The sequence below is a fragment of the Ambystoma mexicanum genome, chromosome 1p (assembly GCF_040938575.1).
Source record: "Ambystoma mexicanum isolate Mex_15411 chromosome 1p, UKY_AmexF1_1, whole genome shotgun sequence".
Taxonomy (NCBI): domain Eukaryota; kingdom Metazoa; phylum Chordata; class Amphibia; order Caudata; family Ambystomatidae; genus Ambystoma; species Ambystoma mexicanum.
The window spans coordinates 96,624,043-96,768,221 of NC_090921.1; the positions used below are offsets into that span (position 1 = coordinate 96,624,043).

The window sequence follows — 144,179 nt, forward strand, 5'->3', positions numbered from 1 at the left end:
TTTGGAAGCTGCTCCTCCTGAGCCCCCCGAGCCCCCCAGGGCCCCACCCCTTCAATACATCCCGTATACTTGCTGTTCGTCGGGGCGTAGGAATTGGTACATCCACATGCACCTGACTGAGCTGTCCCAACCTGTGTGCAGCGATCCCTTTCCTAGTCATCCGGGTCTCTCCTCTCCCCGTCTTTAGCCGGTGAAGGCGTATTCATTTTTCTGAACTTTCGTGCGCCGGTCCGCCTCCTCCTTTCCCCCGACGGGCCGGGTCCACTAGGTCCTGCCCTCTCTGGCCCCGACGGGCCCCTCCGGTCATTCGTGTCCGTCGCATACTCCAGCAGGGCTCCCCGGATGTCCTCTTCAGTAACCAGGGTAGTTCTTTGGCCCATGTATTCGAAAGTCAGGGAGAAGGGGTAGCCCCATCTGTATCGTACTCCCCTCTCCTTGAGTAACTGCGTGAGCGGGCGACACATTCTCCGCTTGGCTAGCGTGTAGGCGGAAAGGTCTTGGAATATTGAGACCTGAGCATTGTTGTAGGTGATATTTCTGGCCTTCCTGGCTTCCTCCAGCACCTTCGTTTTCTCCGAGTAGTAGTGGAACCTGACCAGTATCGACCGGGGGCCCCCCGGTCTGCCCCCCGCCCTATGCACCCTGTCGAACGTAGGTTCTGTGGTCATCTCTTCGGCGAATAGGAGCGTGATGATGTCCCGCACTGCTCTGATGACGTCCCTCTCTGTCTCTCCTTCCAACTCCGGCACCCCGAAGATTCTGAGGTTATTCCTTCTCTCCCTATTCTCAAAATCGTCCATCTGTCGGGCTCTCTCCTCTTCTCTCTTTTCCAGGGCCTCCAGCCTCACCTTAAATTGTATGTCTTGGGTCACTGATGAGGATTGATTGGTCTCAACCTGGAGTAATCTGTCTTCGACCTTTTCCACCCGCTGGTCCATTTTCTCGAGTTTTTGGGCTATGTCAGAGCGCATGTCCCTGATTTCTTGTAGGATCGAGGCGAAGCCCCTCTCCATAGCTGACGGGGGGGGGGAGCCGCATCCCCCGACTGGGCCATGGTTCTTTTGAGGCCCAAACCGTTGTTGCCCCTCTTGGCTTCTTGAAAGCGGTACCCCTGCAAAGTCTCTCTCCAGCTCATCCGGTGTATGACCCGAGGGCAGGGGGTCCGCCTTTTGCGCCCCCCTCGGGGGGGGGAGGGGGGGCCCCCCCGGCACGGGCCGCAGGCGCTTCCGTGAGATGGGCCCCGTGCCTCGGGGAGCAGGCTTCACCTCACTGAGGGCGGGCACACGCCCCACCGTCGCCCGGCGGGGGCCTCACACCCTATATCGCGGTCACTGTGGCCAGCCGGGGCCCGTCCTTTCTTCTTCTTTTATTTTATTATTTATTTTTTTTTTTTCTTTTTCCCCCGCGGACCCGAGCCCTGGGACCCTCGACGGGGGGGTTGCAGCTCCTGTCCCCCTGTCCCCCTTACACTTAGAATTGATCCCCACAGTGGGGGGGGATCCTTCCGGGCGGGCACTCGCCCCACCGTCCCTCGGCGGCGGGGGCCACTCACCCGGGTAGCAGCTAGAGGCAGGGGGGGGGGGCCGGTGCTCGAGCGCACCCCCTCACCTCCGATCCCCGGCACGAATCCACAGCCTCCCCATGGGGGCCCGCTCCCGCCGCCCGCGGATCTTCAGCTTCGGCGGGGGAGGGGGGGGCCCGTCCTCCGCAGTGGCCGGGCCCGGAGGCGCGAGAGGGGCTCCGGCGCACCCCGACGGGGGTTTGCTCTGGGACCGCGTCGTCCCGTCTCCGCTCCCCGCTCCCAGCACTGGTCTCCGGCTCCAGTCGGGGGTGGCTTGCACTCCGCCCGCCTCTGCCGCGTGTCGTCCGGAGATACGCCGGAAGGCTGCACTGCCCTGCTGGTTCTGCGGCGGGGCGGGCCGCGTATCTTGCCTTCCCGCGGCTCACGCGGGACTCGATCTCGAGCTTCCCGGGGTCCGCAGACTCCGTTCTTTCGCTGCGGGGGTGCCCGGGGGGTCAATCGACTGGAAAATGCGGGTGGGGCTCCGGGGGGGTCACAGGGGGGGGCTCAATACCCTCTGACAGACCGGATCCGGCGGGAGCGATGCGATCAGGCAGCCATTGCCTGTGCGCCCCCTGGTGGCCTCCGAGTGACTTTTTTTAAGACGAACCGCAGTGTGCGTGGCGCGTCATCCAAGGCATAGAGACAGGGACGCGTACAGACCATTGCAGTGGGAGTAGAAACACCCATAGAGTATTTGCATAAGGCCCTGCCTCTGCATCGTGACAGAATCGGAAAGTACCATAAGCAATGGGTGACAGAAAGAAGAGGAGGGGGGGATGCCCCACTCGTGGCCAGAGCAGGGATCCCATAATAAGGGAATTCTGGAACACATATCTACATTTTTAACAGCCAAATATAAGGAGAAACAGTTACAAAAAAGGAAGGAGATATTAGATCTTTGGAAAATGTTTGAAGACATGGAAGATCTTGAGGGAGGAAGAGCGCAAGGTGGTAGCAAGGGCGACTGTACAGTGAGGGAGGGCGGGGCACCAGCGCCACGTGGTAGGATACACTAACCCAACCTATGTGTCCACCACAGCAACAGCCCCATCACCCCCGCATGCATTCCCCCCCAGATGTCCCAGCACATGCAGAGGTTAAGAAAAGAGACCTAGAAGTGGCACTGGCAGCGGCACAAACCAAATTGAATAGATTGTGATCAGCACAGAATGAAGTGAAGCCCGGCAGACGGGCAGAGCAAGGGCTAGATGGGTGGAAGGCAGGGGATTTCCCATTCAGGATCGATAATACAGCTATAAAGAACGTGCACCTAGAAAAGGAGAGAGAAGAGGATGAACTGAACGGGCAGATAGTTTAGGGTACAAGAACCTAGGATCTCGTTGAGGAGAGGAAGACGGGTGGAGTACATTTGATGAGTATGAGGATGACGAGGTGAAGATTCAGAGCAGGGACCTGAACAAACTCCCTGCGTAACGTTAAGGAACAGATTTGGCCAAATGGCAGTGGCAAGGAAAAAAGTAAGTGGGAAAAGGGGTGACGGGGGTAGAGCAAAGATGCAGATGCCCCTTATACATAAAGGGTCTGGCAGGCCCCACTGTGTGCAATGGGCACAGATGGATCAAAACAATTTGATAAAGGTGCACCCGTCGCTTGTTGTGGGTATGGGTAAATGGATGTATGCATTCGAGAAGCAGACTGCCGAAGTACCCTTGGCCGTTGGTGGCATAAAAAGTTTATTGGTAGCGACAATTGGAGAGCAAGCTGGAGATGTGTGGGTGAAAGCAGGATACTCTCCGCCCTCTGCAATTTATCCAGACTAGGACTGCGAGACTTGTCCTTGGCCTCAAGCCCAGGGATCGTATCTCTCCAGGAATGATGTTAGGGAGAATTCTCTGTAAAGGCTAATTTCCCAAACCTAGTGAGTTCCCCAGCAGCTTTGCTGGATTTTTGGGGTTTATTTTTTTCTCCAGCTAAGAGTGAGACTCTATTTCTCCCACTCTTAGGCATGATTTGAGAATATCCTTTGACTTTGTAATGTGTTTTATGGGCTATGGGGTCTTTTACTCCATAGGGCTTCATGTGTTTTTGGTATGTGTGTTACACAGCACCCTCAGTGCAGTAACACAGGGGTGTCATAGTGACCCCCAAACATAGACTCCATACCCTGGGACTGACTACTGTCTCCCAGGGCATGTTAAGTCACCATTGACTTTACTAGTCTTAAATTGAGAACAGAACCAGTACAAACCATCATATTGTGAAAGTACTGCTAGGGGTAATTAGATTGCCCATGAGTATGTTTTTCGAGGGGGCACTGTGCAGTCCCCCCTCGTCGAGTTTCTGGCTTGTGGCAGTGGTTACCACGCAAAATATTCTACCAGAATATTTCCTATGGGATTTTCCCATTCATTTTAAACGCACCACTTTTTTGGTGCAATGTTAAAGATACCGCCGGGTTATTTATTTAATATTTATTTCCCGGTTGGGTCTTTTTGCCAGGACTCAGTTTTAAAATGGTGTTTGTGTTCGCCTCTGTAACTCCAACCCAAGTCGAGCCCTTTGTTCCACTTTTTGGCAGACTTCTGCACAGAAGCCTCCAAAAGTGGTGCCACTCTGTCTGGGTCTACAGGATGTGTGGGAGGGGGAATAGGCACCCTGGACTGAGTTGCTTCGGCAAATCAAGTCGCACTCTTGTGTGATTGGCTCAGTGGTGAGCCACCCGGCTCACCACTTTGCATGTTTGAGTGACAGCTGGGCCTGGTGAATGGGTGTTTTCTGCATACAAGCATGGCTTTGGGGACTGGAACTTCAGAAGTCACCACAGGACCTAAAGAATCCGAAGAGGGAGAAGCTGAGCCGACCTGCAATGACGACACCACCAGTGGAGCCCTGCTGAACCGACTCACCACTTCCCAACGACAGAGAAGATCTTCTTCCAGGAGAGTCTTCTTCCTTTGAACTGGTGGGGTTAACCAGTTCGCCCTCTTTTTGCCTTCCTGGATCATCTCGAGGTCGAATCGCCCGTGCCAAGCACCCAGGCGGCCGGATAGCCACGCTTCACCACTACCGCGAATAAAAGGGTAGTACCTTTTCACTGAGAAACTCCACGGCTGGTTTCTTCCCTGGCAGTGCAACGACCTCCAGCTTTCCTCCACGTTGAGATCTTCTCTTCCCCTGGATGAAGCACCAACTTGCACCCGCTGCCATGAACAACTGCCCCCGCTGGAGCTTTCTCACCATTTCAGGTACTGTGTCCCGCCTGGTCTCTCTTGCAACAGACTGTTCAAGGTGTCCCGTAAATCCTTGACTCTCTATCCTGGGGTGACCTGGGACCTGTTAACTAACTTTTCTGAACTGATCCAACTTCTTTTGAACTATCTGCAAAGACTTCTAAAGTGTACTTCAACTGTGTGATCTTGGGCACATTCCGCCTTGCTCTCTCCAAGAGTGGGCCTGGCCTATAAACCTTCTTGCTCTACAGTAGACTCTGCCTTTCTTGACTTGCTGTGGTTCTTTTAAAAAGTGTTGGTATTGTGTGCTTTTCTAATTCTGCCTTTTCCCTCCCTTTTTAAATAATTATTGGAGTGCCACCTTGGTTAAGCGCTCACCTGTGTATTTGATAATAAGTGGTGTTCTTTTCCTAAGACTTGTCGAATAATTAATCAGGGAGGTGTATATATTTCTAATTACTGTGTTTGAACTTGCTTGACATATTAGTGCCAGTTTATTTTTACAAGTGTGTTTTTAAATAAATAATTATATACTTTTATACCAAAGCTCTGGTCAGTGTTTGCTTGTGCTACTGTATTTTTGTACCTAATGTGTATACTGCCTAACTCTTCTTGAGAGAAGTCTGACTGCTTAGCCACAGCTACCAGGTAAATCTGGGTGGTACATACTGCTACCAATTGGGTTTACTGCCAACACCTGTAGTCTTAAACTTTTTGCAGTGGTCCCTAAGGGAACTGCACAGGTTTCTGCCTAACAACTGAAATCTCTGCACTGGCTCCCAGTGGCTGTGAGGATTAAGTTAAAACCCCTCTGTATCGTCCACAAGGCCTTCTGGGGCCTGGGGCCTCAAAAACTTCAACTCTCTCTTCCTAAATATCTTCCTTCTCGAGCTCTTCGCTCATCCGCCTCCAACTCCCTCAAGGTCAGTCGCTTCTCCAAGCAACAAGTTGGTGGTAGATCTTTCTTCGGCTGTTGCCTCCCTCTAGAACAGCCTCCCTGCCTCCCTTAAACTTGAGGAGAACTGCCTGTGGTTCCTGAAGCACCTCAAAACCTTTCTCTTTGCCTCTGCTTTTTCTCCTCCTCTCCTCTGCTGACCTCCAGGCTGTAACCGGAACTGCACTGGCTACCTGGACACCCTCTGATCTCAGGCCCAGTTCACTCCCCCGCCAGCATCACACACCTGCACTGCTCACCTGGCAACCCCCGCTCTTGTGGACTGTTTCTGTATCCTTACAGTCCCCTACCAGCTCTTGACACCTGATGTCTACACTTACCCATGCACTTGCCACATGCTGGCCGTTACTTTCCCATGTACTGCACTGTCCCTGCCCCCTTCCCACGCACTTGCGCAATCTGAATGACTCCTGGCCTAGTAGGATTGTTGTCTGTCCTCCCTTTGGTCCCCTCCCTTGCCTCGTCGCGCCTTGAAACACTTGTGTATAGGTGTGTTATGATATGATAAGATATCATATCATATGATATGGCATTTATATCATACCCGGGAGTGAATTTGGGGAATGATGCACCAGATGGAGCATCATTTGACAACATTCAGGCAGACGTATGGAGCGCGCTGCTGTGCAACTGCATTTATCTATTATGGTTTATCATGAGATTAATGCATTTATTAATCATTCATTCATGTATGCATTCATTTTGAATTCATCTAGAATAGGCTATGTTTGAGCACTATAGTTTTGCTCTAAGCTACATTGGTTCAATATTTGCGGAGGCCATGTAATTATATACCCTTGTCATTTATAGCACAATGTAGAGTGCTTTTAGGCGCTAGAGAATCTGCTTTGTGTCTCTGTCCACATGAATTGGTTTCTTGCTGTGCGCGAAAGAGCAGCCGTACACAGTGTAAAATGTTATCATAACAACTGCCTTTGGCAGACAGTCAGCTACTCCTTGGCACAGAGAAGCGACCTTGTGCTCAGTGCGGAGAATGCTATGTTTTGGGTTTTTGCAATGAACAGCCTCGAGGTGAGAAAGAATGTTAGCGATATGCTTGTTCTGTTCTTAGGATAATGTAGAGACATGTCACCGTGACTAGCCATAATATGCACGCAGTTTGAAATAGAATGTTTTCTACGCATACAATTGCACAATGAATGAGTCATTGCTCTGTATAAACCGTAGGTTGCTGTTAGGTTCAGGAGGTTCAGCTGGGTGAGGGTTGGGTTAGGTTCAGCAAGCTGTCTCACAGTCTTAGTCTTAGAGGCTGGCTGGGTTGGGATTACTGAAGCTCTCATTGCTAGAGAGTGATTGCTTTTGCTTGGCCTGTTAGTGACTAGTGACTGCTTTCATGCACAAATAAAGATGCATATTGCTTTGAAATTACCCGATTTCTGTGTCTCTGATCTCTTGTTATATTTTGTTTCGGTACTATTCACCTCTAGATTCACAACACAGTGGGCATTCTCTGACACATCTGACCTACAGTCAATAATGCAATGTACTATGGGCAATGATGAAGACCCCTCTCAGTTCATTCTTAGAGTTCAGGAGATGTGGAGAGCGGAGACGGGTAGCTCATGGGACCAGTCAATACCCTTTTTCTATTTTATCATTAGAAAGGGCCTACTAAAAGAAGTGCAAAAGGCACTAGACAAAATCGTGGGTATTGAAGCAAAGGGGTGGGCCGTAATACAGAGCATAATAATAAACCATTGCAAGAGGATAAAGGAGCTTGACAAGGAAACAGCACATGGGCGACAAGCACAGGAAGTGAAACTAGTACAAAACAAGTTTGCTAAAATTGCTCTGGAGGCATCAGTATCGACGCCAGCGCAGATAGAGGTTGCATGGAACGGCCAAGAGTTTGTGAGCACTAGAATAGCTGCAGTTTGGTCAGAAGGAGGGCAAGGAAAGTGGGGTGGAGGTCAGCACTGGGGCCTGGGTCCAGAATACCTTCAACTATCCCTCCGTAAATACCCCCCTCAAGCTCTTCGCGCCTCTCCCTCTAACTCCCTCAGGGTCAGTCGTTTTTCAAAGACGCAACCTGGCGGTAGATCTCTGTCTTCGGCTGGGGCCTCCCTTTGGAACTGCCTCCCTGCCCCCTTGAAACTTGAGGAGAACCATCTACGGTTCCATAAACTCCTCAAGACCTTGCTCTTCGCTTCTGCCTTTGCCCCACTTCTCCCCTGATGATCTGCTTTCTCTCTCGGCACCGTGCACCTGACCACCCTCTGTCCTTCGGGCCCAGGTACCTGCTCACCCTGCCACCCTCCTACACTGCCTCCGGGCCACCCCTTGCACTGGGGCCTGTATCTGTACCCATCCAGTCGCCCACTCTTCTTCTGCACTTATCAGAGATACCCTATCTGACTAATCATGCACTTTGCCACTTACAGACTGCGCTACCACTGTGGGTTTTTTTCACCTTATTTATTTACTTATTATTTATTTTCTTCTCTCCTATGTTCTGCACTTTCCAATTTCTTCCCCCTTCTATGCACTTTCCCTCTTTTCCCTCCCCCATGCACTTGCACGTTCTTAATGCCACTCAGCCTAGTAAGATCGTTGTTTTTGTTTCTCCCCTGTTCCCTTCGCCTGGTCGCGCTCTGAAACACCTGTGTACGAGCACGATATAAACAAAATATCATATCATAACAGTACCACAACCCAGAGTGGCAGCAAGGAGGGCAGCAGTGAGGAAGTGGTGGGTTCTGGGGAGCAAGGGGAGGTGAGCTTCGGAGGAATGGACCCAGAGAGGGAGGAATGTGGTTTTCACCATCTTTGAATTGTGGCAAGTGGGGGCACTTTTCAAGGAAGTGTAGGAGCAGACAGGGGATGGGGTATAATTATGGAATTACGGCTCACCACCCCAGGGGCCTGCACCAGTGCCGTTACCCAGAATGACTTCTAGACCCTATGAGGTACACCAGGCCTACACACAGTTGCCCCCGCAGATATCCGTTCCACCTGCGCAGCAGCAGCAGGTGGTACAACAATACACATCCTCGCACACATTTCAACAGGGAGGTGGCGCAAACGCATTCAGTGGTACACCAAATGGTACGGTTGCCCAATTCCGAGGCGCAGCCGTGGTAGGGGAAACCCATTTTCGTTTCCCGGAACAAATACATATCTTGACTAGGACAGCCCATAAAGAACTCTTGCATGTCCGGTCCTGTCAATGACCCTTAACCTTGAAGAGGAACACTTGGTGGGGGCAGAGATAGGAAACAAGCAATTCCTTTTTATGGTTTGTTTCGGGTGCTGAAAAATCATGTATTAGTGTGAGAGACTTCCCATTATCGGGCGAAACTCTTGACATGCAGGGCTTCTCTGGGGCTATCACACTAAGGATTTGGATATAAAGGTGGGGAGAAAGGTGGTGCACTCTCCCTTATTCTGATCTGAGACTTCTCCTGTCAACTTGCTGGTCAGGGGCCTGCTCCGTAAATTGAACATGACAATCTCATTCACTGATCAAGGCATTGTTTGCGGCATGCCCGGAATGTGTGCAATAAGAGCAATGGTGATAATACACGCAATGGCAGGAGAGGTGGTGGTACGAGGGATACCCGTAGACCGAGAGATGTGCATGTATGGAATAACAGTGCTTGTAGAGGCGGTGCCACAAATTGCCAAAAGAGTTTGTTGGAGAGTGCTGACAGATTTGATCTTTTGCCATGTCATGTCACCACAATTGATGGCAGGCACAATCCTGTCCCTAGACTTACAATGGTTGTTGGTATCGGCAAAGAGAGTGATTATACTAGTGTGAGAAACCTGAAGTTGTCTAACCTGCTAGTCCTGAGGGATCGGTCATCCAGGTAGCCAGGACACGGCCATTACTATTGGATCCAGTTCCGGGGGATGGACCAATGCGGAGGATCACCTGGATAAGGGGTCCTCGGGAAGTGGAAATGGGACACAAACAGGTGAGATGCGTTACCCCCTTTCTTATAACACCTTTTCCCCATCCTACCCCACAGGATTTTCAGATGTTCTACCCCCCCTTTTACAATACAAACACTTGTGACAGACAACGGACTAACACCAGAGCCATTTACCTGACATGTCCCAACACAAGGGTCAGGCAGAGGCAGGCAATTGACAATAACTACGCACACCTGACGGCCCTTTCCCTTCCCCACAGGGATAAAAGGTGGAGCACGAAAGCTCACTTGAAGTAAGGCTGAGTGCACGAGGAAGCAGTTACTCCTGACCGGCAGTTCAAGCAGAGGAGAAAGGTGGAGAGACCTGGAGGGAAGACGAGGAGGGAATTGCCCTTTTCAAATCAGACCCGCAAAGGCTCCGAAAGAGAAATCATAAGACTGGGAATTTCAGCTGGCATGTGGTGTGAAAGGTGTCAATGGCACACGGAGCCCTGCCTCTCTGATAGCCAAACCGGGGAGAAGCGCTGTCGAGATGGTGCCGTTGTTAACTCCCGAGACAAGAAACTCCTTCCTCCAGTTCAGCACAGCCGGTGAGTCAAAGAAGACAGATAGCGAAACTGAACTGTGCTGAGTCCCAAGGTTGTAGGTGGATGTGATGCTGGAAATGCATTGGAGGGAGAGGGCCTCCCTGTCCTTGTCCTGTGGTCCTTTTTCATTTGTGTTCTGTATTGTTTTCTGCCCATGAGTCGATGTGGGACTCCTGCCAGTGCAGCTCTTCCTGTTTTTTGGTTTGGTGTATAGACCCATGGGATACCCTTATGACACCGGTGGGTAGGGGTACAACCCTGTGCCCCTAGTGTATGTTTTTGGGCACCTGTGTGTGGCCCACAGAGCAGGGTATGGGCTGGTGGCAGCTCCATGCTGGATTTGACAGGTGCTCTGAGTATCCTCCATTTTGGGATACACAGGCCCTGCCATTGGAATCAGTTGATTCCTGATAGGAAACAAGATGGCCCCTGTGGCCTTGTTTTCCCAAAGTCCTGGGAAGCCCTGACTCTGTCCCTTCCCTCTGATTGGCTGTTGGGTGGAAGTTCCATATATGGTGTTGTTATGAAGTCCAGGCCAGACTGGCTGGAGCCTTCCCAGTGACTGTATGTTGTGGGTACACCCTGTGGGTGTGACCTGGGTGAATGGAGTATGTGACCAATATGCACTTCTTGTTGTGGATATCTGGTTTATGGTGTTTGATACAATGACTGAGACAGCCCAGCCCAGAACTGGTATGAATGCAGTGTGTAGTGTTGAATGTCTGGGTACTTGTCCCAATACACATTCCTTGTTGTGAGTGTCTGAGAGGGAGGAGTATGGCCTGAATGCACTGTATGCCTGATTTGCTCACTGACTGCATGAATGCTCTTCTGTATGATTGTCTGCTGAGTGTGACCCAGCAGTGTGGATGAGAGACAGAATAGTATATCTGGGGACCTCTCACCACTGGAAATTGTTCAGAAGCTGAAGTTAAAACTGATGCTTACTTTCAGAGCCGAGCCTGAAGAAGAAGGTTGACTGCTGTCTCCCTTCACCGAAATCCGAAAACCGTTGAGAATGATCCAAGAGAGGACCTGGTTAGGCGCCCTCTTCCCGTGCTCCGAGGGACCATCAAGCACAGCTAACCTTTGCCGAAGCGCCCTGGAAGTCAGACCCTCGAAAGGCTGCCGACCGGAGACTGGGACCGCAGAGGAGAACGAAGAGCAGCACCGGACATTCCGTCCACCCCCGTTGACCAAGGTTGGCAAGTTTGCTGTAACCGCTGGAGGCCCTTCGAAGCTGTGTTGCCCAGAAGAGGGGACCGCTTGATGCTGTGCCGCCGACGACTGGAGCCGCATGCTCCTTTGCCTAAGACTTTTGATTCACGGACGGGCTCGTCCCACTGCAGAGAAGGCCAGGCCGTTGATGCGCTGAGGAGCATCTGCCGGTGGGTTTCCTGCCACCCAACGACTGTAGAGACGCCGGCCGACTCAACGCCCTTGCTGGGCCACAGTTCTTCACAAACTCTTTGCGGTCCTGAACTATCGTCCCGAGGTGCCCCGCACGCCTCTTCCTTGCAGGATGTCTTCGCTCCGCCATCCACGAACACCGCTGGGACCGAAGCTGCCGCCGCAACGCCAGAGTTCACTTTCTTCATGGGATCTCAACTATCCGTGGCTCCTACTTTAAAGGGAGCAGCTCAAGAAGGATCCTTCGACGACCCGACGTCGAACTCTGCTGTTCCAGCTACATTGGGGTGGTAGAAACATTATAGATGGAAATAAGATTTATCGAACAATATATGGACTGAGCTTGTGATACATCTTCACTTCACAGGTTGCCCAGCTGGGGGGGGTCTCCACACAGAACTGTGTCTAGGTAACGGGGCCAGTATTCTGCCAATTGTTCTAACCAACTGCTTTCGTCCTATGTCTATTGTTGGTTCCCTTTATGAAGTGATTTGTGTGACATTTAACCAGAGTATAGTTGATGCACTTTAATGAGATCTGATAATAATTGTGGTACTACTTTAGACTGTATGTATTTGCCATTGTAGATTTTCTGAGCACAAAGTGAGTTATTGTGATATTGTATATAACCTTGAATATTATATAAAGGCTGTGTTTTAACTAATACAGGGTGCGGACATTCCTTTGTGGGGCTTGGGGACTACACTGTACTTAAGAACCAGCCTGCATCACCTCCTGAGAAGCTAGGCCTTGATTGCTCGTCCATTGCTACCGTAATAGAGAATCTTGGCTGTGGTCCTCTGTGCCTCTCCTCTACCATATAGAGAGCAGAAGTACAGAACCCCCCCCCCCTCCAGTCTTTGCAGCGGAAACCTTGGTGAACAAAGAACTTGTGTAATTGAACTTTAAATAAGCCCTAGTAAAGGGATCAGAAGCAGAGTGGTCCGGTGTAGGGGGGCGCTCATTCTAAGGACTCTGACTGAGGCCTTTTTAGGTTAGGTTGTTTTGTTGAAACTACAAGAGCCAAGAGGCCGTAGGAGAAGCCGGTGTGAAATGTCAAAGTGGCCCTACGAGGGTCAAGCAAAACCCTTCGTACACTCAAATGTCTTTGACAGAGTGGAGAAAACTGATCGAACTGTGAATGTGTGAAGCCTGACTGGGGGCTAAGAGGAAGCCTGACTTGGGCTGGAAAACCAAGGGAAGTGAATCCCACATAGTGTTAAAACACCTATGAACATTGTTTGTTTTATTTGCTTACATAGCATGCTGAACCTTGAGGTAGCTAGGCGCATAATCTTGTGGAAGGTTACATACAGGTATAGTTATAAAAGTACAAGAATTTACAGGCATATTTAGTGGAGTTAGTTACATACACGGAATTAGTACAATTAAAAAAATAATTTACAGGAGTATACAGTAGAGGCAGTAAAAAATACAATACAAAATGTACAGGATTATACAAAGAATTTACAAATTGAAGGACTGAGTTAGGCATTATTGCCGACTATATACAAGGAGCTTGTTGTTACGTAAGTGTTAATTTATTTGGAAGGGATTGTGACGATGAGCCATGTTTTGACTTTGAAACGGAAGGCAAGGAAGGAGTGTTCATCTCTTAGTGCTGGGGGCATAGAGTTCCATGTTTTTGCCGCTAGGACTGGGAAACTGGTACCACCTGATTTTTGGAGTCTGTATTGGGGATGTTGAGGCAGTGAGCGTAGTTGTCTCTGGTGGGTCTAGATGAAGTCTTGGCGCAGAATTTGTCGACAAGGTATTTTGGGGCAGTGTTGTTGTATTTGTGGGTGATCATGAGGGTTCTGAAGGTGATTCTGTCTTTTATGGGGAGCCAATTGGTCATCTGTCTTTCATGGGATATGTGGTCAGTGCATGGGGCGTTATTTTGTACAGTTTGGAGTTTGTGGATGTTCTGCTTACCGGTACCTAAATATAGGGAATTGCAGTGATCAAGTTTGGATAGTACCAATGCTCTTGCTAGTATGATACAGCTTTGTGTAGATAGCAAGGGTTTACAGGCCGTTATTAGTTTGGTGTAGTCCGAGGCGGAGGCAGTGGCATTAACCTGTCTTGAAAGTGTCAGGGTGGAGTCGAGGTAGACACCTAGTGTTTTGGCATTTTTGGAGAACTTGATGAGGTTTCCGTCGATATTGAATGAGTTGTTTTGTGGGTTTGAGTTTGTTGAGGCGTTGTTTGGAGCCAATGAGTAGGAGCTCGATTTTGTCATCGTTTAGACAAAGCCCGTGTTTGACCATCAAGTCTTGAATCTTGCTGTAAATTTCATTAAGGTGAGAGGAATCATTTTCATATGAGCCTGAGAGCCTGATGAGGATCTGCGTATCATCAGCGTAGTTTGTGTATAGGACTTTCATGTCATCCAGGGGGTCAAATAAAATATTAGTAAAGATGTTTTAAAGGGTGGGTTAGACGCAGGAGCCTTGGGGAACTCCACACTTGATAGGTGATGGGTCTGCTGAGGCACTGTCTGAGAAAACCCTCATGGATCTGTCAGAAAGGAAGGGTTGGATCCATTTGACTGTGTTTGGTGAGAAGGAGACTGAGGGGTTTATAGTGACTATTTTGAATTACATGTCCAAAAAAAGTTAAAATGTCGAAAAAAAAATTTCAAATGCCTTTTTTTGTTTGATTTTTGTTAAAAATGGGGGGGGTTCCCCCCAACACCTCTTTTTTAATTTGTTTTCTGTTGTAACCCTTTTTCTTTACTTGCGGAACCCAAAAAAAACAGGTAAATAAAAAAAGAAAGCATTCGGAAAAAAAAATTTGACATTCTTTTTTCGACATTTTTGTCATTCGACCAAATGTTTTCGACATTTTAACTAGATACCAGACTGAGGTGGTTAGGTGTGAGGTTAGGATGTTATGGTCGACTAAGTCGAAGGCTGCAGAGAGTTCAAGGAGTAAGAGGAGGGATGGATGGCCTTTATCTTTGGCCTCATGCATTTGTATCTTCAGATCAAGAAGGTCTGTCTCAGTGCCGTGTCTAGGTCTGAAGCCCGATTGGCGGAGGCCTAGAAGGTTGTGCGTTGTGAGGTGGTTCTAAATTTGAATGTAGCCTGCTTTATCGAGGATTTTTAGCAGGGAAGGGGCAGTCATTAGTGGAAATGCTTGGGTCTAGTGTAGGTTTCTTGATAAGCGGTTTGACCCAGGCGTCTTTGAGATTCTTGGGTACTGAGCAGGAGGCAAAGGAGGTGTTAATGAGAGTAGTGATGAAGGGAGCAAAGTCTTTGGCTCCTTCATTGAGGATGGAGGCAGGACAGATGTCCCCTTGGCATTTTGAAGGTTTGAGGCTGGCAATTATTGATTCAACCTGAGTAATAATGACAGGGGCAAATTCAAAGAGATCTGAATTGTTAGGATGTGGTTGGTGGGATTGGCTAGAGTTATTTGTACCTTTGGGGATTACGGGGGAGTCTTTTGGCTTCTATTTTGGTCTGGAGTAAAGCTATTTTGTCTAATAGTGCCTTTTGGATCTTGGCACACCAGGAGGCATCTTTGTCACAGGTAGATTGGGGAGGTATGGGTGCTTCCAGTTCCCTGAGAATGGTGAAAAGTTCTTTCACATTGGATTTTGTATTTTGTATTCTACTGTTGAATGTGTCACTTTTGGTTTTAATAATAGCTTTTTTGTCAGTGGCGGCAGCTATTTTGAGGTGAGGTTTCTTTTTGCCAGATAGCTTCGGCAGTTCTTTTAGATTTCCTCAAGGCTTTCAGTTCTGGGGTGAACCATTTGTTGAGGTGATTGAAGTTTTTTTTGAACATGTGAACTAGAGCTTTTGGATCTAATTAAGTGGCGTGAGATGGGTTGATGATGGGTTGGATGAGAGGGTTGATGGTCTCCAGGGTGATGGACATGTTATTCCTAGTAGATGCCGGGGAAGCTTGTGCAGTCACAAGGGGTGTGGAGGCGTCTAACTCGAAGTGGATGATGTGGTGGTCGGACCAAGCACCTGGGTTGTTCGAGAGTATGTTCAGATTGCAGTTTAAGTTAGCGACCTAGTCGAGGGTTCTACCTTTGCAATGGGTGGGTCCTGACGTGTGTTGTTTGAAGCCTAGTTCAAGGAGAGATTGTTCAACAGTTGAGGCGTCAGAATCTAGGGGGTCTTTGTTTCCTAAGTTTAGGTCCCCTAGTAGTAGGATTTTAGAAGTTGGTTTGGTGTGATGGGAAAGTAGGTTGGACATATCTTCTTCAAATGTGGAGGTAGGGCCTGGTGGTCCAGAGATCAGGTGAATCAGAAGTGTGCTTTGGGCAGAGAGGGGCAATTTTACAGATATAAGTTCTCCTGATGTAAACGGTAGAGAAGTGAATTCTCTTAGGCATAGATGGGTTTTGGAAATTAAGGCAATTCCTCCCCCTTTACTGGTTGTTCTGTCATCTTTAGTGATGGTGTAGTCGTCTGGAACCGCGAGCATGAAGACAGGGCCTGCTGCTGGATGTAGCCAAGTTTCAGTGACTGCCAGTAAGTCAAGGGTGTGGCGATAAGTGTCAACGTGGCTGAAGGATGTCAACAATGAATAGTTGTTAAATGGCAAATGTGAACACGACAGAGGAAGGCCTGTGAACTGAGTGTAAACAGTGATGTATCCGTGAGCATTGTAACAACAAGTGAGAAACCGGTTGAGGGATGTCAACAATGAATAGTTGTAAAAATAGACTTTGAGACTTTTGAATGATATGATTTTGAGAGGAAGATCGTAGTGAACCCGATTGAGAGAGGCTAGCATTGCAAGAAGGATCAGAGCCCTGCTGAGGGGGATCCAAGGGGTAAGAGCAATCGCCTACTGTGAAAGATTACTAAAGGAACTTTTTGTTTGTTTATGGTTCAGCAGGCCTTCTAAGACAAGAGACTTTACAGGAAAGAGACTTGGCCCCAGAAGGTCCTGGCATTGTTGAAAGGAACTATAAACCTGTGCTGCGAGGCCCAGGAGTGTGCTGTGCTCAAAGATCCTGCATTATCCCATGCTATAAATGTGGGGAAGGGAGACCCCAACCATATCAATCTGAGTTATCATTTGGTGAACACTTCTTTTTTTTCTTGAGAACATTATCCCCCACTATTTTGTAACTTAGTTGTAAGGATTGTCAATTTCTTTTTTAGTATAGGCCTTTTTTATTTGACAAGATGCCACTAGGACTGCCTTATTATTATTTGATTGTTGTAGCTTGCTCCCATCTTAGATTCAGGTTTAGATTATGCATTTTTCTCACCCTTTATACAGCTTAATAAACCACCTTGAGCTGTGATCACTTGTGTCTGTCTTTACTGTTGATCCATGTGGTCCTTACACTAGGGACAGACAAGCATGTGTGTGAGTGGAGTACCTGCATCGACCCCACTGTACCTCTTAGAGGTGACCGATGCAGAATTGTTTGAAAACAATGACGGGGATGGAGAAATCATTTTGGAGATTTGCATCTCCTGTGAGATAATGGTGCAGTGTCGAAGAGTGCAGTGCCCCCTGATGGCTGTTGTGGCATCATGAATGCTCCACATACAAAGTGATGGAACATCCCATCGCGATTGTGGAACTTTTCTTGATCGTGAACCCAGCTGCAGCAAATGCCTGTTTGCACTCGAATTTCTCCTGCATAACTGAGTCAAGCGGACCACTGTAATAGGCCAATGGCTTGTGGCCCATTGTACTCTTCTGGGTCAGTACTGCAGCCATGGGTTTGCTGTTAAAATGCAAGAATATGTAGAGTATAGTCTGGAGTGGCAAACACTGGAGTTGTGCATATGACTTCCTGTAGGTACTTTGTAATCAAAAGGGTATATATTGTCAATGTTGTAAATTGAGTAATTCATTATTCAATGTGTAATTATTTTAGTGAAGAGCATGTATCCACAATATCACGTCTGGTGTCCTTAAGCTCAGAAAATACACATGAGTTTGTGACTGCCTTTTGTGCTTTCTTGAGGGCCTGCAGAAGCGGTCTGGCATATGCTGCATAGTCTAAAATCCATGCTCTGCAATAGTTGCACAGCCCTATGAATTTCTGCATGTCTTTCACTGTTATGGGTCTGGGTGTGGCACACAGAGTCGCCGCTCTGTCTGGTATAATTCTTTTGCCATTTGCTGATATGAGCTGGCCTAGATACAGTACCTCTTGATAGCAGTACTGTAGTTTGGCATTGTCAACCTTATACCCCTTGTGGGTGAGGAGTTGTAAGAGGGTGATGGAGTCTCTTCGGCAGTGCTGTTCACTGTCACTACATACCACCAAGGCGTCCGCATACTGGATGATCGTGCTGTTCACTTAAATGTTTCCTAGGCCAGCATGCAACATTCTGTTGAAGATACTTGGGCTCTCTCAGTACCCCTGAGGCAAACAAATATGTTTGTAGCTCTTTTCACCATGGGTGAAGGCTGTGAGATACTGTGAATCAGGGTAGTTATTGAAAATAAGCCGTTTTTCAAATCTACCACGTCAAATGAGGTCGCGTCTTGGGGATACTGCACAAAATGGTGGCATGGTTCGGGACCAATGGAAATTCTTTCTGTACCACATCATTTAGGGGGCGCACATCCTGGATAATTCTCCATTTGCCCCCATCTGCTTTATGACAGGGTAGATCACAGTGTTGCACAGTGATGTGGATGGCAATATTATCCCTTGACTGAGTAGGGCCTGTATCGTGTCTCTGATTCCCTCCTTTGCTTCTCTTGATAGTGGGTACTGTTTCACCTAGGGTAGTACTGCCCCTGCTTTTAGTGTGATGTGTACTGGTGTTACCTCCTTTAAAAACCCAACATCATGTGAGTTAGTGGTCCACGTCTGCTCGGGTACAAAAACTATGTGGAGCATTCATTATTCACCATTTTTGAGGGATCGATATCTACCCAAACCACACAGAGCCTCAGCGTATGAGATTATCCTCTCAAGCCCAAATATCCATTTTGTGCAATGCAAGAAACTGATCCCTGCCACTTTTTTAACAGAAATGTGTACAAAGACTTAGAAGTCCATTACTGTGCCCCATACAAGGGAGAGGAGCATGACATCTGTTAGGGAGAATTCTCATTCTATTGCTGATTTCCCCTACTTATAGAGTCCCCCGGGAGCATTGCTGGATTTGAAGGGTTTGTTTCTTTTTACCTGCTAAGAGCGACTCTTTTTCCCACTCTTAGGCATTTTTGCTATGTGTGTTCTAGGCTATTTTTGTGTTTAAGGCCTATGGGATTTTCTCACCCCCATAGGAACCATCTTTATTCACATGTGTTACAGAGCACCCTCAGTGCAGTGACACAGGGGTGTCCTAGCGACCCCCAAACATAGACTCCATACCCTGGGACTGACTACTGCCTCAAGGGCATGTAAAGTTCCAATTTACTTTACTCGTCAAATTCTACGAACTTAACCAGTACAACCCATCTTACTATGGAGGTACTGGAAAGGGCAAATAGTTTTTCCCTTAGGTTCATTTTCGAGGAGGTACCATAAAGTTCCTCTCTTTAAGGTTTCTGGCTGGTGGCAGTGGATACTACCGTAAATATTCGACCACAAATATTTCCCTATGGGATTTTTCCATTGTTCGAGGCTTCCACTTTTCCTGACAGCCTCTAACATGCCGCCGGTTTATATTAATATTAACTTTACTCCGGTAGGTTTCATTTGCCAGAACTTCAAAATAACTTCTTTCTCTTGTCTTTCTCTAAACTCCTAACCAAGGTCGGGGATCCTTTGTTCGTCCTTTTGGCGGGCTGCTGCCCAGAAGCCCACCTTTCGGCGCCACTGAGTCTGGGGTGGGTCCATTGTGTGGGAGATGGAGTAGGACCCCTGGACAGGGTTGCCTTCACAACCCATGTCGCACTCTATCCTGATAGGCTGGAAGGTCTCCCGCCAAAGATGACCACTCCACTGTGTGGGTGACAGCTAGGCTGTATGAATGGGGATCTTTTAGCATAAATGCAGGGTTCTGAGGACTGGAAGAGCAAGACGTCGCCACTGGAACTAAGAAACCGAAGAGGATAGAAGCCAAAGACATCTGCAACGACTGAACCACAGGTGAAGCCCTGCTGCAGCGTCTCACCACTTTTCTCCACACGACGAGAGAAGCTCTTCATCTGCAAGAGCCTTCTTTCCTTGAGCTGGTGGGGCCAACCAGTTTGCCAATCGCCTTCCCGGACCTGCCTTGGTGGAATCGCCAGTACCCTGTACTCGGTGGCCGGATAGCCAGGCACCAGTCAACCCGGACCGTGATTTAAAGGAGCGTACCTGTTATTCGTCGGGCAGCACCGCAGCTGGTTCCATCCCTGGGTAGTGCAGTAACTCGAACCTTCCTCCACGACGAGAGCACCTCTTCCTATGCTGGATCATTCGAACTGCAGCAACTACCAGGAACAACCGCCACCGCAGGAGCCACTTCTTCATTTAAAGGTACATTGTTCCGCCAGGCCGCCCTTTCTTCCCGGTAGCACTAAAGGTGTTTTAAATCCTTTACCTACCTGTTGGGTTGGCCGCCCCTCTCTCTTAACATTGTCTTTCCAACGCCTGCATCCACCTTTTTAAATTCGTTAACCAAAGACTTGACTGCAGCTACAAGAACATTTTGCTCCTGGGCCCTTGCCTTGTACCACTAACTCTGGCACAGGCCTACTGACTCTGGTCACATTTGTTAGATCTGCCTTCTTTAGATTGATTCTCATCTAGAACTGTGTTGTGCACCTATTTCTTACAACTGCCCTTTCCTTCCCTTTTCTAAACCTTGTGAAATGCCATTTTGCTCAGTTTTCATTTAAGTATTGCCTATACTGATGCACTGTCTTGCTTAAACTGGTTCACAAACTTATGTGAAGGGTTGCTAGGGTGTGTAAGAAGGGATTTCTGAATAACTTGTGTTTTCGCTCCCTTGTGAGAAATTGCTTGAGTATCCCTTGTGCGTGGTTTTCACTGTGCCGTTTTGCTTCGTTTTCACTCTGGTTCACTTGGTCTACAATTTAACTTGGGAGTGTGTATAATTTTCCTTTGACTTAATTTAACTTGCTTGATGACTGTGATACATGTGTTTTATTAGAAGTGTATAAAAAAAATATATATATATACTTTTGAATACAAAGCTTTGGTTGTTTCCCTGTACCATAGTACAGTAGACCTATTGTGTAAACCCTGAATACTGCTCATCTCCCTCTTGAGATAAGTCTGACTGCTCAGCCACAGCTACCAACAAAATCTTTGACGTACAGACTGATATCAAAGGGGATTTATTGCTCTCACCTGTAGTCTTAATCTTCCTAAGGGAACTGCACAGGATTCTGCATAACAACATCCCAAAGGCAAAGGATAGCCCATTGGAAGAGGGTGAGATTCTCTTAGTTGATGGCCCAGCAACAATTGATCAGGCGATGGGACAGAGACATACGGGCGTCAGTGGTGCTTCCAGAGAGAGGTGAATGTGAGACATTAGTCATGAAAAGAATTCTGATGTATTTTTCAGCACAAGCAGCGGAGCTCATAGCAATCATCGAAGTGCTGCAGGCATCACAAGGGTGTCATGTGACCATCTATTCTGACTCGGCATACGTACTACAACAGTGTATGCTGGTCTGTCGTGGTGGAAGACTAGGGGTTTCCGGAGGGCAAACAGCTCCCCAGTACAACATGCTGCATTGTTAGACATATTGATTGCCACATTGTCCCAACCCTCTGTAGTGGTGTTCGTTAAATGCGCCACCCAAAAAAACAACACAGACAAAATCTCAATGAGGAACGCTGCAGACGCAGCAGCCAAAATGATGGCTTACCTCCCAGTACCTACAATTGTTGAGTACATTGTGACTATCTGCCTCCAACTCCCTCAGGGTCAGTCACTTCTCCAAGAAACGAGTTGTGGTAGATCTCTTTCTTCGGCTGGGGCCTCCCTCTGAAAACAGCCTCCCTGAAACTTGAGGAGAATCATCTCCGTTTCCAGAAGCACCTCAAAACCTTTCTCTTTGATTTTGCTTTTTCTCCTCTTCTTCCCTGCTGACTTCCTGGCTGCTACTGAAACGGCACTGGAACCTGGCCACTCTCTGATCTCGGGCCCTGGTCCCCTACCCCACCAGTCGCACACCTGCACTGCCTTCCTGGCAACCCCTGCATTTGAGGACTGTTTTTCTGTATCCCTACAGTCCCACTACAAGCACTTGACACCTGATGTCTGCACTTACCTTTGCAATCGCCACCTGCTGGCCACACTTTTTACTTACTGTATATTCTATTATCCCATGTACTGCACTGTCTCCTCCCCCTTCCCCCACCGCACTTTCCTCCTTCTCCCTTCCCATGCACTTGCGCGATCTGAATGACACCTGGTCTAGTAGGATCGTTGTCTGTCTTTCCTCCGTTCCCCCTCCCTTGCCCCGTTGTACCTTGAAACACTTATGTATAGGCGTGTTATAACTGCCATATCATATCATATGCCTCCAAATAATCAGCAGAGTACCCATATACAGCTGTGCCTATTGCACAACTTATCGAACTACAAGGCAAAGTGCCAAATGAGAACTGTGGACCAAGAGGGGGTGCAAACAATCCCCAACTGATCTCTTGTGCAGACAGGAGTGAACTGGTAAAGCAGTTATTCCCCAGGAACTGTTAGCATTAGCTTTCGACCAACTTCACCACGCCGCCCACAGCTCAAACTAACACATTGCAGGAGACATACAGAAAGACTGGTTTGTGCCCAAACTTCAGGAGCACCTTACAAACATGATCATACATTGTACCATGTGCCAGAGATTTGCACAGGTGTGACACTCTGGACTTTATGTGGATCCCTGCCCCACCCCATTGGGCCGTTCCGTGAGCTACACATGGACTACGCAGACATGAGAGAAAGATGTAAGGGGCCCTGGTACCTGATTGTCGTTGTTTGCCCCTTTTCACAGTGGGTTGAGGCGGGCCCTTGTGCACCCCCAGATGCCAAATGTGCCACCAAATTCCTTGTCCATGAGGTATTTCCCCAATGGGGTGTGTGTGACGTATTAAGATCCGATAATGGCACACATTTAATGGCATTAAACACTGGATGTTTTCAATTTATCACTCCAAGGTCAACAGCATTGTGAAAAGGATCAACGTGCGTCTCAAAAGCAAGCTATCTAAGCTCTGCACCACTTTAAAGAAGAACTGGGTGCACTCTTACCGTTGGCCCTCTTCAGTTTACACACACAACCCAGCAAGGACTACCATTTATCACCCAATAAGGTGGCCACTGGTCATGGCATAAGTATGCCCATATCCCCTGTTAGGAAGGCATCAGATGCCCATGGGGCAGCAGTGGTTTTAGGTGTCAAATTTAAAGAATACTCAACAATCCTAACATGTGCAATTAAATGTGTCTCCCAACAGATTGCACCGCCCCTACAAGAGGACACAGAAAACACTACAACCACAACAGCCAAAGAATCCCTGCCCGCCCAACCGCTGCCTGCCCGGTGAATTTATATGTACAGAGTTTTGTCAGGGTGGTAAAACAAGCGTATTGAGCTAAAGAAGTCCTCTTTTTTAGGGGGCTGTGTAGCTGAGGACCAAATGTAAGAGTATATAACAGGAATGCCACTGAATACAGCCACCCGCCTCTACACATGCTGGGTGTACCTGGTTGACAGTCATATTGGTCAAAATGATCCAAATAGGACAGAGAAAAAAGTAGAGATCAACATATTTTAATTAATCCGTAGAAAAAACTAACGTGTTAAAAAAACGTAATGCATTCTGTTTACAAAACATAAAAACAATTAGTGAAAAACACCATTTTTCTAGTCGAAAAAAACAACAACAGCTACAACCGTCATCATTTTTTTAAAACAGTTGAGTGAGGTTAGTATAAGTGTAATATTGACATTGCATATATCCTCAGTTTATATTTTATTGGTCCTTGGCTCTGTCGACACAGAGAAATGTGTTTCAGAGTTGTGTCAGGAAATGGAATAATCCCAGGTTCCATGGTTCTTACGAAATTATATTTTCAACTCCCCTCGCTGTGAAAGTAAAGTGCTTTGCTATTGGATCCGTTCATCTGATGTACTCAGGGCACCCCCAAACAGTTCATAGCCACCTTGGAAGCTCTGGTCTCTGTCTACCTACCCAAGTTCTATTCACATAGTTAGCGGTCACAAGGGTTTTTGGTCATTAGTGTATTTAAGTGCACAAAAGTGCAAGATTATTTGCCGTTTTGATGTTTGGACTAGGAATTTATTGGGGAGCTTCTTTTATATGGGGAGCTCATATAAAAGAGGGAGGAGCAGGGCCATATCCACAAACATAACCGATATTACTGTAAATATGCACAATAATAGTGATGAATGGAACAACAATAACAATAGGTCAACAAATACCCCTGTATATATGGGTATGACTGTGAGCACAATATTAGAACATTCCTTCCCATTTGCTTTTAAGAAATGTTTTCATAACACACCTTTCCATGATGATATTAGCAGTAGAAGTGCTGTGAGTAAACCCAATGGCCCACATAAAAGAATAAAATGCCAAGCACGGAGGGACCATGGGCTAGGCCTGGATGCGACTGAAGATGTACGACACTCTGAAATGACTAAAAGCTGGTACATTAGTTTTACCCCCTCCCCCCCGGGTCTGGAGTGCTATATGAATAAATAAAACAAACAATCAAAACGAACAAACATACATGGATATGAGTGCAGTAGTGAGACAAACAGCAAATGGCAGCTGTTATATCTGTTTATTAATCCCACACACATCCAGGACACCCAAGGTAGTGGTACCACAGGAAGTACCAATCATAGAGGCACAGTGACTGGTTCATCTTGACTATGCATGGTTGAAGGCACCTTCCAGGAGGCACAAGTGGGCAACTAGAAATTAATGATCCAGACCCCCTGCAATGTAACGACAATCCGAGAGACATCAAATACAAGCAGGAGCCATATTTAGTTATTCAAGGACTTAAATATATAAAAAGAAAATGGCCGAAGACCACACTCAGTTGTCTGGTGGAAGGGCTCCTAGGATATGAAGAGGGACTCTTGCAAACACATGTGGACAGAGCACATTGCAAAGTTGACATGGATTGCAGCAATGGAAAAGCCAGTGAAAGTGCACTGGGAAGAAATTTATGAACTATGTTTCCACAGCGAAGGAACTATTTTCATCGGCTTCTATGAAAAATGCAACAAAACCCTCCCGATTCCTGACCTGAAAAAGGGCCTACCAGAGGTGATGGATTACTACTGGGTCTGTGGCTAACAAGCATACTTGCACCTCCCACCATCATGGAGGGGCTACTGTTTGCTGGCCACGCTGCAACTCGGTGCTAATAGTAATCCTAGAAGACTACTTGTAATGGGGGCCAATACGCGATAAAACCCCGACTGTTTCTCCCGCATGCAAAGAACAGAATCTGTTGCTGCCAGCAGAGTTTTGCATCCCACCCGAAAAGGGAAGCACAAGAAACTGCAGATGAAGAAGAGATCCAACAACCTAGTCTAGAGACTGCATTGCTCGCTGAAATCCCTGAAGAATATAGACTGTTTAGCTCTGCAGATATCTTCTTTGCCTCCCTACTGTTACCTGACGTGCAAGCAGTGGCCAACGCGAAAAGTCTGCAAATTGTATGCTGGTCCAGTTGGAAAATGGCACTGAGCATGGGTTCAACGTCATAAAGGTTGAGCTGCGTGCGCTAAGGCTGATGAAGATGCAGAATTGCTACTTCCTCAATATGCTGATAGCGATGGAATCACCATTGTATGTTTGTGCCTCCCAAAGATGCAGTTAAAGGGTTGTTGTCGTACATAATTGCAGCTGTACATAGTCTAGGAGTTCATATGAAGAAAGAAGGTGGAATATAAGGAAATGACTTGTTCGATGTCACATTTGATTGGTCCCCACCCTGGTTAGGAGCAATCATAAAGATGCTCGTGCCTGTCATCGTACTCATCTTCTGCACCTGCCAAATGGGAGTACAGTGTTGTGCCAAATCAGTGCCTAGTAGCGCAATTATGATGGTGTAAATTGGGGTTTCAAAGGTACTTCGCAATACAAAAGTTAGTGAGATACAAACTGACAATGCCATCCTTCAAATGATTCCCATCCCTTATGTGGAGGAAGTGGACCGTCTGTATCATATCAATATTGTCCCACCCCCTGAGACTTATGAGGAGGTATGGGTTGATCTGGCAGGTGATGGGGGATGTATTTACATAACATGCATTCCTCAGAAATATGCATGATCAGGGCAAAGCATACGGCCTGTGTGTAGAGCCTGGATACCACACGAGGGGACCCCACCATATGAAGAGGCAGTGAGAAGGGAGAATGAACGCATGTGTGGGGGGGAGTTTGTTACTGTAGAAGCAATAAAAGAGGGGAATGTTGGAAAGGGAGTGAACCCATCCCACCGTAGGGAGGCACTTTAGGGTGAGGCGAATCCTATTGGAGGAACTGCTATACACCAGGGGGATGAAGGGGTGCTCTTAAGGTCCCCACATGATTATAATATCGTATTGGCTTGTATGGCCATGCAGTATTTAGTGTATTAGACACAACCCGCAAGTCAAAGGGGAAACTTGAACAGGCCGAAGCACTGATGAGAGAGGCCCACGCTGCTAACTTCCACAGAAACTCTCCTTTCAAACACATTGTGTATAGGCGCTATATAAATAAACTATTATATATCATATCATAAAGTTGTTGCCAACATGTTTGTTCCAGGAAAGAATGTGCCCTGCAAGGCCACGAGACAGTGCTAGGTGCCTTGGTTCACGTGTTATCGCCAACAGGCCAGAGAATGCCTCAGACCCCCACCCAGCCAACTACGATTTATAGCCCCTACAGCTGTCCGAGTCCCAAGACCCCTGAATACGGAGATACCTGCTGACCCCAGACCACCGATCATAAACCAATCAGCCATAAAAGATTTAAGAGTATTCTCAACTACCCTTTATTCCATAATGGCATGATTTGTAATGCGAGGGACTGTGAAAAGAGCTAAATAATATGAGGCCGGGAAACCCAAAGGAAACACACCAAACACTGGTTACAAAGGAACATACAAAGTACTTTATTTTAAGGTCAAGCAATGACAAAGTCAATGATAGATCGGATAGCTATCGGCCCTCAGTACAACACAACGAACTTCAACGGGGTTCGATGTATTCAGTGAGAGACTGTACATTGGGACATTCAGGCTTTTATACATTTCTCCAGCCTGTTGTCCAACCCCTTCGCGGGTTAACCATTCCATGAATGTATTACTGGTCTAGGGTCTCTGCCAGGTCAATTCTAATTTATTCTTCAGTATGTGCATAGATCAGTTCCGTTGATACAGGTAATCCATTTACATGCAGGTCAACAGAAGGACAAGGTCTCAGTTCACGACCCTAACAAGTGGCCTGTAGGCAAGTTATACATTAGCTGTACGGAGGTCAAGACAACCTAGATTCTATTCAGAATGGCATCGTCCACTATTTTGATGTACAGGGTGACTTTTACACAGCAAGAGAACCTAAAATGGCGGTTTGATTCAAGATGGCGGCTTACATCAATTTCTAAGGTCAAGACCTTGCCGTAGAGAGTTATTCTCTTACTGTTTTAAGCAACTTGGCGTAGGCCAATATACATACAATCGTTTACAATAGGAGGCATAATTTAATATCCAGTTTGGCCTATGCCAAGTGCTAAGACTACTTCTGATCTCCTTGCAAGTAACTCCATACGTCATCGTCCATACACCCTGAATCGCTGTCAGAGATATCTTTGGCCATCAGGTCGTTCACTAAGATCTCTTTTAACACATACTCCTTGGAAGTTTTATCCGGGGCATATACTTTTTGTCCTGTCGTACCTATCGCCTGAGCACAACATCCCCCTAGCATCGAACATGTACTAGGTAGACATTGGATACAACAACAAAGGAATAGCAGAACTCCCAAAATGATCAATAAAACTGAAAGTAACTTCCAACCCCAAGATTGCAAGAAATCCCAAAACCAAACACTAAGATTCCAGTTCCCTTCGGGAACATGCACTTCTGAGCTAAGGACGTGCAGATTCTGAATTGCTTTGAAAATGGTTGGGGAGGAGTCTGGTTCGAAAACACAGCAAGCGGAACCCACTAATTTACATACTCCACCACGTTCAGCCAGAATGACATCTAATGCCATCCGGTTCTGGAGTGCTACTAATCTTATCGCTTTCTGCTCTAATGTCATATTATAGAGTATATCTGTGGTCCAGTTGATGGTTCTCTCCAGTATTCTCGCTAGTCTCCTGATGTCTTCGGAATTTGCTATCTGCCCCCAAAATGGCACAACTGATTTTGCTATATCTCCCATCACTTGTGCGGGGGTATCACCATTCTCGTCCCGCCCTGGACGAGCCTTTGAAACTTCCAAAGTGCTTGCTATGAATACCACGGGTAACAGGATCCCTAAATAACAGGTTCCCTGCCAATCCCTGGGCAACCATGGAAATGCTACATTACCACAAACGAAATAGACAGGTTCGCCCACATACAAAGGTCTGTCTTCCCCAGTCAAATTTGCAACGTTGGCACAGCCTTTAAAATCTCCCATTGACCGGGTACCATTCCTCTGTATGCAGAAAGAAACGGAATCGGGGCTATGGTTAACAGAGTAAGAAGGAGGCATGGCATCCTTATTGCCTATCGGAGCCATTTTAAAGGAAACAAAAGATTGGAAAGGACGAGATAGTCTATCAGAAGGCCTAACTGAAGCAACGTTGAGTTTGCTCCTATTTGCAAAAAGCGAGCATCCCAGGGGAGTCAGAACACGTTTTTCAAAATTGTTCAAATTAGTTCCATCAAAATTCCCCGAGAAGCTATCATTCCATCGGCCAAAGAACAGTGCTCTAAGAGAGGCATAACAAGCAGTCGTCAAAGGTAAGGGATGAATATACGAACCTAGCCCCTTATCCCCATGTTGCGGTAAATGCGAGCAGACCCAGCAATTGGTTTTCTTAAAAATGGCATGTGTCGAATTCATAATCGGCATCTATTTATTATTGTGATACTTCTGTCCATGCTGAGAGTCCCTAGGTGACAGAGTATGCAAATGTACAAAAGGAGTAAAAACAGTAGGTACAATTTCAGTTGGCAAAAGAGGCTCTAGAGCAGGGGTGCACAACTGATTTTGACAGAGGGCCGAAAGTACCTTACATGAGGGCTATAGTGGGCCGAAAAGTAAATGTGGGCGGGGCGGTAGATGGCGCGTGGCAGGAGGCTTTTTAAACCCCCAAGTTGTACTAGACACATGGAAAAAGAATGTTTTTGAGGGGTAACGATTTTTATTTGCATTTCAAACTTACATTTTGTACTACACATTTTCCATTGTTATAATTTATTTCTATTTAGTTATTGTATCTCGCCTGTTTAATTAACTTATATATATTTTATTGACCCTAGATTGGACATGCCGTTATTTTGGACTGCTACAGTTTGCTATTTGGGTTACCCAAGAGGAGTATGGCCTTCGTTGAGTCAGGTTTCCTCAAAAAGCCAAAGATGAACATCTCCTAACTGTGCCTGTTTTAGCTTTATTATTGGGTTCACTCTTGGAGTGCAACACTATGCCCCAGGGCCCCCTTACCCCCAACCAAACACTATGCCCCATGTCCCCCTCACCCCCAACCAAACACTATGCCCCATGTCCCCCTCACCCCCAACCAAACACTATGCCCCATGTCCCCTTTACCCCCAACCAAACACTATGCCCCATGTCACTCACCCCCAACCAAACACTATGCCCCATGTCACTCACCCCCAACCAAACACTATGCCCCATGTCACTCACCCCCAACCAAACACTATGCCCCATGTCCCCATCCCTCCCAACCAAACACTATGCCCCATGTCCCCATCCCTCCCAACCAAACACTATGCCCATGTCCCCCTCCCCCCAACCAAACACTATGCCCCATGTCCCCCTCACCCCCAACCAAACACTATGCCCCATGCCCACTCACCCCCAACCAAACACTATGCCCCATGGCACTCACCCCCAACCAAACATTATACCCCATGTCCCCCTCACCCCCAACCAAACACTATGCCCCATGTCACTCACCCCCAACCAAACACTATGCCCCATGTCACTCACCCCCAACCAAACACTATGCCCCATGTCCCCCTCCCCCCAACCAAACACTATGCCCCATGTCCCCCTCCCCCCCCAACCAAACACTATGCCCCATGACCCCCCCCAACCAAACACTATGCCCCATGTCCCCCTCACCCCCAACCAAACACTATGCCCCATGCCCCCCTCACCCCCAACCAAACACTATGCCCCATGGCACTCACCCCCAACCAAACATTATGCCCCATGTCCCCCTCACCCCCAACCAAACACTATGCCCCATGTGACTCACCCCCAACCAAACACTATGCCCCATGTCACTCACCCCCAACCAAACACTATGCCCCATGTCCCCCTCCCCCAACCAAACACTATGCCCCATGTCCCCCTCCCCCAACCAAACACTATGCCCCATGTCCCCCTCCCCCCAACCAAACACTATGCCCCATGCCCCCCTCACCCCCAACCAAACACTATGCCCCATGGCACTCACCCCCAACCAAACATTATGCCCCATGTCCCCCTCACCCCCAACCAAACACTATGCCCCATGTCACTCACCCCCAACCAAACACTATGCCCCATGTCCCCATCCCCCCCAACCAAACACTATGTCCCATGTCCCCCTCCCCCCCAACCAAACACTATGCCCCATGTCCCCCCCCAACCAAACACTATGCCCCATGATCCCTCCCCCAACCAAACACTATGCCCCATGTCCCCCTCACCCCCAACCAAACACTATGCCCCATGCCCCCCTCACCCCCAACCAAACACTATGCCCCATGGCACTCACCCCCAACCAAACATTATGCCCCATGTCCCCCTCACCCCCAACCAAACACTATGCCCCATGTCACTCACCCCCAACCAAACACTATGCCCCATGTCCCCCTCCCCCCCAACCAAACACTATGCCCCATGTCCCCCTCCCCCCAACCACACTATGCCCCATGTCCCCCTCACCCCCAACCAAACACTATGCCCCATGGCCCCCTCACCCCCAACCAAACACTATGCCCCATGGCCTCCTCACCCCCAACCAAACCCCCCACCCCATGGCCCCCTCACCCCCAACCAAACCCCCACCCCCCAAATCAGCACACACAAACCAGCACCAATACAGACCCGAACCCCCACCCCCCAACTCCAAACCCCCCACCCCCCAACTCAGCACACACACTCTCAAGCATGCACCCATACAGACCCGACCCCCCACCCCCCAACTCAGCACACACACAAACATGCACCCATAAAGACCCGAACCCCCCACCCCCAACTCAGCACACACACACAAACATGCACCCATACAGACCCGAACCCCCCACCCCCCAACTCAGCACACACACAAACATGGACCCATACACACCCGAACCCCCACCCCCCCAAATCAGCACACACACAAACATGGACCCATACACACCCGAACCCCCACCCCCCCCAAATCAGCACACAAAATACATTCAAATACAAACATTCATACACATCCGACACGCCCCCCCACCCCCGCATCTCAACATACACTCAAAATACATTCAAACACAAACATTCATACACATCCGACACACACCCCCACCCCTGCATCTCAACATACACACAAAATACATTCAAACACAAACATTCATACACATCCGACACCCCCCCACCCCCGCATCTCAACATACACTCAAAATACATTCAAACACAAACATTCATACACATCCGACACCCCCCCACCCCCGCATCTCAACATACACACAAAATACATTCAAACACAAACATTCATACACATCCGACACACCCCCTCACCCCCGCATCTCAACATACACACAAAATACATTCAAATCAAAACATTCATACACATCCGACACACCCCCCCACCCCCGCATCTCAACATACACTCAAAATACATTCAAACACAAACATTCATACACATCCGACACACCCCCTCACCCCCGCATCTCAACATACACACAAAATACATTCAAATACAAACATTCATACACATCCGACACACCCCCCACCCCCGCATCTCAACATACACACAAAATACATTCAAACACAAACATTCATACACATCCGACACACCCCCCCACCCCCGCATCTCAACATACACACAAAATACATTCAAACACAAACATTCATACACATCCGACACACCCCCCCACCCCCGCATCTCAACATACACACAAAATACATTCAAACACAAACATTCATACACATCCGACACACCCCCCCACCCCCGCATCTCAACATACACTCAAAATACATTCAAATCCAAACATTCATACACATCCGACACACCCCCCCACCCCCGCATCTCAACATACACACAAAATACATTCAAACACAAACATTCATACACATCCGACACACCCCCCCACCCCCGCATCTCAACATACACTCAAAATACATTCAAACACAAACATTCATACACATCCGACACACCCCCCCACCCCCGCATCTCAACATACACTCAAAATACATTCAAATACAAACATTCATACACATCCGACACACCCCCCACCCCCGCATCTCAACATACACTCAAAATACATTCAAACACAAACATTCATACACATCCGACACACCCCCCACCCCCGCATCTCAACATACACTCAAAATACATTCAAACACAAACATTCATACACATCCGACACACCCCCCCACCCCCGCATCTCAACATACACTCAAAATACATTCAAACACAAACATTCATACACATCCGACACACCCCCCCACCCCCGCATCTCAACATACACTCAAAATACATTCAAATACAAACATTCATACACATCCGACACACCCCCCCACCCCCGCATCTCAACATACACTCAAAATACATTCAAACACAAACATTCATACACATCCGACACCCCCCCACCCCCGCATCTCCACATACACTCAAAATACATTGAAACACAAACATTCATACACATCCGACACACCCCCCCACCCCCGCATCTCAACATACACACAAAATACATTCAAATGCAAACATTCATACACATCCGACACGCCCCCACCCCCGCATCTCAACATACACACAAAATACATTCAAATACAAACATCCATACACATCCGACACACCCCCCACCCCCGCATCTCAACATACACTCAAAATACATTCAAATACAAACATCCATACACATCCGACACACTCCCCCACCCCCGCATCTCAACATACACACACAAACATAAAGCAAAACAAACACGACACACAAACAGAGCACTTACCGGAGACGTGCTGGAAGGCAGGTAAGCGGCAGGTAAGCTGGAACGCTGGATTCGTACTACGGCTGGCGTGCCCAGCAAGGCTGAAATGCCTTCCGGCATCAAGCCTTACTGGCCACGCCAGCCGTAGTGCTGGCCCTCCATTGGTGCAGCACACACGCATTACGTGGCTCGTAGGAGCGACGTGGTGCGTGTGTGCTCAGCCAATGAGGGCCAGTGTTTTGTCCGGCCCGGAAGACAACAAAGACTTTCCTAATGGAGGGCGGCCGCGGGCCGCCCTCCATTAGGAAAGTCTTTGTGCCTCGCGGGCCGGACAAAAGAGCATGGCGGGCCGCAACTGGCCCGCGGGCCGTATGTTGTGCACCCATGCTCTAGAGGATAAATCTCCTCGACGTACCAGAATCCTAAAGCAGTTACTATAAAAACACCAATTATTATCATCAAAACACAGCAATACGTTTTCGGGGCCCAGGCACATTGTTCATTGTTCAAGTTGGTCACCCCCTTATTTACAAGTCCAATACGGGCAGTAACGGTGGCAGGCATCGTAGTCTTCGGATGGAAACCCCAATGTTCGTTGCTGGCGACCCCCCTGTCGCGCGGCTTCTTAGTCCTTCCCCAACCCTAGCCGACAGAACCCCCTTTCTCAAATTTGGGCAAAAGCACGCCCTTGATGATCCTTTCCTTTTTTGTTTGAATGCACACTCGAACCGTGCCGTAGGTCTATTTTCTGCACCGAAGATTATATCTGGTGGTTCCCAGTACTGTTTGATCTGGAAATAAGGTAACGTCACTTTCTGAGGGACGCAACGTATCAGAGGCAATGGAAGTTGCAGAATTCGGAGCAATGGTTTCAGGAAATGACTTTTCCAAAGAGTGTGGAGACAAAATGGACAGTTCCCCAAGCCCCACGGGCTCAGAGAGATTCTCCGAGTCACTCACAATGCTATTTGCTGCTTCAGGATCATCGATTGCAGCGTTAGTGAGGGGTTCTGTTTCTTCTGTAACGTGCAGCGTTGGGTGAGGAAGTTTCTTGACATGCGTCGCATGTATCCAGTTCTTCTTTCCAGCCACACGCACTGCCGTTTGGGTGACCAACAATACCTGGAATGGTCCCCGCCAGCAAGGCGCGAGGCAAGAGGACCACTCGTATGCTCTCACCAGGACCCAGCTTCCAGGCCGGATGTGTCCTGGGCCCTCGTAACGTACAGGTAAAGCTGATCGTACCTGATGATAAATGAAATACAGATTTTTAGTCAACTGGTTACAGTAGTCTGAAAGCAATACATTCTCAAGATTTCTCAGTGCTTTAGGTTTCAGAAGACGCCAAATATTGGCAGGCCTCCCCATCACCACCTCAAATGGAGAGAGCCCAGTCTTAGTTTGAGGGGTAGTGCGCATGGCTAGTAACACGATCAGTAAGGCGTCCGGCCATTTTAGTTTGGTACCGGCACACGTCTTAGTGAGTTTGTTCTTTAGGATACCGTTATGTCTCTCTACCAACCCGGCACTTTGAGGATGTCTAGCCGAATGAAATCGCTTATCAATATGTAGTGCCGTAGATATCTGTAAAACTGCAGCAGCAACAGAATGTGGACCGTTGTCCGACCAAATGACTCTTGGCAACCCAAACCGCGGGAAGTACTCCTTAATCATAATTTTCGCAGTGGTCATGGCTGTAGCATCTTTGACACGGAAAGCCTCAACCCATTTACTAAAGGCACGAATGACCACAAGGACATATTTTAAACTATTGCACCGCTCCATCTCAATAAAATCAAAATGAATCACTTCAAACGGGACAGAAGGAGGCCCAAGGCTACCCCTTGGAGTTAACGTCCCCTTCCCCACATTGTGCTGCAGGCAAAACATGCAATTTTGGACATAATGCTGAACAATTTTCAAAATCTTATAATTTACCCAGACTTTCTCTAACATTTTCGTAATCTGTTGAGCACACACATGTGTGGGACCATGTGCCATAAAAACCATCTTGACTATGTAGGCATTAGGAAGTAACCATTTCCCTTCAACTGTGTCCACCCAACACCCATCACCATCTAATTTCCCCAAGCCTTCAGCCCATTTCTTAGATTCTTCCATTGTGGCATCAGCTTGGATATCCCGCACAGACGCAATATCCTCGTCCATTACATAGACATCCCTAGTTTCTCTTAGAGCATACATTTCTGTGCGAGGATCTGTGGCAGTTTGTCTAACTATCTGATAAGCGAAAGAATTCCCTTTTCCTACATCGTCTGTGATCTTGCGATGCGCTGCACATTTCATGATCGCTGACTGACTAGGGAGCGCGAGCGCCGAGAGCGATTGTACTATCAGGGGGCCATGCTGAATCTTGGTCCCATGTGAAGTTAGAAACCCTCTGCCTGACCAAAGTCTCCCAAAGTTGTGAGCCACCCCAAAAGCATACTGACTATCAGTATATATATTCACTGTTAGCCCTTCGGAAAGCTCACAAGCTCGGGTTAATGCTATAATCTCTGCGGCCTGCGCGGAGTTATGTGTTATTCGCTTGGTCTCTACAACCGTACTTAATGTAGTGACTGCATAAACAGCTGTGGATGTACCATCCGGAAGTTTGAAACAGGAGCCAACACAAAATATCTCCCCTTACGTATTATCCAAAGGAGTGTCCTTAAGATCAATTCTGCCCTTTGTTTCTTGTTCAGTAGTATACAGGCAGTCATGTGACTCATCGTCACAGCAGACAGTATTTTGCGGGAAAGGTAGGAGTTCAGCCGGATTAAGAACACAACACCTCCTAATTTGTATGTGGGGAGCAAAAAAAATCAATTCATATCTCGTCAATCGTGCGGAAGTGAGGTGTTGCGTTTGAGTTTTGTTCAATAGAACATCTACAGAGTGAGGCACCATCAGGGTTAAATCATGGCCTAGGACCATTCCCTCACTCTGTTTTACAGACGCGGAAGCAGCAGCGACAGTGCGCAAACATCTTGGCAAAGCGCATGCGACAGGATCAAGGGCGGAAGAGTAGTAACCGCATGGCCTATTCTTCCCTCCATGTTCCTGCGTTAATACAGCCAAAGCACATCCATCACATTCATGCACAAACAACACAAAGGCCTTGTTGTAATTTGGTGTACCCAAAACCGGTGCAGAGCATAATGCAGTCTTGAGAAGCTCAAATGATTGTTGATGTTCCGATTTCCATGGCAATGGCGAAGAAATGCCCTTCTTTGTCAAAGCCAACATCGGTTTTATCACTAGTGAAAAGTTTGGGATCCATAACCTACAGTAAGAGGCCATACCTATTAAGGCTCTGACTTCCTTCTGTGTACTTGGGACAGACATGCCAGAAATGTGTTTTATTCTTTCAGGTGTCAATCTTCTATCCTCCTTTGACAGGAGGTAGCCTAAATAGGCAACCTGCTGGCAACAATATTGAAACTTTTTAAGTGAAGCTTTGTGACCATGCTTAGCTAGATGGATGAGCAACAAAACAGTGCCCTCTTTACAAGAGCTCTCAGAATCTGCTGCTAAAAGCAAATCGTCAACGTACTGAAGCAGCATACAAGTAGGGGGTAATTCAAGAGTATCAAGCTGTTCTTTCAAGGCCCTACTATAAATGCTAGGACTCTCGGTGTAACCTTGAGGTGCGCGAGTAAATGTGAATGAGCGTCCCCCTAAGGTGAACGCGAACAAATATCTACTGTTCTTGTGTATAGGAATACTGGAGAAAGCATTCTTCAGGTCCACAACACGGAAGTAAGTAGCCGTAGCTGGAATCATAGTTAATATCGTCGTCACATCAGGCACAATTGGAAATTGTGGAGCGACAACTCTATTGATGGCACGCAAATCAATTATAAAACAAACGGAATAGCATTATCGCCTTTTTTGTACACGGGTAGGATCGGACTATTGCTCAAACTTCCTGTAATCTCCTCAATCACTCCACAATGCACAAAATCGGAAACAATGCTCTTCAAAGCGCGCTCACCATCAACCGAGAACTTATACTGCAGGATACGTGGCAGCTTAATACCATGTTTCAAGACTATTATAACAGGCTCAATCTGTAGAACACCAACATCATTGTCGTCAGCCGCCCACAAACATTGCGGGACATTACTGAATTATGGTGGCAAAGGTCTAGTCAAAAATTGTGAAACAGAAAACTGCTGTGAGGAAATCGTCAAACGCACTCCATCAGATGAACAATGAATTACCGCATTTAATTCCTTCAACAGATTCAACCCCAAAAAATTCTCTCCACAATTCGAAGTGAAAGGAAATGGACAGTGGTCCGTAAAGGGACCCAAAAAAAATAGGTACCGGTGAAGAAACCGGACAAATGACTGGTGTGCCAGAAAACCCTACGGAGATATTGGTTTGCCCTGACAGTGGAATGTTTGGAACCCGTGAATGATCAATGGAGCACTTCTGTGCTCCAGTGTCTATCAAGAACTGATGTACCCTATTTCCCACTACAATTTCAACATAGGGACCTTTCTGACTAACGGGAATAGGTGTAGGTTCCAAACCCTGCTTCGGGCAATCCTAACGAAACAGAATATCATCAGAAGGAAGCTCCTCAGAAAGGTAAGCAGCAGAAGGGTGATCGAATATGTTTCTAGTATCCACACTCGAAGTCTGTTTGTCCTGTGAAAAAGGTTGCTGAGGATCCTGTGAAAACTGACCTCTACCAGGGCCCCCCACCACGGGGCGACCTCTAGGTCGCCTACCCATACTCCCAAATGTGTTATTCGACCTCTGTCCAAGGACGGAGCATTGTACATGCCAATGACCCTCCTGGCGAAAATAGGCACACTGGTTAATGTTCACAGGACCTAAGGGCACGTTCCCTTGTGGAACATACTGACCTCTAATCTGCGAACTACCTGGGGCCTCTAACAATTTGTTGTAACAATACTTTAGTCTTTAAGTCTCCTTTTCTCTTTTCTACTCTATCTTTTTTATTATTGACACGGTTCTCGTAGTACTGAGCCATGTGCAGTACTTCTGATTGGGATTTCGCCTGCCAAGCGCTCTCGGAAGACATAATCTGTGACTGGATGTCAGGCAGCAATCCACGCACGAATTTGTCTACAAATAACCTTTTCCCAGATTCTGTGCCTAAATCCTGTCCACTAAAGTCCGAGAATACTTGTTCGAACCGATTAAAGAACTCGGTGGCACCCTCAGATTTTCCTTGGACACAGGCGGTAAGCTTGTCCCAAATGATTCTTTTTTCGGAATTATAGTTTTTAAATTCGCAATGATTCTGTCAGGCAAAGTGAGTATCACCTGAGGCGGTCTCTCACCAGCTGGCCTTTCCCCTTCAAGACTAATTATATTAGCTCACGTATCTCCCAACCCAGGTGCATCATCTATTGTTCTATCCTGCTTCCACAAATCTACGGGCAGGAGTACAGGGAATAACAAGTCAATATCGCCTAGGGTGAACACTGAGGACTGCAAGACGGACTCTATCTCTTTATAGAATCCTGTCGGATTTTTCCTACTGTCGGGAATAGATTGCCTAATAGTGTTCACTTCCTGTCGTGAAAACGGGACGTGAACAAACTGTGATACATAATGTGCAGGAATGTCCACAGCAGCTATACCTGCTGCAGCATTAGCGGCAATCTCAACTTTTGGGACAAATGTCGGAGGTACCTCTCTCATAGGCAACTGAGATATAGGCAACTCTGAACGCTTACTAAGCAACAGAGCTAAGTCGAGCACTAAAGCGGTCGAAGAAGTGTCAAGTGAAAAAGCTCTCTTATAAATACTCAGTAACTCTGTGGGACAACTAACCTTCTTCCTCACACATTCATCCTGCAGGTATCTACCATTACCTGAATCACCTTCCTCTGCATTTCTAGCGTATATTGACTGTATGTGTCATATACCTCTATAGTGATACACAAAATTGCAAATTTGCCAATCAGGACTTTAGATGACAGCATTAGCCGATGAAAGCCAATAGTTTATTCAAAGTATGTGCCAAAAATGCTGACAGTAGTCTGTAGCACTTCCATTACGCAGTAGTGAGCTACAAGGAATATGCAGGCCTAGTAGAAGTGGTAGGTCACATTATGCATTGTAGATAGACAGGCAGGGCGAAGGCCCCAGTTCTGTAGCTAATAGACATTATTGGAGTGTTTGGAACATTATGGCACCTATATAGCGCTTAGATAGCCAATCTTAAGCGCTATGAACACTAAGCTATGAGTGCATGCCTTTTAGAGCTTGCTCACATAGGCTTAATTCATCTCGACTTTCTAACTGTAGCCCTGCATGGTTTCGTAAACAAATCCTCTTTCTCTGGGAAGGCACTGATAAGACATTCCTGAGCTTTCGCGCAGATGGACTCCAAGCAGGGAGGGGCACAGAAAGGAGCACGGTGGAAATTCACAGAGTTGGGTTTTTCCATGAGCAAGCCCATATTTTGCACAGGGAAGGTTCTAGAACTGTGCGTCATGGACTGACAGCACGAGATTATAAAAATGCATGCCCACATGACTCAGGTGGGAGATCGATCTGTGGACTTGGTTCGAGCAAAATCGAGTGTCCGGAACCTGCTGCTCTGTCGGCACCCTGCAGCGCTGTCCTCTGAGCGGGGCTTGCAACAGCTAACTTATGAGGGCCAAGGTCTCCCAGTGCTGATTGAAGGGGCGTAAAACTGTGTTTCTCTGTTTCTATAAGTTCTATGTTTCTCTATATTTTGTATTTCTCTAAGTTTGTGTTTTGTAATCTTCTCTAACTTGAATCCCAAAATGTTGCTGAAATTCACTGTTTAGAATAAATGCTAAAACTTTTTGAAGGTGTCATTTGTCAATAGCATGAGTTCACTGCTCGGCACAATAGAACCTGTATTTTGGGCTGAATTGGGTAATTTTTGCTCTCAAGGGCTGGTCCCGAGGAAGATTTTCCCCATTTCAAGACATTTGGTGGCAGCGGTGGGATTTGTGCAGAGCAGTGCCTTGCTGTGAAATGACAAATTGTGTGAGAGAACACAGTGCAGAGTGAGGAGCAGGCTGTTGCATTTCCTTGGTGGTCTCACTGCAGCTCTGAGACACAAAAGACAGCAACGTTGTGTCGACTTGCCGTGGCCGATAGCTTGTGTGGTTAAGACTTTCCCCTTCAGTAAATCAGTCGTGGCTGACTTATTGCTTGGGAACGAAGCCAGGGAGCACAAGGCGATAAACAAGCGGGAAATGGCTTTGTTTAAAGCGCTCCGATGAATGATCAAGAAAGATTTATGTTCAATTAGGAAAGAATTCTATCATGCGGTTTCCCCAAGTTAAAGTTGCAATTTGAAATGCAAAGTGAGACGAAGTTCTCAACTGTATTCTGTCATGAGGGCAGGAAAATAGTTGCGAGGATTTGACATGTAAATTGTGAATAGATCTAACCATTGTGATTCAGCCCCAGTGTGCTAGCGAGTGGGGGGCTGTAATGTAAGGAGGCGAAGGTTCGCTTTTTAATGTATGCTTTTGAAGTGTTGACATTCCTGAAGATAACGTGGGGAATGAGCAGAGTTTAGGAGAAAGAGTAGCATCTGTGTTGAGAGCCTAAAGGGTTTTTTTTTTGGCAACTGTAAATTCCATGTGCTGGTGGTGCATTCTGTTTAAGGAAACACACTAAAATGGCTACATTGCATTTTAGCTGTGCCATGCTTACAATGGGTGAGAGACTCACTTAAAAGAGAAAGTGAGTGAATGGCATTTGGATTTTCGATTTTTGTGTATTGATTTGGAATTGCAGAATCAGTTTGCAATGGGTTGGGGAAAAAGACAATTTATATTTTTCTAAATTGCCTCTAAATTGCCCCTAGAGTATGTAACTGTTCCCACGCTATGCCATGGATCAAAGTACTGTTGCGTTATAAGTGATGTATGTTTTGGAAATAGTAACCTGTTGACTGTGATACATGGTGAAAAAAGATGTTGACACATTAACAGCCCACAAGCCATATAGAGTGGGGGTTGCACTTGCAGGAAAAACGTGCAGGGAGCTGCACTACACATGACATGTTTTAAATGCACTGAAATAATTGGTTTTAATTTGGCAATGGTACAACAGAATGAAAAATTTGTGTGTGATAAGACAGCACAAAGATTTAGTGGGTTGCGGGTTCTTTTTAAAGATCGCACATTGCATTGGAGTGAGTTTGTGAAGCCAAACTACAAGGATACGAGGAAAAAGAAAAATGTATGCCTTTACATGGAACATTGATCAGTTCAAAACAGGCTAAAAGACGCTAAAAGACATTTTGCAAAAATTACATGGAGTAGAATCTGATGACAAGAAAAGTGCCTCTTTTGAAAATAAGAGTCTTGCTGTGCAGAGCTTGCGCAAAAGAAAAAAAAAACTGTTGGAGGCAGGCAGGAAAGCAGAATGCCGTGCTCCTGTTCAGTAAAATGGTGTTTATAGAAGCTGGCAGATATGGGAGCTTTTCTGAGTTGCTGAAGCAGTGCAGGAAACAGTTAATCTGGATGAACTGTCTGAAATGAGTGCCTTCCATTGAAGCCACCACAGTTTATGAGTTATAGGCAAAGAGATAAGCTTGCTGGGTGGTATGGCGCTGCCATGTGCACAGGAAAGATAAACAATGACGTTCCTGCATTCCATCCCCTGTGAAAGACACCGTCAGTGTGAGCAAAGACTGAGGAGGGCGGTGCAAGGACAGAATGCTGAAACAGAACTGAAGGCAATATTCGGGCGCCAACTGTGAAAAGAGAAAAATAATATGAGGCCGGGAAACCCAAAGGAAACACATCAAACACCAGTTACAAAGGAACATACAAAGTACTTTATTTTAAGGTCAAGCAATGACAAAGTCAATAATAGATCGGATAGCTATCGGCCCTCAGTAAAACACAACGAACTTCAACGGTGTTCGATGTATTCAGTGAGAGACTGTACATTGGGACATTCAGGCTTTTATACATTTCTCCAGCCTGTTGTCCAACCCCTTTGCGGGTTAACCATTCCATGAATGTATTACTGGTCTAGGGTCTCTGCCAGGTCAATTCTAATTTATTCATCAGTATGTGCATAGATCAGTTCCGTTGATACAGGTAATCCATTTACAACAGAAGGACAAGGTCTCAGTTCACGACCCTAACAAGTGGCCTGTAGGCAAGTTATACATTAGCTGTACGGAGGTCAAGACGACCTAGATTAAATTCAGAATGGCATCGTCCACCATTTTGATGTACAGGGTGACTTTTACACAGCAAGAGAACCTAAAATGGCGGTTTGATTCAAGATGGCGGCTTACATCAATTTCTAAGGTCAAGACCTTGCCGTAGAGAGTTATTCGCGTACAGTTTTAAGCAACTTGGCGTAGGCCAATATACATACAATCGTTTACAATAGGAGGCATAATTTAATATCCGGTTTGACAGGACAGGGATGGATAAGTTGTAGCTCAAAAGTGAGGGTATATACGGTCATACCAACCAGCCACACATGCTTCCACTGTATGCAAATGATGCTGTGTCCCTTTTTAAGCTTTTGCTTGCACCGTTTTTGCTCAGAACATTCCATGACAGCAGAATTCTTTGCTGGCAAGCCTATTTTTGTAGAAATAGAACTTGTTATCGGCCTTTTCCCTAGCGGGTTCTATTTTTTCTGGTGTGAGCATTTAGGGGCATACCTTCACCTAATATGTCCTGCCTCTTTTTAAGCTTTGCACCTTTATATGTGGCTAACATATATGAATACGTACAATCAATTATTTCCTTTTGAAAATTTCCCTCTCTGGGCAGTTCCTGACAGCATTTTCCCACTGTGTTATTCATCCACTTAAAGTGATATTTTACCGCAATATTGGGGCAATTCTTTACGTATATGATCATGGGGTGAGTCCATATAATAGGATGACGTTATTGCGCACTTATCCCAATTTTCTAGCTTACACTTTCTCCCCTTTCTATTCTTGACCCCACTCACTTATATCTCAAATCAATTTTACCCCTTCCTCACTCGCTCTTATACCTAACGTCTTACTCATTCACCATATTTTTTTAAATGTATTAAATTTATTTTCATAAATTTTGTACAAACTTTGCAAATAAAAAAATATCCTAATTATCATATCCCCCAAAAAAGGTTTCCTTACTTAAAACCACAACTAAAGAAGGAGAAACCAACAGATGATCACATGGTTTCCCCTTGGATTCTCTCTATGTTAAAATCGCATTCATAAATACCACTGCTGCCAGTACCATTTGCACTTTTTCCCCACTTAGAAGAAGTGCCAATGATGTTACATCTTCTAGCAACTGTCCAAAATGTTTTGTTCTTTCATTAGTCAGCTCTGTACAAAATAGCAGCAGATTTTTTAAAGTTTCAGCTACGCCCTCCTCCCAACAGAATCGACATTGATTGTCTTTCGGGGTGGTTATTGGCAACCTTGATGCAATTATCTCTTTCATCAATAACAAGTTCAACCTGATCCTGAAAAATTGATATTTGATATATTGATATGTGAAATTTACTCAGGATTTAGCCAGGTACCATGGTAAATCGCCCAATGCCCTAACCCCCAGGTCCAGATGATGATACAGTTTTAGCTGCTTGCATCGTTCAAGGTGGAAATCCAGTCGTACTCCCCAACTTGGTTTTCATCCTTGTGTATGATCTCCATAGTTGTTATTGTCACGTCTCCCGTTGCTCGCCCTATTAGGAATCACAAGATCACACGCCCCACACCACACCTACCCACAAGAGCAGTCCCTGCACACAGAAAGAACCAGCAGTTCGCCTGGCGTAGGAGGACACCAGCCTGTAGCCCCGGCGTCTACCGTCCTTCATTTCGCTGGCAGTTGCCATGGAAGCGCACTCACGGCTGGCCACGGCCACGAAGACTCCCACAGCAACCCCGAACATCCGGCGTCTCGTGACCACGTGATCACGTCACGTCTCGCATGTCCGTGGGACAACATCACGGGACACATCACGTGACTGCTTAATCAGTTTAAAAGCATCTCGACAACGCGGGTACAGCGCTTCACAGCTGATCTCTTGAGGTTCGTTTAGCGCTCTGGTTTACCTGCTTTTGATCACGGACTTTGCGACCTCGGACTGTTCTACGGACTTGTCTTGCCTGCTCCTCGGATTTCTGCCTTTTGGATCCCGCCTTGTTTCCCCGGCTCCTCGACCTTGGAACTCTCTCCTGGACTGCCTTTGGATTATCCCCTCTGAACCTTGAATCTTGGAACTTGGTTTTGACCTTCTTGCCTTACTGGTTCATCCACATCAGACCCAGGTGTGACTCACCCACGAGCCGTGTAGAACGCCTCTTTCACCACCATCAGCAGTCTGTGGCTCTCGCCACGCTTAGGACCCCACCTACAGCACTCCTGGGTAAGCCTTGTTACTACTAATTGTTACCTGTACCAATTGCATTGCTCCTGTTTAACCATCACCCATTGCCTTACAGTGGTCAGCGGGTCCTTCCGGCGTTCCTGCTACCTGATTGACGGCTCAACACACCTGTGGCCTCAAAGATTGCACAGGCAGTGTATCATTTCTGTCTGTGTGGTACTTGGGGACGGAGGTACAATAATCTGCACGACCATCAAGATCAGAACAGACTGTGAAGCCTTCCTGGTCGTCCAGATTATGGATACCTCCTCCGTGGACCCTGTGGCCGCTCTAATGCAAGCGGTTGCGGCCCTTAGGACCGACATGGCGGCAGCCACAATGGCAATCCACCATAGACTCGACGCCCTACAAAGCACACGTTCCCCTTTACCTGCAGATGCTGAGTTCGGCGACCCCAACCCCCCAGCTCCGCCTCCACCTCTCCACAGCACCCACAGTCCCCACTCCGGTGGTCCTTCCAACCTCCTTTCCTCTTGCTGCCCCCGAGCGCTATAAGGGGGATCCCAGGAAATATCGCACCTTCCTCAACCAGTGCAAACTTCATTTCTTGTGTAGACCCCAGCTCTTTCCTGACTCCGTTACCAAGGCAGCTTTCCTTCTTTCTCACCTGTCAGGGGTAGCGGCCATTTGGGTGAACCCATTACTAGAGAGCGATCACCCTGCCCTATACAATTTCGACCTACTAGTGACAGAGATGGCAAAGGTTTTTGACACCAGGTATAAGGCGCAATCCCGAGACCTGGAATTGCTTGATCTTACACAGGGAAAACAAACGCTGATTGATTACATCACCTGTTTCAATCAACTGGCTGCAGAGACCCCGTGGCCTGAAGAAAAGAAAGCCATAGTGTTCTACCGCGGTCTCTGTAGCCACATGAAAGACGCTCTTTCTCTGAGTTAGTGGACCTGGCTCTACAGGTGGACGCTCGCAGGTCCGAGCGGAGAGCAGAGATGGCTTTTTCCAACCAGACACTCCCAGCCCCGCCCGTCTCTGCTCCGGAACCCATGCAAATCGGTGGGATCCGGAGTCCCATCACCCAGGCCGAGCGGGAGCGTAGGAGAACCGATAACGCCTGTTTCTATTGTGGTACACTAGGGCACTACGTTAAAGAATGTCCCCGCCGCCCTAAAAATAAAGCATCAGGTTTTCAGAAGGCTCGCCCCTAAGAATGGGGGTACGGGCGAGTCCTTCTCTGACCCCCACTGAACCTGTATTTGGTCCCATCAGACCGATTACAGTTCAGGCCCAGTTGAAACCAGCCGGAGATCTGGCACACTCAGTACAGATCGTGATCGACTCCGGGGCCACTGGCTGTTTTATTGATATCTCACTGGCTCACAACCTCAATCTACCCTTGATCAAGAAGAAGTACCCAGAGCTGGTACAAGCAGTCGATGGTACCTCACTTGTCTCTGGTCCCATTGAGTACCAAACCGCTCCCATGTTAGTGGTGATTCAGGGCACGCACCAAGAGACGCTGGCGTTCGATCTCATTTCCACTCAGCAGTTCGGTATCATTTTAGGCATTCCGTGGCTCAAACAGCACAATCCCTTGATTAACTGGGGCACTGGGCAGGTCACATTTGAATCTGAAGTCTGCCAGCACTTCTGTTTGATTGAGTCCACTACGATTTCATCCCCGGCCACCATCCTTGGGGCCATGGCCTCCGCCAGCTTGAGGAGATGGACCCATCTGCGAACATCCCACACACTGTGGGGGCCATTACAGCGGGGATCCCCGCTGTCTATCATGGATTCCGAGAGGTGTTTGACAAAGTCACGGCAGAGGGGCTACCACCACATCGACCCTATGATTGCCCCATTGATTTGGTTCCTGAGGCAACTATATCAAAGGGCAGGATTTACTCCTTATCTCCATCGGAGGAGTTGGTACTCAAGGAATACATCCAACAGGCCCTGCGCTTAGGTCACATACGACCCTCTTGCTCTCCGGCTGCCAGTCCGATCTTCTTCGTGCCCAAGAAGGAGGGTGACTTACGTCCCTGTGTTGATTACAGACGGTTGAACGCCGTTACCATCAAGAATCGGTATCCCTTACCCCTCATCTCCACGCTTCTAGACCGATTAACCAAGGCATCCATCTTCACTAAATTGGACCTTCGGGGGGTGTACAACCTGATTCGTATGCGTAGCGGAGACGAGTGGAAGACGGCATTTTGTACTCGACAAGGGCTGTTCGAGTATACTGTAATGCCTTTCGGTCTCTGCAATGCCCCTGCTACGTTTCAACGCTTTGTCAACGAAGTGTTCTGCGACGTCTTGGACGTTTTCGTCGTGGCCTACCTAGACGATATATTGATATTTTCGTCCTCACTGGAGGAACACATAGGCCATGTCACAGAAGTACTAACTCGGCTAAAAAAACATTCCTTGTACGCCAAACCCTAGAAATGTGTGTTTCATACTAGGGAAGTAGAGTTCCTAGGCTTTCTTATTACACCCGAGGCCTATCCATGAACATGTCCAAAGTCCGTGCCATCATCGACTGGCCCTCCCCAACCAGTCTCAAACAGCTCCAGTCGTTTCTGGGTTTTGCCAACTTTTATTGGCGATTTATTTCCGGTTTTACGTCCATTGTCTCACCACTGACTGCCCTGACCAGTCCTCGGGTCCAATTTTGTTGGACTTCAGAACCCCAGCGTTCTTTTGAGACACTCAAAGCCAGATTCACCACAGCTCCTGTAGTACAGCATCCCGACCCCGAACTCCCGTTTGTTGTGGAGGCCGATGCCTCTTCCTTTGCATTAGGTGCAGTGCTCTCCCAACCTTGTCCCTCCACGGGTCAGCTGCACACCGTAGCATTCCACTGAAGAAAATTCACACCTCCCGAGTCCCACTACACAGTCACCGAGAAGGAGTTACTGGCCATTAAGGATGCACTTCTGACCTGGCGACACCATCTCATTGGGGCCAAACACCAAACCGTGATTTACACAGATCACAAAAACCTGCAGGACCTGGCCTCCCTTAAGTGCTTGAACAGCAGACAAGTGCACTGGCACCTGTTTTTTGCCACCTATGACTTTGTGGTAAAACACAGACCAGGGCTTTCACATGTAAGGCCGATGCTCTATCCCGCTCGCCCGGGGTGGATTCTTTGCCCCTATACCCAGATACTCTTCTAAACGAAGGTCATGTCATATGCATGTGTACTCCTTCTCCCTCCATGCTAACTCTCATCCGACAGTGGGTTTCACACCATCCACAAGCACTAACGGAATGGGATTTGGTACTCCAGGAAGGGTTGCCGTTCATACAAGATAGGCTATTCCTCCCCACTAGCGACGTACGTAACCAGGCACTTGCTTGGTCCCACGACGCGGCCATCAATGGGCACCCCGGACAGCACCGCACCTTGGAGTTACTAAAGCGATGGTGTTGGTGGCCATCTATGGGGCGCGACGTTCAACATTATGTAAACACTTGCTCCCTTTGTGCACAGTGCAAGACACGCAGGGGTCGTCCCGTGGGTCTCCTTCAGCCCCTACCTATCCCTCCCAGACCATGGCATACGGTCTCTATGGACCTCATTACAGACTTGCCTTGCAGACAAGATTACGACTCCATCTGGGGGGTTGTCGATTCCTACACAAAGATGGCCGTTTCGTTCCCTGTCACGGGATTCCCTCAGCCCCTGCTCTGGCCCAACTATTCTTCAAGTCGATCTTCTGTCTCTTTGGTCTTCCACAAGTCATTGTATCGGACCGCGGTTCGCAGTTCACATTCCATTTTTGGCAGGCCCTTACCAAAATCCTTGGCATGGATGCCTGCTTCTCCTCAGCCTACCATCCGGAGAGTGATGGCCAAACCGCGAGGGTGAACCAGGCCCTCGAACAGTACCTGCGCTGCCTGACGCTTCAGTATCAGGATACATGGTTGAACCTGCTCCATTTGGCCGAATTCGCATACAACAATGCCTGGCATTCCTCCACTGGGTTCTCCCCCTTCTATTCACTCTATGGGCAGCACCCTCGTTCTCTCCCTCTCCCCGATTTTTCTTCCTCCTCCACTCCCGCCGCCAATTTCTGTGCTCGTGATCTGCACTCTATCCATGCCCAGACACTGGTCCATTTGCGGGAAGCCCAGGCCTCTATGAAAACCAAGGCCGACAGGAAACGGGTAGCGACTCCTGTTTATCGGGTTGGGGACCGTGTTTGGTTGTCGACTCGCCATTTGCGGATCCCTGGTTGCCGGAAACTGTTGCCCCGATTTGTCGGTCCCTACAAGATTTCACATGTTCTGAACCCGGTGGCCCTACGGCTCTCTATTCCCTCTACCTGGCATATCCACCCGGTGTTCCACACCTCCCTACTCAAGCCTTATCTTGCTACCACCCGGATGGTCCAGTCTCCTGCCCCTGTTTCTGTGTCCTCCCCGGATACGTATGAGGTCAGTGCTATTCTGGGTTCTCGTCTCTGCAGGGGTCGCCTCCAGTATCTGGTTGACTGGTTGGGGTATGGCCCTGAGGAACGCTCTTGGGTTCCCTCCCGGGACGTCCATGCCCCGCGTCTGGTTGCTCGCTTTCATCCGGATAATCCGTCCAGCCCACGGGGTCGTGGGCCTTTGAGGGGGGGTTCTGTCATGTCTCCCATTGCTCGCCCTATCAGGAATCACACGATCACACGCCCTACACCACACCTACCCACAAGAGCAGTCCCTGCACACAGAAAGAACCAGCAGTTCGCCTGGCGTAGGAGGACACCAGCCTGTAGCCCCGGCGTCTACCGTCCTTCGTTTCGCTGGCAGTTGCCATGGAAGCGCACTCATGGCTGGCCACACCCACGTAGACTCCCACAGCAACCCCGAACATCTGGCGTCTCGTGACCATGTGATCACGTCACGTCTCGCACGTCCGTGGGACAACATCACGGGACACATCACGTGACTGCTTAATCAGTTTAAAAGCATCTTGACAACGCGGGTACAGCGCTTCACAGCTGATCTCTTGAGGTTTGTTTAGCGCTCTGGTTTACCTGCTTTTGATCACAGACTTTGTGACCTCGGACTGTTCTACGGACTTGTCTTGCCTGCTCCTCGGATTTCTGCCTTTTGGATCCCGCCTTGTTTCCCCGGCTCCTCGACCTTGGAACTCTCTCTTGGACTGCCTTTGGATTATCCCCTCTGAACCTTGAATCTTGGAACTTGGTTTTGACCTTCTTGCCTTACTTATCCATCCACATCAGACCCAGGTGTGACTCACCCATGAGCCGTGTAGAATGCCTCTTTCACCACCATCAGCAGTCTGTGGCTCTCGCCACGCTTAGGACCCCACCTACAGCACTCCTGGGTAAGCCTTGTTACTACTGATTGTTACATGTACCAATTGCATTGCTCCTGTTTAACCATCACCCATGGCCTTACAGTGGTCAGCGGGTCCTTCCGGCGTTCCTGCTACCTGATTGATGGCTCAACACACCTGTGGCCTCAAAGATTGCACAGGCAGTGTATCATTTCTGTCTGTGCGGTACTTGGGGACGGAGGTACAATAATCTGCACGACCATCAAGATCAGAACAGTTATGCTTGAGCCCAGAAGGCCTTTCCTGAATAGGGCCAAATCTTTTCCTTTCCACTCCAGCCCTTAATGATAAAAGACCCATTTCTCGATATAGAATCTGGATAGGGACGGACATCGGGACTCTCAGAACTCTCTTCCAAAGGATACCCTCCAACATTCTCCATGCTTTGCTGGATAACCTCAAAATTGCTTCTGAGCGGTAAGTCAGAATTGGAACAGCTTTCATTTTATAAAAGTCCCCAAGCGGAACCAATGAAAATCAAACATATTTCCTATTTAAGTGATTAGCACGATACGCCAGTGTTTTTGCTTTTTGGCACAATGAATCCAATGTTGGGATTTCGGTTCTGCTGTTATTAATCAGTACTCCGAGGTATTTGAATGAGACAACATGTTCAATTCTTTTTTCTCCTAGGTGCCACACAGGTTTAAATTTCCCAACATTAGGATCTTGGTCTTTCCTATGTTTATCTGGAGATTGTTTTCCTCCGCGTATCTAACTGATGTTGCAAACCGAGAGGCGTTTGGTCTATTAGTACCAGGTTGTCTGTGTAGAGGAGACAGCTTAGATGGACCCCACCTAATCATAGAGGAAAATGACTTGCTGTACCCAGTGTCCTGATGAGTCCATCAAAAAAAAGATTGAAGAGGGCCGGGGCCAATGGGCATCCTTGTTTAAGGCCTCTACGTGATTTTATCTCCTGCAACAAAAGGCCGGTCTTCTTCAGTCTTATCCTCATACTGGTGTTAGAATGCAGCAAGACCAAAGATTCTAGAATAGACCTCAGACAGTTTCAGTTCAATAGCTTGTTCCACAATCTTGAGTGGCCCACCTGATTGAAGGCCTGAACTAGGTTGACAAAAGCCAGGTAGATCCTTGGTTTGTCATCCCATACTGTCCCCTTCAAAATATTTAGAATCAGCATGTTCACCCGCGTTCCAATCCCACGATCAAATTCGCTTTGGAAATGGTCATTACATCTTTTCATGGGCCGGACCATTCACTTAGTCTCGTCAGAAGCATTGAGTCAAAGATCTTACCGATCATATCAAGAATGGCAATAGGGTGTTAGTTCTTAGGGTCCTCCCTTTCACCCTTCTTCAATCTCTGGACCACAATGACTCTCCTCCAAGATGCAGGAAGATGATGATTCTGAACGATTCGCTTGAACAAGAGATGGATAAAAAACGGCCCAATGCTATGGGTGTTTTAGCATGGCCGGGCCGTCAGGGCCGGGAGCATGAGAGCCATTCAGCTTCATCAACTTTCCCATTATGTCTTCAATGCCGTAAGGAACGTCCGATAGCATTTTCTCCTCACTAATTTTGAAAGAACAGAGGTCCCTCTTCTCTTCGTCAAGGTCTCTGGAATGAGCTACCCAGACTTCCTTGGAGACACTGTTTATCTGTGCTAGGGTTGCGTTTCCTGAACAGCTTTTCACCAGAGAGCAGAATTCACAGGTTCTCCTCCCACCGATTATTTTCAGCATGGTGTCTGAGTCGTGCTGATAAATGTTTAACCTGTGGGCCCACACCCAGTTCTTAAAAAGCTTGAATGCAATTTTTGGCTCAGAGGCGAGCATCGGGTTGGTTTGAGTTCTTAGCTCTTAGTCTTTTCTTCCTCATTTCTTTCCTCTGTGTGTCCAAGACTCCATCATAGGAGTGCAACACAGTTCCATCTTCCCAGGCCTTGCCCTAGATTTCTGAGTAGAAGCATTTAAGCCGAGGTGTATAATCTACACGATCGCCTTCTTCCGTCATCCCTTCTGGAGGTGGGCCATGCAAGAAATGAGCAGACAAGAGTTCGATCAAATATTTTGACATTCGCATGTTGGTGTTTTTCAATGGATCAATGCCTTTTTTCATCCAATGTTAAGAATTTGGGGGAGCGTTCATCCCCCACTGTGTTTGGTCACACCTTGGTAGGCAAACCTTGGGTCCAGCTTACTCTAATCGCTGGCACATTCTGGCAGGGCTCCAGCTGTGACTCAGACTCTTCAATTGAATACACTGAAAGTCCTCTGAGTTGATGGTTTCATCCTCCACTCTTTCCAGACCCATGCAATCATCTGGATCACCTACAATCAAGAGGGGGTGAATAGATTTTGCTACTTCTGTTATAGTTTCCACACCATTGTGTTCCTCTGAGACCATAGAAGGAATTGGAACGTCTCTGTTATATACCAGAGTCCCTGGATTTGGTGCAGCAATAGAATGTCCGTAATGGTTGACTTATCAGAAGTTGATCTTTACTTATTCCTTATTCCTGTTACTAGATCTTGTTTTTACTGGTATTTCGATATGTAGGTCGAGATACTCAATAATGGAGCTGTCATCAAATGATGTGACTATCTCCAAGACCTCTCTAACAGCGTAATCATCTAATTCAGTGTTATTGTTCATCAGTGATACACTTTCTTGGGGTTCGGACTCATGAGATGAGTTACTGGCCAGGGATGTCTGAACTTGCTGGTCCCGAGTATCCACCGCCACCTTCCCTCCTGTAGTTGATGATGCAGCAGGTAAATCCTGAGCTATTGGTGACTTAGGTTTCCATGATTCGGAGGCTGTCATAAGCCCTACAGAAACAGTAGTTTGGAGTGAACCATAACCATCCGTGCGGTTTGGTCCTTAATAATGTCGTTTCATGCCTCATATAATTTAGTAAATGGTGCCAAGGCGATAGTTATTGAGGACATAAGTCTGGCTTCACTGCTGTTCTAAAAGCTGAGTCAAAAAGGTTCTATCTCTTTCAGTGGTTCCGCCACATATAGAAAGCTCTGTGGAGGATTCTGAACTAGATGAGAAGTTCAAAGTGTCTTGGGGTAATTGGGGCAATATGTTTTTCCCAAGGTTTACATGCTTAACCCCAAAGAGTCATTCGTCCTCTGTGAGGCAGGTTTGTTTCTTTTTTCTGAGGGTCAGCCTTTCCCCGCCCCTCCTAATCCCAGCCTCTTGGAATCGGGCCTTGATAATCTCTATAAACCACACCTGTTACTTTTCCATAGAACTGCGTGGCTATCAGCGAAGCCCCCCTGCCCTTTCAGTAGGCTAATCCCGCAGCTGCTAAGTTGCACCTTTTTACTGTGATGAACTTGCATTTTTACAACAGAATAACTCAAAAATGAGTTAAAAACCCAGCAGAAAGAGAGTGCAGAGTGTGAAGCACAGTTTTATGCACTTCAAAATTCACATAAAGAGTGTGTGGAATATTTGAGCATACTGCAGTGGTAGGGAAAATTCTCAGAAATGTCAATTCCCTCTACCTTAGTTGGTTTGCCCGGTTAAGCCCTGCTGCTGTGCTGAAACTCCAAATTTGCATCGACAGAGAAGCTCCTGCAAGGACGACTTCTCCCCTTGAGTTGGTGGGACCAATCAACTCCAAAGTAAGCCACCTGGACATCCTCTCAATGCTGGTCGAGTCACCAATGCAGTTGCTGCAGAAATCAGATAGCCAGGGAGAGGAACACAAGTTTGTGTGCTGTGCTTTTAAGTTGGCCAAGAGCTCCAGGGAGATCCTCCGGACTCTCAGGAAGCAGGATTGACCGAGCCTGAGCCCCCTCAACAGAGTGCAGGACCCCAGAAGCAAGGAAAGTTCATCTCGACAACCAGGAACCACAGTGGTGCTATTTGAGGTAGACGCGAGGAGCTGAAACACTGAACAGCCACTTGTTTGAAGATTGCTGGTTGCGAGCAGCGACCGTCCCATTGCAGTGCAGGAGTCCCCCGACATCCTCCCTCTTGTTCCCACGACTGAGGCCCAGGAACAGCGAGATCTGCAGAGCTGCACAGGAACAGAAGTCATCTGCTGCAATTTTTCTTCAATCTAAAGGTACTGTACAGTCTAAAAGAACTTACCTCTTGTTGTGTAATCACTTGTCCTTGTTGGAGACTTGCTTGTTTACAATTGTAGAGTTGCTGCCAGCTTCTTTACCTCACTAGCCTAATCAGCTTATGGCCCTACTTTGATTTTCTTCCAACAAGACTTTAAAAACATTGTGAAAGACTTTCTATTTACCTGCAAGAAGTGCTTCAGTTCACCTGACTTTTGATAATTTAACATTGGCTGGCCTGGCTGCCTGAAAGACTCTTCTTTTCTGCCTTCCTTCCAGGAAAGGGTTAACTAACTTTACATAAGGGCGTTATTGAAAGAACTTAACTGATTGAGAATAACAGTGTGGATATTAGCTTTATTCTAAATCCCTCTTTTCCTTTGACACGTCTCCTAAGACTATTCTAAATGCAAACAGTGATATATTCATGTCAACCACACCCTAGCTATTGAAGTCACCTGTGGGTGTAGGCCCTGCTATATGCCATCCCAAATGGGTACTTACTGATTTAAAATCTAAGAGTGTTTTTGAAGTATATTTGTGTGGTGTTTTACAGTGCTCCCTTCTGGAGAAGGCTTAAGTTAACTGACTGGTTAATAAATTCATAATTGTTTTATCAAGAAACCCCGTTTCTAAGTGTTTCCTTGAATACTTGTCACTGTGAATCTCTGTGTCACTCGCCTACAGCTCACATTGACCCCTCTTGAGATAAGCCTGGCTACTCGTCCACACTACCAACCTGTGTAGTACAGACTTATACCAAAAGTTGGGTTGCTATTGCCAGGAGGTCAGGGTTGTTGTAGTGCACCCAAGGGGTACTGCATACAATCTTGCCTAACATGCAACATAAGGTTAATGATTCAGACTATTTATAATAGAGGGCTGTTATATGACCTTATGACCTTTCAATTACTAATAAAGGAGTTGAACAATGAAAACAGTCTGTTAATTATAAAAGGGGTTGATTCACAAAATGACTATAATCAGATATATCAGCAGGAACATACTTTAAAACAACAGAAAATTCAACTGGTGAAGGAAAAAGACCTCTTGAACCAGGGGAATAGTGTCCGTGCACAGGAGGTGCATCCGTTCAAAATAGATGTAGAAAAGGGACAGTCAGGTTCTCAGGAACTGAGCAGATTTAGAGAAGAAAGGAATGATCTGGAAGAGCTAGTGGGACAAATAGTGGCTGAACTATTAGAGGCAGCAAATTGTATGGATGAGCGAGAGAAAGAGATTACTCTCCTGAAGGAAAAGCGCCTAGAATATGCAAGCAGCATACAAGGCTCACAGAGGGAAAATGAATCACTCCAGCACCAGGTGCAGCAAACAAAGGATCAGGGCACATGAGACTAATCAGGCCTTAGTGTCAGAATTAAAAAGCCAGCTCTCTGACTAGCAACTGCAAATAAGGAAACAGGGACACGTGGGTAAGAGTCTCACCAAGGAAATTGAAAATGGCACCCGGACCAATCAGGATATGGGACAAGGCCCACTGATCAAGGTGAAGCACCCCTCCCAGCAGGGACCTCGTGCCAGTCATTTATAACCTCTCATGTACAATGGGAACCAACCTCATGCATGCCTCCTATCAAGAACAGGGTGACATGAGGCAGTTAGACTTACCCAGGCCTAGGCCAACTGATCCAGCAGGCCGGTCCCGGTCTATTATTGATGAGTATTCATCTCTACCAGACAGAAGGGAAAGTGGCCGGACCAGTGTGTCCTGGGAAGTAAGGAATAGTACTGTAAGTACTTCTGTCTATGAAAACTCTTATGATGAGAAAGTCATGGAGTTAGATTGACTGAAGATGAGACTACAGAAAGATGCCCCAGCTCGCTTTGCTGTAGAAAAATCATTTAAGTGTCAGCCCAGGAGGGGCATTGTAAAAACCTCTGTACATTCAGGGGAAGGTGGGGAATGCCCCAGACACCCTGGAAGGAGGGATGAGGAAACTGGGTTCTATCCTGGGTCTAAAGTTAACTACAGGGAGAGTGACCCTGAGAGTCCACTTTTGCCGAAGCGAGAGGAGTCCAGACCCTGTGGTTCTGGGAGATATTCCCAGTCTCATAGAGATATGGAGTACCTAGAAGACAGGGAAGGGAGTACCAGTAGCAGTTCTGAGTAAGAAGGTGAATGGACTCCACCGCAGAAGAAGAAAAGGACAGGGAAACAGAGCAAGGATTTTGTGAAAAAGACAATAAGACAAATCAAGGACACTTCCTGACCCCATACCATAACAATGCAAAGTATTCGGTATGGGAGCACCTGGAACTTTATGAGCAGATGATGGCATCATTCCAGATCAGGAATGATGCAAATTATATAGCATTTTCTAAATGGAATTTCTCACAGCCGGAGAGCTGGAGCGGGCAGGAGCCCCTCCCCAGCCTCAACCCTCCAGGAGGTGCATCAACAAATACTGCTCGATCGCCCACATTTGGTCGATTAAGAGGATAGGAGTCCTCTCTACTCAGCACCCAGAAGCTGAGGCCCAACTTGTTGCAGTAGAGTCCGTCTACTACCTACTTTGTATTGAGGTAAATTCCGGTGCAGCTGTGGCCTAGGAGTTGCACACGATCAGCTGGGAAGCCTTTGTTCCCACTGAGTGCCTGATTTTAAAATGGCCGACCTCTTTTGCGGCATGAAAACGAGGTTGTTTGCGAGTTGCCAAGCAACACTACAGCAATAATCCCAGAAGGCCCCGCCGGCAGGCGGAAGCCACGCTCTACGGATAAGGCCCACGAAGGAAAAGGCCTGTTCTGCACCTGTTCACGTATGGGAGCATGGCGTGGCCCACTCACTCTGCCACTGCCAAGCAAATCTACACCCCATTACTTTAATGACACAGCGCTCCGCAGAGTCTGTTCCTCTTCAGCTGGGCATTCCCACGACTCGGCCTCAAACGGCTTAGCATTGAAAATGTATAAATACTGTTTCAGCCCCCTTTAATGTATGGTCCGATCGCAACTACTAACTGTTAACTGTACATGGACAGCCTAACGCATCCCCCGAACATGTTCCTATTGAGCCTAACACCTGTGGCACTGATGAACTGTTCACTTTACAGACGAGCACAGTAACGGTATGAACGTCCTTGTAGTGCCGTATTAGGTCAGATGCCTTGGACCTTCTTTCCGTGACTACACATTTGATCGTCAGCATAGAGGGCACTCACCCACTGTATGTATCACAATGCTTATATCAAAATGTTTGTACACCACCAATTGTCTCAACATGAGCATATGATTACTGATTACCTAATTGCTTGATGATCCTTGACTGCCTCACCTGCTTATGCGTAGTTATGACCTTAATTTTCTCCTCCCGCGTAGCCATTTACGTACAGCTATGTTTTACTCCTAGACTATGGATGCCCCCATTTATACCTAGTTAAGCTAAAATCGTACAAGCCTACCTTGTTATCTTGTTCTAGTCTGCACGATTGAACTAGATTGAAATATTGAGTCCCTAATCTATGCAAACGTAGGACCAGTATACCATAGCACTGCTCCAGCCTTCTTGTTCTAGCCGGTAGCCTGCATGTTAGCCATATCCTGATCGAGCCTGCAGAATCGATTCTCCTCTGTTGATTACGAGGTCTAGACAAGCCAACTGCACCAGCCAGTTCTGACTGGACTAGCCTACCTAGTGTTTTTTTTTTAAATTGTAATACCTGCCTAGTCCCACCTGTCAACCCTATAGCTGTCATGGTCATGAAGTTGTCAGGGGCACAGGCATGCAGGGGTTGCATGCACAGGGGACCTGGGTGGACACTGTCCTGGTGCTCCTGGCGCCTTTAGCGCCAGGCTCTTAAACAAAAGTAAAACAGAACATCCATTTAACACCAAAAAGCTTTTATTATGGACATAGCACTTCAGATGCATTAACCTTGAACATTCCATCCATTAAGCAGGATGCATTAACCTTGAACATTGGATCCATTAAGCAGCCCCAAGTGTATTCTTGGGTGTGGCTGCTAATGGATTGCCTTCGCACGTGCTCACTCTCTAGGAGTGGCAGGGTGTGGCTGGTAAGCAGGTCCCAATGGGCATGCCCACGATCTTAGCTATATAAGCTGCCCCGATCCTGAAGGCAGATGCTTCGCGTTATTCTGCACTTGCAAGCAGCGTAACGCTCACTGTCGCCTGAGGTCAGACTTACCTTTGAAGATCCTGCTTCCTGCCAGCATACTTACCAATTGGGGGAAGCTGTTCTTACCTGTACATCTCTTCGGCAAACTAAGTATTCATCTTTACACTTTCCGGAATGCCGAAATCTTCATCCTGGCACCGCAGCACGACGCGCTCCATCGCCGACAGCAGCGCCTGCAAGGAAAAACAGAAGACAAGGTTAGACATCGAAAAAACAGTCAGTTTAAGGTTGCGCTTCGCCATTCTTCATGCTTTTTCTTAAACCATCACTTCCATCCGGCCGTGTCTCGCGTCTCACAGCTGCATTGAGCCAAATTTCCATCTAAGGGAAGAAAACAGAAGAGAGACCTTATTTTAGGCATAAATAGGAGCAACATATAAAGACATTAAACAGAACGAGCAGCATCACAATCATAAGAGAAGCATAGTCGCAGTTGGACTAATCCTTATCAGGGATCAGTGAAGGAACTAGATCCCATTCGACGCACCCCTGCCAGAAGTAGCAGGACGGAGAGCTTATCTTCCATAATTCACAGGTGAGCTTTTTGGGCCGGCGTATGCTCACAGAAACCGTACTTTGGGGTGAAGGATTCGAGAGGTACAACAATCACAGATTGGCACACTCACACACTCTTATCTACACGCAGGAGCAGTATCACCACGTACCACCGCTCACAGATTTTTGACTGAGGGAGAGGCCTGAAGGGGGTGATTCAAGTTCAGGGAGGGCTGCAACTGTGCCCCAATGCCTCCGCAGAGACCAGGTGAGCGTAACAATACCTAAGTCTATGCTGAACGCTGAATTGCCTATTCCAGTAAATGCTCTCACTCTGGAACCCTCAGCTCAACATGCACATGTTAGCCTACAACCTCTGTTCCACTAGCATCCTATTTTTGCTCAACTTACTAGGGTGCCTCGCTACACCTAACACACAAGCCCCATTTACCCTGTCCAAAATGACACTAAACAGCTCCCACTCCAGTGGACACCCAAGCTATCCCATACCAAGCCTACTCCCAAGTAATCCTTGCACGTTAGGCACCAGAAATTCTAGACTCCGATCTCAACTTAGTAAACTTTTTGCACCACTTGCCAGATCCAGACCTATTTATTTATTTTATTTTATTACATTTGTTATACGCCCAGACCCTGAGGTATCACGGCGTAGTTACAGCCAGAAGCAGTGCAGTATTGGTGATTAGACAACAATAGAGCAAACAATACAAGTTACACAGTACTACATATCTACAAGATATATATGTTTATCTACAGTGTGGGTATGAGATTAAATAGGGAAGTGTGGTGTTTGGGCTCAACTTAAAACTGGTTGAATAACCATGTTTTAAGTACTTTTTGGAATAGTGGGAAGGATTGTTCCCTCTTGGTGTTGATAGGTAAGGTATTCCAGTGCCTCGGAGCGACTACTTTGAAGCTGCTGCCTCCTGCTTTTTCTCTTTTGTAGCATGGGATTTCGAGGTTTTCGCTGTTATTAGATCTGAGCTGTCTGGTATGGTGTTTCTTAGAGACTGTGTTGAGAAGGTATTTGGGAGCTTTGTTGGTGATGCATATATAAGAGATGCTAATGGCTTTGAAGAGAATTCTAGCTTTGATGGGAAGCCAGTGGTTTTGTCTCCCGATATTGGATACATAATCAGATTTTTTTATGCCTAATGCAGCTCGAAGGGCTTTTTTCTGCATGAGTTGGAGTTTGGATAGGTTGGTGTTGGACGTACCTAGGAAGAGGATGTTTCAGTAGCGAAGCTTTGAAAGTATGAGCGCTCTAGCAAGTGTAATGCAATTTTCTGGTGTCAGGAATTTGTGACTGAGAGAGATAAGTTTGGCTGTGTAAGAGGTGGAGGGGGCAAGGGTGTTTACGTGCTTAGTCATAGTGAGAATCGCATCAAGGTAAGCCCCAAGGGTCTTTACTTGTTTAAGAACTGGGATTGTGGTGCCATCAATGGTGAAAGATGAGTATATAGGCTGAAGGGAGGTAAGTTTGGACGATGATCCTAGTATGAGTAACTCTGTTTTGTCATCATTGAGACAGAGGCTGTTGTTGGCCATCCAGTTTTGGATAATTGCATATATTTAATTAATAATCAGGGAGTCTTGCTCATGGTTACCCGTTAGTGGGATAAGGATCTGGGTGTTGTCTGCGAGGTTGGTGTAGATGACACCCATAGCATCCAATGCTGTGAAGAGCAGCTTGGTGTAGGCGTTGTATCAGGTTGGGGAGAGTCAAGAGCCTTGAGGGACTCCTAACGGAACTGGTATGGGATCTGCTGATTCTTTTCCAATAGCAACTCTTGAAGTCCTGTCTGCAAGGAAAGATTAAATCCACTCTGTGGCATTATTGGATAGGTTGAAGTTGTTGTTTAGGGAGGCACAGAGTTTATCATGGTCGACCAGATCAAAAGCTGTAGAAAGGTCAAGGAGCATAAGCAGGCAGAGTTTCCCTGACTCTCTCGAAGCATCCATTTGGATCTTTAAGTCATGTAGGGCTGTTTCTGTACTATGGTTAGGGCGAAACCCAGACTGTCGGTCCCCTAGTAATTGGTGGTGTTCAATCTCCACCACTCACTATCTATCTTCTATCTCCTCGCAACCCTGGACTGACCGCTTCCTCCTGTCCTTTGCACTTTTAACTACTGGACCACTCACCCTAGCTACTCCCATTACCCCACCATGCCCAACAAGGAACAAAAAGAACATGACAGTGGACAAAGTGATCCCTGCCATTTTCCCTACCTTGAGCTCGCTTGCGGACGACCTAGACCCAGGAACGCTTGTTAAGGAGTATAACAAAATTAATGCTAACTTTACCTGACATTGTTGCTACTAACAAACTTAGACCAAGTAAGTCTAAAACTCACCTGAACAAGTGGTTCACCCCACAACTTAAAGACGTAAGACTCCTAAAGAGGAGTTATGAATCTTCCTGGAGATCACTCCCATCAGTATCCAATAGAACCAAACTTACTGACATTTCATCCCAATACAAAAAGGAAATCTACCTGGCCAAACGCAACTCTTACAACAAACGGATCTCTAGCGCGAATTCCAGTGTGAAGGAACTGTTTACCATTCTAAAGGAACTAGAGTCTCCTATACCTACTCATGACATCTGTACCAAGGATAAAACATGGTGTTCAGATGTACAACACGCCCTCTCCAATAAAGTAACCACCCTTCAAGATAAAATAGCCCTAAAAAAGCATCCCTAAACTATCTCCCTCACCCTAACAACACTACTCCTGACCTCCTCTTGAAGGAAACACCATCTAACACTACTGCCCGATTTAACTTAACTAAAATCTCCATCATTGAGGTAAAGAAAGTTATTCTTTCACTCAAGCCTTCCAACTGCCAGGGCGACCTCTGCCTGGTTCCGCTCGTAAAAGATGCTGCAAGAGAACTTGCCCCTTTTATATCTAAACTCATTAATGCCCCATTTGCATCCTGCATTGTCCCATCCAGTCTTAAACAATCGTGGATGTTCACACTACTATAAAAGCAACCCTAGAACCACTCATTCCTACAAACTACCGCCCCATTACGACAGTACCCTTCCTGTTAAAAATACTCGATAAGATTGCTTATCTTCTAATTCAAAAGTATTTGGAACTCCACAAACTCCTAGGAGCGCGTCAATCAGGTTTCCGCCCCCAACACAGAACTGAGACTGCCCTTATCGACTTGAAGACACAAGTCAATGAGTTAAGAGACAAAGGGAAAACAGCCCTCCTCCTACTTCTCGACCTCTCGGCTGCATTCGAACTTGTGGATCATAAGGTTTTATGCAGACACCTTTATTCAGCTGCCCATTTCTCAAAAGAGGCTATAATATGGATTGAGTCCTCCTTAATTGACAGGACCAAGAGGGTTTTCTCCCCCTCAGCAGCAGACCCCATTGCTATCACATGCGGGGTGCCACAGGGCTCTTGAGTCTCTCCTACACTATACAACATATTTACAAAGCCCCTTTTCGACGATCTGGACCATCTTGGTATCACCTACACTAACTATGCAGATGATACACAAATTCTCCTCCCACTTTCCGGGGATTACGTTAAGGATTTGGCCTTGGTGAATAGGGTGTATCTCATCATCCAGACATGGATGTCTTCCCATGGTCTATGTCTGAATGATGACAAAACGGAGCTCATCATCCTGGGCACTCACACCAATCTCAAGAAACTAGGCCAGGATTACTCATCCTTCATAATCGATGGCAACCACTTGGCTTCTACCTCGATTCCACCCTCTCCTTTGCCAAACAAGTAAACGCCATGGCCTCTGCCATGGCCTATACATGTAAACTCATCAGAACTAGCAAACCTTTTCTATCTGACGACAACTGCATTATCCTGGCTAGAGCCCTTATCCTCTCTAGGCTTGACTAGTGTATCGCCTTATACATTGGTGCCAATAAATCAATTAATTAGAAGATACAAATCCTCCAAAATAATGCCCTAAGAGCAGCACTCGGTGTGACCAAAAGATCATGCATACCACGTCAAGACGTCAAAACAACTGGCTTTCAACCCACAACAAAATTCAATTCAAAACTGCATCCCTTACTCATAAAGCACTGAATAATGCTGCCCCCAGCTATCTTATGGACAGATTCTAGAGGAGAACCTCCACCAGACCCATGAGACTAATACCAACGGCCTCACCATCTCCAGATTTAAGCTTTCTAAGATTGGTGGCAGCAGCTTCTCCGTTAGCAGCAGCAGACCCCATTCCCATCACATGTGGTGTGCATCAGGGATCTTGTGTCTCCCCCACATTATACAACATGTTTTCCAAGCCCCTCTTTGATGACTTGGACCTTCTTGATATCACCTACACCAACTATGCAGATGATAACCAGATTCTCCTCCCACTTTCTGGGTCTACAGAGAGGATTTGGCCGTGGTGAACAGGGTATATCTCATCATCCAGGTATGGATGGCCACACACGGTCTATGCCTGAATGATGACAAAACGGAGCTTATCATTCTCGGCACCCAAACTAACCTGAAGAAACTTGGACAGGAGTACTCTGCTTTCATAATAGATGCTAACCTCATTAAGGTTACCAAGGTTACCAAGGAAGTAAAAACGCTTGGCTCTTACCTTGATTCCACCCTCTCATTAGCCAAACAAGTCAGCTCCCTGGCCTCTGCCACAGCCTACACATGTAAGTTGATCAGAACCGGTAAAGCCGTTCTCTCAGAGGACAACTGCATCACCTTAGCAAGAGCCCTGATCTTATCAAGGCTCGACTATTGTAATGCATTATACGTTGGTGCCAACAGATCTATCATCCATAAAATCCAAATCTTGCAAAATAATGCACTAAGAGCTTCCCTTGGAGTGCCCAAAAGATCACACATATCGGCAATAGACGCCAAAACAATTGGCTCTCTACCCTCAACAAAATTCAATTAAAAACGGCCTCCCTAACTCACACGGCAGTGAACAACGCTGCACCCACCTATCTCATGAACAGGCTCCAAAGAAGAACCTCCAACAGACCTACGAGACTTGTTAACTCCAACTGCATCACCATCCCCATATTCAAACTCTCTAAGGTTGGCGGATATAGCTTCCACGTCAAAGCTGCCCCAAAAGTGGAACTCCTTACCACTTCACATTAGAGAAGATCAATCTTGCCCTAAATTCAGACTAAGTTACATCACCTGGCTCAAGTCCAAAGACATCTAATGTCCGCACATACTCTTCCCTTCTGCATACACGCCCATCCACTAGGACTACACCATCGCATCCTAGCACCCTCTCCACTATACTTGCCTCAACCTGGCAACTGTATCACAGCTACCCCTACCCCACATGTTGCCTCCCCTTTATTATCTATTGTTTGCCTGTGTTTACTCCTTTGCATTGCCCTTTCCTCTCTGTGTTCCTCAACTGCACTTTTGTTGCTTATACTTCCATGCCTGTAACCTGTTAACTAAGCTTTGCATTACCTGTAATTGCTGCGCCCTGATACCCTCGGGTCTGGTGCGCATTACACATGAACAATCTAAACTAAACTGAAGCGGCCCAACTCTGGAACTCGCTGCCACATTCGATCAGAGAAGATCAACCCTACCTGCATTTTAGACTCAGTTACACCAATTGGCTCAAGTCTAATGATAATGTCTGTTTATGTGTGACTCATACCTTGTACCTTTATGTATTATTACCTGCATTCTTGTATCATACTTGTATTACCTCGCCTTGACGTTTTTTGTTTCTGTTTATATTCTGTAACTTGTTAAATAAGCCTTGCATATCCTTGTAATTGCTGCGCTCTGATACCCCTGGGTCTGGTGAGCATTATAAATGAATAAACAAAAAAACAAACTTCAATACTCCAGTTTCTTTGCGGGACTGATGGGCACAGGATCATTATAAAGGGTCTGCCTATAGGGCGGCCATTTTAAAACATTTCTCCTCACACAGAAACCCAAAATCTGCTTATAATTTACAATGTCGGGAGGATCAGGTGCCTAGGGAGTTTGTGCAGCTGTTGAAACATGCATTTGCTCAGACTTCCAGGCGGGTGAACACCAATAGTAGGGAGTTCATAACTACATATTACCATGTGCTCCTCAAATGTTACATGACTCGGTCGGTATGTGATTTTCAGTTGGAGCGTGATTTTCACAAGTACAGCACCCTGTATTGGGTGACTGAACAATCCACCAGGTCCAAAATCCTGCTGAGAATAAAAGTTCAGCCAAAAACCCTAAACCATGTAACACTCCTGCTGTTGCAAAGGTGGCAGAGGTAAAAATAACCCTCCATTGGACCTGGAGACAGGGGGGCCTAAATGTATCCCTCCTGCCAACAAGCCTAATGGAAGGCAGAAGGCACCCCACAACCCGGCCCAATCAAATGTAAGTTGGACAGGGGCCCAGAACAATGATACCTCTGACCCTGCCAACCATTTAAGTTAAAAGAACATGCGTACCAAACAAATCAGGGGCATTAAGAACACTCCCCCGGCCCAAGGGGAGAGACCCAACTTGGTAAGTACCACCCGGGGAAACTTCTCTCATGACTCAATTTTCCAATGTGAAATTATCCCTCAGATATCCGCCAAACCAGAACTTCCAAAACAATCCTCTCACCCCAGTTCCAGGACAATAGATCCCTGAACCTGGGAGAAGGGAGATTCAGGGTGGACAAGTATGAGGGAAATTTCCAGTACCCAAACTACTCTGGGAGAAGGGACCGTTACCCTTTCAGGAGCAGCCAAGTATGACTTGAGGCCTTCCTAACTCCCAGAAAAGGGCTCTCAACTGGAGCGACAGGTCCAGCAACTGACTGATGGTCTGGTGCACATGCTGAGGATTCAGTACAACTCTCAACCTAACCCTACTACCCAGAATTCACCAACACCCAGAGCTGATGCTTCGGAGTGGGGGGAATGACGGGAGGAAACATCTGACAAACCACAGGTTCCTGAAGAGGGGGCTTGGGTGGAGGGGAGATGCCAAGCCCTGGAGGAAGCTTCTCTTCTCTCCCAGACAGAACTGCTAAAAACATATCGGCCTGAAAGTGTCTCTTCTAGCACCAAAATGTTAGAGCCTAAAAAGCAAAGGGTAAGTAGGAGAGGCCAAAGAAGAACCCACGTTGTGGAGGAACTCTGGATCATCCCCTTTGAAAGAGAAGAATCCCTGAAGGGTTCAGGTAAGCAGACCTTCCCGTTCAAAAATGGGGGGGATCAAAATATGGTGGGTTACTTCCAAAGAAAAATGGGTCCAAAAAGACCCAGAGTGGAACAGGGTAATTTGAGACCGACCCAGAATAAGAAACACTTCAACCCTGAAAGGGGGAGCCAGATGGAATTTTAACAGATGTGGTGTCCTTTCTCCAAACAGGTTCTGAGAACTGTCACCAAGTAAAGGTGGACAGCCAAGGAGCTGGGGAAAAGGAGGATTCCCCAACCACTCTCATTGTGAGTTGCAAAGATTTCTTTACAGATTCTTGAACTCCGACACAGAAAATTGCCCAGATCACACAGTGTTGAGTCCAATATTGAGAAAATGACCACCGGGAAGTCAAATGTCACTTTCTTTGCACCGTGGAGGAGAAGGAAGGCCAGTTTTATGCACCAGTCAAGGTGCCGGGTCAGTGTGAATTATCAGCTCTGGCGGGAACTGGATCAGAAGCCACCGTCCTGTACAAAAAAGGGCTTTGACCAACTAAATTCAAGACGGGGAGGGGCTCCAAATTCCCTCACACCTTTTCACAGACAACTGCAACATTTCGACATGAAAGCCTATTCCATTGAAGGGATGCAGATCTCAAAATAACAATTGGACGCCATTGGCTGAAACATCCGGTGATAGTTGTGACTCCAGAGGGCACATCTTATTTACTGGTGAATTATCTCCTAAGGAGGTTATCACCTCTGATCGACTGTGTAAACAAGCTCCTCTGGACTCAGACTAACCGCCCTATAAAATTAAAAATGAGTACCAATTATGTAAGCCTGAACGGTAACTCATTTAATTGAGCAATGTTCTGAGAATGTAGAGTTCCATTTCAAGGATAACCAAGTCCCAGACCTCACTGTCATCTCTCTAGGAGAACAAACTGGTGATGGGAACCCTCCGTCATTCTTGAAAATCAACCTTCTGCCCAGTTTTAAGTGGTAATCCACACTGAAAGGGGACATCCTAAAATGTTACACATGTCCAAAATCAGAAGAAACATGAGTCCTGTGAAACCAAAAAAGGAGAACCCACTCAAAGTTTGACAGACATTCAGAAAAAGGTCAAGTAGTTGTTTTTCCACATTCAGTTAAATGAGGGGGAGGAACCGGTGCTCGCCAGAGTGCACCTGAATAATGGAAGGAGCTTCATCAGCGAAGCATTAGTCAGGAAACTCCCAAAAGATCAGACCATTACCACATTACAAATGAGAAGCAAGTCTGGAAACACCAAATTCCAAACAGCTAATAATTTCCATTGGTGACAAAATCATAGAGCATAATTGTTGGGTCAAGAGGGATATCCCTTCCTCCTTTTATCTGGGAAGAGACATTCTCAACCTATTCGGAATCAATTTGGACCTAATTAATAATAAAGTCAGGTCCCGACTGTGGAGTAACCCCATGAACTTTGACAACATTGAAAAAGCGTTCCGGTCAGCTCAATTGCTGCCTTATGCCATTGAAGTTCAAGAAGAGGCTACCATCCCAGGGCAGGTGCGACAATGTACTATTCCCCTCAAAATTAAGTGAGGACAGATCCTCAAAAATCAAGACGCCTATATACATTGAAATTACCATCTCCAACAACAAGGTTTGTATTTAAATCCAACACCTCTAGTAGACCAAGAACACAACACCATTCGAATACTGTGGATAACAGCTACCCTCGAAGTATATTTTTGGGTGGGGACACCTTTATTGGAATGGCGGTTAATGCCCATCATTATTCTATTGATCTGGGCAATGAAATCATTGGACAAATGCCAAATGATTGTTTCGACATTAGAAACGCTATTCCTCCAGAACAGATTTTTATTAGGCATGGGGTAATGTCATGGTGTACTCTTCCAGCCCTTACAGGGTGGAACAGGTAACCTGTACCATTAGGAGGGAGGAATTTGTGTTCAGAGTTAAGGACCGCTACCGCAAATCTTCTGTCCAGTTCAACACAATCAAAAGAGATCTCTCCACCCAACTGGAGGATACCACTTAAATTGACAAGCTCATGGTCTTCCAAGGTTTCAAGTAGATGGTCAGGAAAGGATCAATCTTGCTGATGCCTGTGAGACCGAGGAGCAAAGACAAAAGTTGAAACAAGTCTTCCTGGAATTCCAATATATCTTTTCATTGGACACATACGACTGTAGACGCACATCCGTTCATTCAACCACCATACCTACGGTCCCCGAGATTGCTCCAGTGTTTGTGGAACAATACCGGTTACCTCTCACATCCATCGATTCACTCACAGAGATTAGTAAGAACTTAGAACCCTGTGGGATAATTTGTCTGATCAACAGTACCTTCAACAACCTGGTACTGGGGATACTCAAACCAAATGGCCAATGGAGACTATGTGCGGACCTGAGGGAGTTCAACAAATAGCTCCGCATGTCAAAATGGCCACTTCCCTACATTGATCAATGGATGACATAGATCCAAGGGTCAAAGTAGGGAAGATCAGTACAAGCTTGCATTTACCTTTGGGGGCAGCAGTACACGTGGAACCAAACCCCATTTGGATACAATGAGTTCAACATCTTTTCTACATAAGGCCATGCCCATTTGGGCAAATGTGGAAACCTGGCCTATGTGGATAATGCTTTGATCAAGAGCTCAACTGTGGAGGAACACATAGCAGAACTCTGCTATGTTCTAACACAGTTGCAGAATCAGCAGCAAGACTGTCCTTTCAGAAGGAACAGTGGTGTAAGACCTGAGTGAACTTTTTAGGGTACGAGATCACCAATGAGGGTCTTAAGCCCCGGCCAAAAAAGGAGAAAGCTTTATTGAAATTAAAAGACCCTACTGCTCTGTGAGATTTAAGACGCCTTCTTGCACTCACTAATTATGGTCGGAAGTTCATTAAAGACTGCGCAGAGTTCACTCAACCCGTGGTCAATTTCTTAAAGGCCAGAGTCAAGTGGGAGTGGGGTCTGTAACAAGCTGAGGCAATTAAACAACTGAAAATAAATATTTCCCAGGCTCCTTGTTTGGCTTGCCCCATAAAGAACAAGGAGTTCTTCTTGGAGAATGGGTTCTCAGATATCTTGGCTAACAGTGGTGTTGTATCGAAAGCATGACATTGTATGTGAGCATGACATTGTCCTCTGTGGAGGAAAAATTGAAAGACTGTTTGAAGTCACTCCTGGCAACAGTGTGGCCCTTTGAAAAATTACCAGCCATTCATCCTGGGGGAGCGCATAATTGTCGAGACTCCTCACCAACCCTTGCAATATCTACAAAGTGACAGAATTGGGGCGTGGAAGGTTAGTAATTCTAAAATTACATCCTGGATTCAATCCATGCAAGGCTTTCCTGTGGAGGTCAGATATGACCAAAACAAGAAGAGTTCCCTAGTCCAAGGGTTGGTGTTCTTGCATTATTGTGTTCAAGCAAACTGTCTCAAGGACGAAAGTTTAATGACAATAGCAGCATAGAGGCATACTTAACTTCCCCACACAAGGTCTAGGAAGAAGACACGTGTCAGGGGATACCCACAGTTTATGTTGATGTGTGCTCCTACCATGTTGATGACAGGGGAAAAAACTAGTGGCAGCATTGGGAATGCCTGGGTGAACAGTACCCTCAGAGCCCTCTGCTGGTTACAAAGTAGTGGGGTTGCAGTGGTGATGGCCGTTCATCAAGCCATCCTGACTCCAGTGCACCACCAACACAATGAACTGGTCATAATCATTATGATTATGTCAGTAATGGGTTCATGGAGCATCTGGAAAACTTGAGGAATGCTTTGTGCCAACAATAAACCCTTACAGCATACCAAACTGATCCAGTCAAAGGACGAGCTGGTGACCTCCAATGAGATGACGATCTATTGGAAAAAGAAGAGAGGTCATTCCAAGAAGGAGGGGCCAGATAAGACTGGTAATTACCTGGCTGACCAGCTGGCTAAAAACTGAGTTCTGCAAGGAGATTTCATAGAAACAGAATCCCTGCTGAGTGAAACCCAAGTTACTGCTGTCACCAGGGCACATATTTGTGTGAATAGTGAACTCTTAACTGCCCAGTGGAATAAAGATACCCCAGCTGCAGATCTGATCACTGCACAGAAAGAGGACCTGATCATTGGGAGTTTTTATCAACACTTTGAAGACCCTGTGAGCTTTCCGCTAACAGAGTCAGATTGGACCAGTAAAGAGGATCTCCGGGTGTGGATGAAGTTTTCCAAGATGTTTAAGATACAAGACGGTTTGTTGGTAACGAGAGCCCTATCTGGCTGTGACCAGTGGGTGGTACCTACCACATTCCGAAGCCTGATGTTGAATCAAGCCCATAAAGTGGACTTTGCTGGTCATAGGCGGTTTCACATGTCATTAAAAATCTTGTGCAAGGTTGCCTACTGGCCACACATTGGCCAGGACCTCGACCCTTACCTAAAGGGGTGTCTTGTGTGTGCTCAATTTCGACCCAGTTCACTCAAACACAGAGCTCCCCTACAAAAAAGGAGAATGACAATGCCGTGGTCAGATTTGCAAGTTGATTTAATCGGACCAGTTATTCGCTCCTCTCGAGGAAACAAGTACATGTTGACTGTGACATGCTTGTTCACAAAGTGGGTAGAATGTCTTCCGGCTCTGAGTTGTAAGGCAGAGACAGCTGCAGCACTAATAGGCATCCACATCTTCTCTCGTTTTGTCTCCCGCAAAGGATTGAGTTTGACCAAGGAAGCTATTTTGCCAGTGAGGTGATGGCAAAAATGTGGGAAATTGTAGGGGTAAAAAGAAAACTCCACATTGCCTACCGACAGGCCTCAAGCGAAGGGGGGCGTGGAGGGGGATTGAGAAGCACAACAAAACATTTGTGAGTATCTTAAAGAAGTTTGTGGCAGACTCTGGACCCAGTTGGGACATCTGATCACTGCTTGTCTTGGTGGCTATTAGCTCTACACAATCTTCTGCAATAAAAATGTCTCCATTTGAGCTCATGACCGGACAAAACATGGTTTTGCTGCAGTATCTTCTCTATAGGACTCAGGAGCAGACACTGATAAATAGGTCCACTACTCATGAGAATATTTTAAATTTAAGAAAGCACCGCTATCATGCTTTTGTTTATGCTCAGTGCAATTTAGAAAAGTCGGCTGAAGGAATGAACTATTATGACATAAAGACCACCAAGAAAGAATATGAAGTAGGGGACATGGTTTACCTGTACAATTTTCAAAGGAATCAGGCCAACGGGTGGGCAATTCTCTCATCATGGTCTGGTGTCTTTAAAATTGTAGATAAAATATTCCCTGTTGCCTACAAGATCTGCATCCCAAAAGGAGAAAAGACAGAAGAAAGATGGGTCCACATCAACCAGTTGAAAAGCTGTTATCCCAGACAAGCTTTATGACTGATTGAGGAGCCAAATGAAAGTCGAGTAGAGGAACTATTCAAGGATTGAAAACCCTGGATAAAGAATTATAACAGATGAGTATTTTAATTAATATTCTTTGGGGAAACATGTGCAAAATTGATGTTCTGAAATACTGTGTCTAATTTATGTAATATTTCCCTCTTTCGAATGTTAGTGTTGAAATGTGGTGTTTTTTTCCCAACACAGGGGGGGTCTGAAATCCAAATGTCTACAATCATCTGAATGTTGCTATCCAGCTTGCCCAATACAGGCATTTCAGTAGCGGGGGTCTGAAATCCAAAATTCTTCAATCATCCTAATGTTTCTGTCAGACTTCCCCAACCCCGACCAAAGTAAGGGGGTCTGAAAAACAACCCACTAATCAACCTGTGTTTATTTTAAAGCGAAAGTGTAGGTGAAATACTAAGTGCCATATGCATTTGGCCAAATTTGCAAAGCTAAACTGCTAGCCATTTAAGTGTGTCGGAAAATCGAAATCGCACAGCACTACATTTGGAATGTTTTGTGTTCACTGAGCAGCACTAATTATTTCTTGAATTGAAATTGAAATACAGTACTGTGATTTGTGCATTTCCACAATTAATTTGCGTGATTTTTTTGTAAAGTCAGAAGTTGATTGCGAGCCACAAAGAAGGTAGGGGATGTAGTCTGCGATTTTTCTTAACAACTAATTAAAATAAATATAAACATATTTCCCGTGCAGCAGCCTGGTTCTTGGCTCATTGGTAGCTCAGCGGGATGGATCCAAGGGGTATTAGGTGAATTGGAGACAGGGCTGAATGAAAGAATCCTTTAAACAATTTGTTGCGTGACACCTATACCGGGGATGGAATTGAGGGTGGCCTCTCAATGAACAGTTACAAGTATGTGGGACTAATGGGCATTAATGCACCAGATTTTAAATTGCCCTCCTTCAGGTTAGAACAGGCTATGGCGCTTGAAATCAAATTGCTTTGAGTGTTCTGTTCACCCAGCTTGATTTAAACCTTGCTTGTGCTGCTCTTTGCCAGGCTTGTACAGGCCTAGTCTGAGTGCATCTGCTATGCACCGTGGTTCCTGCAATTGTGAGATCGAGTGGACAGCACCCGAGTGCGAGTTGGGGGCAGGCTTTCGATCAGGAGTAGTGATAGCGGTCTGAAGCACTTTCTGTACCACCCTGATGGTTTTTTCCCCTCCATTGTGACAACTGTCACTGCCCAATTTGGTTATTTTGCGCCAATTATAGTGTGTATCCTACGATAACCTTGGAAGTGGGGCCATTCAGTCAATGTCCACTGGGTTGGTCCGTGTGGCTACTCTTGTCCCTCAGGCAACTGTCATTTGTTCACTAATGAAGGAAAACGAAAACCCATAGTGTATGAGCTACATATATGGACACGAGTAGGGTGACTTAGAGGCAATAAACCGGTAAGGTAGCTCAGCAGGCTGAGCTGTGTGCTCTGCAGATCGCTGGTTGGAATCACAGCAGGAGGGAACTCAGCCTTTCATCCATCCGAGGTCGATAAATGAGTACCAACCTCAGTTGGGATGATGGATGTAAAGTCACTGAGGAGGACCTGAATATTTCTCCTATTTAATAAATCAATTTTCAATTGCAGTAAAAAGATTCCAGAATGCATCAATGAAGAAGACAGAAATACTAATGAAGGTCAGCTTCAATAATGAACCACTTGACAAACCCAACAAACTGAAATGATACCCAGTGGCAATCATAAAGGAGATGAGGGAAGTACACCAATGAATGGATCAGTGAAGATCACGTGACACGCTTGGGTGCTATTGCTCTTTCATGGCACATCAAGGGCGTTTCCCCAACCAAGGGCCTCATTCACAGAGGGGTTTATAATGGCAAAACCTCATTGGAAAACGCTCTGTGAATCAGGGCCACAATGTCTTTCTTCTCCGTGTTTCTCCCTCCCAATGGGAGTGACACGAGTGGGTTGTTCCATTTATACTGCGAGTTGTTTTGATGTTTCCAACATTGTCATAATGGACTTTGTAGTCCAGTGCCTATAATTCGGGTCTAGGGGCTCAGTGAGTCTGTGCCAAGATAGCCTTCCGGGACTCGCCGCCCGTCCCTGGCCGTGACAGTCCACATGCGTTTGGACAGGCCTGACCCCAGGTGGAATGTTTTCTCTGTCACCAAGGAATGCCCCCAAAGTATGTGGCACATTTATTTAATGCATTTGACGAGAGGCCCAAACCCGGGGGTGTCACGGCGTATGTGCACAATGTTCTGGAAAATGGACACTGATCTGCAGGACCCCCCAGAAATGTGATGGGTGGAATAAATAATCGCTCCATGTGCAGTCGTGGGTTTTTGGAAAACGTTTTTTATTAATTATTGTTGTTTTTCTCAATTCAATGCAAATCTATTCAGTCCATGGCTCATTGTTGTATTGCATGTATCCCACAGTGCACTTTTCTGGGTGCCGGGACTGCCTCGCTTATTCTACATCACCGAGCAATGGTCATTAGGACCCTTCTCTACTTCTCAGCAGAAAAGTCCTCCCAAAATAAGCAAGGTACACAAGATCACTTTTGGAAGGAAATAGTCATGTTCCTACACCATACAATCATGGTAATGGCGGCCTACAGGAGCTGGGCTGGTTCCATTGCATTGATATGATATGATATGATAGATTATTTATAATGCGCTTAATACCCAGAGGTTTCTCAGCGTGGACCCTGGGATGGAACCTGTGTTGCTCCCTGTCATCTTGCTTCCAAGGCCAGCATGTTGCTCTGAGCTTTCCTCCCGAGATGATGGGGGTACTTAATGAAATGGACACCTACAGAGAACCGGACAGAACAGAACCATGTATTGGTTCTAAAAAGATTCTACCAGAACCTATGAGGCAGAGGTTTGACAAAAGAAGAGGCAACCACAACAAAATCACTCTTACACTTTGGGTTTATAAAATCAAATTTAATACTTTGCCCAAAAAAGTTTAAAGCAAATTTAGCAGCAAAGCCCTACAGTGATGTAGGGCAAAGGTAAGGCTACCGCCTTCTGTAATTCATCTCATATAGCGCCGGGTGGCGCAACAGTCGGCGGGGCGCAGTGTCCTGTGGATGAATCCTTGAAGTCCTTCTGTGAGGCTTCCTTGCCAGTCTTTGGGCCACGTGGAAACAAAGACTCATGTTCTCGGTCTTAAGGTCTGGAAGGTTTTTCTGAATTCCTTGGCTCCACTCATTTCTCAGGCCTGTATTGAGCCGCAAGGCGTCTGTGCATCTAAATATTGTCTTCAAGTGATTTGGTGATAAATCTCCACATTCTTAAAACCTCTTGGTCATAAAGTGATCTTGTGTTAAAGTCCTTGGTCTTAAAGCGTCATCTCCCCAAAATCCAGCCAGAACCCCATCTAGTAGTTCACCGTCTAAAAGTAATTCAATTACATCTTCTTAAAGTCACTAGGAACTGAAGAAATATGGTCTTTAACATTGTGTGATTAAAAACATATCTTCTTAAAACCACTTCGCTTGAACTTTAGGTTATTGGTAACAACCCCCATTCTTCAAGTCACATCCTCATTGAGTCACTGGCTCCTAAACCCGGCTTCTTAGAGCAGCTTGGTCCCAGACTGGGCAGCTTGTCCTGTGCTCATTGTCACAGCAGTTTCCCCTTCACAGCCCAGCTGTAAGTCCTCGTGGGTTTGTGTTCCCCGAAAACCCATAGACTGGCATCCCGAAGCCAAGACCTCTGTATTACCAACCTGTCAGGAAGAAAGCCAGAGCAGAGATTAATATTGTTTAAAAAGTGCAATCACAATATTAACGATGAAGAAGACTTTGGCATCAATACTTCAGGTTCTGCAGAAGGGCGAGGAAGTAAATGCGTGTATCGATCCATGGGGATGTGGTCGCCACTGCAAAGGGCTTCACCGTCTACAGCTGTAAGAAAGCACTGAGCGCCTTTCCAAGGAGTTTGGCTGTACAGCTAGGTGTGGTGATCAGGAAATACTGCAACCCACTGGCAAGTATTCTTACTGTACAGCTAGGTGTGGTGATCAGGAAATACTGCAACCCACTGGCAAGTATTCTTACTGTACAGCTAGGTGTGGTGTCAGGAAACACTGCAACCCCACTGGCAAGTATTCTAACTGTACAGCTAGGTGTGGTGATCAGGAAACACTGCAACCCACTGGCAAGTATTCTTACTGTACAGCTAGGTGTGGTGATCAGGAAACACTGCAACCCCACTGGCAAGTATTCTAACTGTACAGCTAGGTGTGGTGATCAGGAAACACTGCAACCCCACTGGCAAGTATTCAAACTGTACAGCTAGGTGTGGTGATCAAGAAACACTGCAAACCCATTGCCAAGTATTCTAACTGTACAGGTATGTGTGGTGATCAGGAAACACTGAAAACCCATTGGCAGGTATTCTAAGTGTACAGCTAGGTGTGGAGATCAGGAAACACTACAACCCCACTGGCAAGTATTCTAAGTGTACAGCTAGGTGTGGTGATCAGGAAACGCTGCAACCCCACTGGCAAGTATTCTAACTGTACAGCTAGGTGTGGTGATCGGGAAACACTGCACACCCACTGTCAAGTATTCTAACTGTACAGGGAGGTGTGGTAATCAGGAGACACTGCAAACTCATTGTCAAGTATTCTAACTGAACAAGTAGGTGTGGAGATCCAGAAACACTGCCACCCCATTGCCAAGTATTCTAAATGTACAGGTAGGTGTGGTGATCAGGAGACACTGCAAACCCATTGCCAAGTAGTCTAACTGTACAGCTAGGTGTGGTGATCAGAAAACACTGCAACCCCACTGGCAAGTATTCTAACTGTACAGCTAGGTGTGGTGATCAGGAAACACTGCAACCCCACTGGCAAGTATTCAAACTGTACAGCTAGGTGTGGTGATCAAGAAACACTGCAAACCCATTGCCAAGTATTCTAACTGTACAGGTATGTGTGGTGATCAGGAAACACTGAAAACCCATTGGCAGGTTTTCTAAGTGTACAGCTAGGTGTGGAGATCAGGAAACACTACAACCCCACTGGCAAGTATTCTAAATGTACAGGTAGGTGTGGTGATCAGGAGACACTGCAAACCCATTGCCAAGTAGTCTAACTGTACAGCTAGGTGTGGTGATCAGAAAACACTGCAACCCCACTGGCAAGTATTCTAACTGTACAGCTAGGTGTGGTGATCAGGAAACACTGCAACCCCACTGGCAAGTATTCAAACTGTACAGCTAGGTGTGGTGATCAAGAAACACTGCAAACCCATTGCCAAGTATTCTAACTGTACAGGTATGTGTGGTGATCAGGAAACACTGAAAACCCATTGGCAGGTTTTCTAAGTGTACAGCTAGGTGTGGAGATCAGGAAACACTACAACCCCACTGGCAAGTATTCTAACTGTACAGCTAGGTGTGGTGATCAGGAAACACTGCAAACCCACTGGCAAGTATTCTAACTGTACAGCTAGGTGTGGAGATCAGGAAACACTGCAACCCCACTGGCAAGTATTCTAACTGTACAGCTAGGTGTGGTGATCAAGAAACACTGCAACCCCACTGGCAAGTATTCTAAGTGTACAGCTGGGTGTGGTGATCAGGAAACACTGCAACCCCACTGGCAAGTATTCTAACTGTACAGCTAGGTGTGGTGATCAGCAAACACTGCAGCCCCACTGGCAAGTATTCTAACTGTACAGCTAGGTGTGGTGATCAGGAAACACTGCAAACCCATTGTCAAGTATTCTAACTGTACAGGGAGGTGTGGTGATCAGGAGACACTGCAAACCCATTGTCAAGTATTCTAACTGAACAGGTAGGTGTGGAGATCCAGAAACACTGACACCCCATTGCCAAGTATACTAAATGTACAGGTAGGTGTGGTGATCAGGAGACACTGCAACCCCATTTGCACGTATTCTACCTGTAGATGTAGGTGTGGTGATCAGGAAACACTGCAACCCCATTTGCAAGTATTCTAAGTGTACAGGTAGGTGTGGTGATCAGGAAACACTGCAACCCCACTGGCAAGTATTCTAACTGATCAGATAGGTGTGGTGATCAGGAAACACTGCAACCCCACTGGCAACTATTCTGACTGCACAGCTAGGTGTGGTGATCAGGAAACACTGCAACCCCACTGGCCAGTATTCTAACTGTACAGCTAGGTGTGGAGATCAGGAAACACTGCAACCCCACTGGCAAGTATTCTAACTGTACAGCTAGGTGTGGTGATCAGAAAACACTGCAACCCCACTGGCCAGTATTCTAACTGTACAGCTAGGTGTGGTGATCAGAAAACACTGCAACCCCACTGGCAAGTATTCTAACTGCACAGCTAGGTGTGTTGATCAGGAAACACTGCAACCCCACTGGCAAGTATTCTAACTGCACAGCTAGGTGCGTTGATCAGGAAACACTGCAACCCCACTGGCAAGTATTCTAACTGTACAGCTAGGTGTGGTGATCAGGAAACACTGCAACCCCACTGGCAAGTATACTAACTGTACAGTTAGGTGTGGAGATCAGGAAACACTGCAACCCCACTGGCAAGTATTCTAACTGTACAGCTAGGTGTGGTGATCAGCAAACACTGCAACCCCACTGGCAAGTATTCTAACTGTACAGCTAGGTGTGGTGGTCAGGAAACACTGCAAACCCACTGTCAAGTATTCTAACTGTACAGGGAGGTGTGGGGATCAGGAGACACTGCAAACCCATTGCCAAGTAGTCTAACTGTACAGGTAGGTCTGGTGATCAGGAAACACTGCAACCCCATTTGCACGTATTCTACCTGTACAGGTAGGTGTGGTGATCAGGAAACACTGCAACCCCATTTGCAAGTATTCTAAGTGTACACGTGGGTGTGGTGATCAGGAAACACTGCAACCCCACAGGCAAGTATTCTGACTGTACAGATAGGTGTGGTGATCTGTAAACACTGCAATCCCACTGGCAAGTATTCTGACTGTACAGCTAGGTGTGGTAATCAGGAAACACTGCAACCCCACTGGCAAGTATTCTAACTGTACAGCTAGGTGTGGTGATCAGGAAACACTGCAACCCCACTGGCAAGTATTCTAACTGTACAGCTAGGTCTGGTGATCATGAAACACTGCAAACCCATTGTCAAGGATTCTAACTGAACAGGTAGGTGTGGAGATCCGGAAACACTGCCACCCTATTGCCAAGTATTCTAAATGTACAGGTAGGTGTAGTGATCAGGAGAAACTGCAAACCCATTGGCAAGTATTCTAAGTGTACAGCTAGGTGTGGTGATCAGGAAACACTGCAAACCCATTGGCAAGTATTCTGAGTGTACAGGTAGGTCTGGTGATCAGGAAACACTGCAACCCCATTTGCACGTATTCTACCTGTACAGGTAGGTGTGGTGATCAGAAAACACTGCAACCCCATTTACAAGTATTATAAGTGTACAGGTAGGTGTGGTGATCAGGAAACACTGCAACCCCATTTGCACATATTCTACCTGTACAGCTAGGTGTGGTGATCAGGAAACACTGCAACCCCACTGGCAAGTATTCTAACTGTACAGCTAGTTGTGGTGATCAGGAAACACTGCAACCCCACTGGCAAGTATTCTAACTGTACAGCTAGGTGTGGTGATCAGGAAATACTGCAACCCCACTGGCAAGTATACTAACTGTACAGCTAGGTGTGGAGATCAGGAAACACTGCAACCCCACTGGCAAGTATTCTAAGTGTACAGCTAGGTGTGGTGATCAGGAAACACTGCAACCCCACTGGCAAGTATTCTAACTGTACAGCTAGGTGTGGAGATCAGGAAACACTGCAACCCCACTGGCAAATATTCGAAGTGTACAGCTAGGTGTGGTGATCAGGAAACACTGCAACCCCACTGGCAATTATTCTAAGTGTACAGCTAGGTGTGGATTCTAACTGTACAGCTATGTGTGGTGATCAGGAAACATTGCAACCCCACTGGCAAGTATTCTAACTGTACAGCTAGGTGTGGAGATCAGGAAACACTGCAACCCCACTGGCAAGTATTCTAACTGTACAGCTAGGTGTGGAGATCAGGAAACACTGCAACCCCACTGGCAAGTATTCTAAGTGTACAGCTAGGTGTGGTGATCAGGAAACACTGTAACCCCACTGGTAAGTATTCTAACTGTACAGCTAGGTGTGGTGATCAGGAAACACTGCAACCCCACTGGCAAGTATTCTAACTGTACAGCTAGGTGTGGAGATCAGGAAACACTGAAACCCCACTGGCAAGCATTCTAAGTGTACGGCTAGGTGTGGTGATCAGGAAACACTGCCACCCTATTGCCAAGTATTCTAAATGTACAGGTAGGTGTGGTGATCAGGCAACACTGCAAACCCATTGGCAAGTATTCTAAGTGTACAGGTAGGTGTAGTGATCAGGAGAAACTGCAAACCCATTGGCAAGTATTCTAAGTGTACAGCTAGGTGTGGTGATCAGGAAACACTGCAAACCCATTGGCAAGTATTCTGAGTGTACAGGTAGGTCTGGTGATCAGGAAACACTGCAACCCCATTTGCACGTATTCTACCTGTACAGGTAGGTGTGGTGATCAGGAAACACTGCAACCCCATTTACAAGTATTATAAGTGTACAGGTAGGTGTGGTGATCAGGAAACACTGCAACCCCATTTGCACATATTCTACCTGTACAGCTAGGTGTGGTGATCAGGAAACACTGCAACCCCACTGGCAAGTATTCTAACTGTACAGCTAGGTGTGGTGATCAGGAAACACTGCAACCCCACTGGCAAGTATTCTAACTGTACAGCTAGGTGTGGTGATCAGGAAATACTGCAACCCCACTGGCAAGTATACTAACTGTACAGCTAGGTGTGGAGATCAGGAAACACTGCAACCCCACTGGCAAGTATTCTAAGTGTACAGCTAGGTGTGGTGATCAGGAAACACTGCAACCCCACTGGCAAGTATTCTAACTGTACAGCTAGGTGTGGAGATCAGGAAACACTGCAACCCCACTGGCAAATATTCTAAGTGTACAGCTAGGTGTGGTGATCAGGAAACACTGCAACCCCACTGGCAATTATTCTAAGTGTACAGCTAGGTGTGGATTCTAACTGTACAGCTATGTGTGGTGATCAGGAAACATTGCAACCCCACTGGCAAGTATTCTAACTGTACAGCTAGGTATGGAGATCAGGAAACACTGCAACCCCACTGGCAAATATTCTAACTGTACAGCTAGGTGTGGAGATCAGGAAACACTGCAACCCCACTGGCAAGTATTCTAAGTGTACAGCTAGGTGTGGTGATCAGGAAACACTGCAACCCCACTGGTAAGTATTCTAACTGTACAGCAAGGTGTGGTGATCAGGAAACACTGCAACCCCACTGGCAAGTATTCTAACTGTACGGCTAGGTGTGGAGATCAGGAAACACTGCAACCCCACTGGCAAGCATTCTAAGTGTACGGCTAGGTGTGGTGATCAGGAAACACTGCAACCCCACTGGCAAGCATTCTAACTGTACGGCTAGGTGTGGTGATCAGGAAACACTGCAACCCCACTGGCAACTATTCTAACTGTACAGCTGGTGTGGTGATCAGGAAACACTGCAACCCCACTGGCAAGTATTCTAACTGTACAGCTAGGTGTGGTGATCAGGAAACACTGCAACCCCACTGGCAAGTATTCTAACTGTACAGCTAGGTGTGGTGATCAGCAAACACTGCAACCCCACTGGCAAGTATTCTAACTGTACAGCTAGGTGTGGTGATCAGGAAACAGTGCAAACCCATTGTCAAGTATTCTAACTGTACAGGGAGGTGTGGTGATCAGGAGACACTGCAAACCCATTGCCAAGTAGTCTAACTGTACAGGTAGGTCTGGTGATCAGGAAACACTGCAACCCCATTTGCACGTATTCTACCTGTACAGGTAGGTGTGGTGATCAGGAAACACTGCAACCGCATTTGCAAGTATACTAAGTGTACAGGTAGGTGTGGTGATCAGGAAACACTGCAACCCCACTGGCAAGTATTCTAACTGTACAGCTAGGTGTGGTGATCAGGAAACACTGCAACCCCACTGGCAAGTATTCTAACTGTACAGCTAGGTGTGGAGATCAGGAAACACTGCAACCCCACTGGCAAGTATTCTAAGTGTACAGCTAGGTGTGGTGATCAGGAAATACTGCAACCCCACTGGCAAGTATTCTAACTGTACAGCTAGGTGTGGTGATCAGGAAACACTGCAATCCCACTGCCAAGTATTCTAATTGTACCGCTAGGTGTGGTGATCAGCAAACACTGCAACCCAACTGGCAAGTATTCTAACTGTACAGCTAGGTGTGGTGATCAGGAAACACTGCAAACCCATTGTCAAGGATTCTAACTGAACAGGTAGGTGTGGAGATCTGGAAACACTGCCACCCTATTGCCAAGTATTCTAAATGTACAGGTAGGTGTGGTGATCAGGAGACACTGCAAACCCATTGCCACGTAGTCTGTACAGGTAGGTGTGGTGATCAGGCAACACTGCAAACCCATTGGCAAGTATTCTAAGTGTACAGGTAGGTGTAGTGATCAGGAGAAACTGCAAACCCATTGGCAAGTATTCTAAGTGTACAGCTAGGTGTGGTGATCAGGAAACACTGCAAACCCATTGGCAAGTATTCTACCTGTACACGTAGGTGTGGTGATCAGGAAACACTGCAACCCCATTTACAAGTATTATAAGTGTACAGGTAGGTGTGGTGATCAGGAAACACTGCAACCATTTGCACGTATTCTACCTGTACAGCTAGGTGTGGTGATCAGGAAACACTGCAACCCCATTTGCATGTATTCTACCTGTACAGGTAGGTGTGGTGATCAGGAAACACTGCAACCCCATTTACAAGTATTATAAGTGTACAGGTAGGTGTGGTGATCAGGAAACACTGCAACCCCATTTGCACGTATTCTACCTGTACAGCTAGGTGTGGTGATCAGGAAACACTGCAACCCCACTGGCAAGTATTCTAACTGTACAGCTAGGTGTGGTGATCAGGAAACACTGCAACCCCACTGGCAAGTATTCTAACTGTACAGCTAGGTGTGGTGATCAGGAAACACTGCCACCCCACTGGCAAGTATACTAACTGTACAGCTAGGTGTGGAGATCAGGAAACACTGCAACCCCACTGGCAAGTATTCTAAGTGTACAGCTAGGTGTGGTGATCAGGAAACACTGCAACCCCACTGGCAAGTATTCTAACTGTACAGCTAGGTGTGGAGATCAGGAACCACTGCAACCCCACTGGCAAATATTCTAAATGTACAGCTAGGTGTGGTGATCAGGAAACACTGCAACCCCACTGGCAATTATTCTAAGTGTACAGCTAGGTGTGGATTCTAACTGTACAGCTATGTGTGGTGATCAGGAAACATTGCAACCCCACTGGCAAGTATTCTAACTGTACAGCTAGGTGTGGAGATCAGGAAACACTGCAACCCCACTGGCAAATATTCTAAGTGTGCAGCTAGGTGTGGTGATCAGGAAACACTGCAACCCCACTGGCAAGTATTCTAACTGTACAGCTAGGTGTGGAGATCAGGAAACACTGCAACCCCACTGGCAAGTATTCTAAGTGTACAGCTAGGTGTGGAGATCAGGGAACACTGCAACCCCACTGGCAAGCATTCTAAGTGTACAGCTAGGCGTGGTGATCAGGAAACACTGCAACCCCACTGGCAAGCATTCTAAGTGTACAGCTAGGTGTGGTGATCAGGAAACACTGCAACCCCACTGGCAAGCATTTTAACTGTACAGGTAGGTGTGGTGATCAGGAAACACTGCAACACCATTTGCAAGTATTCTAACCGTACAGGTAGGTGTGGTGATCAGGAGACACTGCAAACACAATGGCAAGTATTTTACCCGTACAGCTATGTGTGGTGATCAGGAAACATTGCAAACCCATTGTCAAGTATTCTAACTGAACAGGTAGGTGTGGTGATCAGGAAATACTGCAACCCCACTGGCAAGTATTCTAACTGTACAGGTAGGTGTGGTGATCAGGAGACACTGCAAACCCATTGCCAAGTATTCTAACTGAACAGGTAGGTGTGGAGATCCGGAAACACTGCCACCCCATTGCCAAGTATTCTAAATGTACAGGTAGGTGTGGTGATCAGGAGACACTGCAAACCCATTGTCAAGTAGTCTAACTGTACAGGTAGGTGTGGTGATCAGGAGACACTGCAAACCCATTGCCAAGTATTCTAACTGTACAGGTAGGTGTGGTGATCAGGCAACACTGCAAACCCATTGGCAAGTATTCTAAGTGTACAGCTAGGGGTGGTGATTAGGAAACACTGCAAACCCATTGCCAAGTATTCTAAGTGTACAGGGAGGTGTGGTGATCAGGAAACAAGTATTCTGAGTGTACAGGTAGGTCTGGTGATCAGAAAACACTGCAACCCCATTTGCACGTATTTGCACGTATTCTAACTGTACAGGTAGGTGTGGTGATCAGGAAACACTGCAACCCCATTTGCAAGTATTCTAAGTGTACAGGTAGGTGTGGTGATCAGGAGACACTGCAAACCCATTGCCAAGTATTCTAACTGTATAGGTAGGTGTGGTGATCAGGAAACACTGCAAACCCATTGACAAGTATTCTAACTGTACAAGTAGGTGTGGTGATTAGGAGACACTGCAAACACATTGGCAAGTATTCTACCTGTACAGCTATGTGTGGTGATCAGGAAACACTGCAACACCATTTGCAAGTATTCTAACCGTACAGGTAGGTGTGGTGGTCAGGAGACACTGCAAACACAATGGCAAGTATTTTACCCGTACAGCTATGTGTCGTGATCAGGAAACACTGCAAACCCATTATCAAGTATTCTAACTGAACAGGTAGGTGTGGTGATCAGGAAACACTGACAACCCATTGACAAGTATACTAAATGTACAGGTAGGTGTGGTTATCCGGAGACACTGCAAACCCATTGCCAAGTATTCTAACTGTACAGGTAGGTGTGGTGATCAGGAGACACTGCAAACCCATTCACACTGTGATACCAGCGACATTATTCTGTCTGTACAGGTAGGTGTGATAAGGAAACACTGTGAGCCCAACGACATTATTCTGTCTGTACAGGAAAGTGTGATAAGGAAACACTGTGAGCCCAGCGACATTATTCTGTCTGTACAGGAAGGTGTGATAAGGAAACACTGTTAGCCAGTGGCATTATTCTGTCTGTACGGGTAGGTGTGATAAGGAAACACTGTGAGCCGAGCGACATTATTTTGTCTGTACAGGTAGGTGTGCTAAGGAAACACTGTGAGCCAGTGACATTATTCTGTCTGTACAGGTAGGTGTGATAAGGAAACACTGTGAGCCAGTGGCATTATTATGTCTGTACAGGTAGGTGTGATAAGGAAACACTGTGAGCCCAGCAACATTATTCTGTCTGTACAGGTAGGTGTGATAAGGAAACACTGAGCCAGTGGCATTATTCTGTCTGTAAAGGTGGGTGTGATAAGGAAACAATGTGAGCCCAGAAACATTATTCTGTCTGTACAGGTAGGTGTGATAAGGAAACACTGTGAGCCAGTGACATTATTCTGTCTCTGCAGGTAGGTGTGATAAGGAAACACTGTGAGCCAGTGACATTATTCTGTCTGTCTGTACAGGTAGGTGTGATAAGGAAACACTGTGAGCCCAGCAACATTATTCTGTCTGTACAGGTAGGTGTGATAAGGAAACACTGTGGGCCAGTGGCATTATTCTGTCTGTACAGTTAGGTGTGATAAGGAAACACTGTGAGCCCAGCGACATTATTCTGTCTGTACAGGTAGGTGTGATAAGGAAACACTGAGCCAGTGGCATTATTCTGTCTGTAAAGGTGGGTGTGATAAGGAAACAATGTGAGCCCAGAAACATTATTCTGTCTGTACAGGTAGGTGTGATAAGGAAACACTGTGAGCCAGTGAGATTATTCTGTCTGTACAGGTAGGTGTGATAAGGAAACACTGTGAGTCGGAGGCATTATTCTGTCTGTACAGGTAGGTGTGATAAGGAAACACTGTGAGCCAGTGACATTATTCTGTCTGTACAGGTAGGTGTGATAAGGAAACACTGTGAGCCAGTGACATTATTCTGTCCGTGCAGGTAGGTGTGATAAGGAAACACAGTGAGCCCAGCGACATTATTCTGCCTGTACAGGTAGGTGTGATCAGGAAACACTGTGAGCCAGTGACATTATTCTGTCTCTGCAGGTAGGTGTGATAAGGAAACACTGTGAGCCAGTGACATTATTCTGTCTCTGCAGGTAGGTGTGATAAGGAAATACAGTGAGCCCAGCGACATTATTCTGCCTGTACAGGTAGGTGTGATAAGGAAACACTGTAAGCTCCGTGACATTATTCTGTCTGCACGGGTGGGCGTGATAAGGGAAGATGGTGAGCCAGTGACATTATTCTGTCTCTGCAGGTAGGTGTGATAAGGAAACACAGTGAGCCCTGCGACATTATTCTGTCTGTACAGGTAGGTGTGATAAGGAAACACTGTGAGCCAGTGACATTATTCCGTCTGTACAGGTAGGTGTGATAAGGAAACACTGTGAGCCAGTGACATTATTCTGTCTCTGCAGGTAGGTGTGATAAGGAAACACAGTGAGCCCAGCGACATTATTCTGCCTGTACAGGTAGGTGTGATAAGGAAACACTGTAAGCCCAGTGACATTATTCTGTCTGCACGGGTGGCCGTGATAAGGGAAGATGGTGAGCCCAGTGGCATTATTCTGTGGGTACAGGTGGGCGTGATAAGGAAAGATGGTGAGCCCAGTGGCATTATTCTGTGGGTACAGGTGGGCGTGATAAGGAAAGACGGTGAGCACATTGACAAGGAGTGTGGCTGCGTGGTGATAAGGAGACACTTTGCACTATACATGTATGTCTGGTGATAAAAAGAAATACTGCATGGTGTGAAGCTATGTGCAGTCATAAGGAAACACTTCACACCCCCCCCCCCTACAGATGGGGCCCAGACGTACCGCTACGTTTGGTGCCAGGGGGTATGGCCGTTTACTCATGTGTGGCGACAAGATACAAATACGCTCTACCCAGGGTCTTTTGGGTGATAAGGCAACCCTGATCCCTGAGTGTAGTAGAGTCACTGTGAGGCGCGTAAGAAGAATTCCGGGGTGGTCAAAAGGAAGCATTCGCCCTACCTTGTAGATCCCACCAGCTTTGTGCGACACAGGGCTAGTCTTGGTGGTAGGCAATGGATACGGCCCCACAGAGTAATTGCTGGGCCTGAGGCTTTGATTGGACCCTGATCCCATAGATAAGCATTAATCTGTTAGAGAGAGGGTCTCGGGAGCACCATTCCTTGCTCCCCTTTTTCATCTGTACAGAGGGGGCTGCTTGTCCGCCTCCTCCACAGCACTGAGAAAGATTAAGTTATAGAATTGTGGAACCCAACTCCTGTGCTTGGCCTGCTCCGGCCCGTCTAAGAAATCAAAAGTCACAGACAAGGAAATGCCAGGAACTGTGTCCTCATCAGGGGGTTGGGGTCTAGTCCGAGGCAAGCGTGTATTATTGTAATCGGTCACAGGTGCTGGCTCTCATTGTGGCGGAAATGCAGTTATGGGAGGGAGTAAACCCGAGCTTGCGGTGACTAGTTTGGAGCAGGGCAGCGGTAACAGCACAGGGCTCCTTCACAACGCAGTGTAACATCCACCGATGCAGACATGACCCTGACGAGTGTGGCATTGGGGTCGCAAAATGTCTGCCCATTAACAAGGGGCTGAGCTGGACAGCTCTGTGTAGAAAACCCAGAGACAGCCATTAACCTGGAAGCAGGCTGCGCACCTGGAAATAAAATGCCTGAACTCATCACGAAGAACTGGGGCTTTAGGGAAGTGCATATGTGCCAGCGACACATGGTGCCTGAGGGAGCCTGTGTCAAAGATACTATGTGGCACTGCCCCCAGAAAACTGCAGGGGGCACCACCTCTACAGGCCACGGAGAAGAACATTTATTTTTATTACGGGTATTTTTAATTCATAAAGCTACCATTAGGTGGCAGGAGAACACTACACATAGAACATGTCAATTTCCAAAGCGACTAGACAGCTTGATATGAGCACCACAGCAGTAGGCAGCGCATTCGAAGGTGCACGTTCTGAACACTCACAAGGCATAGTGGGTTCGTCCTGTTTTCAACTCCCCCCCACCCCCACTGCGCTGATATGTTGTGTATTAAATGTATGACCCACTCCTGCTCCCTACCTTGCCCTGTGCGCGCTTTGAAACAGTATTTTCTTATTGTATAAGCGCCTAACAAGCAACCATTAAAACACACATAAATAAATAAATAAAATCAATGGCAGAGCAAGGACTAAAGGCATCCCTGACCCATTCAGGCAGCAGTCCTATATATAGGGGTTATTGCAGGGCACGAGAATAGCTCAGAAGCCACACTGAGCAGCGTGCCGGTCTGGCGCTTAGAAACTGGACTCGGGCATGAAGCGCTATACAAAAGCCCATTTTAATTCTTTATTTTTTATGTATCCACAACTAAAATTCTCTCAAGCGTAGCGCGCCACATAGTCTTGCAACTCTATGCAAAACAGGGGAAGGAAGTCTTGCTCATTTCTCATTTTAGGGTGAAATCTTTCCAATTGGGGGCCAGCAATGACACCAGTGCCAAGCTGTTGTCCCTTTCTCAGCTGTCTTTATTCTGGCACCATTTTGAACTAATGAATTACCAGCCACGCAGAGCCAGGAAATGACAGAACCATCTACCAATCCAAACGAAGCGTCACTTCTTTTGCACCAGTGAAATGCCCCCCAGCAGCCCTTCTCGTTCCTGGCTCACTATAGAGATGTTGAGGAGTATAGCTTAGCCAGGACAGCCAGTGCACCTGTAGTTAACAATTCCTATCAATGCAAGTTGTGATAAAACAGATTAAGGATGTATGGCAAGTGCTACTTACCCCTCCACCGGGGTCATCGCCGTGTCGTTTCCCCAGGGTCCACACCTCACGTGATTTCAATCTCGGCTCCGACAGCAAGCCACATGTTGGGCCCATCCTCTGTGTACAGGATGCCACCATCGCCGGCCAGCGGGGCAGCTTCCGTGTCCTCCGAGGCAGCCGGGCTGCTGTCCTCCATCCCCTCCGCGCTGCTGACGCTCCCCACGCCGTTCCCTGGAGGACTGGTCACCTTCCACGGAATGTCCAGGTACCTGGTGATGTCCTCCACTGGAATCCTCTGGGCAGGGTCGATGGCCAGCAGCCTGCCGAACATCTGCCGGGCTCCAGGGGTGAGCCTCTTCCAGAAGGCCGGGGTGTAGGCATCATTGGCCAGCAGCTGCCAGTTCACGAAGGCCCTGTATTCCTTGTCCGCAGCCAGCGCCTGCATCCACGGGAAGTGCCCGGTGAGAAGGGCGAACAGCAGGATGCCGAAGGCCCACACGTCCAGGCTGGGGTCCATGACCAGCGTCTCGGTGCGCTTCAGCAGGCAGAACTCGGGCGACATGTACGGGATGATGCGCGAGGCGCTGCCCACAGAGTAGCCTTCCAGCCGGGTGAGTCCGAAGTCGCTCAGCCGCACGTCGTGGCACTCCCTGTCCATCAGCAGGACGTTATCCGGCTTCAGGTCGCGATGCACCAGCGACCGGTCGTGCATGTATTCCAAAGCGGTGGACAGTTGCCTGGCAACGCGCTTCACCTTCTCTTCTGCAATTCCAAGCTGAGGAAGAGAGGAAGGAAAATGCTGAGTTATGAAGTAACGTTTCCTTCTGCTCCCAGGTCATCCTCCCTCGTCTCCTTCTATATACAATATCATAGGTTATTAATAACGTGCTAAATACCTAGAGGTTCCTAAGGGCGACCCAGGATCGAACCTGTGTTACACTGCATCGTCTTGCTTCCAAGGCAAACTGTTGCCCCTGAGCTATCCTCTCGAGACAAATTATTTGGGGAAACATTGTATCTTGCTTCTTTAAAAGGAGCCCTTGGACCAGAATGGCCTGTTGCTTACAAGGAGCCTGCACACTCTCCTCTAATGCCAATGCTTGCAGAATTTGTCTGGACATTCCCAATGAAATGCCAGTCTTCTGCCTGGTCCATGACACTAATGTAATATGTTAAAATATTCTGTACACATACCCGGGGTTGCATGATGGAGTCGAGATCTCCTGCCAGGGCCAGCTCCTGCACTATCACAAAGTGGTACGCCGTGTGGCACGAGAGTCGATAGGTGGTGATGAAGCTGGGGTGAGACGATAGCAGCAGGGATATGCACAGCTCGCGGAGGAAGGCTTTCCGCTTGACCTGGCTCTTCCTCATCATCTTCAGGGCCATTGCTCTGCCTGTGAGAGGAAGGGAAAACACTCAGTCTGCACCCACGATTCATTGCAACACCCTCATGTTTCCTAGGCGCCTGCCAACCTGTATTGACCAACCACACTGTGGGGATGCGGGCAGTGGAGATGTCCACTGCATCATCAGTCTGTTGGCAGCCAATGGGAAGGTGGCTAAATACTATTTTTTTTAATCCCAGACCCCAAAATAAATATATTATTAAAAAAAAGAGTAATTCGACTTTTTTTTTTTTCGAGATTTTTTTTCGACCTTTTTGTTATTCGAGATTTTTGTTGAGATTTTGACCGACCACCGAGCTTAATATCTGGTGGCCTACTGTTTGCCACTGGATAAACAAGCCATCCACGAAGAATAGATACAAATTTAGCTAAGTGTCCTGATGAAGTATACAACACGAAACACACGTGAACTTCAAATCCCAAGACAAATCATCATCAAACCAAACCAGAGTAGATTAAGAGCAAGAACATCCTACCCAGAACATAGTGTAATTGCCTGTGTTTACCTGACTCCCGGTGTCTGGCGCGGAGAACCTTCCCAAACGTGCCCTGGCCCAGCCGCTGCTGGATGTCATAGTGCTCCCGGATCTCCAGCATGGCGGTGGTCCGGGAGATGACGTTCATCAGCTCTCTCAGCAGGGACGCGGTGTCGCGCGCCTGGTCCATGGTGTACCTGGGGAACAGAGGAACTTCAAATCAGCCAACATGGGTTACGCTGCCATTCACCATGCACCCAGCCACACGGGAGAGGACGGGGAAGTGGAGTGCCCTCGGAGCAGGGGACGAAGCCTCAGGAGGACTTGCCCATCTCTACCCATGTCCAGGAGAAAGAGACAGGGCTAGATAAAGGCCTGGCCCCACACTCTCTAACGTCACAGGGTCACGAAATCAATAATGACACAGAAGCCATATTTTAACAATGCCGCTTATTGCCACACATGCAGAGAAGTATGAATGAACGGGTGCCACCCAAGGACACGTTGTTGTAGTGTGTGGGGGGAATGACAATGGATTTTTATTGGGGTTTTCACCACCTTCCAGTGTCTGTCCCAGCCCAAACAACCAAGTGGGATTTTCCAATACTGGCTTTTATAAGATATGGTGTTAGTCTTTCTGGGAGTGCATGAGGGGGACCACACCCCCTCCCCCCACGACCCATGACTGAGATACACAAGCCTGATGTACAGAACCACAATGTTACAATTTTTAAAACCCCATAACACCCAGCTGCTCTCTGCTACTTCCAACAGTGCCTTGAAGACTTCCAGGCGCACGTGCTCGCTCAGCCATGTGGAGGGGGCTCAAATAATAGGCTCCCTGCAAGGGGTGGGGGGACGACAGTGCAGCATGTCCCTTGGGTTGAGTGGCGAGATGCGCGGTCCTACATAAGTGGAGCAATGAGGGGGAACGTGCGGAGTCCCTCGGTGGTCTGTAATGGGGTTTGCTTCTTTTACTATATAATTAAAGGGCCTTGTGTAGAAGCCACGGCATGTGTGGCCAGCAGAAGACAGACCTAAAGGCCTGCAGAGGCCAGACATTCCGAAGGTCACACATTGTATTGCATGAAGCATAGACTGGACTCCTGATGGGGAGATTAAGGTCCCACTGAGACATGGTGCTGTGAGCGTGGACAGCAGAGGAAACGGTAGCAGCCGATGAGAGTGGGCATATGATATAATCAGGGGTCGCTTGGTGCTATACATGCCCACCATGAGTTGGACACACTGCGAACAGGGCCAGGGCTTCCATGCACTAGCAGTGTGATGGTTGCTGGGCCCCACGTGGGTTCCAGGAGTACAGTTAGGGCCGCCCTGCATTCATAGTATGGCAGCGTGTTTGCCAGATGCGGCTAAATTGACTCAGGGTTCCCAGCACGTTAGTAGTGTGATGGTTACGGTGCCATATCTGGGGCCGGGCAGAGTTGTGGGTTGCCAGCACATTAGTAGTGTGATGGTTATGGTGCCATATCTGGGGCCGGGCAGAGTTGTGGGGTCCCAGCACATTAGTAGTGTGATGGTTACGGTGCCATATCTGGGGCCGGGCAGAGTTGGGGGTCCCAGCACATTAGTAGTGTGATGGTTACGGTGCCATATATGAGTCCGGGCAGAGTTGGGGGTCCCAGCACATTAGTAGTGTGATGGTTACGGTGGCATATCTCGGGCCGGGCAGAGTTGGGGGTCCCAGCACATTAGTAGTGTGATGGTTACAGTGCCATATCTGGGGCCTGGCAGAGTTGGGGGTCCCAGCACATTAGTAGTGTGATGGTTACAGTGCAATATCTGGGGCCAGGCAGAGTTGGGTGTCCCAGCACATTAGTATTGTGATGGTTACAGTGCAATATCTGGGGCCGGGCAGAGTTGGGGGTCCCAGCACATTAGTAGTGTGATGGTTACAGTGCCATATCTGGGGTTGGGCAGAGTTGGGGGTCCCAGCACATTAGTAGTGTGATGGTTACAGTGCCATATCTGGGGCCAGGCAGAGTTGGGGGTCCCAGCACATTAGTAGTGTGATGGTTACAGTGGCATATCTGGGGTTGGGCGGAGTTGGGGGTCCCAGCACATTAGTAGTGTGATGGTTACGGTGCCATATCTGGGGCCGGGCAGAGTTGGGGGTCCCAGCACATTAGTAGTGTGATGGTTACGGTGCCATATCTGGGGCCGGGCAGAGTTGTGGGTTCCCAGCACATTAGTAGTGTGATGGTTACGGTGCCATATCTGGGGCCGGGCAGAGTTGTGGGGTCCCAGCACATTAGTAGTGTGATGGTTACGGTGCCATATCTGGGGCCGGGCAGAGTTGGGGGTCCCAGCACATTAGTAGTGTGATGGTTACGGTGCCATATCTGGGGCCGGGCAGAGTTGGGGGTCCCAGCACATTAGTAGTGTGATGGTTACGGTGTCATATATGGGTCCGGGCAGAGTTTGGGGTCCCAGCACATTAGTAGTGTGATGGTTACGGTGGCATATCTCGGGCCGGGCAGAGTTGGGGGTCCCAGCACATTAGTAGTGTGATGGTTACAGTGCCATATCTGGGGCCCGGCAGAGTTGGGGGTCCCAGCACATTAGTAGTGTGATGGTTACAGTGCAATATCTGGGGCCCGGCAAAGTTGGGTGTCCCAGCACATTAGTAGTGTGATGGTTACAGTGCAATATCTGGGGCCGGGCAGAGTTGGGGGTCCCAGCACATTAATAGTGTGATGGTTACAGTGCCATATCTGGGGTTGGGCAGAGTTGGGGGTCCCAGCACATTAGTAGTGTGATTGTTACAGTGCCATATCTGGGGCTGGGCAGAGTTTGGGATCCCAGCACATTAGTAGTGTGATGGTTACAGTGCCAAATCTGAGGTTGAGCGGAGTTGGGGGTCCCAGCACATTAGTAGTGTGATGGTTACAGTGCCATATCTGGGGCACGGCGGAGTTGGGGGTCCCACCACATTAGTATTGTGATGGTTACAGTGCCATACCTGGGGCTGGGCAGAGTTGGGGGTCCCAGCACATTAGTATTGTGATGGTTACAGGGCCATATCTGGGGCTGGGCAGAGTTGGGGGTCCCAGCACATTAGTATTGTGATGGTTACAGTGCCATATCTGGGGCTGGCCAGAGTTGGGGGTCCCAGCACATCAGTAGTGTGATGGTTACAGTGCCATATCTGGGGCTGGCCAGAGTTGGGGGTCCCTGCACATTTGTATTGTGATGGTTACAGTGACATATCTGGGGCTGGGCCGAGTTGGGGGTCCCACCACATTAGTAGTGTGATGGTTTCAGTGCCATATCTGGGGCTGGGCAGAGCTGGGGGTCCCAGCACATTAGTAGTGTGATGGTTACAATGGCATATCTGGGGCTGGGCAGAGTTGGGGGTCCCGGCACATTAGTAGTGTGATGGTTACAGTGGCATATCTGGGGCTGGGCAGAGCTGGGGGTCCCAGCACATTAGTAGTGTGATGGGGACAGTGCCATATCTGGGGCCGGGCAGAGTTGGGGGTCCCAGCAAATCAGTAGTGTGATGGTTACAGTGCCATATCTGGGGCCAGGCAGAGTTGGGGTTCCCAGCACATCAGTAGTGTGATGGTTACAGTGCCATATCTGAAGTTGAGCAGAGTTGGGGATCCCAGCACATCAGTAGTGTGATGGTTACAGTGGCATATCTGGGGTTGGGCGGAGTAGGGGGTCCCAGCACTTTAGTAGTGTGATGCTTACAGTGCCATATCCGAGGTTGAGCAGAGTTGGGGGTCCCAGCACATTAGTAGTGTGATGGTTACAGTGGCATATCTGGGGCTGGGCAGAGTTGGGGATCCCAGCACATTAGTAGTGTGATGGTTACAGTGCCATATCTGAGGTTGAGCGGAGTTGGGGATCCCAGCACATTAGTAGTGTGATGGTTACAGTGGCATATCTGGGGTTGGGCGGAGTTGGGGGTCCCAGCACATTAGTAGTGTGATGGTTACAGTGCCATATCTGGGGCTGGGCAGAGTTGGGGATCCCAGCACATTATTAGTGAGATGGTTACAGTGCCATATCTGGGGCTGGGCAGAGTTGGGGATCCCAGCACATTAGTAGTGAGATGGTTACAGTGCCATATCTGGGGCTGGGCGGAGTTGGGGATCCCAGCACATTAGTAGTGTGATGGTTACAGTGCCATATCTTTGGCTGGGCGGAGTTGGGGGTCCCAGCACATTAGTATTGTGATGGTTACAGTGCTATATCTGGGGATGGGCAGAGTTGGGGGTCCCAGCACATTAGTAGTGTGATGGTTACAGTGCCATATCTGGGGCTGGGCAGAGTTGGGGGTCCCAGCACATTTGTATTGTGATGGTTACAGGGCCATATCTGGGGCTGGGCAGAGTTGGGGGTCCCAGCACATTAGTATTGTGATGGTTACAGTGCCATATCTGGGGCTGGGCAGAGTTGGGGGTCCCAGCACATTAGTATTGTGATGGTTACATGGCCATATCTGGGGCTGTGCAGAGTTGGGGGTCCCAGCACATTAGTAGTGTGATGGTTACGGTGGCATATCTGGGGCTGGGCAGAGTTGGGGGTCCCAGCACATTAGTAGTGTGATGGTTACGGTGGCATATCTGGGGCTGGGCAGAGTTGGGGGTCCCAGCACATTAGTAGTGTGATGGTTACGGTGCCATATCTGGGGACGGGCAGAGTTGGGGGTTCCCAGCACATTAGTAGTGTGATGGTTACGGTGCCATATCTTGGGCCGGGCAGAGTTGGGGGTCCCAGCACATTAGTAGTGTGATGGTTACAGTGCCATATCTGGGGCCGGGCAGAGTTGGGGGTCCAAGCACATCAGTAGTGTGATGGTTACAGTGCAATATCTGGGGCCAGGCAGAGTTGGGTGTCCCAGCACATCAGTATTGTGATGGTTACAGTGCAATATCTGGGGCCGGCAGAGTTGGGGGTCCCAGCACCTTAGTAGTGTGATGGTTACAGTGCCATATCTGGGGCCGGGCAGAGTTGGGGGTCCCAGCACATCAGTAGTGTGATGGTTACAGTGCCAGATCTGGGGCCGGGCAGAGTTGGGGGGTCCCAGCACATCAGTAGTGTGATGGTTACAGTGCCATATCTGGGGCTGGGCAGAGTTGGGGTTCCCAGCACATTAGTAGTGTGATGGTTACAGTGCCATATCTGGGGCTGGGCAGAGTTGGGGTTCCCAGCACATTAGTAGTGTGATGGTTACAGTGCCATATATGGGGCAGGGCAGAATTGGGGGTCCCAGCACATTAGTAGTGTGATGGTTACAATGCCATATCTGGGGCTGGGCAGAGTTGGGGGTCCCAGCACATTAGTAGTGTGATGGTTACAGTGCAATATCTGGGGCCGGGCAGAGTTGGGGGTCCAGCACATTAGTATTGTGATGGTTACAGTGCAATATCTGGGGCCGGGCAGAGTTGGGGGTCGGAGCACATTAGTAGTGTGATGGTTACAGTGCCATATCTGGGGCCGGGCAGAGTTGGTGGTCCCAGCACATTAGTAGTGTGATGGTTACAGTGCCATATCTGGGGCCGGGAAGAGTTGGGGGTCCCAGCACAATAGTAGTGTGATGGTTACAGTGCCATATCTGGGGCTGGGAAGAGTTGGGGGTTCCAGCACATTAGTAGTGTGATGGTTACAGTGCAATATCTGGGGCCGGGCAGAGTTGGGGGTCCCAGCACATTAGTAGTGTGATGGTTACAGTGCCATATCTGGGGTTCAGCAGAGTTTGGGGTCCCAGCACATTAGTATTGTGATGGTTACAGTGCCATATCTGGGATTCAGCAGAGTTGGGGGTCCCAGCACATTAGTAGTGTGATGGTTACGGTGCCATATCTGTGGCTGGGCCGAGTTGGGGGTCCCAGCACATTAGTAGTGTGATGGTTACAGTGCCATATCTGGGGTTCAGCAGAGTTGGGGGTCCCAGCACATTAGTATTGTGATGGTTACAGTGCCATGTCTGGGGTTGGATGGAGTGGGGTCCCAGCACATCAGTATTGTGATGGTTACAGTGTCCTATCTGGGGCTGGGCAGAGCTGGGGGTCCCAGCACATCGGTATTGTGATGGTTGCAGGGCCATATCTGGGGTTGGAGAGAGTTGGGGTTCGAGCACATTAGTATTGTGATGGTTGCAGGGCCATATCTGGGGTTGAGCAGAGTTGGGGGTCCCAGCACACTAGTAGTGTTATGCAGTGCCATATCTGGGACTGGGCAGAATTGGGGGTCCCAGCATATTAGTAGTGTGATTGTTGCAGTGCCATATCTGGGGCTGGGCAGAGTTGGGGGTCCCAGCACATTAGTAGTGTGATGGTTACAGTGCCAAATCTGAGGTTGAGCGGAGTTGGGGGTCCCAGCACATTAGTAGTGTGATGGTTACAGTGCCATATCTGGGGCCCGGCAGAGTTGGGGGTCCCAGCACATTAGTAGTGTGATGGTTACAGTGCAATATCTGGGGCCAGGCAGAGTTGGGGGTCCCAGCACATTAGTATTGTGATGGTTACAGTGCAATATCTGGGGCCGGGCAGAGTTGGGGGTCCCAGCACATTAGTAGTGTGATGGTTAGTGCCATATCTGGGGTTGGGCAGAGTTGGGGGTCCCAGCACATTAGTAGTGTGATGGTTACAGTGCCATATATGGGGCACGGCGGAGTTGGGGGTCCCACCACATTAGTATTGTGATGGTTACAGTGCCATACCTGGGGCTGGGCAGAGTTGGGGGTCCCAGCACATTAGTATTGTGATGGTTACAGGGCCATATCTGGGGCTGGGCAGAGTTGGGGGTCCCAGCACATTAGTATTGTGATGGTTACAGTGCCATATCTGGGGCTGGCCAGAGTTGGGGGTCCCAGCACATCAGTAGTGTGATGGTTACAATGCCATATCTGGGGCTGGCCAGAGTTGGGGGTCCCTGCACATTTGTATTGTGATGGTTATAGTGACATATCTGGGGTTGGGCCGAGTTGGGGGTCCCACCACATTAGTAGTGTGATGGTTACAGTGCCATATCTGGGGCTGGGCAGAGCTGGGGGTCCCAGCACATTAGTAGTGTGATGGTTACAGTGGCATATCTGGGGCTGGGCAGAGTTGGGGGTCCCGGCACATTAGTAGTGTGATGGTTACAGTGGCATATCTGGGGCTGGGCAGAGCTGGGGGTCCCAGCACATTAGTAGTGTGATGGGGACAGTGCCATATCTGGGGCCGGGCAGAGTTGGGGGTCCCAGCAAATCAGTAGTGTGATGGTAACAGTGCCATATCTGGGGCCGGGCAGAGTTGGGGTTCCCAGCACATCAGTAGTGTGATGGTTACAGTGCCATATCTGAAGTTGAGCAGAGTTGGGGATCCCAGCACATCAGTAGTGTGATGGTTACAGTGGCATATCTGGGGTTGGGCGGAGTAGGGGGTCCCAGCACTTTAGTAGTGTGATGCTTACAGTGCCATATCCGAGGTTGAGCAGAGTTGGGGGTCCCAGCACATTAGTAGTGTGATGGTTACAGTGGCATATCTGGGGCTGGGCAGAGTTGGGGATCCCAGCACATTAGTAGTGTGATGGTTACAGTGCCATATCTGAGTTTGAGCGGAGTTGGGGATCCCAGCACATTAGTAGTGTGATGGTTACAGTGGCATATCTGGGGTTGGGCGGAGTTGGGGGTCCCAGCACATTAGTAGTGTGATGGTTACAGTGCCATATCTGGGGCTGGGCAGAGTTGGGGATCCCAGCACATTATTAGTGAGATGGTTACAGTGCCATATCTGGGGCTGGGCAGAGTTGGGGATCCCAGCACATTAGTAGTGAGATGGTTACAGTGCCATATCTGGGGCTGGGCGGAGTTGGGGATCCCAGCACATTAGTAGTGTGATGGTTACAGTGCCATATCTTTGGCTGGGCGGAGTTGGGGGTCCCAGCACATTAGTATTGTGATGGTTACAGTGCTATATCTGGGGATGGGCAGAGTTGGGGGTCCCAGCAGATTAGTAGTGTGATGGTTACAGTGCCATATCTGGGGCTGGGCAGAGTTGGGGGTCCCAGCACATTTGTATTGTGATGGTTACAGGGCCATATCTGGGGCTGGGCAGAGTTGGGGGTCCCAGCACATTAGTATTGTGATGGTTACAGTGCCATATCTGGGGCTGGGCAGAGTTGGGGGTCCCAGCACATTAGTATTGTGATGGTTACATGGCCATATCTGGGGCTGTGCAGAGTTGGGGGTCCCAGCACATTAGTAGTGTGATGGTTACGGTGGCATATCTGGGGCTGGGCAGAGTTGGGGGTCCCAGCACATTAGTAGTGTGATGGTTACAGTGCCATATCTGGGGACGGGCAGAGTTGGGGGTTCCCAGCACATTAGTAGTGTGATGGTTACGGTGCCATATCTCGGGCCGGGCAGAGTTGGGGGTCCCAGCACATTAGTAGTGTGATGGTTACAGTGCCATATCTCAGGCCGGGCAGAGTTGGGGGTCCCAGCACATCAGTAGTGTGATGGTTACAGTGCAATATCTGGGGCCAGGCAGAGTTGGGTGTCCCAGCACATCAGTATTGTGATGGTTACAGTGCAATATCTGGGGCCGGCAGAGTTGGGGGTCCCAGCACATTAGTAGTGTGATGGTTACAGTGCCATATCTGGGGCCGGGCAGAGTTGGGGGTCCCAGCACATCAGTAGTGTGATGGTTACAGTGCCAGATCTGGGGCCGGGCAGAGTTGGGGGGTCCCAGCACATCAGTAGTGTGATGGTTACAGTGCCATATCTGGGGCTGGGCAGAGTTGGGGTTCCCAGCACATTAGTAGTGTGATGGTTACAGTGCCATATCTGGGGCTGGGCAGAGTTGGGGTTCCCAGCACATTAGTAGTGTGATGGTTACAGTGCCATATATGGGGCAGGGCAGAATTGGGGGTCCCAGCACATTAGTAGTGTGATGGTTACAATGCCATATCTGGGGCTGGGCAGAGTTGGGGGTCCCAGCACATTAGTAGTGTGATGGTTACAGTGCAATATCTGGGGCCGGGCAGAGTTGGGGGTCCAGCACATTAGTATTGTGATGGTTACAGTGCAATATCTGGGGCCGGGCAGAGTTGGGGGTCGGAGCACATTAGTAGTGTGTTGGTTACAGTGCCATATCTGGGGCCGGGCAGAGTTGGTGGTCCCAGCACATTAGTGTGATGGTTACAGTGCCATATCTGGGGCCGGGAAGAGTTGGGGGTCCCAGCACAATAGTAGTGTGATGGTTACAGTGCCATATCTGGGGCTGGGAAGAGTTGGGGGTTCCAGCACATTAGTAGTGTGATGGTTACAGTGCAATATCTGGGGCCGGGCAGAGTTGGGGGTCCCAGCACATTAGTAGTGTGATGGTTACAGTGCCATATCTGGGGTTCAGCAGAGTTTGGGGTCCCAGCACATTAGTATTGTGATGGTTACAGTGCCATATCTGGGATTCAGCAGAGTTGGGGGTCCCAGCACATTAGTAGTGTGATGGTTACGGTGCCATATCTGTGGCTGGGCCGAGTTGGGGGTCCCAGCACATTAGTAGTGTGATGGTTACAGTGCCATATCTGGGGTTCAGCAGAGTTGGGGGTCCCAGCACATTAGTATTGTGATGGTTACAGTGCCATGTCTGGGGTTGGATGGAGTGGGGTCCCAGCACATTAGTATTGTGATGGTTACAGTGCTATATCTGGGGATGGGCAGATTTGGGGGTCCCAGCACATTAGTAGTGTGTTGGTTGCAGGGCCATATCTGGGGTTGGAGAGAGTTGGGGTCCGAGCACATTAGTATTGTGATGGTTGCAGGGCCATATCTGGGGTTGAGCAGAGTTGGGGGTCCCAGCACACTAGTAGTGTTATGCAGTGCCATATCTGGGACTCGGCAGAATTGGGGGTCCCAGCACATTAGTAGTGTGATTGTTGCAGTGCCATATCTGGGGCTGGGCAGAGTTGGGGGTCCCAGCACATTAGTAGTGTGATGGTTACAGTGCCAAATCTGAGGTTGAGCGGAGTTGGTGGTCCCAGCACATTAGTAGTGTGATGGTTACAGTGCCATATCTGGGGCACGGCAGAGTTGGGGGTCCCAGCACATTAGTATTGTGATGGTTACAGTGCCATACCTGGGGCTAGGCAGAGTTGGGGGTCCCAGCACATTAGTATTGTGATGGTTACTGTGCCACATCTGGGGCTGGGCAGAGTTGGGGGTCCCAGCACATTAGTATTGTGATGGTTACAGGGCCATATCTGGGGCTGGGCAGAGTTGGGGGTCCCAGCACATTGCATTGTGATGGTTACAGTGCCATATCTGGGGCTGGCCAGAGTTGGGGGTCCCAGCACATCAGTAGTGTGATGGTTACAGTGCCATATCTGGGGCTGGGCAGAGTTGTGGGTCCCTGCACATTTGTATTGTGATGGTTACAGTGCCATATCTGGTGCTGGGCCGAGTTGGGGGTCCCAGCACATTAGTAGTGTGATGGTTACAGTGCCAAATCTGGGGCTGGGCAGAGCTGGGGGTCCCAGCACATTAGTAGTGTGATGGTTACAGTGGCATATCTGGGGCTGGGCAGAGTTGGGGGTCCCGGCACATTAGTAATGTGATGGTTACAGTGGCATATCTGGGGCTGGGCAGAGCTGGGGGTCCCAGCACATTAGTAGTGTGATGGTTACAGTGCCATATCTGGGGCAGAGTTGGGGGTCCCAGCACATCAGTAGTGTGATGGTTACAGTGCCATATCTGGGGCCGGGCAGAGTTGGGGTTCCCAGCACATCAGTAGTGTGATGGTTACAGTGCCATATCTGAGGTTGAGCAGAGTTGGGGATCCCAGCACATCAGTAGTATGATGGTTACAGTGGCATATCTGGGGTTGGGCGGAGTTGGGGGTCCCAGCACTTTAGTAGTGTGATGCTTACAGTGCCATATCCGAGGTTGAGCAGAGTTGGGGGTCCCAGCACATTAGTAGTGTGATGGTTACAGTGGCATATCCGGGGCTGGGCAGAGTTGGGGATCCCAGCACATTAGTAGTGTGATGGTTACAGTGCCATATCTGAGGTTGAGCGGAGTTGGGGATCCCAGCACATTAGTAGTGTGATGGTTACAGTGGCATATCTGGGGTTGGGCGGAGTTGGGGGTCCCAGCACATTAGTAGTGTGATGGTTACAGTGCCATATCTGGGGCTGGGCAGAGTTGGGGATGCCAGCACATTAGTAGTGAGATGGTTAGCACATTAGTAGTGAGATGGTTACAGTGCCATATCTGGGGCTGGGCGGAGTTGGGGATCCCAGCACATTATTAGTGTGATGGTTACAGTGCCATATCTGGGGCTGGGCGGAGTTGGGGATCCCAGCACATTAGTATTGTGATGGTTACAGTGCCATATCTGGGGATGGGTAGAGTTGGGGGTCCCAGCACATTAGTAGTGTGATGGTTACAGTGCCATATCTGGGGCTGGGCAGAGTTGGGGTTCCCAGCACATTAGTAGTGTGATGGTTACAGTGCCATATCTGGGGCTGGGCAGAGTTGGGGGTCTCAGCACATTTGTATTGTGATGGTTACAGGGCCATATCTGGGGCTGGGCAGAGTTGGGGGTCCCAGCACATTAGTATTGTGATGGTTACAGTGCCATATCTGGGGCTGGGCAGAGTTGGGGGTCCCAGCACATTAGTATTGTGATGGTTACATGGCCATATCTGGGGCTGGGTAGAGTTGGGGGTCCCAGCACATTAGTATTGTGATGGTTACGGTGCCATATCTGGGGCTGGGCAGAGTTGGGGGTCCCAGCACATTAGTAGTGTGATGGTTACGGTGGAATATCTGGGGCTGGGCAGAGTTGGGGGTCCCAGCACATTAGTAGTGTGATGGTTACGGTGGAATATCTGGGGCTGGGCAGAGTTGGGGGTCCCAGCACATTAGTAGTGTGATGGTTACAGTGCCATATATGGGGCAGGGCAGAATTGGGGGTCCCAGCACATTAGTAGTGTGATGGTTACAGTGCCATATCTGGGGCCGGGCAGAGTTGGGGGTCGGAGCACATTAGTAGTGTGATGGTTACAGTGCCATATCTGGGGCCGGGCAGAGTTGGTGGTCCCAGCACATTAGCAGTGTGATGGTTACAGTGCCATATCTGGGGCCGGGAAGAGTTGGGGGTCGGAGCACATTAGTAGTGTGATGGTTACAGTGCCATATCTGGGGCCGGGAAGAGTTTGGGGTCCCAGCACAATAGTAGTGTGATGGTTACAGTGCCATATCTGGGGCTGGGAAGAGTTGGGGGTCCCAGCACATTAGTAGTGTGATGGTTACAGTGCAATATCTGGGGCCGGGCAGAGTTTGGGGTCCCAGCACATTAGTAGTGTGATGGTTACAGTGCCATATCTGGTGCAGGGCCGAATTGGGGGCCCCAGCACATTAGTAGTGTGATGGTTGCAGTGCCATATCTCGGACCAGGCAGAGTTGGGGGTCCCAGTACATTAGTAGTGTGATGGTTACAGTGCCATCTGGGGCAGGGCAGAGTTGGGGGTCCCAGCACATTAGTAGTGTGATGGTTACAGTGCCATATCTGGGTTTCAGCAGAGTTTGGGGTCCCAGCACATTAGTATGGTGATGGTTACAGTGCCATATCTGGGATTCAGCAGAGTTGGGGGTCCCAGCACATTAGTAGTGTGATGGTTACGGTGCCATATCTGGGCCTGGGCCGAGTTGGGGGTCCCAGCACATTAGTAGTGTGATGGTTACAGTGCCATATCTGGGATTCAGCAGAGTTGGGGGTCCCAGCACATTAGTAGTGTGATGGTTACGGTGCCATATCTGGGGCTGGGCCGAGTTGGGGGTCCCAGCACATTAGTAGTGTGATGGTTACAGTGCCATATCTGGGGTTCAGCAGAGTTGGGGGTCCCAGCACATCGGTATTGTGATGGTTGCAGGGCCATATCTGGGGTTGGAGAGAGTTGGGGTCCGAGCACATTAGTATTGTGATGGTTGCAGGGCCATATCTGGGGTTGAGCAGAGTTGGGGGTCCCAGCACACTAGTAGTGTTATGCAGTGCCATATCTGGGACTGGGCAGAATTGGGGGTCCCAGCACATTAGTAGTGTGATTGTTGCAGTGCCATATCTGGGGCTGGGCAGAGTTGGGGGTCCCAGCACATTAGTAGTGTGATGGTTACAGTGCCATATCTGGGACTGGGCAGAGTTGGGGGGTTCAGCACATTAGTAGTGTGATGTTTACAGTGCCATATCTGGGACTGGGCAGAGTTGGGGTTCCCAGCACATTAGTAATGTGAAGTGTATGGTTACAGTGCCATTTCTGGGGTTAGGGGTTGTAATACATTAGTGTGTAATGGTTGCTGTGCCATATCTGGGCTAGTGCACGATTATTGTGATGCTTGATGTTCTATACTTGAAGTGGGCAGAGTCTGGGAGTCTTAGAACAAGTGTGGGGGTCTTAGAACATTGATATTCTGATGGTGGTCTTGCCACATCAGGGGTTGGAAACATCGAGTTGGAGTTCTCATTAGAGTGCTCTTGTGATGGTTGATGTGTCTTTGAGGTTGGACCGGGTTGACGGTCCCAATGCATTAGTATTTTGATGGTTGTACTGCTGTGCCTGGGGTTGGATGGAGTGGGGCTCCTTGTACCTTAGACTAGGGACGGTTCGTGCAAAACAGCAGGGGGTTGGACACAAGGGTGCACTAGTGCAGGGACAGTTCCCACACTACAGAAGGATGGTGGCCATCAGGGCTTTAAGTGCACCAGTGCTAGCCAGGGCTCAGTCCTAGCAATCTCCAAATGTGCCCTTGAACCAGGGCTCTCCGAACGGACCTCCATCACCTAATTTCTTTAAAAAAATATGAGTGGCAATACTGCTCTTTGCCAGTAGATGTCAAATTCAGTAATATTTAGAATCACAACGTCAGTTAAACAAATGTGACATTAGGCACTTTTCAAACAGGAAAGGGAAATTATTAGCGAATACATTCTTTATTTTAGCCGCCTTTAATTAGTATGCATGAACAATGGAATCTTTCAAAAGAACTGTGGGATTGCCTGATGTATTGACCCCTTTCGATTTGATGCTATTTCACCTATTTGAATATATGTATTATGGTCAACATCTTTACACCCATTAACCATTTTCATATACTTCTTTCACACCAGGATCTTTGCCTTTTCGTTGCACACGTGTAAACTTGATTACACTGGCCACTCCTTTTTCAAAGCAGTATTAGCTACTTGGGATTTGAGGCTGAGTAAGACCCCTTTAGGCGTTGCCCCCAAATATTGCATCATGACGCATCAGACGACCCCCCCCCCCTATTTCTTATGCCACTTACAGCACTTGTGGACATGACGGTCCATAGGGTCCCTGGTGCATTAGTGCAGGGGTGGTTCCTGCACGACAGCAGGAGGTTGGGCACGTGAAGTCATAGGGTTCATGTTGCATTAGTGCAGGGGTGGTTCCTGCACGACAGCAGGAGGTTGGGCACGTGGAGTCATAGGGTTCCTGTTGCATTAGTGCAGGGGTGGTTCCTGCACGACAGCAGGAGGTGGGGCACGTGGAGTCTTAGGGTTCCTGGTGCATTAGTGTAGGGAGGGCACCTGCACAACAGCAGGATGTTGGGTACGTGGAGTCCAAGGGTTCCTGGTGCATTAGTGTAGGGAAGGTTCCTGCATATCAGCAGGGGGTTGGATGCACGAGGGGGTGCAGTGCATTAGTGCAGGGACAGTTCCTGCACCACCGAAGCTCGGTGGGCATGGCGGTCCATAGGGTTCCTGATTTGTTAGTGCAGGGACGGTTCATGCGCAACATCGGGGGCGTGGACATGACAATCCACTGGGGTCTCAGTACATTAGTGCAGGGGTGATTCCTGCACAACAGCAGCAGGTGGGGCACGTGGAGTCTTAGGGTTCATGGTGTATTAGTGTAGGGAGGGCACCTGCACAAGAGCAGGAGGTTGGGTACGTGGAGTCCTAGGGTTTCCTGGTGCATTAGTGCAGCGAAGGCACCTGCACACAGCAGGGGGTTGGGCACGCTGAGTCCTAGGGTTCCTGTTGCATTAGTGCAGGGGTGGTTCCTGCACAACAGCCGGGGGTTGGACACGAAGATGCACGTGGATGCAGTGCATTAGTGCAGGGACAGGTCCTGGTGGACATGACGGTCCATAGGGTTCCTGGTGCCTTAGTGCAGGCTTGGTTCTTGGTCCCGAACAGAGTGTTGGGCACGTGGAGTCATAGGGTTCCTGGTGCATTAGTGTAGGGATGGTACCTGCACAACAGCAGGAGGTTGGGCACGTGGAGTCATAGGGTTCTCGGTGCATTAGTGTAGGGATGGTACCTGCACAACAGCAGGAGATTGGGCACGTGGAGTCTTGGGGTTCCTGGTGCATTAGTGTAGGGAGGGCACCTGCACAACAGCAGGAGATTGGGCACGTGGAGTCATAGGGTTCCTGGTGCATTAGTGTAGGGAAGGTACATGCACAACAGCAGGAGGTTGGGCAAGCAGAGTCTTTGGGTTCCTGGTGCATTAGTGTAGGGAGGGCACCTGCGCAACAGCAGGGGGGTTGGGCACGTGGAGTCTTGGGGTTCCTGGTGCATTAGTGTAGGGAAGGTACATGCACAACGGCAGGAGGATGGGCAAGCAGAGTCTTGGGGTTACTGGTGCATTAGTGTAGGGAAGGCACCTGCACAACAGCAGGAGGTTGGGCATGAGGAGTTTTGGAGTTCCTGCTGCATTAGTGTAGGGAAGGTACCTGCACAACAGAAGGAGGTTGGGCACGTGGAGTCATAGAGTTCCGGGTGCACTAGTGTAGGGAAGGTACCTGCCCAACAGCAGGAGGTTGGGCACGTGCAGTCTTGGGATTCCTGGCGCATTAGTGTAGGGAAGGAACATGCACAACAGCAGCAGGTTGGGCAAACAGAGTCTTGGGGTTCCTGGTGCATTAGTGTAGGGAGGGCACCTACACAACAGCAGGGGGGTTGGGCACGTGGAGTCTTGGGGTTCCTGGTGCATTAGTGTAGGGAGGGCACCTGCACAACAGCAGGAGGTTGGGCATGTGGAGTCCTAGGGTTCCTGGTGCATTAGTGTAGGGAAGGTACCGGCACAACAGCAGGAGGTAGGGCACGTGGAGTCTCGGGGTTCCTGGTGCATTAGTGTAGGGAGGGCACCTGCGCAACAGCAGGAAGTTGGGCACGTGGAGTTTTGGAGTTCCTGGTGCATTCGTGTAGGGAAGGTACCTGCACAACAGCAGGAGGTTGGGCACGTGGAGTCATAGGGTTCCGGTGCATTAGTGTAGGGAAGGTACCTGCACAACAGCAGGAGGTTGGGCACGTGGAGTCTTGGGGTTCCTGGCGCATTAGTGTAGGGAAGGAACATGCACAACAGCAGCAGGTTGGGCAAGCAGAGTCTTGGGGTTCCTGGTGCATTAGTGTAGGGGGGTGGCAACTGTACAACAGCAGGAGGTTGGGCATGTGGAGTCATAGGGTTCCTGGTGCATTGGTGTAGTGAAGGTACATGCACAACAGCAGGAGGATGGGCAAGCAGAGTATTGGGGTTCCTGGTGCATTAGTGTAGGGAAGGCACCTGCACAACAGCAGGAGGTTGGGCATGAGGAGTCTTGGGGTTCCTGGTGCATTAGTGTAGGGAGGGCAACTGTACAACAGCAGGAGGTTGGGCATGTGGAGTCATAGGGTTCCTGGTGCATTAGTGTAGTGAAGGTACATGCACAACAGCAGGGGGATGGGCAAGCAGAGTCTTGGGGTTCCTGATGCATTAGTGTAGGGAGGGCGCCTGCACAACAGCAGGAGTTTGGGCACGTGGAGTCATAGGGTTCCTGGTGCATTAGTGTAGGGAAGGTACATGCACAACAGCAGGAGGTTGGGCAAGCAGAGTCTTGGGGTTCCTGGTGCATTAGTGTAGGGAGGGCACCTTCACAACAGCAGGGGGTTGGGCACGTGGAGTATTGGGGTTTCTGGTGCATTAGTGTAGGGAGGGCACCTGCACAACAGCAGGAGGTTGGGCATGTAGAGTCCTAGGGTTCCTGGTGCATTAGTGGAGGGAAGGTACCGGCACAACAGCAGGAGGTAGGGCACGTGGAGTCTCGGGGTTCCTGGTGCATTAGTGTAGGGAGGGCACCTGCACAACAGCAGGAGGTTGGGCACGTGGATTCTTGGGGGTCCTGATGCATTAGTGTAGGGAGGGCACCTGCACAACAGCAGGAGGTTGGGCAAGTGGAGTCATAGGGTTCCTGGGTGCATTAGTGTAGGGAAGGTACTTGCACAACAGCAGGAGGTTGGACACGTGGAGTCTTGGGGTTCCTGGTGCATTAGTGTAGGGAGGGCAACTGTACAACAGCAGGAAATTGGGCATGTGGAGTCATAGGGTTCCTGGTGCATTAATGTAGGGAAGGAACATGCACAACAGCAGGAGGTTGGGCAAGTAGAGTCTTGGGGTTCCTGGTGCATTAGTGTAGCGAGGGCACCTGCACAACAGCAGGGGGTTGGGCACGTGGAGTATTGGGGTTCCTGGTGCATTAGTGTAGTGAGGGCACCTGCACAACAGCAGGAGGTTGGGCATGTGGAGTCCTAGGGTTCCTGATGCATTAGTGTAGGGAAGGTACCGGCACAACAGCAGGAGGTAGGGCACGTGGAGTCGCGGGGTTCCTGGTGCATTAGTGTAGGGAGGGCACCTGGGCAACAGCAGGAGGTTGGGCACGTGGAGTATTGGGGTTCCTGGTGCATTAGTGTAGGGAGGGCACCTGCACAACAGCAGGAGGTTGGGCATGTGGAGTCCTAGGGTTCCTGGTGCATTAGTGTAGGGAGGGCACCTGCACAACAGCAGGGGGTTGGGCGCGTGGAGTATTGGGGTTCCTGGTGCATTAGCGTAGGGAGGGCACCTGCACAACAGCAGGAGGTAGGGCACGTGGAGTCTCGGGGTTCCTGGTGCATTAGTGTAGGGAGGGCACCTGCACAACAGCAGGAGGTTGGGCGCGTGGAGTCATAGGGTCATGACATAAGGACGGTTCACTCGCCACGATGGTCCGTGGGGGGTTCTAACGCTTTAGTGTCGGGCTTATTCCTGAAACACCGTAGGGGGCGGGGTGGACTGCAAGCCCAACCCTTTTACTACGAGAACATGTGCTAAATAAAATAGATTATCCCACAAAAGAGTGGCGGGGGTACCAGGAAATCTCCACCAGAGTTCCCTACAGTCCAGTCACCCCTGGCAGGGGGGGGGGGTCGTGTCCCATAAGCAGAAATGAGGCCTGGATCCCCAGAGGAGGGGGCTGCGCGCCATGCACTCTCGGTGTGTGGTGAACCCCCACCCAAGCCCTGCTGGCCTATTGGCAACGGGGCAATGCCTGGTTGGCTCTCCTGGCAGGCCTGCAGGACAATGTGTGCACCTGGTTATTTGTAGTGTTTTGAAGGACCGAACCTGCTTTAAAATGCAACGTTGTACGACAAGAAAATTAACCCACACCCGCGAAAACAACCAACATGTAATTTACGAATGTGGGCCGCGTTTGTTACACGTAGTGCGTGTGTGCTTGGGTAACACGTCACTACATCATCCTGTCACGCGCAGGTGGAACCGTATTGTATAATGCACTTCGCATTCCCAGCGGAATGATTGAGCTGCTAAAGACCCTCCTTGGAGCAATGTCAGACCCGGGGACCTACGCAGCGGGAGCTGAACCCACGGTGCTTTCTAACTGTCATAGGGGCGGTGATGGGCGAGGAAGGCTGGACCCTGGGCTGTGGGTGGAGAATAAAGCCCTGCATTTTAACCTGGGTGTGGCTGTGGCAGCGGAGTTCCCTTTCCATCGACCTCAAAACCCGACCCCCCCCCCCCCCCACACACACACACACAGATCCGGGTAATGCGACAAGTTAATGGAGGCGGGAACTTGCCATGAATAGTGGCATGAAAACTAAACCCCGGGCTTCCCCAGCCTTCCGCGCCCGGGGGCCTCTGCGTATCCCGGCGTGCGTTACTGCTGAAAACCGGAGCGCTTAGAAGTAGGCGCAGCCCAGATTCAGGCGCTGCGGCCAGCAAGCGTACCGCTCTATGGCTTAGCAGGCAGCGTCCCCGGGAAGTCGCATATCTACCGTCCACGGTTGGGGTGTCTTCAAGGCTACCCGAATGCCAACCGGACCCTGCACCCAGAAAGGGCGGGACTTTTTGGATGAGCCTGTGCCAGGAGCCGACCCTACAGTTAATTAACCCATGTGTTGGCTTTGCTTCGGGCAAGCAGGGGAAGGTGGGGTGTGGGGGGATTTGAGTCCTGCTGCAGTGCACCCACCGTGCCCTGCAAGGGGGGGGGGCACTTATGCAGCACCCGTGCACTCTGCGGGTACCACAAGGAGAAGCATAGGCAAGAGACAGGCGAGAAGAGACAGTCAGTAGTCCTTACCGTTGTGCCCCGCGGGTCCTGGGTGCGAGTAGCGTGCGTGGCTTGTAGACCTGGCAGCTCTCCCTCTGGCAGCGCCTCCTCCTGTCCCGCTCACCTGAGCAGCACTGGGGCCCAGAGGCCTGGCTATGTACCTGGGCGCCCATGGCCAGCACAGGTGCCAGCTCTCCTGATTGGGCCCTGATGCGAACCCCCCTGGGGCAGGCCTGAAGGGATTAGTGTGAGGGGGGCGGGGACGCTCCACCTGCGTGAAGACATCACCCCTGGGATGGGCCGGAGATGGGCCCAGGTGACCCAGGCGCGCGGGAAGCCGGCAAGCTCACACTCACTTCACACCCAGGGTGGGGGCCCGAGGCCGTCCTGGGCGGGAGTGGGGGGGGGGGGTGGGCAGCAGATCACGACCCCGAGACAGCGGAGCCGAGGAAGCCTAGAGAGACAAATAAAGGACAGCAACAGTGCAATGCAAATCATCACAGACCGTTTCTGCCCTCAGGGGGTTATGAAAACTCGTCAAGCCTAAACGGCGACCCATCGAATCGTGCCGGGAAACGCGCGCCCTGCGTGTAAAATGGGGGTCAAAATAACAAAGTGCGTTTCAGAACATTTAATATGGAGTCAAGAAGGCCAATATAACGCCCAGCCCAAAAACAAGGAGAGACATGGCTAATGGAAGCTACCACTTTCTCCTGCCCCGCCTCAGCGATGCCACCCATTTCAGCTGCTCGAGAGATGGCATCTCGCAGATGGTGGCTCTTTCACCTGCACCACCTCAGATATGCCCCCCCCACTCTAGCCGACGCCATTACGTGTCACCCCTTTCACCCGCCTCACCGCACTTTCATCCCCCCGCTCTGAAGTGTACATATTACGTGTGCGCAACATTCAGGGGCGAGAATGCGCAAAGCAATAGCACAATATACGGAAATGCGCAGTTATTGGACCTCAGAAGCTGAAGCAAGAGATGCCAGACACGGAGCGAGGCGCATTGGAGGCAGTGCAGGCTTGGGGTCTCCCACCCTGGTGTCATGGCGCCTCGCCTCGGGGAAACGCCGCCAAGTCTCCTGGGTCGCCTTTCATAAGTCGGCGCAGCTCGGGAGACATTCCAGGCCGCCCAGTGACCATCCAGCTGGAAAATACAGAAAGGCCCCTGTCACTAGCATCCGTTCAAGTAATGCTATTCTTATGGGCGGGGGCGACTGGGTGTGGGGCAGCTCGGACGTTTCTATGCAGACTAGAGACCCCCAGAAAGAAAAAGACAAAACCCCAAAGGGCCGGACTCACACAGCGTTTTCCAACGGGCGTGCAGCATTATAAAACGCTTCTGGGAATTAGGCTTGCGAAAAATAAAAAAATCCGGGGTGGTAAAAGTATCTCTTTTTACATACAATAAGAGCAGTAAGCAGTAGAATTAAACACTTTAAAAATACAGACTATAAAAATGAATGAATATTTTTTTTAAAGTTCATTCCGCGGGAACACGTGCGTCATGTGTACCTCTATTCGCCAGATGTTCGCAGGGGCACCCCCTGATTCATGGAATTATTTGCGTGAAAAACACAGATTTGCGCACCTTCCTGCCCGAAAATCCTCATACTTCAAATATGGATTTTCGGGCAGAAAGGCGCGCAAATCTGCGTTTTTCACGCAAATAATTCCATGAATTCGTCTTTCCGGACTTGGGTGTACATTTTGAAAACATGTACACTGACGCTCTTCGAGGGGCTTGATCACTTTAGTTTTGATCCACCATATAATGTTTTTATTTTTTTTATTTACACACTGGTGTCAGGTGACTTTTGCTTTCTTAACTTCCGCCGTGGTTATTTTTTTGTACAATTTCTCGTTCGCTTCGTTATTCGCGGTGTTTCCCGGATGCTCGCAGTCATTTTATCTGCGTATCCTTCACAAATCGGGGGTCCCCTGGCGGGCAGGTCCGCGAACCAACCGTCTACTGTTCCCAAAAAAACGGCTTCAAATAACGTGGCGCAGACATTCCCAGAAAGAGACAATACATTACAATACATTACGAGTTCGTTAATGTGCACGGAAAACGCGCCCGGTAATCCGCGTGCACGGGGCTTTGCGCGGGATTCCGGAACCCGCTGCGCAGGTGGAGGGGTGCTGGGGAACGGGGGGGGGCGCGCTGGGGACATACGGGTGACGCGGAAGGGACGGCCTGGAGCAGGCGAGGGAGAACCAGAGAAAGAGAGAAAAAGAAACAGAAGGCACGAACTAGAAAACGCGAGGGCGAAAAAAAACGCAAAGTTAAAGGAGTGGGAGCACAAGAGAGAACTACAAATGGAAACATTGAGACGAAACCGGAGGCAGGGCAAGGGCACTAGGGCAGACCTAAAACATGTCATGACAAGGGAGAGAGGGACGTTGTCAAGAAATAAAAGAAAAAGGTGAGGGACAACTACAAAGCAACAGAAAAAAATGAAACAAGTGAAAGAGAAGATGAGCGAAAGACAGCAAAATAGTAAAAGGGCTAAACAGTGAAGAGTGGCAAGAATGCGAAGTGGAAAAAAACAGCAAGACATAAAAAAAAAACAATATTAGAAATAAGAAAGCCCGACGGAGAAGTCAAGGAAAGACAAAAAACGTATAGAAGGACGAGCGAGAACATAAAAAGAACAATCGAAAAAGCAAAGAAAACCGTTATTCCTTCCATCATCTCAAATGGTGCGAGGCTCGCGGTAGCCCAGAACATTCCTCACCCAAAGAGACGCTTTCCCCCAGCCGGAAGTGAGTACAGCGCAGAGAAGGAGCGCATGTTGTACAGTTCTGTGTATGATATAATGGGTTAATTATGACGCGCTTAATAGCCAGAGGTTTCTAAGTGCGGACCCGGGGATCGAACCTGTGGTGCTCTGTGTTGCCTTGCTTCCAAGATGCAGACGTTGGCCCTGAGCTATCCTTCCGAGTTTCGGGAATGAGTTCAGCCCACATTGCCATTAAATCTGCAGTCTCCCCCCTCCAGCGTGGTGTCTGAGTACAGACTTCTCTTGGGTGGGCCAGGCCCGTCCCTGCTGTCTGTGCCCCACGGGCCTCAGAGCTGGCGCACACCGGGTCGCACGCCACTTTCAGCAGCTCTTCTGCGCTCCCTCAGGGGTATTTAGAAGACAAACAAGGCGCACCTTCAGGGACTGTTCATTGCAAGCCCCCGACTTCCCCTTCCCTGTTTTCCCAAGGTTTGATTAGGACACCACCTGAATGGAGACATTTTGTCATGTTCAAACTTTCAATTCACTAAATCTGCCTTGGAAACACAACCCAGTTATCGTTAGGGAGAATTCTCAATATGTGCTCATTTCCCTTACCTTTTGAGACCCCCAGCAACTTTGCTGAATTTCCAGGATTTAATTTTTTTACTTGGGAAGAGTGTGAGCCTTTTCTTCCCACTCTTCCATCTATTTTTTGTGTGTTTTACTTTTGTGTCCTTTAGTTATGGAGTTTTAAAACAACTCCATAGGCAGCACCTTCAGTGCAGTGGCACAGGGATGTCTTTCATAGCGGTGTCAGCCCCCATTGGCTCCCCCCCCTTGTCGTGTACAGATGACATCCCTTGGAAACCTACCTGATCAGTCAGTGAATAAAAGTCCAACCACCTTTTACATTTTGGAAACACAGATCACAGTTTATTGGAGCATACAACAAAATTGGGGGGGCCGTCCCAGCCCTAAAGCACCATGGTTCATGACCATCTATACCACAAAAAGTCCTAGCCCGCAAAAAGTGTGGGGCATCTTCTGACTGTTCCGGTGTCCCCTTGCCGCCTCCTTGCATGTCGCAAGGCACTGGACACACGCGCCAGATTGGTGCACAGAGTGCTTCTCCCTCGGGCCACTGCACATGAAGGTGAGGAGTCTCCAGTGTCCATAAGGGATCCATTGCCCGTCGTCTGACTTTGGCTCAGGTACGGCCATCGGGAAAACCGCCCACGGTTCAAGCCGTGGCGAACTCCTCCCCGGCTAGGACTGCCTCTAACTCTGCCACGCTTTGGGGGTGGCCCCCCCGCTACTCCCAATGCCCCCATGCTCCAAAAACTTACCAATTTACCATCACTTTTTTACATCCGACCTTCAAGATGGCCGTAAGGAACACGTTGTATCCCTTCTCTGACAGATGCACGCCGTCAGCCATATAGTGGGAAGGTAGTGAGTTTAGCAATGTGTCTCTCACAAAGCCAAAGCCATTAGCTAGTGTAAACCTTTCGATACCTCTATTGCGCCTGCGCCTAGATTTTTCCATGGCCCTCTGCAAATAAACCCCATGCCATTGCAGCCTGGGCACCGACTCCGACCATATCACCTCTGTACCCGGTAACTCCTGGGCGAGTGCGCTTAAGCCCACTTGGATCTGTGCCCATAATCGTCCCCTTCCCATGGTTGCGAGGTCATTGCCACCTAAGTGGACCACTAGCACCCTAGGAGCAGGCCTCCAATGTAAATGCCTATGGACGGTCCGCAAAAGAGAGTGCCATCGCATCCCTGATGTTCCTAACCACACTATTCTATTGTGGTCCATCCCTAGGTTGGAACCCAAGTGCCATTGCCAGGCTGCAACCTCAGCCCGTGTTACAAAGGAATGTCCCACAATCCATACTGTGTCATCTGTGGGTAAAAAGTTACAAAAGAGTTAAGACAGAGGAATCGGGAAGAAAACAGAAATCAATGATCATGCAGTCCATCAGTTCTCTCCTGGCTGCGGCCACCTACGGCCCCTCTGCTGGGTGCTCTGCAGCCCCCTGAGGTCTTACATAAAGCTGGAACCTGTTAGACTCCCATCTCCCAATCCTCATGATATCGTGTGCTGGAATGCCCTGTAAAAATGCTGCCGTGGCAGCCCCTATGTGAAAGCTGTGGGATGACCACCCCTGCTCCCTTATCCGCAGGGCCCCCAACTTTGTGGACAGGACTTTTCTAAACTGATAGTTAGTCAGTGGGGAACCGCTTTGGTGCACCAGTAGCGTACCCGGCTGTTGGGGCCTCATGGCCAGGTACCTCTTTAACAAATGCACTGGACAGCTGCTGTTGTGGTTGCATTGGTGGAGTACCACCGTCTTCCCTTTCCCTGCCTGGTCCGTCTTACTTTTCCGTATTCCGATCCTTAGCTTGGCCCCCCCTGCCTCTGGACAGATTTGGACATCCCCCACTGCAAATGCCCTGGCCGAAACATCTCCTTCCCCCGCTGCCACTAGTTCGCTGATCCTAAAGGCCCCAAAAAATGCCAGTGAAAATGTGGCAGCGAATAGTGCTGACTCAAATTCATCAAAACATATTCCAGGTAATGCCTCAATTAGTTTATTCAACATATCTGCCCCTCTGCCCGTCCCCATCCTTTTAAAGCCATACGAACCCTATACCCCCCATTGGGTTTCCCAATCCCCTCAGTTTGCTGTGGAATGCTACGGTCACCAGGTGGGCAGCTGCCCAGCTCCTGCTCTTCCCATTACCATGGGCCCATACCACAAATGCCTGTACCTGTTCCTCCAGAGAACCACCCCAAATGACATTGCTCTCAATCATTTGGATGAACTTACCATAGCCCTGCCGGTACCGGGATCTGACGCCTGGCGTGAGCGATCGCTCGCCCATTTCCCAGAGCGCCTGGTCCACATCACCAGCTGCCACCACTCGTCCCTGAAAGCCATCCCCTCTGTATTTGCCTTTGGATGTGCCGCCCGGAACTTGTGCCACTGGAAACGAGAAAGAGAGTCAGCTGCAATATTTACCACACCCTGTACATTTCTGGCCCTGAATTCAATGTTTCTTTTCAAGCACACCTCCACCAGCTTTCTGAGTAAGCTCAAAACCGCTGGGCAAGACGCTGACTGCAAGTTGATGGCCTGAACCACTGCTTTGTTGTCGCACCAGAATCGCACCCTTCTGTTGCCCAATTCCCCAGGCCATAGCATAAGTGTCAGTACAATAGGGAATAGCTCCAAAGCCATGCTGTTCTTAGTCTTCCCCTGCTTATGCCACTGGCCTGGCCATTTCTGGGCAGACCACTCACAGCCCAGTATCACCCCAAAACCTTCGCTACCTGAGGCATCAGAGTAGAACTGCAGTTCCTCACTGGACTGCCACGGGCCCCTCCACAAAGTGACCCCATTGAAATCTTTGAGAAATGCCCGCCACATGTGCAGATCCTCTTTGAGGCCTGCACCTAAGCGGATGTGATGGTGTGCCATTGTCACCCCGCTGTTGCCCTGGCTAACCTGCGTGCGAATACCCTCCCCGCCGGGATGACCTTTGCCGCACAATTCAGCTTCCCCAGTAGTTGCTGGACCCTCTCCAAAGTTGCCCTGTTTTTACTCCATGTAGCCCCAATTTCCTCAACCAATTCTGCCACCTTGTCTCGGGGCAGTCTGCAGGTGCCCTCCATCGTGTCTATCTCAATCCCCAAGAAAGTCAACACCTCGGTGGGCCCCTGTGTCTTTTCCGGCGCCAATGGGACACCCAATCTAGCCATCAATCCCTGAAATGAGGACAAAGCCTGCATACAATCCCCAGGACCCTCTTGCCCAACAAACAGAAAATCGTCCAGATAATGTAGCATGTCCCCGCTCCTCTCCACCTTCCGGGCGACCCATTCGAGAAATGTACTGAATGCCTCGAAATAAGAACAAGCTACTGAGCACCCCATTGGCATGCACTTATCCACATAAAACAGGCCCCCCCCAATGAAAACCCAATAGATGAAAACTCTCTGGGTGTACAGGGAGGAGTCTAAATGCAGATTCAATGTCTACTTTTACTAATAGAGCCCTCCGGCCTGTGGCGGCAACCATCAACATGGCCTGATCAAACGATGCATAGTGCACTGAACATTTGCCCTGGTCCAACCAGTCATTCACCGAATCCCCCTTGGGATAGGACGGGTGGTGTATTGATCTGAACTTGCCCTTCTCCTTCTTAGGTACAATGCCTAGTGGTGAGATAATGCAGTTTGGGAGAGGAGGGATGGAAAAAGGCCCCGCCACCCTGCCTAGTTCAACCTCTTTTGCAATTTTTTGTGTGACCACCAGAGGATGCTGAAGTGCAGAGGGGAGGTTTCTAGCCATCTGTCCAGTCAAGGGGCCTTCATAAGGGATCCTAAATCCTTCCGAGAAACCTTCCCACAGCAAATCCCTTTGCCGGGCCCTCGGGTAGTCCTGTAAAAATTCCAGAAGCACCCCTCTGTCCACCGGGGATGGCCCCATCGCCCAAGCCCCTTCATTGACCCCCTTTTTGTCCTCCCCCCGGTTGGAGCCCACCCTCTGTTCTGAAGCATGAAATGCTTGGGTGCCCGCCCCCGCACTTCGCACATTGATGAGAGAAACAGCACTTGATTCCCCATGTGCACAACCCTTTATTGAATGACCTGCATTCCTTCCCATCCCTGAATCCTCCACTTGCTTGGACCCTCCCCTCCTGTCTCTGTTTTCCTTCCATTGCTCCCTTGTTGGTCTGTCCCCCCCCCCCTCCTTGCTTTGGACGGATGAGAACTGCAACAGAGGCCGCCTTTGCAGTCCTCATCCCTATTTGTAGGCCGTCCCAGGGCCCGGCCGGAAATGCCCGCCCCTGGGACACCCTCCCCTCACCGTGACAAAGCGGAAGGGGTGGGAACCTCCCTGCGGGGATGGAGGGCTGCCAGAGGGGTGCCCACGCTATGTGGGACGTCCCTCGAGCGCCCCCTGCAGGGGCTAGTACGTCCCCTGACTTCCCAAGGTTTAAATACCTTCTCTGGGACTGACTACCGTCTCCCAGAGCATGTAAAGTTAAATTGGCTTTACTAGTCTTTTTAAATTTACTGATCCAGCACACCCTATCTTACTATAGAGTGCTGGAGGGGTTGCCTAGCTTCCCCTGAGTCAAAGCCCTCATGTAACAGTAAAATGTTACCTTTTCCTACTTTAAATGGCTGGTGGCAGTGGTTTAGATCAACCACCCTGATTTTTCCCGACCGCTAACGGTAGCTAAAAATCGGGTCAGCCATGTTTTTCAATATGGCGCCCCAGACCTATCTGTAAAAACAGACTCCAGTCATCTTTTTTTGCCATTTCTTTTAGGAAAAGTCCTTGTGTTTGTCTCTGTGCGCCAAACCTGGTTTGGTCCCTTTGTTCATTGGCCTTTGGCGGGCCTCAGTGCTGCAGCCCTCCTCTGGCGCCTGAGTGTCTGGAATGGACAGGATGTGAGGGAGGTGCCCGAAACTCCCTGTGCTTAGTCTCCTAGGAGACCTGAATGCACTCTGGTGTGATTGGCCAGCTGGCTGTGCTGCAAGGACAGTCATCCCGCTGTGTGAGTGACAGCCACGCTGGAATGAATGGGGGAAAACTGTTTAAAAGCAGGTCTCTGGGACTTGGAACGCAGAGTCGACCACTGGAACGAAAGAACCGAAGACGACCTGAAGGAAGAGGACTGCTGCAACTCCTGGACAACCGGTGAAGCCCTGCTGCAGGTCCGAATTGCCTGAAACTCCAATCAACAGAGAAGCCCTTCAAGGTTAGCTTCTTCCCTTGAGTTTGGTGGGAACAACCAACTCGCAAGCCACCTGGACACCATCCCCATCTGGTCAAATTCTCATCAGAGTACTGTTGAAAACCGGATAGCCAGAGGGAAAGAAACCAGCTGGTGGACTTTAAGGCATTCACACCTTGTTTGTTTATTTGTTTGTTTATTTGTTTGGTAATGCGCACCAAGCCCTTAGGTAGACGGGCGCAACAGAAACAAGGAGTCTTAAAACTTAGTTACAGTGCAAAGGTAGCAATACATAGAGCAGTGATTGCAGTAGGAGTAAGATACAGGTACAGGATACATTAAGTACAAAGCAATGGTCTTGGTAAGTCAGGAGGCATTGTCATGAATATCAGTATATGCACACCTACATTTACAGATATGAATATAAACTTTACATGTCTACATTATAGTATAACCATATTGCATGCAGATATGACAGAGCGGAGCGACCTACTGTTAACCAGATTACAGTGTAGTGGGCGGACGCAAGTTCGTGTAGGGAAAGAGGGGTGCAGTTCGTCAGTTAGGTGTCATTGGTGTGTAGCCAGTTGAGTATCTTATGTCTAAATTTGGGGTAAGGTTGTTCCAGCCTGAGGTCAACTGGTAATTTGTTCCAGCATTGTGCAGCTTTAACAGGGAAACTAGTTCCTCCTGCTGTTGACGTTTGAACCTGGGGATCTCCAATATAAATGAGTTGGCGGATCTCGTAGGGCGGGTGGCTGTTCTCCTAGTAATTTTATCCATTAGGGAGGGAGGTGCTAGGTTGTTCATGCATTTGGAGGTGAGGGAAGCTGTTTTGAGCAGAATTCTGTCCGTTATTTTCAACCAGTTTACCTCTTTCCTGAATTCGGTGATATGCTCTCTGTAGGGGATGTACAATGCTGCCCTCAGATCGTGATTCTGTAGTCTTTGGATTTTGTCTGTAACATATTTATTGGCGTCCTTAAACCGACGTCTAGCTACAGCTTTTGGCCTCATCCCTGGGCAGTGCAGGAACCTCCCTACGTCCTCCTTCTTGTCCCCACGACTGAAGCTCAGGAATACCGAGATCTGCTCGAACTGCCAGGAACAACTGCCTCAGCTACAGCTTTCTTCATTAACAAGGTACTGTGTAAACACGGTTCGGAACTATTTTCGGCCATCGAGAAAGTGTGTGAAACTTTCCTCAACTTCAAAGGCTTGTCCTTCCCTAAATATTCGTCAAACTTTTCACCTAGCCAAACTCTTCTAAACTCTGTGGCAAAGACTTAACCGTTATCTACTACAACTGTGCTATCCTGTACAAAGACTCTGAAGCATTGACTTTGGCCCAGGCCTATTGAGAAGAATTTCTGGTTGTAGCTAACTGAAACCCTTTGCCTGGCCTGTGAATGTATTTGGGCTGTCTATTCTTATAACCTTGTCTTTTTACCCCTTTATTAAGTATCTGAAGTGCCATTTTGCTCCCACTTCATTTACTTACCGGTTGTGTATTTGTGGTTTATTAGTGTGATATTGAGATGCTCTTGCTAGTATAATATTTTCTAACTGACTGAGTAAATAAATGTATATTCTTTTACCAAGAAACCTTGAGTAAGTGTTTGTTTGAATCACTGTATTAGTCAGTACTTTGTGTAACTTGTTCTATTGCTCATTAAACTCTTGAGATAAGTCTGGCTGCTACGCCATCGCTACCACTTTACAGTGTAGTACAGGCTTGTACCAAAGGGGACATTGTGCTTACACTTGTAGTCTTAATTGCCTGTAGTGTTCCCTAAGGGTACTGCAGGTGATTCTGCCTAACAGTTATCACAACACTTAAGGACACACCTGCGTCCTCTCTTGCAGAAGCACTGTCCTAGCAGGTCAGAGGGCCCACCCCCGCCTACCACAAAACATTCTTTCCCACTGCAGCCCTCCCTGCCTGTATTCACATGCACTTAATTCCCACTAATTCCGTCCGGCACAGGAGGCTCTGGATACCCCACTCCACAGCCGAGCCTAGGTGCACTGAGAGTACCGTGGTGGGGAATTGGTGCAGTATAAAAGCCTATTCACATAACATGCAAGCCTCGTTTTACCTCTGGGGCCACATCCGCTGAGCCCATCATCCCTCCTGAGGTCCAGGCTTGTGATCCGCCACCCAAGAAAGACATGCATGGTTTGAGAACTGTTGCAACTTGCCGAGGCTGTGGTATTTCGTGGCTTACTTGAGAAGATCTATGCAGAATGCGGGGGGTGGGAGGAGGCCCTAATAAACCTCTAGTTTCCTGAGGGTTGTTACCACAGAGCAGTGCCAGCAACAGTTCTGCCGGCACCCTCTGTGAGATTTTTGGGTATGCCCAGTCCCCTGTTCTGGTCCATGCTCACATAGTGGGCCTATAATCTAAATGCCATAAAAAGCGACATTGGGTATATTAAAAGTCATGCCACAGTAAGAGAGGGCAAGACAGTTTGCCCCAAAATGCAAGCCTAAACCAGTAATACAATATGCCATGCTTATTTTATCCGTGGATCATGTTCAGCCCAGGAAAATGCACAGAAAGGCCAGGTTAGGCCTCTAATGCAAAATACATTTGTCTGTTGGAAAGGCACACTGGCAGAATGAAAAGCCTGCCTCAAACTTTAACACAACAAGGTGCCTAGCAAATTCAAACACATGTACTCCTGCATTTGAAACAAGGAGCAGCATTTAACTTGCATCTGCCACATTAAAAAACAGAGGGTCGTTTGTAAACAAAAAGAAATACACTTCCTGATGCATGTTATGCAGCTACAATATTAAAGGCAGTGAGAAAAAATGTCCCCTTGCACCTTATGAAAAGGGCCTTGAACAGTGATAGCAAGATGCAAGTTATTGACATAAAAAAGGCTTCACACTAATAATACATGCCACAGATTGAAAGGCTATTTACTTTCAGATGCAACATGTAAATATGGGCACAGGAAATAAAAGACCGTAGGTTTCGATTCTTGAGAAAGAGTCAGTTGCAGAGCAGAACACTCAGGCAGTGAATAAAGAACTTTATGAGGGCTTGGTCTCTGGGAGAAGCAATACAATGACCAGTACCTGTGGAATAAGTAGGGCTAATGAGTTTGCTCCAGGTTAAAAAATGTTAAGCCTAAAAGGTGACTGGGCCCTATGATTAAGGGGAGCCTAATGAGAGATGGATGCTAGTGGGTATCTGACTGAAGTGCCTGACCAGACCCCTTTGCTTCCCCAAAACAGGAGCCCTGCTGACTTTCCTCGGCACCAAAAACAGAGAAATCCAATGTAAATAGATTACTCCAAACAAAACCAAGGGGAAGGGGACCTGCCTGCCTTCATATTTGACCTTATTAGTGGGTGGGGGGCAAACTGTGTAGACCCTTAGCATATTTTACTGAATATTAATTTAATTAACTCCCCTATAAATTGACGCAGGGGGAGTTTGAACGCTATTTCAAGTTATAGTAATTTGAAGTAATTGGGTACATCTATTTTTTCTGTCAACCCCAGACTTCTCTAAATAAAAGGGATGTCCTTGTCCAAAAACGACTTTTCTATCTGTCTTCACTCACCAGACCTAGCCTTTAAACAGAGCGGTGCTGAATGTAACTGAAGCCTTTGTTTTAATGCTGGGTAGAGAAGTGCTTTGCCAAGTGAAACCAAGTGTAATTCTCCATTGAAAAATGTACTCTTTCCTGAAAGTGAGAACGTCACCCTGATAGAAGAAAGATTGTATATTGCTTTGGGGTGAAAAAGTATTCTCAAAAGTCTGTGTGATTTTAAAACTGCTAGAATTAGAAAGGGATGCACGTGAAATTGCTTTGAAACCCAAAACTGTGCATTTGTTTTAAAACTAAACCCTTATCAATAAATGCCAATGCTTATACTTTAGGAATGTACCATGGCATTATTTAATTTTGACACATAAGGGGTTCATGGGACACGAGCGCTTGACCTGTTTATTTGGCCTGTGTTTCAAGTATCTGAGACAAAAAGGGAAACGTGTGTTTTGTATTGAAGCTTTGTTTTGTGCCACAGAGAAGGTGGTGTGTGTAACCATTAAGTGCAAGTATTTATTGAACCTATAATTTAAATAAATATATATCCTGCCTATACCCCTGACTGGTTCTTGCCTCATTCGTGGCACAGGGGGAGGGATCTACGTGGCTCTATATGAGTCAGAGACAGGGCGAGCTGGACACAAACAATTGATGTGCTGTGGGTCATCTTGTTTGGGGGGCGGGAAATCCCCATTTAAAGCGTGGTCTCCCGATAAATCGTTACATATCATAGATGCCCAGAATTAAAAGTTATACCACAGTAAGAAAGGGCTAGACTGGCTGCCCCATCATGCCAGTGTAGCCCAGTAATTAAGTGTAATATGTAATACCATGTTATTACTGGGCTAGACTGGCATGTTAGGGCAACCAGTCTAGCCCTTTCTTACTGTGGCATGATTTGCATCTGGGCATCTATGATAAAGCAAGCATGATAACATGCTTGCTTTATCATCAATGCCAGAATTAAAAGTCATGCCACAGTAAGCCACATCCATACATAACATTCACTCCCGGATGTACTCAAACCATTTATTTGTGCACCCATACACCATACTACACTGGCTCATTCACGGTCACACACACACACACACACACTACTACATATAACACATCCATGCATGCACGCATACATGCATCATAAACATGCTGCACAAATTCACATGCGCACGCCACACACACACTTCTTTTTTTTCTTACCTGCTCACTTGTCCCAACTGAATCCATCTTTGCCTGGAAGGCCTCCCATGCTCCAACCTCCACTACACAGACAGGAAACCAGCTTCTAGGCAAGGATGACATCTTTATCCAGGGAGTTTGGGCTACGGGTCACATGTAGCATGCATTAGGCAAGCTCTTTCCCTTTCAGCGCCATGGACTGGACCACCTCACTCAGTAAATATCCCATACCTTCTCCTCCTCTATGCTGTTTCATCCCTTGCCCTCTCTAGGATGCTCCTCTTCATCCCCTCTTCCCTCTTTCTCTTCTTCAGATCCACCCTTTCAATGAACAGGTGTTCTACCCCTGCTTCTCCTCCTCCAACTCCAACATTTCTTTGTATAAACATTTCTCCTCCACCAAGCTTTTCTAATCGGCCAACTCCAAGCTTTCCCTGTACACAATCTCCTCCTCCACCCCTTCCTCCTCCCTCATCAACACATCTCTCAAGAACGCTGCCCCTTACCCCACAGAGCTATTGTAAACTGGCTGCCTTTTATAGTGTGGGTAATGTGCTGGGTGGGTCAAGAAGGCATCTGGTTGGCTGCCTTGTTCCTTCCTGATTTTCTTTGGCTCTGATTGGGCGCATTGCCCAAAACAACTGGACATCCGAAGGCTGCGGACCCAAGCCCTAGAGAATAGTTTCTGACTAATGAACCGGATGGGTTTCTCCTAACCTTGGTGTTCCAGAGATAGCAACACCTCACATCCTATCTAAGAAGCATTGGTCCATAAAATGAAAGGTTTGGAGAAGCCTGACATAATAAATGGTTCGGGTTGGCATAAGTTGATCTTGAGTTCCTCAAAAGCTACTCTTCCTTCTAATGTCCACTTGAGCCTGTTAGTGAGGTTGGATTTCACTGTCGCGAAGGGGACTTGCAATGGTGGAGAAGTTTGGGCTGAAGCCATGTTAACATTGAATGTGATCAAGGAAGGCTCTCGGTTCTCTCTCTCTAGTGGGTAAAAGGATTTCTGCACTGCCTCCACTTTGTCTGATTGAGGTTGCACCGAACCATAGCTAACATAAAACTCTAGGTACTCCACAGTATATTACATCAACATTTGTCAAGGTTACCGTTCAATCCAGCCATCTGAAACAATAGACCAATAAGGTACCAATGACGCATGTGCTCCTCAGCGGTTCTACTGTGGATTACAAGGTCATCATATAGGCTTGCATGGAAGATTAACGGGAGCAGAAAATGGAGGCCTGAAGACATTGAAAGGTGCCAGAACCACATCCAATCAAAAAAGGAAAGACCTTTAATTGGAATAGACCTTCTGTTTGTTTGTTTGTTTATTTGTTTATTCATTTTGTATAGCGCTCCTGACCCAGAGGTATATGGGCGCTTAAACATCAAGTTACAGGCAAAGGTGAGGAATATTTGTACATTTGTAAAGCATATGCATGGTTACACGTAAGCAGTTAGTGCATATATAGAAGCAAGCAGGCATAGTGAGGATACAATCATGCATTAGGCATACATGCAAAGTTGGTTATTTATTGAGTAACCAAGTGATGACCTTAGTTCTGAAAGGTTGGAAGGTGGGGGTGGATTTAATATCCAATGGAATAGTGTTCCACAGTTGTGAGGCAAGAACTGGGTAAAGAAGGGTTTCTTCTCATGTCTTGTGGTGTGAGGGGGATTTGTCAATAACCATTTGTAAGGTCTGTGAGGGGTCGGTAATGCAAAGCAGAGAACTGCTTTTAGATGTCTCAAAATATCCCATTTTATTAAAGAAATGATATAAAGAAAATACCTTTCTTGCCCTACTCTACAGAGGAATGATGTGATAGGATATTTATAACGTGCTTAATACCCAGGGGGTTCGAAGTGTGGACCCACGGATCGAACATGTGGTGCTCCGTGTCCTCTTTCTTCCAATGCAAGCATGTTGCGCCGCAGCTATCCTCCTGAGCCAATTCCCTGGCTTGGCTAACAGCCAAGGGAACATTGTCTAACATGGGATGACTGTGTATCACAATAAACAACCAACATATACAGAAAATATATAGCAACACAATATAATAAACAATATTAACATAAAAGCTGGATTTCCTTTTCCTCTCCTGGGTAAGGTCTCTTCCCCAGGATTCAAAGTCAACTCAGAAATGTTCAAGGAAAGAAAGGCTTTGAACCGGCTCTTGATAGTTGCAAGTCAATGATGAAAGTTCATCAAACAAAAATCCACTGGTAACATTTCTTTGTTCCTGGATGAAAGTTGCACTTCCAACTCCCAGAAAATAAATAGCACCAATGGCAATCCTGGTGATGATACATGGTCTCTTCTCCCAGATTTGTTTGCCACAGTTCAAAAGAAGACGTAATATCCCCCACTGTCAACAACACACAGTTCTTACTCGATAGTTAGGAATTGGTTATTTGCAACTTTACACATTGGTATATTTATCAGGCTGTTTTATTTGTGCTGCTGCTTCCACTTCAACAACACACTTCTACTGTTGTTCTATGAGAACAGTCACCTTTGTCCCACATTACGTAACTGCTTCAAACCACTTCCATGCTCCATCTGCTGACCACTTATTATACCACCACAGTTTAAGTACTACTACCACAGCTCAGTACCTTGAATTATCAGGTAGGTTTTGACAAGACTCTTTAACCTCATCAGGTAGGCAAGGCACTCTTACTTTTAATGACTTTCTCAAAGGGTGGCCTCTATGCCGCTCCTGTCTGTCTGCCACAATAACAACCTGATTCTGCCTGCAAGATTCACTTCTCTCTCGTCTACACAGTCTTTGGCAACACAGGTTGTCTCTACTTTTAGAATATTCTTCACAACCAATCATTTCCCCTGCCCCTGCTTTACTCACCCATTTCTGACAGCCATCAACCCTAAGTGATTACCCAAAAGCCTTGGTGCCATTGCCATCTTCAGGAAATACTGGTACTCCTGTATTATAGGCCACCTGAGTGTTAACAACTTCACAATACAGTTGGATGACTCTTTAACTCTTGAAATAGTTGATCATACTAGAACAAAGGGTTGCCTCTTGGCTTGGGTAATTCTTGTTCTCTTCAGTGGTTTGAACTCTTTATTTCGTATTAATAGAAACAATGTCACTTCTGGATACAATCTAGGATTCAGTCTTTTAGTTGAAAACACAATTAAGCACATGCAATCACTCTTCAAAGTAGATTTCAAGGTTTAAAGATGAAAAGATAATTGTATTCATGTGTAAAGGCAAGGCAAAAGATACTTCTCACTTCCTTTGGGTATCACAAGTAGGCAAACAGGACCTCTTTCTGATGTGGTTTTCCGTCTTTATTAAGTGTAACTCGTATAATGTCACGGTTCGGTATTCTAAAATGGTACTATCAGCGTTCTCTCTCCTTAATTAGGGACACACGACCACTCCATTAGTCAGCAACAGTCTTTTAATATGGGAATAACGGGTTTCAGCAGCTTTCACTTCTCACGCGAATAACAGGACTTTCTCGGTATACGTTGTAGAGGAGGTCCCAAATAAAGCCTGCATGCCAGTCGCCCATTATGAAGTTCTCGGAACGTTCACACCAAAATATGTGACATATGATGAGCAAATAAACCAGCAGAGCGCCGCAGTGGGGCTCTTCCCAGTGCCCATCAGAAGAGCAACACCCATTGAAGTACCGATACCCAGAAAACCATGGACAGTAAGGTATCCATTTCGGAAACCCTACCAGCAAATGAAATGAAATGAAGATTGCCTAAGTACTGTCCAGGAGGAAACCAACAAGGCCTTAATGGAAGACGAATGGTGATGTCACGAGGGTCCAGACGAACGTGCAGATAGAAGAAATGACAACCAAAAAATGACACACAGAGACAAAACGCCATGAATAACGATATCATGAACCTAAAGGTGGAGAATGATGTTGAAATACAAAGAAGTTCAAGCTGAAAGCAAGATGAAGATATTCAACCAGTTTACACCTGTAAATATGCTTGGAACCGCAAGAAAGCTAAGGAAACAGTGCGGCTTGCTATGCTAAGTAGAAAATGAGTGCGGTAAGCACCATTATACATAATGTACCTCAAACGAAGTGCCTTATTATAAGTATGTTTCCACTTTGCAAACAAAGCAGAACCAACCCAGGTTACTAAAGGCCAAATGAGCAGAGATTCATATTTAGCAAAACGAGAAGAGACCACTGAATCGAAACTCGGCAGCGGCAGCTTGTGCCAGAGAAGCCAAGGTCATACCAATAGAAGCTATGAACAGTAGCTACTTTTAATTGAAACTAAGACCAGAATATCCTGCCTCTGAAAGATCGAGATAAGAAGGCGAAGGCAGGTGGTGGGTGAGATGAAAATCAAATACACAAATTGAGAGAAACGAGACAAATTCACGGTGTGGGAATCACGTTTCCAGCCAAACAAGAAGCAGCACGGGTTCACACCTAGGCTTGGCACCGGACCAATCAGAGATATCAGAACCTTTCCAGACAGAGGATGCAGTTTCGAGGCCAACCACAGTGAACTAATTGACACATGGCTATTAAAGTAATGATTGATTGTAACCATAATCTGAGGAAGGCTGGGTAACTAAGGTGCACCCCGCACCTGGCCTACCATTCTGCATGCTGCTAAGCAAAGTGGAAAAGTATGCATGAGGTTGGTGCCAACCCAATCACAATGGACCAAATATTCCAAGGTCCTATAGTTAGTAGAACCAATAGGACGTCGTACTTTTAGTGATGGTCGCAATAGTCATTTTTGAAGGAAGGGCTTAGATGCCCATCTGACAGTGTTTATCCAATCCCCTCATATATACATATATAGTACCCATAGTAAAGTTTTCTTTTTCCAACCAATAGAATTGCATGTTAACTTTTGATGAATTTTGAGTATAAATGTTACAACGTGTATGAAGTTCGTTGGAGTTGAAGCGAGAAGGACGATCGCATCACTGCTGATATCCATGACTCCCCGTTTTTTGTACTTGTCATTAAACGGACTCCCTTTGTCAAATCATTGAGTTGTCCTTATTGATTGTTGTTGGAGTAATACATCTGCACCCCCATCGATCTCAAGGGTGCAGCTATCTCGTTTTAAAGTACTTTTGAGCAAACCTCGGCTCTATGGGCCGGCCGGGGGTCTCGGAGTACAACGTGAGTGCTACATTTCAATTGTTAGCAATACTTTGAGTACAACTAACAGCTTCTGCTCACATAAAGTCATACGCGACTCAATAAGGAGTTGGAAACAGTAACCGCAAGGCCCGTCAAAGTGTTAGAACACTGTGCTTCGCTCACCGGCTACTCACACACTTACTTTGTGGGTTGCACTGCTTTCCCGACTTCCACTACTGCTTCTGGCTTGCTGGGGACCCACACTGTTCCTCTGAACGGGTGCCTCTGGTCCGGCCACTTGAATTGCGAATGGGTGAATTAGATAGATCCACACGCTGACATTTTGTTGGACAATCTACCTACTTTTGGAAATCTCTGGGATGGCACTCATGGATTGAGCAGGGCTTTGCTCTTAGGGAAAAGCAGGGTTCTGGTCAGCACTTCAGTCAATGCTCCACAGAAATCCACCCTCTGTCATTCCAGGGAAGTCTCAGAGCCTTTGTTATCTAGTCTCCTCTGCAATGTTTCCACGCAGATGAAATTTCAGCAGATCTCCTTTGGTCATTTTTGGCAGCTGTCCCTTGATAATCTTTTTCCTGCTCTTCCCTTTTCTTATGATGCAAGACTTTATTACTCTCTAAGCCCCTCCCCTGGGCAGTGAACATTAGGTGGGGCTAAATTATGATCTCACAACCCGGATATGACATTTACATTTCTCTCCAACCCACAAGCCCAGCCCCTGTCTCAGGATTGGTTCAGGAGTCTAGAATAGAAATGTAGCAACTCCCAATTGAAATTCAAATTTATTTCCTATGTCTATTTTAGCTAGAAAGTTTTGTCACTGTTTATTACACGGTCACACCCAAGTCAGGGAGCTCCTTTCCTTAAAATGAATGTGGCGTACAATTAAGCAATTTGATTGATATCAGGTTCTTTTTGGTAAGTCCGTCTTGCACACAACCCCAACAAATACCCGATGCCTCAATGGACTATGAACCAGGCCAGTGTGTATTAAGAATCTTTATTTATTTAAACAAATATCACAATTAGATTACATCAGCCACCAATAATGTGGCAACACAAGAACAAAAGGACTTCAGTAAAGACACTAACATGGAGATATGCTTCACAATTAATTCCTTTTTAAATGACCCACCAATAGAAGAAAAGTACACTTCAACACACTCAGTGATTGCACATTTTGTTAAAGCTTTCTCCCGGAACCCCTCACCCTCCAAACATCAATTAGGCTTCATTCCTTTGAATGGAAGGCAGTGGCAGGGAGTGGGAACACAATGGGAAAATCGGATTTGGGGTCGGACTCACGGAAATAATATGAAAAGAAGAAAAGCGATAGAAATTCGTTTTGCCACACTTGAAAAGAGCAGACAGGGCTTTGGGATTTTAGTCGGCACACAATGGGAAAATCAAACTTTGAAATATTTGATCACAGAACCAATAGGGGAGACAGAAATGCAATGGGAAGAATGTGTTTTTCTACAACTTACAATAACACACAGGGCATTGGGGTTTTTATCAAAATAGAAGGTGAAAATCGGTTTGGGGTTTGAATCACAGATGCAATGTAAGAGAGAAAATGCCAATTGGAAAATGTGTTTTTCAGAGCCCAATGGAAAAATCAAATTTGGGATGTTTAGCACAGTTGCAATGTGCAATGTGAGAAAGAAAATGCAAATAGGAAATTCGTTTTGCAGAGCACAATGGGCACACAAGGCACTACTGGGCTTCCCACTTCTGATTTAAAAATAAATGGGGAATTTCGTTTTTAAACCCTGCGCACACACATGGAAGCAGGGTTTGCGATACATTCTTTTGGCAGTTCTTTATGTCTATACCGGTTCAAAACACACTGGGAAATGATTGTTGGTTTCAAATACCAACAATACAGATCCCATGAATTCAATAGGGGAATTCATTGATTTACTTTGATAAATATGCTAGGGATCTACAGAAACAAACCAGATATTTTCAATCGGTAAATAGCAAACACGATGCTGGAAGAATACAGGGCCTACACAATCTTGGCTTTGGGGTAGTTCTACTTAACGGAGAGGTCTGGACTGGGCATCATGGAGCATCAGAACACACCACTGGGCAGCAAAGGGGTCAGTCATCCAAGGGGCCCCTATCAGCGCCTATGTCTCCTTGCTCCTGTTTCCAATGCAAGACTTAGGCCTCTCTGCTGGGATGTTATTCACCAGGTTTCAGTAGCAGGTCGCCTCTCGGAATTATTGGAAGAACTCCAGCTCTCATGCAAACTGGCTTATTTATAGGGCAAATGACATCAAAATTTGTCATGGTTCTCGCGAAAGGGATTGGTGGATTCTCACTACCCCCCTCCCACCTGTGTGCTGATAGGACAAGGGGATGAGAGAGTGCTTTGGGTTAGCTGTGGGAGGGGAGAGCTTCATTCATCATCCCACTTTGGCAGGTGGGATTGGCATGCTTTTAGGACATAGAAATCTCACTACATGGCAAGTACCCTAAATTTCCAAATCTTTACATGTATGAATATATTTACAACAACTACATTTTAAAGTGAATCAATTGAGACTAGTATCCTTTCTGTGCAGAGATACCGTTTTTCTTCATATACTCAGGAACCATATCAGTGAAAAATATGCCATTTTACAGGCATCATATTAATTATGATTGGCATGCTTTTATCAACTTTTGCATCTCTTATAATCATGGGAAAGCACAAATCACATGTTCATGAATAACTTTAGTTGTGTTTATCCCACCAAAATCGTTTTAGCATGGTTAGAAGGGGTTGACTGTCACCTTCAATAAAATCTTGGAATGATTGTGCGGTGCACGCTGTCCATTTTATGCAATAAAATGCATTTCTCCCATTTTAAATCAATGTGCAGTTTCACTCCTCATTTGCTGGCCCCCACCTTTTTTAAGTTTCACTCCTCTTTCAGGCATGTGACGTAAGCAGAGAGATCTGGTTTATGTTAGCTTACCCCTTCAATGCATAGGATGTCCTCATAACAGCTTCTAATGGGCGCTTTATGGGCTTTGTGACCTCAAGGTCAATCCGGCTGCAAAAACAGAGATGGCCCTATCTGGTCTTCACCACATTTCTTATCTAAGAAGTAATTCTTTCTTGGATGTGTAAGGAATGGTGCTGATGGATGACGACAACCAGGCCTGAATTTCCAGGACAACAGAGGGAGATTCTGGCGTTAGTTTCACATTGGGAGACATGATCATCCATGTGCCCTGCAGCACACAGCCTGCAAATTCGTACATAAATGAATTTTAAACGACATCTCAAAAGGCACACATTTTCAAAAATATGTGCAGGTTGCTTTGAAATTGTCCACGTGGATGAGCTTGTGATATGCAGAAACCATATTCACACTTTGAAAGTCTAGCAAGCATTTTACAGAGCTTATTGTTAATCTAGATGAAGGAAAAACGAAATGACATTCTTTTATTTATTTTACATGTAAAATGCTCTGTTTCACTGCAGCTGCTGGGAGCACAATCTGGTATTTCATTGAAGATACTGTGCACTGCGGTTTCTGGAAATATTTGTCAAAACATCATTGCAGCGTGTCTTTCTCTCCCTTCATGAAATGCATAGCGCACATTTTAGCATCTTCAGATTTTTAGGCCCACTTTCTTTCCTTTTGATTTGGGACCCATAGGCCTTAGGTTAGACATCATCTTTGCACTGGTCTTTTATTTTGGTGAGGCCTCATAACTGACTCTGGCCTCTGTATTTCTGGCGATTTGGTGAAAATCCGTCAAGCGGTTTGGGCTGTAGGCATGCGCAAAGTTTTTTCCCCATTCAGTCTATGGGAAAAAAAGACATTTTGGGACCCCCCCTATAACTTTGCCCCCCCTGACCAAACCTCACCAAACTTTGCAAAAAAATTCAGAGTGGGCCATACACTTTTTGTTGTAAGGTTTGGTGAGGAATCGTCCAGGGAGAGCGAAGTTATAAGCTGCCCAAAAACTGCTCTTCCTATGGAAACATCAACTTAACCATAACTACGCAGTCACTACCATGGCCTTGTAATATATATATATATATATATATATATATATAAATATATATATATATATATATATTTATATATATCTTCAGCTAATCATGGGGGATTTAATAAAATGTCAGCTGTGTTGCCTGTGCAATAGTTTTTTTCTCAATTATATAGAAACGAAAGCAGCGATAATGATAAAATTTTGCCACCAGTTATGTGATACATGTAGCCACTATTATCCCAAGTTTCAGCTTCTTCCCACTTTCTGGGGAGCGGTGATCACTTTTTGGCTAGGTACCAGAGTTCTGAAATCCTGACTTTTATGCACATTACCCCCACAGAACTACCTTGCAATTAACCTTCAGATGACACCTCAATGGCTTTTTTCGCCCTCATATGACAGAGACAATCGCAGAAATGTGGTCCCATGGGTCATTCAATAGCAAAATACATGATACATATTCTCTTCTGTTTCATTCCACAGCTAGTTTCACTTTAGATCAGAGGAGTTTATTTCTTGGAACCCATGTGATACAGAGTCTGTTAGGCAGCAATGTTGACAATGTCTGCACAATGTCTGCACTAAATCTTCTGGCCTTTTGTACTATGAATGTTAATGGGCTACTGGTCGTAAATAGTTGGGATGCACCGGCAACACAGAGATCTCTCATTGCAGATAAAGAGCCAGGCAAGTTCAGTGACGTCATGAGGTCATCCTGACATCTGGCACTTTGTCCTGTTATCTGAAGTGGACCACAATTCTGATCTCAAAACCTTCTATTTTTTGTATTTTTTCCCATTCAGGGCTGATAGTCACTTTATTGCAGTTGTAAATAACGGGTATGCAGGAGCTTCAAAGGAATTCCCTTTCCAGATACAAAGGCCAACAGCCTGCAGTGGTCAAAGCCATTTTCAAATTCTGCCCAGAGACCCACAGATTGTCCTTGGCTCAAATTATTTTACATGTTGCATTTTCAAACTACAGCCATTATTCTTTGACATACTGTGCATTTTACTGATCATGGTTCACTTTGCTTTTACATCAGTGGATGTCTTATTTCTTAGCATACAGAACGGGTTTTTAAAGGTGACAGGTGAAAGTACAGGGCTGATAATTTTAGTCATTCATAAAATATATTTTTAATTATCTGCTGTATGTTTCTGTGCTGCAAAGTAGGTCTGATAGGCTTTTTGATTTCCATTGCTTGACCATTGTAATTGTAGTTGGTTATTTATAACGTGCTTAATACCCATAGGTTTCTAAGTATGAGCACGTTGCCCCTGAGCCTTCCTCCCAGCCCATGTATAAGAGTATGTTCACATAGCTCTTCATTGTGTTACTTGAAGAAACCCACATAGTCTGCCTTAATAGGCGCATTTTCAGTGTGATGGTTTTTTGAAGGCTGGCAGGTCATTTTTCCAGTGATCCTTTCACTTATGTTTGTTTGGGCCTTTGCTTAAACCCCACACTGTGAGAAGGTACAGAGACTTGAGCGTCCAGCATTTTTTCCTAATCTCTTTTGTAATTACCTAACTTCGAGCCTCTGACAATCAATAGGGACCAACACAGCTAGACCTTCTCTGGAGCATATTCAAATGGGTTCTATGTGAAAATATCCCCAGCAAAAAAGTTGTTTAAAAAAATGTAGTCGTTCAATAACAATACAATCAATGCAAAGTGTGAAAATGCTGACAATAATAAGGTCACCAAAAATCAATTTTTAAATACACAAACGTACAAGGCAGTAACCCTAACAATGACCCAAGCCTCTAATAAAACACACAATCATCCTAAATTCCTAAAGCCTCCCCTAGCTCTAATTACTACCCTGAACTCTTGCAGAACACTAAACCTCCAGCGTGCTAAAGCATTGTATTTGCATGTTACTCAATGCAAAATCAATGCAAAATGAACTGTGAAACTAACTATAACCCCATCACCAGCTCGTCACACATGAAAGAGCCTATGCCCTAATCCAAACCCTTGCTCTAATCTTAACCTTATCCTAACTGCATCTCTAACGCTTACCCTACTGCTTACTTTGCTCTAAACACTAGGTGTATCCTAATACCTATCTTACACCAACACCACCAGCCCTCCCAGACTTCCATATCCCTTTCTTTAACACTCACCCAAACCATTACTCTAGCCCTAGCCTTACCATAACCCCTGTCCTAACACTTACACTGACACTTAATCTACCCTTACGAAAATCCCAATATCACCAGCACTGCAGCAAGCACCCTGAGCATAACTCTTAGCCTACTTCCAACCAAAACCTTCACTCTAGCTCTAAATCCCATCCTAACCCTAAACCAGGCAATCACAAGCCCACCAAACCCTCCTTAACCCCAACAATTACCCTAGCAGCACTACATTTTTGGGTACTTTGCAGCTCCATTTTTGTACTACATTTTGCTTGGCAACTTTATCACTGCAGGGGTATTTCCACCACGATTATTTCACTTGCTACATTGTTGCTGGCAACATTTTCACTGGTAGAAGCCTTGCCCCAATCCTGGCACTGCTGAGAACTCATGTGAAAATGGTTCTCTGAACTGTGCCATATACTGCTTCCGCACTAATTTAGTCATTCAGGCACTCATTCATTATTTCTTTTTATTTTGTGTAATGTGGTTTCTAAAAACCCTATATGCATAGCTTTAAATATTTTCATTTTATTCAAAAGATATTGCCCAATCCTATTAAAATTAAATTTCACATTTCAGAGACAAATGTAAACAATATCAATCAATCATTTGCTAACATACATCCAAAAGGCCATTCCAGCCAATATCAATGTAATCACTACTCCCAACATTTTGCGTATCCGAAATTGGTTAGTAGTCAGCTCACTTGCTTCTTTAACATAATTACTCATAAATGAAACACAAACTTCATTCAGTTCCACAATGCAATAAAGAAGTGCTGAGCCACAGAATCAATCGTTGTATGTAAACCATCTTATGCTATTCCCCCTCCAATCAACACAGACCCCTTGGTGCTCAACTGGATCATGCAGCCAACCCATACCCTTTATCACACTCCCTGGCAGACGACAAGGTCAGGGTGAGCACTGCATGGTGCCACACCATTCTTACAAAACCTTTCCAGGAGAACAGTTTCTCCAACTTCCCCATCTCTGAAAAGGTTAATTCGATGTTAGACATCTTTAGCCGCACGTCACGTGAGTTGGTAGGTTGACAAGGATCTTCGGATTATTGATAAAGGGGACTCATGTCTGAAAATCCTCTTGGACCTCTTATCACACATTGCACATCCTGATTGCACACAGGTTGGGCTTTTCTGGCAACGCAATGCAGATGACACACAATTGTTCTGAACGGCCAAGGGCCCACAGGACACCATTCACCTTCAATAATGCATTGCAGGTTCTATGTTATTACATCGAGGGTTGTTTTTTTATGTTGATTTTGTGGAAAGGTTTTTAATGAAAACACTCCTGGAATTGTTTTTGGGAGTATCCTCTCAAAGCCATCTCCACTATTGTTTTTTAAACCTATTCTCACCCCCCTTACATTTTCTGATTAGTTTTTTTCACAAAAAATGTATCGGGGAAAAAAACCATCAGAAGAATGACTGTTGATGTATCAACATTGTACCACCTTACAACCATTGCAACATAGTAAACAAGTGCCTATTTAAAATTGAACCTCACCAAGATAAAATTCGTACTACCGGTCCACAAGTAGGAAACCACTGGCAGGACGAAATGCACTTGAATGCACTAAATCCTCCCCTCAAACTCAGAAAAATCCTGCGCTTCCCTCTGGGTAGCAATGCATCCTTCCAACAACACATCACAAAAAGGGCTTATCCCACATGGTATCAAATCTCCCTACTCCCCAAGATCAATTGCTTTCTTCAGCTCCAGGATTTCTGAATGCTTTCATGCCTCTTGCAATCTTCAGGGAGGCAGTCTATACAGGTGTTGCTGGTTAATGCCATTTGTAGCCTCAGGGGATTCTGGTAACTGTAGTGAATGCAGGCAGCCAGGAACCAACTCTCTCTCCAATTACATAGTGTAATCCCACAGTGGCAGTGACTAGTACATCACAACGATTTTGACACATAACTAGATTTCTGCCAGAATTCAACGTGAAAATATAAGGGGATTGAAAATGGGAATTGCAAAATGTCCGCTCCAGACTTCTAAACCAATCCATATAAAGAGGCTGGACTTGGGGATAGAGAGAAAGGTAACTGTCCAATCCTGGTTTCGAGAATTCTTGCAAGGCATCGCCCCGTATTGAAATCTTGTCATCACTGGTATATAAAGTGAATGCACTATGAGGAAGGGATAGAGCTGCTAAAATGACCATCAACAGAGCTGCTGAAATGTACCATCTGACAGCCGCAAGGTAACACCAGAATAGATTGCTGAGATTGCATCTGGGTGGAACTGTCTATTGCTGGGGAGGCCTACATAAAGCTGGCTGGGCCCTATGGTGAAGAGTGGGGAACCATCCGTGCGATTGAAGTTGCCAGACCCCTGCCCTGTCCTCCAAGAGGGTCCTGAAGTGCAGCTAGCTCTCCTGGACTTTAAAAAAAAGTCTCTCGATGTGAGTAGAATTGAGACAATTGATATCAAAGGTGGGCGAATCTGATTGCCTTAAATGCTTTCCCTTTATAGTGGGCAAGGGCAAAACAAATATTAAATATTAATTTAATTAATTCCCCTTGGCGGAACATCACAAGGTGATTTTTGTTCAAATTCAAAATTAACCAACCCCATTAACAGTGTGCACTGAAACCTATAGTCTGTAATATAATTGGGCAATTATTCTGTACAGGTTCCCCAACACAGGCCTTTAAGTGGAGCGGGGGATCTCAAGCCTCAAATTCTTTTTAAAAACATTTTTTATTTGATTTAACGTGTTATATAGTTAGACACAATTGAAAAACCTTTCAACACGTAACAGGAGAGAAAAAGAAAGTTAAAATCACACAGCCTAATATAAAGGGACAATCATTAGCAACCAAGTCTTCCATTCCCCATCTCACACGCCATTTAGTGCACTTGGAAAACATTCAAAATAGGAATCAGCTTTTTCCACATGATTTTGAAGAAAATGATACAGGCTTCATTGTTGCCGATCATAAACTGCAACCACGTCTCCTCATTTGCACCGCCACATATGGCAGCAGCCTAGCAAGCAATGGTCTTTAGCATCCCTAGTGCCTCACAACTCATTAAGAGATGTTTGGCGGTTTCAAGCTGGAGCTCCGCACAAAGCCAACAATAGCACATGGTTCGAGGGATGTTAGATCAGGCTCCGGTTATTTCAAAGGATTTGACTGTATTCAGTTTGATCCTTAAATAGTCCCAAACCAGGGAGTTACCCATGAACTGGTGTATGTATTTTGGGCAACTCTCCCGTGATAGGATATATTCAAGAAACAGAGTGGGGTTACTCATCCCAGTTAGCTTTCCAATCTGTTGGTCATGATAGCTTTGGAAAAGGATGGATTTGATAATAGTTTTGTGCCTATAGTAATCTAGGCACTGAGGATGGGCCAGTATCATGGAATAGCATCGACCCGCTATCGCAACGTAGCTGGCCATATTGCTGTTGGCCATTAACCTTGTCTTTTGCTGTCCCGCCTCAAAGCTGTAGTAATTCAAAGAGCCATGAGGGGCGTTTGCCAATTTCCAGTGTCGGTTGACACATGACAGTTGGAATCTCGCCTCGTATGGGGCAAAATTAAATTTGAGATGGATCAATTCCATTGGAACCTACACTGGCAGTTGAAACTGTTTTTCCAGCAATTTCGACTCCAGCCCGCTGATTGCAGGAATGTTATGAAAGGCCCATGACTCTACACCATACATGAAGAACCGGAGGATCTTTGCAGTATACAATTGGACCAATATCCCTAGGGAATAGCCCCCTCCTCTGCGAGCCGGTTTAGCCAATCCACCCAGGGTGTGGGAGTATTTTCGCTCGAGGAGGTCAATGTGTCAGAGATGTGATAGCTGATTATCAAGCAAGACACCTAGATATTTATATTCATTGACCACCTCCAATTTATTCCCATTCAACAACCAATTAAAAGAGTGGACCTTCCCATAAGGTGGGGTGAAAACCATTAAGTTGGTTTTGTTGACATTAATTGCCAAAGTATTAGTGTACGAAAATTCCTTAAGTTGGTTTAAGGTTACCTGGAGCCCAGCCGGGAGGGCTAGGAGGGTGTGAGCTCTAACAGCATACCCCATCAATTGGTGGGGTCTATTCTCCAGTTTCAGTGGTATCGAAATAAAATTACTCACTGCCGATTCCATGTCTGCCATGTACAAATTGTAAAGCAGAGGGGGCAAGAATGCACCACTGAGTGAGTCCCTGGTGTGTAGGAATCCAAGAGGTAGTCCTGTGGAGTCGGCGTTGAGTCAGAGGAGTCCGAGGAATTCGGGGACTTCGGGGTCCTCGTGGACTCGTGGACTTGAGCACCCTTTGGAAGCATTATGAAGGCTGTTTTATCTCCCAAAACACGGGCGCAGCGAAGGCTCGAAGCTGCGTCGTTGGAGACATCAGTTGTGCGAAAGCATGTGAATGGTTACGTCTCCGGCTGTTCGGATTTTCCCTGCAAGGAGGTGGTTGTGTTGGCTGTTCTGACGTCTCCCACAGCCCCCGCCTCCACAAAAGCACCACCCGTTTCTCTACAGCAAGTAAGTGCTAATGGTCCTAATGGGGATGACTATATGGGGTCTAGCACTAACGTACCATTATCTGCATTTAAAGCTGCTAGCCGTACATTTTCATCACAGAAGAACCACTACGAACATTTGTCCATTGTGGCCCCTGACTCGATCTTGATTTGCGCACTGGAGGTGCCGGCTGTGGTGGAATCTGCAGGCGTGAGAAAGAGTCCTATTACGGCCCCTGATTGTTCTGCTGACCATATTGGCTGCACTGGTGTGACGACGGCCGTCATCTGCACGACAGCACCGGAGAGCATAACTCCAGACACTAGTACAAATAGCGTCCCCCAGGCGAATGCGAAGAAGCCCCACACGTTGGCTACTTCTGTGGAGCTGAACCAAAGTGAGCTATGTCATCAGAACTCTGACGGTGGCACCCAAAACTGTAATACTGTGAGCGTGGCTTTCGAAATAGACACTAGTAAAGAGTCGCCACATTGCCGTTTTTTTAGTGCTCTAGACTCGATGGGTACTATTGAAGAGGCTACAACTCCAGCCTGTTGCTGCTCTGCCTTCAGTGAAGACGAGGATGCTGTGTTCAGTCGTCCCGTAGGAATGACTGAAAGGGTGCAAATGAGCCTGGCAGACGACTCACACCTGAAATCCTCAAGGAACACTTATTCCGCCTCTGCATCTGGTACAGCTTATGGCACCGAGCGCAGAAACTCATTGGAGGTCGTTAATAAATTACTAGCAGACCTCACTCGTATTAATAATCAAAGAACGCCCAAAGGCGACACAGGAGTGAGGCTGGCTGAACACACAACAGCTGACTTGGAAAAAGAGCTGCAGCATGCTGCCCCTGGGAACCTATCTACGCCTGCGAAGCAGCAAACCCCTCGGGCTGGCCATTTGAACAAACGTGGGAGACTGGATGAAAGCATCCCGCCTAGCCTGAGATGTTCTCAAAACAAAAAGGCTAAAAGGACCTTGCGTAGCACCTTACCACACTCTAACTCCCCATTGGAGCCTCCGCAAACGGAGAAGACAATTGTGATACGTACTCATCACCTAGCGACGCCTTTGCAGGCAACGTGTCATCAGACTCTTCACTTATGGAGCGCCCCTATCCTAAGATTAGACGTCCCGTTCACCTCAAGAAAAGAGGTGTGCGTCGTAAAGAAGCAGAGCCACCAGCACTGGGAAATGTGCCAAGTATGCAAGATCTGCAGGCTTTGATAATGTCTTCCATGAATATGTCTATTGCTCCTTTTCTCAAACTGTATGAGAGTCTCAATGACACGATTAAAGACCTGTCAGCTGTGGTTTGTACTTTGACAAATAAATCAAGGAACATCGAAAAGCAAATGTCGGACCACAAGGCTGTTGCACAAGAGATGAATAAGAAGGCAGACCAGACATATGCTGCTTTACTGGACCAAGTATTAAATGCAAATATCGACAAAAAACTCTTGGCCGAGGTTGCTAAGGAAGCTTTGAACATTTTCCACAAAAACAAGGCTCATGATGTTCAAACACCAGCATCTAACTGTATAAAGTGCCAACTTGTGATCTCGCCGCCCAAGACTGGGTATCCCTTAAGACTTGATACTGGGACCCCATTACGCAATCTCCTGTGTGTGACCGATTCGCCTGTCGAAAATGCGGAACACTTAAAAAATACAAATGACCTGCTGGTCCTGACAGTGGCTGCCACAGAGGGTCGGTCGTCTCCTGAGAAGAGCCCTCATGCTGAGCCCATTCCTTCCTTCCTAGATGCACTCAAAGATAGTTGTCTGACCATTTCAAAGCCCCACCCAAATCCCCACAAGTAGCGAACCAACCAAAACCACCAGCAGCTTCTCTAAAGCTGAAAGGAGTACCAAGACGTCGCTAATCTGGCCTTAGAGAACCCCCAAAGGCCTTCACCATCAACAGTTGGTACCACCGACGAGTCATGTTCTCAAGAAATATTACAGGAAACAACGAATGTCGTGGGAAAATCTATAGTTACACACGACATCTTTAAACCTGTTGTTGATTCACGGAAGATGCGCAAGCAACTGGTGCTTCTGGAATGAAGACAAAAAACCAACCAGCAAAGAAAGCGAGGAGAGGCAACAACAACTCGCGAAAATTCTTGCGGAACATCAAAACTGTAAATGTAACCATAAATGGTGTGCTATCAAAAACAGTTAAACCGGCACGTAAGCAGCCGGTAAAAAGCACCAAAAAAGTACCTACGGAATTGGAGGGCTCGTATACCTGCATCAGTGATGTATCTGACACCCTGTTGAATGTTTCAAATACGAGGATGATGAGCTGTGCGACAGTGGCCTAAACGTAGCCCAGGTACAGACGGCTAGCGTGTCCACACTCGACCCTGCATCCCTCGATGTGCTGGCAGTGGCCAACTTAGCGTTGAGTGCATTGAAGAAGCCAGTTACGAGCAAGCTGCTTGCTCAAAACGAGCAGCTAACAGAAGTGGCTCCTCCAACTACAGTGCCAAAAGTGATTTCATTATCACCATCGCTTCCGTTTGGGACCGACCAACAGTTGGCTACTAATCCAGCCTCAAGTGCCGAAAAATGTGCCCCCCACGTTGCCACAGAACTCATCAAAGGAGGGGCTAAAAGTCATGTCACCTGATTAATTTGCCGACCCGGCTGATTCCGGAAAAAGATGTTTGGAGTCTACAGTTCTTAACTTTGGACGACAAAAGAAAATTGCTGGAGTCAAAGACGACAATTACAAGTGCACCGTTGTGCAGTAAGGATGTCACAGTTAACTGTAAATGGCAGGCCACTCTGCCGGTGGAAGGTGTGACAGTGCCTCTCAGTCTGTCTGCCGTAGTAAGTGACGCTAGAGTGGTCACTAGGCTATCATCACCCAAAACTCAGTTCAAGCAACAACTGGAGTGGTGGAAACCAATGAAGGCGAATCATCAAGTTGCTAACGAGAGAGAGGCACATCTACAGAAGCAAGATCGACAGGGCCTGCATCGACTTATACTGGAACGTATTGAATCTTCGGACTACTTAATTTTAAACCGACACAATGTACTTTGGCTATGTCACCTGATCCTGAGTTTAAGGGCAATTGAATCAGATGACCTCAGAATTGTAGAATTCTTTGATGAGAAGAAAAATGATGCCGTCATCCTACATCTCCAGTCGAAACTCATTGACGATGCATTGCTCGATGCCGGTCTGGTGCTAATGTCATTGGGGTTTGACATAACATGAGCAGACCTATGTTCTCACCTTCATTTGCCTAAAGTAGATGTCGCTATTCCATCAGACCATGTGAGAAGTCAAGCTTGGTTCCAGCAGCCTGAAACAAAACCATCTGCGGTATCGAAAACACTTCCAGTAACGCCATCAGCACCTATGACGAAGCTAGCTGAAGCAACATTGGATGGAGAGCTTATAAGGATTACTGTTAATGGAACGCAGAGCGTGCCCACGATGACTGTCAAGGACACGATGGAGATCAAGTCGACCCATGGGGCGTCCGACTGGTCCTGGTTAGCAGGTACTCTAAATAAAGTCTCAAAAAATAAATCCCAGGCCTCTGAGAAGCGAAGTTCTTGCCTAATGGAATCCTGGAATACCAGAGGCTTTAATCATTTGTTCAAAATGTCCTGGGAAATTAACTTGGATCTTTTGTGCCTACAGGAAATGTGGTTAAGCACAAGCCTGATTCTAGAAGGCCAGTCTGCTGACGGCAGTGAGAAAGGCTGCTGGGTTCAGGATCATCGACTCACAGAACCTGTCGCCCTTTATCCAGTTATCAACAATTGGTGTGTCACAATATAATGAAACCAATGGTGGACGACTACACATCATCAATGTTTATTGGAATCATCGGGCAAAAAACGCTTCGTCATTACTAGACAGAGTGACAGCTGTGATCGACGAACTCTTTGAAAAAGAACATCCATTAGATCTGATTGTATGTGGTGACCTAAACATCGTATGTTCAAATGAGAAATCTCAACTCGAACATAAAGCTGCCCAATGGTGCTTAGAAATTGACATATGTGGTATGTATATGCTAAATGGCAACACTGTGGGAGACATGCCAGCCCAGCCTACATGGAGAAGAGTGGACCAAACTTCGGTCCTTGACTACATCTTCGTCTCAGAAAATCTCCACAAGAGAGTACAACAATTGAATGTTCTTCAAATGACCCACAGCGACCATGATATGGTGCAACTTACACTGAATAAACAGGCTGACTGTGCCCAAGTGAACTGGCCTTACTTAGTAGGAACAGGATCAAGCAGGATTTGTCTAAACCTCCTAGATACTGAAGTAGTGAACATAACATCTAACTTCATAGAAAACACAGAGGGCCTAGAATACCAACATCTCCTGGCTCAATTTGAAGAACGAAGATCTAAATTGAGACAGGTTGAATTTCATTCAAAACACAAATTCGACTTGATCGTTCTGCAACACAAAAGCCTGATGAGACAGGAACTAAGGTAAATAAAAGGCCCATACAACGAAGTCATGAAACAGACTACAAGGGCGATTAAGCAAAAGTATAAGAACTGGCTTAACTCACATGCGGCCATCATGATGCAAAATGACTCAGAGAAGATGTTGGCAAAAATGGAGGGGACAAACTCAGCGGACTTCTGGAAACTGATAAATAATAGTCTGGCACTTCAGCATGCCCTACAGGCCATTGCTGTCACTGAGAAAGCATGGGTAGAGTTTTACTCAACATTATTCTGTAAAGATGAACTAAAAACTTCTTGTGACCCACCGGCTGCAACCAAATGGGATCTCGAATTCGAAAGAGAAGACATCTTACTTGTAATGAAGGCTATGCGAGAATCCAGAGCCCCAGGCCCCGATGGCTTAACAAACTATACAATCAAACATAACCCGGGACTGTGGGCTGATATTTGTGTCACTCTATGCAATCGTATTCCCAAGAGCCGCTCTACCGTCAACTCTTGGAAAAGCGCTGTGGTGGTTCCCATCTTCAAAAAGGGGGACCAAACTAATCCCAAAAACTATCGAGCTATAGCTCTTCTTGACGTTGTGGGGAAGATCTATGCCACTCTTCTCCAACGTAAAATCCTGAGGTGGGCAACAGACTCCAACCATATAGACCCTAGACAAACAGGGTTTGTAAGAGGGGTAGGTTGTGGTTTAAATCTGCTCTTATTGAACCTATTAAAGATGGAGACAATTAGAACCAACTCAAAGACCCTTCTGGCCCTGATTGACCTCTCTCAGGCGTTTGATAGTATTAACAGAGAGATGTTGTGGAGAAAATTAGCCAAGTGGAACTGCCCGCCTAGCCAAATGGGCGAAATTTGGGAATTGCACACGGAAACATCCATTAGGGTCCACCTTGACATGAAAGGTACATTGTCTACAAAAATCAAGACATATAAGGGTGTGAAACAGGGCTGCCCATTGGCAGCAACAATATTTACTCTTTTTATATCAGACGTAAAGGATGTATTCTGTGGCGACAACACGTTCCCCCCTAAAATCCATGGATCACCCATTAACTATCTAGTATACGCTGACAACCTTGTTTTAATAGATCAGACACCGATAGGTATTCAGCGCAAAATTAATCTTATAGATACTTACATAACATCGAATGGGTTGCAAATTAACAGCAAAAAACTGAAATCCTGATTTTGGAAAAACTATCGGGTCTACATGGAAGGTGGTTGTTACGCTCACCTGGCTCCCACAGGGGCGTCGATCGGACCCGGACAGCTGAGACCTCCTCCAATGTGAAGCGTAGTGCAGAGATGACAGACTGGACAGGACCGCCTAATCTCGTCTGCTTGACCCATAGAAGTATTCTCCTGCAAGTGGAGAAAGGGATTTAGCCACCCGTGGATTTTAGTAATGGCACCTCACTGTTCTCCCCACTAATCACCACCGATATTCACTTTCAGTAAGCTCACCTTATGTTTGTAAATGATGAGCTCTCCATCCTGCGTGAAATGCAGGGGCGCGTAGATACCAGTTACTTCACTGGTTTGAAGGTGTTGGAAGAGTTCCGGATGAATATTGA

General features: G+C 47.5%; 1 protein-coding gene across 1 annotated transcript; it reads right to left on the minus strand.

Annotated features, from left to right (window-relative positions):
- Nucleotides 1-73,863: 73,863 nt before the first annotated feature.
- On the minus strand, nt 73,864-115,029 carry LOC138452947 (serine/threonine-protein kinase SBK1-like). Its single transcript, XM_069605348.1, has 7 exons — nt 114,903-115,029; nt 114,601-114,815; nt 113,723-113,730; nt 89,776-89,942; nt 89,055-89,257; nt 87,879-88,635; nt 73,864-74,634 (listed from the first exon to the last, which is right to left on the minus strand). The coding sequence occupies exons 1-6, from the start codon at nt 115,027-115,029 to the stop codon at nt 87,925-87,927; spliced, it is 1,431 nt and encodes a 476-aa protein (XP_069461449.1). The 3' UTR covers nt 73,864-74,634; nt 87,879-87,924.
- Nucleotides 115,030-144,179: the final 29,150 nt, after the last annotated feature.

Coding starts and splice junctions, on each gene's coding strand:
- LOC138452947 (XM_069605348.1), bottom strand. CDS start 115,029: ATGGCCTGGGGAATTGGGCAACAGAAGGGTGCGATTCTGGTGCGACAA. Junction 89,258..89,775: donor CGCCAGACACCGGGAGTCAG/GTAAACACAGGC, acceptor TTCCTCTCACAG/GCAGAGCAATGGCCCTGAAG. Junction 88,636..89,054: donor ACTCCATCATGCAACCCCGG/GTATGTGTACAG, acceptor TCTCTTCCTCAG/CTTGGAATTGCAGAAGAGAA.